The 144,179-nt window shown below is 42.2% G+C and overlaps 2 protein-coding genes across 6 annotated transcripts in view; both read right to left on the reverse strand.

Moving 5' to 3' along the window:
- Positions 1-10,167: 10,167 nt before the first annotated feature.
- PALM (paralemmin) lies at positions 10,168-110,901 on the reverse strand. 5 transcript variants are annotated; one of them, XM_034437648.3, is made up of 9 exons: positions 110,143-110,901; positions 69,495-69,543; positions 39,011-39,091; positions 36,670-36,800; positions 30,688-30,808; positions 30,212-30,233; positions 27,885-27,950; positions 21,016-21,147; positions 10,168-16,467 (listed from the first exon to the last, which is right to left on the reverse strand). In XM_034437648.3, the coding sequence occupies exons 1-9, from the start codon at positions 110,145-110,147 to the stop codon at positions 15,905-15,907; spliced, it is 1,170 nt and encodes a 389-aa protein (XP_034293539.1). In that variant the 5' UTR covers positions 110,148-110,901; the 3' UTR covers positions 10,168-15,904. The 5 variants fall into 5 exon arrangements, with proteins under 5 accessions (XP_034293539.1, XP_034293538.1, XP_087750461.1 ...); XM_034437647.3 differs by having other exon boundaries at positions 27,885-27,953; XM_087894335.1 differs by lacking the exon at positions 21,016-21,147.
- Positions 110,902-143,799: 32,898 nt separating this feature from the next.
- The window catches only part of LOC148116348 (uncharacterized), a 5,225-nt gene continuing 4,845 nt past the window's right edge, over positions 143,800-144,179 (reverse strand). Inside the window, exon 2 of the mRNA XM_087894343.1 lies at positions 143,800-143,885. Within this exon, the coding sequence (XP_087750469.1) occupies positions 143,880-143,885 (6 nt within the window). The 3' untranslated portion in view covers positions 143,800-143,879. The remainder of the gene's footprint in view (positions 143,886-144,179) is intronic.

Below are 144,179 nucleotides of genomic sequence, written 5' to 3' on the forward strand. Positions count from 1 at the left end.
TGTGCTCAGCAATAGCCTTCATCCTTTTGTATATTTATACAAAGTCAGCTTATTGCCCCCACAAACTGGGTCCTCATTTCACCTACCTTAGAAAGGATGGAAGGCTGAGTCAACCTTGAGCCTTGGCGAGATTCGAACCCTGCAGTAATTGCAGGCAGCTGGTCTTAATAAGCTTAATAACAGGGTGCCTTAAACCCCTGTACTACCAAGGCTCTTTTTTCAGAAGATGCTTGCCCTTGCCTTCTTTTTTCCCAGGGCTAAGAGAGAATAACTGGTTTAAGACCATCTAGCTGACTCCATGCCTAAAACAGAACTAAGGCAGAACTAGAACTCACCGCCTCCCACTTTCTAACCTGCTCTTTTTAATGACTAGTTCAAAGTGAAATCTCCATTGTTTCTTTCATATGTGCGCCTTGTATTTTAGAGTCTCCTCGTCAGGGATGTGCATGGTGACCCTGTCAGTTCATACTGGACAGGCAGAAATAATGGCAGTCCTGCAAGAAACCCAGCTAACAGCAGTTAGACATTTTTATTGCGTGTCCACAGGAGTCACATAAAAAAGGGGTAGGTAGGTTATAGCTTTCATCTTAACTTTTTTGACCCTTCTAAGGACACCCCAGCTTCAGAAGAAGGTCCCTGCCTTCCATAAGTTCCTAATTAAAGTGAATGAAACTTCAGTATTCAAAGGCAGTCTACCTCAAATGATGCAGCTTGGGGATCAAAATACATAAGAAGCTCCCTGATTTTCACAGGTTCGTCATTATAGCTAAATGAAACTTCAGTATTCAGTACAGTGGTGGGATTCAAATTTTTTAAGTACTGGTTCTGTGGGTGTGGCTTGGTGAGCATGTCATGGCTTGGTGGGCGTGGCTTGGTGAGTGTGGCAGGGGAAGGATACTGTAAAACCTCCATTCCCACCCCACTCCAGGGAAAGGTTACTGCAAAATCCCCATTCCCTCCCAATCAGCTGGGACTTGGAGGCAGAGAATAGATGGGGCCAGTCCAGTCAGAGGTGGTATTTACCGGTTCTCCGAACTACTCAAAATTTCTGCTACCGGTTCTCCAGAACTGGTCAGAACCTGTTGAATACCACTTCTGATTCAGAGACAATCTACCTCAGATGCAAAGAAATGAGGAAATCAGTTATGGTAAATAGTTTCTTACAAAATATAGAATGGAAAGCTGAAATAGCCAACAAAATTAGAGGCCTAGGATAAGGGGAAGAAAGAAAAAGAAAACTCACATTCACAATACCTCCCTTTGCTTTTGCTAAATTTTAGATTGATTTTTATATTAATTTCAGAGATCTGGAAATTAAATCTGGAAGATCATCCTTGCTCTCTGTAAACATTTTTAAAAGCAGCACCTTCCACATTCTTTCTCCAGAGAAAAAGAATATTTGGGGACAAAGGCCAGACACAAGGGAGTGCCATAGAAAACAAAGTGGAATGGAGAATCTGACATTGCTGCTCAGGAAACCAAAGTTCACATTGTTAAAAGGGCACTTTGTGAAGGGAAATATATGAGAAAGTACTGGAAAGTCCCAAGGAGCAAAGCTTGCAGGGGTGCGGCGAGCAAACTCTCGAGAACACTTGGGGCACAGAGGTTTGCTCTAAATTGGTTCTTCCCAAATACCCTGAACCACTTATCAGCAAGTCTGATGGAACTTTGAGGATTGGTCAAAAGTCCCCCCAGCACCATCGTAACTTTGAACTGTTGCTGAATGAATGGTCGTAACTCGAGGATTATCTGTAATATAAGAACAAGATCATTGAATGATGTTTATGTCAACTTCAGCAAATGACCATTGGCAGTTTCAACAATTTCAATTTTAATAGGAATGCTTTGGGAGATTTTCAGATAGATTTTAGTATGTGTGGCAATCCCAAAGGCAACTGGACTCGTTTTTCTTTGAAGACGTTTCGCTTCACATCCAAGAAACTTCTTCAGCTCTGACTGGACAGTGGGGAATGGAAGGATCCACCCTCCAGTCAGAGCTGAAGAAGCTTCTTGGATGAGAAGTGAAACATCTTCAGAGAAAAATTTGTCTGGGCCAAAACTATTTAATTTGATTTTAATTCCACTTTTGAATTTTGTATGTATATATTTTATTGTTTGGCTGTGCCCTGAGTCCTTCGGGAGTAGGGCAGTACAGAAATCAAATCAAATCAAATCAAATCAAATCAAATCAAATCAATCAATCAATCAATCAATCAATAAATAAATAAATAAAACAAGAAAGTCCAGTTGCCTCTTGAAAAAGCACCTTTGGGACAACCATGACTTGGATGGTTGAGAATCACCATGTAGACGTGGCAATCTTTAAGTCAATTTGAATTTCTCTATGGTTATTGGGTTATATGTGTCATTACCCCAACGGAAAAAAAAGCTTTTATCTAATTTTGGATAATTTACTCACCTTTGGGAAGGACTGCTGTATCTACTGATGGCTGCAAGTTCTCCTGGCCTGGAGCAGCTCCCTCTGGTGTTCATTATTTGTAGAGGGAACATCTTTCCTAGCTCTTCTTTAGGTGTGATCCTTGGTGCTCTCTGAGCTTGGTTGTTTTCTTGCAGACATTTCATTGCCAAACTAGAACTCATTTGTGCTAGGACTGATGATGTTACCTAGATGGGTAATGAAACATCTGCAAGAAAACAGCCAAGCTCAGAGAACACCAAGGACCCCACAATTCAACCCTGAGCCTCAAACATTCTCTTCTATCTTCTCACTGTTCCTGGGGCTTTCTCATAAAGTATCAGTGGGTATAATGGTATATGGGAATGACCTCCAGAGACAGGAGGAAGACCAGCGGTGGGTTGCTACTGGTTCACCCCGGATCGGGCAAACCAGTAGCGGTGAGCACGCACGCACCCACGAGCAAACCGGTAGCAACGGGTTTTGAAACCTGCCCCCGAGGAAGACCCTCAGTGTGGACAATGGTCTGATAAATATAATCCAAAAGTCCAAAAGACAAGGACTGGTGAAAGCATCTCTGAAGGGACCCTCCCTGGTTTTCAGAAAAGGAAAAATTAGGGATGGGATAGTACCATAATGGCGAACCTATGGCATGTGTGCCACAGGTGGCACACAGCGCCCTCTTGCGGGCATGTGAGCCATCGCCCCAGTTGAGCTCCACCGCGCATGTGCACCTCTCACCAGCCAGCTGGTCATCGGGTCTCTGTCATGCATGTGCTGGGGGTGGGGGCCATGCGGGGAGGTCACGTGTGCATGTACGAGGGGGAGGGGTGTGTGCGGGGGTTCACGTACATGCACGGGAGTGAGCGCGCATTGCATTTTGGGGGGTTGGGGCAGAGGTGGGTTTCAGCAGGTTCTGACCAGTTCTGGAGAACCAGTAGCGGAAAGTTTGAGTAGTTTGGAGAACCGATAGCAGGGCCGGATTTAGATGAAAAGAGGCCCTAGGCTATTCCACTTATGAGGCCCTTTCACCTATAGTGAAAGTGTAATTTTAATTTTGCTAACAATTTGAATGTAGGCCCGTCTTGATCTTGAGGCCCTAGGCTGAAGCCTAGTTAGCCTATAGGAAAATCCAGCCCTGACCGATAGTAAAAATTCTGACTGGCCCCGCCCCATCTATTCTCTGCCTCCCAAGTCCCAGCTGATTGGGAAGAAATGGGGATTTTGCAGTAACCTTCCCCTGGAGTGAGGAGGGAATGGGGATTTTGCAGTAATCTTCCCCTGAATTGGAGAGGGAATGGAGATTTTACAGTATCTTCCGCTGGAGTGGGGTGGGAATGGAGATTTTACAGTATCCTCCCCCTGCCATGCCCACCAAGCCATGCCCACAGAACAGGTAGTAAAAAAATTTGAAACCCACCACTGGTTTGGGGCCTGCGCGCTTTGGACACTCCATCCAAAAAAGATTAGCCATCACCAGGATAGAACTTCCAGACTTGCAAGATTTTGTAATAATAACCTTTTTTTAAAAAAAAAAAATAGAGCTAGAATTCCTGGCTGTCCTTCTTGTCTGGAGTACCATACAAGGCTAACATCCATCTTACAAAAGTGCCCATCCTGTTCTCATTTTTACTCTCCTGAAAACTAGGACGAGTCCTTTTGTCATGGATGCTCTCCATACTCTTCCATGTCCAGACTCAAATTTTATCTATTTAGGCCGCGCCTCTTCCTCCTGCCTCCCAAGATTACACCAGGGAATCCCACATCTGGAACAACAGATACTTCTTGATCCTTGGCCCTCCCCTCACAGGTCTCTGAGGGATTTGGCCTGTGGCTTTTGGAAGATCAACTGGGTGATCCCCATTTTTTCAAAAACCTGCAGGAAACCAGGATGGAGGCCCAGCTCTAGTCGGCAACAGCAAAGCTGCTAGAGGCAATGTGTCTCCAGAAGGGTAAACAAAAGGAGGGGAGGATGGGTCGCTGACGGGACAGAATGCCGGCTCTGGAATGTTGCTGACCAGGAGCCTTTGATGGAGGAATGCTCTCCTGCCATTAATAAAACAGAGATTCAGCGAGAAAAGGAATATTCCTGATTGGATCAAAATGGCTCTCTTTAGCCTGCATTCTAGTCCAGTTTTGATGCTTTCTAAACAAGCAAGCCCTGAAGGCAACCACTTTTTTGTTGTATCCCTGTTGTATCATCTGAGGTAGACTGCCTCTGAATATTGAAGTGCTATTTAGCTATGCAAGTAGTCCTCGACTAACAAGCTTCACTTAGTGACCATTCAAAGCAGGGGTGGGTTCTACTTACCTTTACTACCGGTTCGCAATGGGATTGCGCTCACGTGGTCACTTCACTCCCGCACGCATTCTGCGCAGATCGCTGATGACAACATCTGGGGCGGTGGGCGGGGCCTCCCACCAGTTTTACTACCGGTCTGAACTGGGGGCAACCCACCACTGATTCAAAGTTATAGTGGTATTAGAAAAAGTGACATTACCATTTTTCACATTTACGACTGCTGCAGCACCTGACTCGTATTTATATCAATTGCAGTGGCAACTGACTCATATTTATGACGGTTGCAGTGTCTCGGAGTCATGTGATCCACTTTTGTGACCTTCTGACAGGCAAAGTCAAAAGAGAAGCCAGATTCACTTAACAACCGTGTTACTAACTTAAGAACTGCAGTGATTCACTTAACAACAGTAGCAAGAAAGGTCATAAAATGGGAAAAATTCATTTAACAATGGTTTTGTTTAGCAATAGAAATTTTGGGCTCAACTCTGGTCCTAAGTCGAAGACTTCCTGTACTGTTGGACTTGTGAAAGGGAGGCACTTTCTTCTTTATTGACTCACAAGCTGTTCTGAGATTTTTTTCCCCCAGCTAGAGGACCAGGCTATATGCTATTATTATTTATTTCTAACATGTTCTCCTCACAACACCCACCCTATGATGTCAGTTGGAAAAGCAGGGTGAGCAGGACCTTGACTGATGCAGTGTTTTTCAACCTTGACAGCTTGAAGATTCGTGGACTTCAACCTCGCCATCGCTGGGGAATTCTGGGAGATGAAGTCCACTATCTTAAAGTTGTCAAAGTTGAAGAAAAGTGACCCAATGAGATTCCATAGTGGATGGGATCTTGAACCTGGATCTTCTGGGTCACAACCAGCCTTCATTCTTCTACACCAGTGATGGCTAACCTTTTTGCCGTCACGTGCCAAAAGCGGGGGGAGCGCGGCGAGGTCGCCCATATATGTGCCCATACCCATAATTCAATGCGTCCCACCCTTGCACATGTGCCCCCCCCTTTTAGCACATGATCGCATAGTGGGCCCGGTAGGCCCATTTTTCACCCTCCCCAGGCTCCAGAGGCTTTCTAGGAGCCTGGGGAGGGCGAAAACAGCCTTCCCCATCTCCCCGGAGGCCCTCTGGAGGCTGGAAACAGCCCATTTCCCAACTTCTGGTAGGACCGGAAGGCCCAAAAATCAGCTGGCCGGCGCACACATGTGCGCTGGAGCTGAGCTACGGCAACGCTTGCATGCCAACTGATATGGCTCCAAGTGCCACCTGTGGCACCCGTGCCATAGGTTCGCCATCACGGCTCTACACTATGCTGGTTAAAAGAAGAAACACTCACCATACCTTGCTCTGTGGGAATCCAGACATTACGTTGTTGTTTTTCAATCAGCTCATCATATTATGGCATAATGTTTCAACTCCTACCCTCAAAACGACACTATAGAGCACTGCACACCAGAACAACTAGACACAAGGACAGTTTTTTCCCCAAACACCATTACTCTGCTAAACAAATAATTCCCTCAACACTGTCAAACTATTCACTAAGGCTGCATTACTATTACTATTAGTCTTCTCATCCTTCCTATCACCCATCTCCTCCCACTTATGACTGCATGATTGTAACTTTGTTGCTTGTATCCTTACGATTTATATTGATATTATTTCCTGATTGCTATTTGTACCCCATGACTATCATTAAGTGTTGTACCTTATGATTCTTGATGAACGTATCTTTTCTTTTATGTACACTGAGAGCATATGCACCAAGACAAATTCCTTGTGTCTCCAATCACACTTGGATTCTATTCTATTCTATTCTATTCTATTCTATTCTATTCTATTCTATTCTATTCTATTCTATTCTATTTTATTCTATTCTATTCTACTCTACTCTACTCTACTCTACTCTACTCTACTCTACTCTACTCTACTCTACTCTACTCTATTCTATTCTAATGTAGTTTATTTGCTAGGACAGATTACATAAAATGAACACAGTTAACACAGAATACAGTAATTGGCTTTTTTAAGCCTAGGGTTATGGTGGAACTGTGTTATGAGTTTATATCCAATGTTTGTGGGTTCTACAGTATCCTTAATCAATTCAGACAAAGCCCCAGCAAATACTTTTCCATAAACTAAACATATTAAACCAACCTTTTTTTAGAGTTAATGACGATTAGGGTGGTGGTTTCTTGACTTGCTTGTATTTTGTTTAACATATAGTGCACACTCAATTATGTTTCAATACATTGAACATATCCAGAAAATAATCCATGGAATTTTAGATTAATACATTGAGAGCCAATTTGATCTAGTGCAGTAGTTCCCAACCTGGGGCCTACGCCCCACAAGGGGGCAATTTGATTTTTAATGTGGGCAATTTGGAACCTTGTTTAAACCAAGTTAATGGCCTTTTAGGCTTCCTCCGCATGAATAGGAGTTCACTTTTTGAATAGTAAGTATTATATGTCACCGGGGGTGGGGCATCAAGATTTTAGAGATGCTTAGGTGGGGCATGGCCGAAAAAAGGTTGGGAACCACTGGTCCAGTGGTTAAAGCACCAAGCCAAAAACCGTGAGTCCCTCCTTAGCCATGAAAGCCAGCTGGGTGACTTTGGGCCAATCACTCTCAGCCAGTGGTGGGTTTCACTTACCTTTGCTACCGGTTCGCTTCTGTGTGCGCCATTTCTGTACATATGCAGAGCGTATTTGATGGGCAGGTGGGCGGAGCTTCCTGCCGCCGCCACTACTGGTTTGCCCTAAAAACCGGTAGCAACCCACCACTGCTCTCAGCCCAACCTACCTCACAGGGTTGCTGTTGTGAGGAAAATAGGGGGAGGAAGGTGTTGCATATATTCAATAGATAGATAGATGATAGATAGATAGATAGATAGATAGATAGATAGATAGATAGATAGATAGATACAGTGGTGGGATTCAAATAATTTAACAACCGGTTCTCTGCCCTAATGATTTCTTCCAACAACCAGTTCACCAAACTGCTCAGAAAATTAACAACCGGTTCTCCCGAAGTGGTACGAACTGGCTGAATCCCAACACTGGATAGATAGATAGAGGTAGATAGAGGCAGATAGATAGATAGATAGATAGATAGATAGATAGATAGATATAGATAGAGATAGATAGATAGATAGATAGATAGAGGCAGATAGATAGATAGATAGATAGATAGATAGATAGATAGATAGAGATAGATAGATAGATAGATAGATAGATAGAGGTAGATAGAGGCAGATAGATAGATAGATAGATAGATAGATAGATAGATAGATAGATAGAGATAGATAGATAGATAGATAGATAGATAGATAGATAGATAGATAGATAGATAGAGGTAGGTAGGTAGGTAGGTAGACAGACAGACAGACAGACAGACAGACAGACAGACAGACAGACAGACATGAATTTTTGGGATTTTGAGTCTGAGTTTCCCCAACCTGATCCCCTAATCCAAATCTTACAAGCGTAGTATTCTTTCCTAATACAATATTGTCCCCAGTGTCTGAAATTTAGAGGTAGACTGCTCTGTCTCCATGACAGCCATATAATAATCATAAATTGTAGCTGATTTGGAGAAAGGTTCTGCTAGACTGCACAACATTTTAAAATAAAAAAATAAAGAGAGGCACAAGACAGACAGACACAAGAACAAACAGAGAAAAAATTGTCTTGACAGCATTATATTTGCCATAGTGGTCATTCAGATGTCTTACATCAGTGTTTCTCAACCTTATCAACTTTAAGATGTGTGGACTTCAACTCCCAGAATCCCCCAGCCAGCATGCTGTCTTACATGGTCACAAAATGCAGAGAAAAGGCTGCTTCAACTGCTCTACAAAATCAAAATCAGATGGTCTCTTATGGGGGTGGGAGAGGAGGCAGTTCCCCTATCAAAATTGCTGGCTACATGCCATCAATTCCCTCATTTTCCCTCCTTTTAAACATTGCATCCTGAGGAAGTGAATTCCATCCGTTAACACCATCTCTGGATGAAATGGCGCTTCCTGTTCTCCACTCTGCCTCTTCTGCCAAATTCTTTCAACAACTCCCAAATTCAAAACCTGCCTTTTACCAATCCTCTTACAAGGAGAGGAGAAAAAAAATACTTTTCAGTCAACTCCCCTCTTCACAATTTGAAAAACCTTTAGGACTACAGGTAGTCCTCAACTTATATCCGGTCACTTAGCAACCATTTGAAGTTCTGATGGACCCCGAAAAAGAGACTTATGACCCAGATTCGAATTTCTGCTATCTGAAGCTTAATTTACAACACTTTTTTTCCTAGAAACTGATGTTTACTTCCAGTTTTCAGCAAAAAATGCCTGAGAGCGACCAATGGGTTCACTTAACGACTATTGTGTTAGCTTAATACAAGTAATCCTTGATTATAACCACAATTGAACCCAACATTTCTGTTGCTGAGCAAGATGGTTGTTAAGTGAATTTTGTCCCATTTTATTACGTTTCTTGCCACAGGTGTTAAGTGAATCAGCGCAATTGTTAAGTTAGTCACAGGTTATTAAGTGAATCTGCCTTCCGCATTGACTTTACTTGTCAGAAGGTCGCAAAAAATGATCACATGATCCCTGGACACTGCAGCTGTCATAAATCTGAGTCAGTTGTTGAGCATCCAAATTTTGATCATGTGACCGCGCGGATGCTATAACCGTTTTAAGTGTGAAAAACGGTCATAAGTCACTTTTTTCAGTGCTCTGAACAGTCACTAAACAAACTTTTATAATTTGAGGACCTGTAATCACTGCAAAACAAGGTTATAGAATCAATCACATGATGATGACTTTACAACTATCACAATTTATGACCAAAATCAGTGGGGTGGGTCTCAGTTATGGTCGGTATGATGCCCCAAAGGGTGTAAAATCTATCAACCTTGATGTTGGAATCAAGGTCAAGGGAACAGTGGTGGGAATGATGGGAGGGTTCCCTACTTTTTTATAAGGTAGGTTTACAGTGACCAAGCCAGTAATCTTTTAAGGATGACCCATGTCTCTTGAAATTCTAGGCTGTTGGTTTGAGTTCTGAGCTTGGCAATTTGGTTGCAAATGTTTTGTCACCATTTGAGGAGACCTCGTCAGTGCGTTTTGAATTGTCAGTTGGGACAACCCAAGCTACTAATATTCAAACACATTCCTTAACACTGTTTCCCAAGAAAGAATTTTTACTTTGTCATTGCTATATGTTAAAAAATATTTATTTGCCCTCATATCCATCTTTGGAATACTCGTTTTGCTGAGTACCGATGCTCAATTTTTAGAATTGGCCTGCTCTACTACTCATCTCTATACAATGTGGCATTTATCATTCTTAACATACGCCACTTCTGCAGATTTTTCCAAGGGCAACCTAAGGATCATTCTTATTCTTATTCTTATTATTAAAAGGAAAGAAACACCTCTGAACATTTTTATTCCAGATGATTCACACTTTTTATTTGCTCTGTTCCAGTATATTACAAACAAACAACAGAGAAGTGTGCATGTGTGTGTGGCAGGGTGTATTTAAGGTAGATCTTCAAACAGTTGGCCATGATGTTTGGAAAGCTTGGGAGAAAGGGGGAAGTGCACTTCTGCGAGCCAAAGAATATGAAAGGAATTAACAGTGGAGAACTGGGCACACAAAGGTTATCATCACCATGTCATACACATTAGATGAGACAGAGACTGGGTTGTGGGGGAGAAAAAGTGGGGAAGGGGGTTTAACTACACCAGCACCAGAATCTCTGAAGCAGCACCGGATAGCCTCTTCATTCCTTGATTCTCCTTCAATCACCTTGACAGATGTTCTCAGCTTCAGAGAAATCCAGGTAGGAGTGTTTGCTGCTGTTTGTCTTGGGTCAAACAACCCAGATGAAGATCATTGTTGAGTAGTGGAGGAAAGAAGACATTGCTGATGGAGATTGGTTGCTGGAGATGCTGATGTTGAGGGCCTTCCCAATGGCCCAAAGAACAGCTTGAGATGTCTAGAGCTTTTGAAGACTGCCCCTTGTCCATTGCAGAGAAGACTCCCAAGTGATGTCTCCACAAAGTGCCAACAATTTTATGCAAACAGCATGCGGGGTCTTTTGGCTTGTGAGCTGTTGACAAAATGATGGATGGTTGGTAAGCTGTGAGTTTTCAGAAGCCCATTGAGCAGATGATCAGGTGACACACCTGGAGAACAGAAGGAGGACTAGTTTCCAAGTCACAAACTACAACAATGGACTGTTGAGTCCAGAGCCAAAAAAAATAATGGCAGCTTGAGCAGAAAGTCTGGAGACAACACAGTCTTTCCTTGGCTTGGAAGTCATGGGGTTCACCTCTTCCAGCTTTTTCATGTCAGATAGGGAAATTTGGCAAGGAGGCATCAATGGATTTCTCTTCCCCTGGAAGAATGGATTCATATCACAGACCCACCAAATTTGAAGGGATTCCCAGAATCTGTTGAACAGGGATTTCCTCCACTCCACCCACAATTCTTGATCTCTCATTTTAAAACACCCTATTTCACCACCCATACATTGTATTTATTATGCAGGATAATTCAGTTTTATTGTAACAGAATAATACATGATAACTTTTTAAGTAAAACCAGCCTTGCCCAACTACGGAAATTGGTTGAATCCAGCTTAAATCCCAAGGAATTCCTTTTATAATTCAGTTAGTATGATCATGTCCCTTCATCATAACTACCAATGCAGTATTTTTTGAGCTTTTAAATATTACTTCCTTGGTCTCCATCCCCAATCTCTCACCCATTTGGAAATGCAAAGGTAATTTTCAGCCAGAGGGGGGGGGGAGGGAATAGTAATAAAATAAGGCATAGTCCACATGTGGATTATTGTCTGGCACTGATCGAAGGCAAATGACCAAGCTCTAATGCAGTATTTCTCAATCTTGGCAACTTTTAAGATGCGTGAACTTCAACTCCCAGAATTCCCCAACCAGAATTCTGGGTGTTGAAATCCACGCATCTTAAAAGTTGTCAAGGTTGAGAAATACTATTCTAAATGACATAGCAGTAGCAGCTCAGCCCCTCTACCTCTATTTTTTTATTGCCTACATTATCATGTGGAGCCCCAACTATACAAGTGAGAATCCATACAAATGTTGTAGAAAGCTCATCTGTATTAGTGCTGAGATTTCTGCATCAGCCCCAGCTCTGTGATTTGCCCTCAAAAGGTAACCCATATCACATTCTTAGATGCTAATCATCTCAATGCCGGAATGCTAAATTCTTTCTCTATCTCTAAAGTTTAGCTGCAGGGAGACACTACATAATGGTCAAACCATGGAAACTTGCTCCTTCCTCTTTTAAGATTGCCTTCAACTCTTCATCAAGGTTTGCAAATTTAGGACATTTTTAAAGGAAGTGAATTTGAAGAACACCCATCACTCAACAGGACAGCCTATCCTTTGCATGTCAAAACTTCCAGATCCAATTGGCTGCTTCATTTTAGAGCTACTATGGATATCCCTGATCACAATGAGCAAATAATTTGAATTAGGAGGGGTTCACAGCTCATTGTACAGGCAAAAAGTTCAAGTTTGATCCTTGCCCAATGTCTCTGGTGAAAGAGGTAGCAGGGCATCTCTGTGTGGCTTCTTCCAATATGCCTGCTTGCTTTGCTAATTACAGGAAAGTAAGGAAACAGAACATGGGATGAGAAAGATAACTGGATGACTTCCTTCAGAAAAAATATGATTGTCAAGCCAAGCAGAAATGTGCAAAAGCAGCTCACCCAGTGAATGCTCCCTCCCCTAAAACTTTGCACGGATGTATTTTACGAATACAGATGGAAGAAGACGTTTGAATGATATTGTTATGGAAAACTCTTCTTCCAGGTTCTTTTGGTCAATGCAAGGAAGTGTCCTCAAAATGGCTTTCCTTAACTTGGAACCCTAACATTGCAAGTATAATTATCAGATTCCATTGCCTGTTTATCACAAATCTCAACACTGCTAGGGAGATGGAATGAGGAACATACTCCAAAATACTAAAATACTTGGATACTGGTCTGTAGGATTCTAGTGTTTTGGGATGAAAAAAACCCCTTCAAGGTATTTATGGGAAGCACCCTTATGTGCACAGGGGGTCTTCTCCACCATGTAACAGTTTCTTCATTGCTTTTCCATCAGGTCCAAGGAAGACTTGTCAAGGCCCTCTCCTAGGACTTGTGTGGGTTCGTGGAGATGTTGTGGATCCTGATACAACATTTGGAAGCTATACTATTTTGAGAAATTGATGCAATGGTTTGTTCAGAGCTTGGGAAAGATTCAGGAGATGCTTTGAAAATAATTATGTATACACTTTTCAATTATCTGGAAGGGGAAGAACTAGCTCATCAGTTCAAAGAACAAAAACAAATGAGAAAGTCTCCATCCAAACAAACCAAAAGATAAATTTGGTTTTAAAGTGGAACTTGTTCAGATTACTAGAACCTTATCTTTCACCTTCTCAGCAAATCATGCTTAGAAAGGCTCAGTGGGAATCTAGCTTTCAGCTGAATTTGGTGGGAACTGATGTTTCTTGATTCCTATCCTTGAACACTAATCTATATTTTCAAAGATCATCCATCTTAGAGCATTTGAAAAGAAAGCTGTGCTGATAATCTAAGAAGGAGTAGAACAACAGGAAGTGCAGTTATTAAACTGCTTCGTGGTGCCCCACAGACAGTTGACCAGCATGAAGGGGTCTAAGCTGGGGAATAGCTTAGAAAGCAAGGCCAATCCATGGATCTTAGTTAAGCAAAAGAGAAATTAAGATGCCCTATAACTAGGTATGATCATGGCTGGATGATTAGCCTGGAGATTTTATATATATGCACATATATGGAGATTTGCATATATTTTGCCTCTGATTTCATATATATGAGATAGACCTTCCACAATCTACATTTCCCAGAATTTTGGTTGACAGGTCTATGCCAGATGGGAACCCTGGAAGCTATGGTCTCCGTACAATTGGGGAGTGCACGTTCAGAAAAGGTAGCCGCAGCAAAACCCAAATACTACTTATGTTATTTGTCTCAGTACCTGAGGTGGAACTGTTTGCTTTGGCAATTCAGGTTGTAATATCTCAGGAATGGAAGCCGAGACATGTGGCAGACTCTAGTTTCTTTAGGGGTATGGAGATAGTCAGCACCTTTTGAATCTGATACATCTCATCTCCAAAAATTCCAGCCACCACAAATTAGAAGAAATGTTTGTGAAACAGCCTTGAACTAAAGAACTCTTTAAAGCAATTCTGGGACTTCTGGGAGTTGAAGTCCACAAATCTTAAAGTTGCCAAGGTTGGAGACCCCTGCTTTATAGGATGTAAACAAAAATGGGAAAGGCCCAGATAACGATAAGGAGGAGGGAAGGGAAGGGAAGACTTGATGTTAAATATCTAATACCCTGTTTCCCCCAAAATAAGACATCCCCAGATAATAAGACCAATCGGGCTTTTGAGCGCATGTCAATAAGGCCAAGCGCTTATTTCAGGGTTCAAAAAAATATAAGACAGGGTCTTATTTTCTGGGAAACACGGGTGGTACCAAGGGCACTTTTTCCCTTAAAGGACTTGATGGGGAAGCAGAGAGAAGGAAGTATTTTCAGAACAATGCCCCCCCCCATTGACATGAGGGACCTTTATCCTTGATGCAGTTTATCAGGAACCATGGTGCCAGTTGGCTAGCACCAATTTTATCTCTTCTACAGTTTCCCTATTATTCTCTTTGTGCTAATGGCTGAGAATTTCTCCTTTTTGCCTCCAAATGACATCCCATCCTGTGTCTTTACTTACTGTTTGTTTTAAATGCATTTTGCCTCTTCCATCAGGGAAGCCTGTGTGACCCTCCCATTCCCCCCACCAATCTGATCTGGGGCTTTCACCGAACTGTTCTTCTACCTCTTAACTATTTGCAGGTACATTGTCCGATGCTGAGCACCTGACAGTCCCGCACAGCTCTCTGTCCCACTGACCGAATCCATCGTATCTTTTCCCAATCTAGATGCCCTTCAGATGTGTTAGATGACAGTTGCCATCATCTGTAGCCAAATGGTCCAATGTGTAAGTCCTAGGTTGGGGAAGACTGGTCTAGCAGCCACAAAATATACATTTAGCGTCAACAATTCTTATCATCGACTGGGATTGCTCACTGAATCATAAAGTCTACTCGGACATCAACCATAGGCTTAGAGTCTTATAGTCCAGAGTAGTTGTCATCATGGCATTTGGGGGAGAAAAAAACATACAAAATCAACCCAGTTTTTCTTTTTCAGAGCTTCAAAGCTCAACAATTACATCCTTGTCAAAGCTCCTGCAATCAACAGGATGGGAAGGCCAATAAATTCTTGTGAAGATGTCATGGAATTATTTTGTAGGCAAAACCAGTTTCTAACATCTGGATGTTTTGGTTCAGGACCAAGTTCTGTGGTGCACAAAAAAAAAAAATCAGTTGACCTCTTTTTAAAACTTGTGAAAAACTTGCTTAATTGTTTTCTGATCTTAACATTCCCACCATAGAAGATTTTTGTCACCAGTATCCTTAAGGAAATTAGGATGTGAAGGACTTTGGGAGATATCAAAGATGACTGGATTTCAAAAGATTCAGAAATTTCAAGAGGAAGCCAAGAATGGTGAGTCTCCTTTCTTGATCAATTAATTTTCTTTTTTAAACATTTCAGAAAATGGAAACAGGGCTGAACTGTGAGGAAATATTCGCTCTTTTTCATTTCTAATCAAAAGGTTTCCAGGTATATTCAACCATTACAATTTAAAATGTCCAAATAGGAAAGAAAAGGGACTGGACTGATTGGATCACTTCCATCATTAAATTTTGGGTCTGTTCCTTTATGAAATAATGAATAAAGGGGTTAATGGAGGCAGGGGAAAAAAAACCAGACTGGCAATTTAGTGTCATTGTTGGCTATTTTACATGATTTCACCAGCACTGCACTTATATTCCCCCAGTCACTTGAAAATAAAGAGGGAAAAATATCCTTGGGGGATGCAAATAGCACATCTTGTTAAGTAAAAATAGCAACACTTTGAACTCAGACCTTTGTAGAATTGAGAAGGTAACTGGAGAGGCGGAGTCAAGGTGTCCAGGTGAGAATGATGGGAAAAGGCAGTCCTGATTGGCTGTATAGTTGAGGGAGGGACTTGGCAAGAGCCTCTTACATAACCGAGCAGCATTTACAACGCTGTTTCTTCATGTCAAGATCCTGGTCTGCTCCTTTGGGGTCCGTGTCATTGGCTGATGGCTGTGCTCCAACTTGGTTTTCGTCCTTCTGAGGCAAGGGTTCCATCGCGCTGCCATTAGGTGGGGCGTGATCTGCTGTGTGGTCTCCGGCTGCTTTATTCTCAGCATCTTCTATCACCACCAGTTCGGCCTTGATTTGCTCTCCTTCGAGCCCCAGCACTTTTTTGGTCTCATTTTCATCTTCCACATTCTGGTAGCCCATGAAGATCATGGTGACAGGTTGTTCTTTGCTAGGCTCTGGGCCATCACCCCCAAGCTTTGGGCTCTCCATTGGTTTAGCCTGCACACCTGTGATTTCCTTCCGGGGGGTGACCTTCTGGCTTGGGAGATTGCTTTGGGCCTCTTTGGCAGCCTTCTCAGAGACTTCACTCAGGGTCACTTCATCGGCCTTATGGATGAGCTCATCCACTTCGGATGAGCTGAGTTGGTGGACACCATTCTCAATAGCCCCATCTTCGGTACGAACTGCATGGACCACTGCAAGAGAAGGTAGAGAAGATACACAATGAGGACAAAGAGAAGCCTGACCAGACCTTCACTGTTGCTTTCAAAAATGACTTACAGGCACATATCATTGTTTCTTGTGGTGGAATGTAGACTATTGTCGCAGGAGGGAGGGAGGGACTCTTTCCCAGAGAGCAGAAACAACATAGCTTGGAGTATTTGATATGCAAGAAGAGGTTGAAGGTGAACCCCCATCTAGCAATTCAGAGAATACATCTTGTATGCAGGTAATTGATTAATCCATTGATTAATGGATTAATCCATTAATTCATCCAAGACAGACACAGACTTCAACGGATAGTTAGAACTGCAGAAAAAACAATTGCTACCAACCTGCCTTCCATTGAGGACCTGTATACAGGTCAAAAAGAGGGCTGTGAAAATATCTACAGACCCTTCACATCCTGGACATAAATTGTTTCAACTTCTACCCTCAAAATGACGCTATAGGGCTCTGCACACCAGAACAACTAGACACAAGGACAGCTTTTTCCTGAGTGCCATCATTCTGCTAAACAGCTAATTCCCACAACACTGCCAAATTAACTACTAAGACTGTATTACTATTCTTCCTCTCATCCTTACTAGTACCTATCTCTTCCCACTTATGACTATATCCATGTTGCTTGTATTTTTGCAACTTATATTGTTTTTATTGTTTCCTAGTATGATTTGATTGCTTATTAGTATCCTATGACTATCACTAAGTGTTGTATCTTGTTTCTTGACGAATATATTTTATTTTTTCTTTATGTTCACTGAGAGCATATGCACCAAAGTCAAATTCCTTGTGTGTCCAATCACACTTGGCCAACTAGACACAAGAACAGTTTTTCCCGAATGCCATCACTCTGCTAAACAAATAATTCCCTCAACATTGTCAAACTATTTATTAAGTCTGCACTACTATTAATCTTCTCATCTTCTCATCGTTCCCATCACCCATCTCCTCCCACTTATGACTGTATGACTGTAACCTTGTTACTAGTACCCTTACGATTTATATTGATATTATTTCCTGATTGCTTATTTGTACCCTATGACTATCATTAAGTGTTGTACCTTATGATTCTTGATGAACGTATCTTTTATTTTATGCACACTGGGAGCATATGCACCAAGACAAATTCCTTGGGTGTCCAATCACACTTGGCCAATAAAAATTCTATTTTATTCTATAAAGAATTCTATTCTATTCCATTCTAATCCAGCAAAATTAATATCAAGCCCAAAGACCCAAGAAAGACCCAAGGAGTAAGTTCAGAGTACTTTCCTTATTGTTGTTCACCTATAGACAGAAATCTTGCTAAACTAAATCAATTATCTACAGTACATAACTATTACCCTATGAAGTGCTAGGGAGTGTCCACCTTCGCTCTCTTCCTGCATACCAAAGATTCTAAGCTATGTTGTCTCTTGGCTCTCTGGGAAAGAGCCCCTCCTTCCCGCAACTCTGGACTACATTCTATTACATTTCTACTTCCAAAGGTGCTTTTCAAAAGGAAGGAAAGAAAACAAGTCCATTTGCCTTTTGAAAAACACCTTTGGGACAACCATGACTTGAATGACTGAGAATCTCCATAGATACATTTCTACTCCTTAAGGAACGCTGAAGTGGCACTAGAGATTCAAAAATGCCAAGAATTTGTCCTTTAAAGCAGAATGCAATTTTATTTTGGAGGGGTTTGATAAATCTTGTAGACCTCTGACAGAACAACAGTTAAGCACCTCAAATACCAACCACACCTACCTGTTCTTCACTCAAGTGTTTTGTTTTCTCTCTGTGTATGCTAATATGAGGCCAGTTCCCAAGCAATTCGATGAAAGAACCTTCACTTTTCTTTCGGAGATGAGAATGTGAGAATGGCGTGATCATGAGAGGCCAAAAAGGATGTGTGAATGTTTTGTCTTCCATTATAATATATTCCATTATATAGTATAATTAGAACTGCAGAACTGCAGAAAAAACAATTGCTACCAACCTGCCTTCCATTGAGGACCTGTATACTGCACGAGTCAAAAAGAGGGCTGTGAAAATATCTATAGACCCCTCACATCCTGGACATAAACTGTTTCAACTCCTATCCTCAAAACGACGCTATAGAGCACTGCACACCAGAACAACTAGACACAAGGACAGTTTTTTCCCCAAACACCAACACTCTGCTAAACAAATAATTCCCTCAACACTGTCAAACTATTTACTAAGTCTGCACTACTATTAATCTTCTCATCGTTCCCACCACCCATCTCCTTCCACTTATGACTGTATGACTGTAATTTTGTTGCTTGTAGCCTTACGATTTATATTGATATTGTTTCCTGATATTGCTATTTGTACCCTATGTCTATCATTAAGTGTTGTACCTTATGATTCTTGACGAATGTATCTTTTCTTTTTATGTATACTGAGATCATATGCACCAAAGACAAATTCCTTGTGTGTCCAATCATACTTGGCCAATAAAAAATTCTATTCTATTCTATTCTATTCTATTCTATTCTATTCTATTCTATTCTATTCTATTCTATTCTATTCTATTCTATTCTATTCTATTCTATATTGATATCTAACTTTCTTGCAGTCTGCAAACTCCCTGGCTTCCTACTTGTTATTCAATCCAAAGTGAGGAACATCTTCTGTGGGGCTCGTTCAAAGTTCTTCTCTTGAGAAAGAATTGGAGATCCCCCCCCACCCCCCCACCCCCATGGATAAATTCAGAAAAAAAAAAAAAAACCCAAGCATCCACACATTTGGTGGAAAATTTAGAAAAGCCACTTATGCCCAGCTATCATAAATGTACTTTTTATTTTAGGTGCATAAAAATGGATGTTGAATTTGTCAGAAAAAGCAAAAGCAGTAAGGATAGGAAATGAGTGGGTCCAAACAATTCTAGGGGTTTTTCAACCATGACTGTCCTTCTTACTCATTCCTTGACCTGCACTTTCATAATAAATAATCAACAATCCCTTGTATTATTCTATTCTCCACACTGGAATGGGAGATAAGAAAAGTAAGGAACATTTTGAGGAGGGTTTACAGAAAACGGAAAACGTGACTTAAGTTTTTTTATACCATAAAGGGGGGGAGGGGGAAAAGTGCCCGTCATTTGAACTTAACTCCTACTTATGATCACACAATGCTCTAGAATTGTTTTCTTCCCAGATTTTTTTGAACTGTCCACCATATAGCCTATCACCCCAGAATTTCCTAGGGATTTCCCATCTGAATAGTATCTGTATTGTGATCTGTTGTGACTCTGCTTAGTGCTGGAAAATCAACCAATGCTGACAAGATGCTGACACCTGTGGAGACTTAAAAACTTTAGGCTAAAATCATCATCATCATCATCATCATCTCCATCTCAAATATCTCTATACAACTGCAAAAATTGTCCATTGGGATTTATATGGAAAATTCAACTTTACTGTTTGCAAAAAAAAAAAGAAAAGAAAAGAAAAGAAAAAAGAAACACTGGGATTTTTATGCCTGAAAACAGTTTGCAAAATGAGATCCAAATTTTGTGAGGTTTCAATATGCAAACTGTTACCAATAAGAACATGATCTCACAGGCACTGCTATTACAGAAAGGAACGCTGCTGAATTGTTGAAAAACTCTGGGAGAAAATATCTGAATACCATAATTTATATACTAAAGCTGAAAAATAATGGAGCATTAAACATTGATTGTTAATACCAATTATAATGTTGGCACAATGTGAAAAGGATTCACCAAATATTTAGAAATGTTAAATTTACTGGATGTCTGTAAAAGACGTTTTATAGCAAAATCTCCATAACTCAGGTCATTTAGCAGGACCTAAGCAATTGGAGATAACATCCAGTCAATTAGACTTAAGATATTCATTTGGGTAAATAGGATAATATTAATAATTATTCATAGGATTTCTTGGCTTCTGAGCTTTCCTCGTATTTCCAGCAGACAGCCTGCCTCCTGAACACAGAATGGTTTTGCAATAGTTTTTCTACTTTGTGTGCCAAAACACTGCAAGCAAGATGGATACAAGGGAAGAGATGGGATTTTTCTAATCCAACCAGCACAGTGAATCTGTGCTTCCCCGTTGACTTTGCTTGTCAGAAGGTTGCAGAACCTGACCCCATGACCTTGGTACACTGCAACCGTCATAAATGTGAGCCGGTTGCCATGCATCACGAATTTTGATCACGCCATCATGGGAATGCTTTAAAGATTGTAAAGTGTGAAAAAATGGTCTTAAGTTACTTAAGTTTCAGTGTTGTCGTAACTTCAATCCGTCACTAAATGAACTGTTGTAAGCCGAGGACTACCTGTACTGCCCTGGAACCACTGCACCATCAGAGCCCCCAACACAATTCCAAACACAACCTCCAACAGCTGCACTGTGGGAAGGAAGCCAAGTCTTCTTGAGTCAATAACAATGTGCTGCTCTGGATTCCATCTGAGTCCCAGGGAGCATGAAAGCTGTTTGTAGGAGGCCAGACGCATCCTTGGTCTGTGGACCCTCCCGTCCAGTGCATACCTTTCAGCTCGTCCTCGTACACTTTGACTCCCTGAACTGTGTTCTCTTTGGGTAGTCTAGTGGTGCTGGACAGGACTTTGGTCTCCCCTGTGAGTTTGTCCTTCTCCACAGTGATCTCTACAGAGTACATAGCTGGTGACATAAACAGGACACAATGAGCAACAAGAACGTTTTTCTGCCCCTCTGCTCACCGACCTCTCCCTCCCTGAGCTCAGAAACGACGCATTTGGTACGAGCAGGGAAGGTGGGAGGCGCAGGGCAGCTGGGAGACTTGTGGACAGGCCCAAAGCATTAGAGGCAGAGAGAAGAAGCGATGCACAAGGCAAGCAAAGGCCTTTGAGTTCCAAGGAGCAGCAAACCAAAGAGATTTTGCTTTCCCAAATTCTTGGCAAAGCCCATCTGTGGCTCTCCTTGATGGTATCTCAGTCAGCATTTCTAAAATGTTGATCTGGGGGTGATGTAAACCTGTGTTTTTTTCAACCTTGGCCACTTTTAAAATGTGTTTTAAAGGAATTCTGGGAATTCCACTCCCAGAATTCTCTAGCCAGCCTGCATGTTCTCAGTAGTTTACAGTTGATCCCTTAGCCAAAGATGAGATGAGGGTTTAGCTGAAAGGTTTTTGATCAGAGTTTTTGCTTTTGGAAAAGGAGAGCAAGATAGGAAGCGGGGAAAAAAAGTAGTTAAGCTTAAATGAAGCCAAGGAAAGATGAATTTAAGAATTGTTCAACATAGAATGGCCCTGCATAAGTGCTGAGGTGCATATGCAGGAGAACAGAGCAAAGAAGGAGAAAAGCAATAGCAACAGCACTTAGACTTATATACAGCTTTACAGTGCTTTACAGCCCTCTCTACAGCGGTTTATAGAGTCAGCATATTGCCCCCAACAATCTGAGTCCTCATTTTACCAACCTCGGAAGATGGAAGGCTGAGTCAACCTTGAGCCTGGTGAGATCTGAACTGCCAAATTGCAGGCAGCCAGCAGTCAGCAGAAATAGCCTGCAGTACTGCACTCTAACCACTGCACCACCATGGCTCAAAGAAAGGCGATTTGTTCATGATGGAGTAGTAAGTATGAGCAAGAAGCCATTTTTTTAAAAAAATAAGACTTCCATTCAGCTAAAGTCAACTTTGGTGACTTCCTGGACATTTCCTCTGTGGTCACCTTACAAGGGAAGTGGGCAGCATAAACATTTAATAAATAAATACAATTAACATAAAGAAATTTTATCATTTCTTTCTTCCAGGATGTTTTTTTTTTTTTAAACTTCTCAGTTTAAACAACAGGCGTGGATTTTCCTAGGGATCTTCTATCCAAGAACCTTGTTTAGCTTTTTAGGATTAGCCAAATTTGGCTTTTTAAGGTTAGGATTAAGCACAGCAAATTTCCCAAGCAGAGAAGAATGATGAGTAAAACCAAAACCAAAAGCAAAGGATGCTGAATTGAGCATCAAAGCAGACAGGAATTTGGATGAAAAGCCGGGTTAACTTCTTTGTCAGTGGGAGAGAAAGAAAGATATGACCGGAAGTTGGAGTGAAAAGGTAGGAAGCATGGCAAAGCAGATGTGCAGAGAAGGGGGCTGAACCAGCCAAGGTAGATAAGACTGCGTTGTCCCTCATCACTCAGCAAACCTGCAGCCACCATTTGAACATAACACCAGCCCAAAGTTCATTTGCTTATTCTGACAAAGATAATATACTTTGTCACTGTTCCGCAAGCAGAAAAAGAAATATATGACTGTGTTTGCAGGCTGTCCATGATCTCAGGTCAGGAAGGAACATGAAACAGCTGTAAAACTATTTTTTTGGCAACAGGTCTGCATACTTTCAGCAAAGGAGTTCTGAGGCAGGACAGCAAAATGTCAAAAACACAAACAACATGATGTTGTGTGTGCTCAGCTGAAATGCAACTACTATTTTGGCTTGTTAATTACTTAGAAACAAAAATGCAAAGCATCAAGTGGCGAATGAGATTTAGATTAAACAATGGATTGAATTTTTGAAAGCATTTTCCCCCAAAGTGCTAAATTATTCTCAGTCTGGAGCCCTTAGATGTGTTGGATTACAAAGTCTATATTTTCCAGCTAAAGTACCACAGTGGCTAGCTAGGATGGGAGATGTAGTTCTACATGTATGCAGCCTGCCTGATTAAGGAAAGGTGTCACTGAATTTGGGTTCATTCCAGTTGACAATTGTCCCTGAAAGCACGTAAAATTTGGACATACATGGGCTAGGACTCTTTTAAAAACAAACTGCTTTCTCAGCATATTTTTACAGTTTTAATTCAGGATGGCTCAGTTTTCCATTTCCATCAGTCCTGCTTGTTGAAATGCATACCCGTGTTTCCCCGAAAATAAGACCCTGTCTTATATTTTCGCTTGGCCTGATTGCCATGCGCTCAAAAGCCCAATTGGGCTTATTATCAGGGGATGTCTTATTTTGGGGAAAACAGGGTATTTAAATACAGTATAATTTCCAAACCTAAATGTAAATGCAATATGTACTTTACCTCAAACCACACATTTCTAAATGCGGTTTCTCCTAAAACTGTGATATAGTATGAACTTTTGCAACGTAAGGAACTAACTACAGTAATTGGTCACAAAATAATTTTCTGGGCAAAAAGAGCTAGGACAGTGTCGCCTGGTGATTAGGTGGATTGGCAGCAGGGAGACCCAGATTCTACCCCTCCTCGGCTCAGAAGCTTATGAGAGACTTTGAACTGGTCATCACAGCCTACCTCACAGGGGTGTTGTGTAAGGGAAAAATGGGATGAGAGAATATTATATACTTTGACTTGATTTCCTTAGGAAAAACAAGACAGAGATGTAACAGAGTAATAAATAAATGCATGTTACATTTGCCTGTAAATTTTGAGAAAGGTGGACTTCTAAGGCTGCAGCCATCTCCCTGCCTGTTCCTATTGATTAAAATGTCCTATTAGAGCCGGACACCCAACAGAGCAGAAAGGAAACAAATTCATCACCATGATCGAAGCTGCCTTTGAGCCCCGAGCACAAAACCGATCAAACTGTATAGCTCACTCAGAGGTTTTCCAGTTCAGGATAGCTGCGATGCAGCTAATGGGTGACATGCCATTAGTTAAAACAACATTTATCAAGGGCAGATCCAGGGCAGCTCTGTGGTGACTGGGTTTGTTTTTTTCCCTCACCCTCCTGGCCATTCTTCCTTTGACCTTGTGGAAATGGAGGACATGTCATTCCAGGCTGTATCAGGGCAAAAATCCAGGCCAACCAAGTGCAAAAAGGAACACCAAATTTGGCCTTTTAAATGCATCCAGAATAGCTTTTCAGGGGGTGAAGTTGTAAATAGCTGATAAAACATGACCTTAGTCCTGAGCTTTAGGCATAGGACTTATGTATTTTACTAAATTGATATACTGTCCATCTCAACTATCAAACAACTGTGGAGTAGGGTACAGTAGGATAGGACAGTACACAGCCCAGAATCACTTTTGTGAGATGGACAGCTGTATATTTTATTTTTATTTATTTATTTATTTTATCAAGCATGTATAAAATAACAGATATCAGTATAAACATGATTATGAATACATGAAATGGATACGAATAAAATGGGGACATAGGACAGGGACGGAAGGCACGTTGGTGCGCTTATGTACACCTCTTACAGACCTCTTAGGAATGGGGTAAGGTCAACAGTAGACAGTCTAAGGTTAAAGTTTTGGGGGTTTGGGGAAGAAACCACAGAGTCAGGTAGTGCATTCCAGGCATTGACCACTCTGTTGCTGAAGTCGTATTTTCTGCAATCGAGTCTGGAGCGGTTTACCTTAAGTTTGTATGTATTGTGTGCTCGTGTATTGTTGTGGTTGAAGCTGAAGTAATTATTGACAGGCGAATGAAAATGAAAATGCAATATTGACTTTGGGATTTGCTGATTACATTACTTTGGTGTTATAGAAATGGCTAGTATTTGCTAAGTGCTTCATGTAAAAGTAAAACATGGAAGCCTTAATTTTAATTTGTGTTTTATTCTGCTGAAAAAAGTTGGAAGTCAATGCTTTTTTCCCCTCTTTTGCCCTTTATCCTACACTTCTCCTTCCCCTTTTTCCCTTTGCCATTTCCCTATTATCTTCATTTTCATTTATATTTTAGATTATGAGAATCTTAACTTAAAGAAATAATTTAAAAAGAGGTGGGGTAGTTGTTTCAGCCCCATCTCAGCCTCAGATGGAAGACTTAAATAAACTGGGATCATCTCTCTCTATAAAACTGGCACAAAAATAATTGAGTTGGACTGAAGGGACGGAAATTGATTGTCGGAAGATCTGGGAACCAACTTTAAAAACTTTATGGAAACTCATAAGGTTGTCTTTAGCTGTTCTGGCATTAAAATTCCTTTAAACAAGGCAAAAAACTTTGATCGTTTTGCCATGAGTATCATCTCATGCACTTCACTGCAACCATTGCAGTCAAATGTCTCCTAGGAATGGAATCAGCCAATCACCTATTGGTAATTTTAGGCTGATGAATGTACCTTTCCCTTCCTTAGGGATCAGAGCACAGTCCTCCAGGACTGTTCTGTTTTCAGAGTCTGATTCTTTTAACCGAGCCTCTCCCCCGGTACCCACCAGATCTTTGAACTGATTCCTGACTCAGAGGCCTGGTCCAGGGGTGGGCTGCTGGGGGTTCGCAGGGGTCTCTAGATGAACCTCTAGCTAAGATTCTGTGCAAATCCCCCAAATCCCACTCCTGGCTGGCCCCGCCCACCCCACCCTGCCTCTCCCAGGAGTTCCCACGTGGCCTGTTTTGGATGCAGGTAAGTGCAGGGCGCATACAGAGGGTGAAAAATGGGCCTACTGGAAGTTCGGGAAGGCCTCCAGAGGGCCTCTGGAGGCTGGGGAGGCTGTTTTTGCCCTCCCGGAGGTTTGAAAAAAGCTTCCGGAGCCCGGGGAGGGCACAAACGTGCACCACCCACCCACCCGTGATGCAGGAGGCCAACTAGGCCATGCCCACCATGGCCACGCCCACCTAGCAACCGGGCAGAGAACCCCTTGCTAAAATTTTTGAAGCCTGGATCCTGCCTGGATCAACCTGAACGCCAGCTGACTGGACATGGTGGGCGGTTCATATATGAAGTTGAAAGAAAACCCACACTCTCTTTGCTGCCTCATAATTCAGTTCCCCCTATGCCTGAAAATTTGAGCTGCTCTAGGCTGCTTTTGAACACAGATTTAGTGCAATTCTAGAACAGCACTATACCTGTGTGCAGAAGGAGCCTAATGGACAGCTTTACTTTGGTGCAAGTGTTCTACACAATTCCTTTCAGCAGGAACCTGTTCTAACCTTTTGTCAAAATGTTTAACCTCCCACCCCAATGTATGTTAAGGAGAGTGATGGGTATTTGGCTCCCCACTAGCTGGTGATCTTTGGGAGGCTGGCAGAGAAACAAAACTAGAAATCCCTGTTCTTAATGTGAGTTGTACACTGTAAATAGAGACAGCACCATTTGCCAGGATCAAGACTGCAAGGATAGGGATTGTTACCACTACAGCAACTTTTACGCCATTACAGTTTTCTGGTAGCTCACTATAATTGTATGTGGGAAAGATCTTGGGGGACTGGGCAAGGGAACACTGTCGAGGGAATAGATAGATAAAGTTAGATAACAGAAAGTGTAGCCCACAACTGGACAGTGGGCAGGGGAAAAAGCTCAAAGAAATCCTTGTTGTGCTGCAGAGAAGACAAGGGGGAAGACTATATTCTGTCCAGGCTACTTTACAATAAAGCAGAATTAGCTCATCTGGTTGTGTTTCCTATCTGTTTATCCTGCGAGGTCGACACTCAAGGACTCTTCGCACTTTGTGAGGTCAACACTCAAGGACTCTTCGCACTTTGTGAGGTCAACACTCAAGGATTCTTTGGCCTTCACGGCCACGTCCCCATGAAGGTGCTGCGAGCAAACTATTTAATGACTGCAGATAGATTCACTTACCATTCCAATAGCATCTTTTTTTTTTTTTTAAAGGCTAATCAGGCCCTGATAAGGAAAAATCTCCCTGACCATAAAATCTACAGTGCACAACAGTGGAAGTCCATCTATGGATCTCTCCATCTCTGTAATTGTTGGGCTTTCCAGTTCTGGAAGAGGCTGGAGAGTCACCAGACATGGATGATTTAACTGATATTCCTGCATACTACGAAAGGTTGGACTAGATGTTCCTTCAAGAGAACATCTAAAAGAACTACATTAGTTTGGACAATGTCTGAACGTTCATCTACCTGAAAAATCATTGTCTCCTGGGATAAATTTTTCATGGCAAATTAGGTTATTTATATCGGTTATTTACATTTAAGGAGCTCCTTCTTTAAACAAATATTTACAAATATTAAATTTGCAAATTAACAAATTTACAAATTAAATTTGTAAACAAATTTACAAATATTATTAAATATATTATATTTATAATTTGTAAGATATATAGTATGGGATGTATTGGTTCTGCCCTGGTCAGTTCCATTTTGAGTGCTGCATTCAGATATGGTACCAGATTACAGAAAGGACATCTATCTATCTATCTATCTATCTATCTATCTATCTATCTATCTATCTATCTATCTATCTATCTATCTATCTATAGACAGAGATAGATAGATAGAGGCAAGCATCAAGCAGCGTAAATGCAGCAAGGGTGAGACCTCTTCTCTGGCTTTGGAAAGGAACAAAGTACCAATGCCTTGAGACAGAGATTCCGCTAGTAAGTTCCTTCTTGGCGAAAGCAGGCAAAGCAGCATGCGGTTAGGGCCAGCCCAGTGTGGCTGGGGTGTGCGTGGGCAGTGAGACCCGAAGAAGTCCCCAGGTCTGAGCCAAGACATCAGGACTAAACCTACCTGCTTTCATCAAGCCGCTGCCCTTGCCTTCCACCACTTTTATGGGACTGTTGGAGATTTTGTTGTCTGCTTCAGGAAGGGGAAAAAAGGGAAATCAAAACTTGAAAAGTCAAACACAATCATCTTCCCCAGATCTCTTTCTGCCTCTGCACCCTCTCCTATCCACCTTTTCTTTCCCCCAAATAAAAGTTTATTTCTTTTATTTATGTCTCTTTATTTATGTCTCCATCTCTTCCACGGAGAGAACATTAACGGGCATAATTGTTCCTTCTCCCTCATTTTATCCTCTTCGTGATCCTGAGGTTTAGATTTTTCTGAGAAATTTGATGGGAAGGAGGAGGTCGTAATGTCCATTTCATCCTTTTGGCATCCTTAACAAATCAGGAACGGGCAACTATGAAGATGGCCCAGAATAACTTTTCAGAGGGAGACGGTGGCATATACATTTAATAAATAAGAAAAAATAAATAAATAAATGAATAAATGATGTGTGGGAGGGTTCATTCTTTGCACTAAGCCAGGGGACTCCTAACTTACTAAACCAGGGGACTGGTGGACGTCAACTCCCAGGATTGGCTGGCTGAGGAATTCTGGGAGTTGAAGTCCACCAGCCTCAAAGTTTCCAAATTTGGAAACCCCTGCACTAAGTCATGGCTCATTCAATCATTGTTTATTAACTAAGCCACAATTTAGTTGAGTTTGCACATTATGCAAACCGTAAACCAGTGTTTTACAAAGACTGAGATGACACAGCATGCTAAAGCCCTGGCTTTTTGCTCAGGCATTTGGTGAAGGGGATTGAAGTCCCCTTTGGGTTGTGTGAGTTAGTTTCGTTTCCGTTCTTGCCTTGTTTTTATTTATTTATCTATTTATTGAATTTATATTGTCACCTATTCGCCATGGCGACTCAAGGCGGCTTAGAGAATATAAAACCACATATAAAACAATAAAACTAAAAAAAAAGAAACGAATAAATTAATATAGTATAATAATAAAATCACACCCCACCCCTCACTCCCCCACCCCGGCGACAGCAGATCACACGAGCCACTTAATGGGCTCCATCCCGCTCTGGGTTCCCCAGGCTCCCTGGCAGAACCAGGTCTTCAGCGCCTTCTGGAAGAGTATTAGAGTGGGGGCACCTGGTGCTTCCCCAACAACTTTTGCATTCCTTCCCCAACGTTACGTACATTTCTATTTTAAGTAGCCATGATGATGGTGATGGTGAAGATGGTGATGATGGACTATTTTAAAAAGGGGTGAATCCCTGATTGATTCCTGCACAATTTCATGCATAGGCAAGAACAGGCAGCTCTTATATAGGGGCATCTATGTGAGATAGAGCAGCGGTCACCTACTGGTGGTCCCTGGACCACTGGTGGTCTGCGAGAAAATGTTGGTGGTCCGCAGAAAAATTATTTGCATTTTTTATATTGCACTAAATCAGAGGTCCTCAAACTATGGCCCCTGGGCCGGATACATGCAATGAACGTTTGTGTTGCTGCAGAGAGTCTCCCCCTTCGGGGTCTTTTTGTGTGGGTTTGGGGGGGGGCAGAAATTCTGACTTGAGGTCGGCTTCAGCCTCCTGGTGCAGGGCTTTTGACAAAGGCTGGAGGGAAGTGCTGCTGGTGGCAAGGAGCCAGAGGGCCTTGTTCCAGTGGGACTGCCTCATGGCCTGGAACTGGCTGACCATCTCAGCCCATTGAGCCTCCAGGTGCCGGTACCTGGCCTTGCACTCCTGCAGGTCTTCCCTCTGCTTGGAAAGCCTATGCTCGTAGTCCTGAGTGAGGTGCTTCTGCTGAGCCTCCTTCTCAGTCAGATCCAATTTGAACTGAGCCAGCTGTTCTACCAACTCTTTCTCATGGTGGCTGCTTAGCTCCAACAACTGCTTCCTGTTGGGGCCCTAAGGAGCCCTGGCAGGGAGGCGAGGAGTGGCTGGCAGGGAAGGGGTGAGTAGAGGCCAGCAAGGCACCCCACGATGTGAGTGACATCGAGTTGGCCATCAAGTTGGCCACGCTCACCCAGTCACATGACCACCTAGCCACGCCCACCCAGCCGGTCATTAGGCAGATCATATTAGTGGTCCGTGGGATTTAAAATTATGAATTTAGTGGTCCCTGAGGTCCAAAAGGTTGGGGACCCCTGGGATAGTGGGCTCAAATAAGTGAAATACCATAAGCTCACAACTGAAGCACTGTCCCCATTTTATGTATATTGTGCCTGCCCCCTGCAGACAACCCTGAGCTGCTAGTTACTATTTCTAAAATCCAAATTCAAGACATTTTTCTTTAAAAAAGGCAGCAGGTGCAATCTGTGTTGGCACCTACCTTTGGCTGAGCCTAGAGGAGTCTGTGGGAAGAAGAGACATAGGTAGGTTACCAAAATAGAACAAAAAAAGAGATGTTTCTTTGCACATTTATATCTTGGCAGTGAGTCAAAGCTGCATGCGTGGCATTCTGGGTACATGCAAATGCTTTTAAAAGCTTCCCTATTACATAGCATCAGCTTCCTGCATTTTTTATAAAACCTTTCAGAAACATGAGAACCGAGTCAGTTCTCTCTGGATGGCGTTGCATGATGGGTTAAGCAAATCCCGTATCCATGAGCCAAACCAAAAGGAGAAGTTGGATTCCAGCTTTAGTTAAAACTGGAGCCTGGCTTACATCTAGCAATCAGATTTGCCCGCTAAGCTCTCTTCAGTGAACTGCGATGCCCATACGGACATGGCAGGGAGGGTCTTTCATTCCATCCTCACAACAACCCTGTGTGGAGACCGCGATGAGAGAAAGAAGCTGGTTCTGACCTTCGGCGTGTGGGGTAGCTTCTCTTCCTTGACCACCACTCTGGTTGTTTCCTCAGCCATGTTCTCTTTGGTGGAAGATGCCGAGATGCCATTTTCCAGTTGTTCCAATTCTTTCTCCAACCTAGACCAGGAAGAGACATGAATTGTCGAACATTGTTTAAAAGCCTGCAGAACTGGAATACTAATTCCGGAAGAATATATCCTATTTTGCCACACAGATGTGCGCATCATGTGATATAACTTTCTTTCTTCGGGATTAAAAAACTGACTTGCCTGAGCCTCCTAAATAAACTATCAGGTCTCAAATTTAACTCAACATACTATATTGTAACCCAGGGGTGTCAAACTCACCGCATCACGTTGCCATCATGTGACATTTCTGGGGTGGGCGTGGACTACGTGAGACGCATCCGGCCTGCGGGCCGCCAGTTTGACACCCTTGTTTTAACCTAAGTTGCAGTTCTTTTTTAGAGACACCATTTAGCTCTAATAATCCAACTTCTCGCCCTAGTACTAGATTTGGAGTGTGCCACCTAAATTGTAATTATTCTTCAGAAATAAGGAATTAAATCAGAGGCCTCAGGCAAACAATAGTTTGGTAGCCTGGCCCTTGCCTCAATTCTTCCTTTCCTGCTCCAACTTCACAGATTTTTGGAGTGTTTAGTTCCTGAATAGTGATACCAGCACAAATACTCATTTTTTGTGGCACCAAAGTTTCCTCAAAATTCTTAGCCCAAATCAAGGGATTTAAGAAAAACAAGGTTTGCCTGTCCATATCAGATGGATTATATCTTCCTTAGCCAGCATAACTATTGGGTGAAAATCAAGGGAGTTGTCATTTTGGGAAGCAGGCTGATCTAAACTAGGGACGAGTTTTTGGAAAGTACAGATGTGGACTGTTGCTATGCTACATGTGATTACATTCTACTTTAAGATTAGAGGGTTTTTTTACTTTGGTATGTTTTAGTTTGTTTATTTTGCCTGTTGTCTAGGATTGACTTCCTACTTGGTTTTATATTTGATGCTAATACATCCCTGAGGACCACGTTGGCAAAATTGAAGCACAATAAAATAAATAAATGAGAAATGCAAAATTCATTAATGTCACTTTTCATCTCAGCCTCCTGCCAAAGAGAGCAGTTGGGACGCCAGAAATCCTGTTTTTCATCTTTTGCAACAACTTAGTGATGTAGTTTTGGTTGTTAAGTCTTCTAAGCAAGTTTTGCAGATAAGTAGATGTTTAATCCCAGATATTAAGTCCAACATGCCAATCAACGTACATGATTAGATCAAGTGATATGCCTGTTGGAATGAAAAATTTCAAAACTTTCAATGGGCGTTGAATAGATATCAGTATTTGCACTAAGAGAAGCTCTCTAAAGAGACTTGGGCAAAAACTACACTGATAGAAGTTGTTGTCAAAATGCAATCTCTTAGCCGGTAGGCACATGCTAAATTGTGTAGCACAATATCAAGTATTTATAATATGAGTCCCCAGTTAGTAACTCTGGACAGACCACCTATCACTGACAATTGCACTACAATTGTATGTTTTCATGCACCTGAGGTTTTAGCTGGTTTTTTTTCCTGAAAATATGCAAAGGTTTAAATCACTTTTTTTGTTGTTTCTATACATTTCACACAGGCTATTTTTAAAAAGAACTCTATGTGTTCCTGCTCACTTTTGGAGGTATCAGAGATTAAATGTACCTGGCCTTTCCTGTCACACCCTTGATGCTTCAGCCATTCTCTACTCAATTTCACAACTCAGCTTTGTCAGTCGCAAAGATGCTTTTTCAATTTTTCTTTGAAGATATTTCGCTTCTCATCCAAAAAGCATCTTCAGCCGAGCTTCTTGGATGAGAAGTGGAACATCTTCAAAGAAAAACAAGAAAGCCCAGTTGCCTCTTGAAAAAGCACTTTCGAGACAACCATGACCAGGATGACTGAGAGTCTCTATAGACATTCAGTTTTATCAGAAAACCCAATGTGGTGGGTTTCCATCTCAGCTGGTGAGCTTGACTATCTAAAAATATTCCGAAAAATCTAAGCAGTGTGGATTCTGGACTTCCTGGGATCTTGGCAAGACTGTGAAATTATAATTCATCTCAGAATATGGCAGTGGAAAATGGAAAAAACTTTCTTTGAAAACTCCACATATTCAGGAAGTCACCAAAAGTTGAGCTCAACTTGAGAAAATCTTTTTAGCCAATTTCACGTTGCATTTTTTTTAAAAGTCTCCCCTGCTTACATAAGTAGCATGCATCATGTCTTAATGAGTATAACTGATTGCAACACAATTTTGAAACACATTGTACTTGGCAGCACACAGAGGTTATAGTTGCTTAAAAGACCATTAAATAAAATCAGCCAGGGAGGGGAGAAAGATTTTACAAGAAAAATAATGCTGGGATAACAGGTTGGAGGGGTAATACAGGTAATCCATGATTTATGACCACAACCCAGGCCAAAATTTTTGTTGCTAAGCGAGGCAGCGGTTAATTTCATCCCATTTTACAACCCTGTTTGCCACAGTTGTTAAGTGAATCACTGCAGTTGTTCAGTTAGTAACACAGTTGCTAAGTGAAGTCCACACATCTTAAAGTTGCCAAGTTTGAGAAACTGATCTGAGCGTGGAGAATGTACAAAAGAGAGGGGAGAAGAAGGGGCAATGGGCTAGGCACTGTCACTGCAAATTAACACCCACGTAATTGCTGGACTTAAAGAAAGCAAGAACTGGCTCAATTTATGCAACCCCTCCCTGTTTCTCTTGCCATTATTCGGATGCCAGGAATCCTGGCCATTCTCCCCTCTCTTTGGCCTTCCAAATTCGGAGGTTAGGATACAGCCAAAAGAAGACAACAAGGGTGGGGAGGCAGAGGAGGTTACTGTAACTGAAAGAATAATTTGACAGCACAACTATTTTACAAAAGGGAAATTGGTTGCATCTTGCTGAATAAACTGAGAACGGGAAGCAGCAGAGCAGTACACCACGGGGATGCTGCCATGGTCATAAGTGTGAAAAAATGGTTCTAAGTCACTTTTTTCAGTGGTGTTGTAACTTCGGTCACTAAAAGAATGATTGTAAGTCGAGAACAACCTGTAGTTCCAGAAGATTTGGTGGGATAGATACTGTGTAATACAGGTCGTTCTCAACCTATGACCGTAATTGAGCCCAAAATTTCTGTGGCTGAGACATTTGTTAAGTGAAGGGGTTTTTTTGCCCCATTTTAGGACTCCTCTTGCTACACTTGTTAAGTGAATCACTACAGTTGTTAAATTAATAACACGGATGTTAAGTGAATCTGGCTTCCCCATTGACTTTGCTTGTCAGAAGGTCGCAAAAGGGGATCACATGACCCCGGGACACTGCAACCGTCATAAATGTGAGTCAGTTGTCAAGCATCCGAATGTAAATCACGTGACCATGGGGATACTGCAACGGTCATAAGTATGAAAAAATGGTCATAAGTCACTTTTTCCGGCACCGTTGTAACAGTCACTAAGCAAACTGTTGTAAGTTGAGGACTACCTGTAATTATGTATAATAATACCTATACAGGAATATATTCTCAAGTATTCTGATTAGTTCTCTGGTGGCCTCTCAACTTTTTCTAAGTGGCTATGGAGATTCTCAGTCATCCAGGCATGATTATTTATTTATTTATTTATTTATTTTATTTTATTATATTTCTATACCGCCTTTCTCCCGTAGGACTCAAGGCGGTGTACAGTCAAGAAAAATATAGACACACAAACATCATAAAATTGCTAATTAAAATTATTACTTAGTTTGGTCAATTAAATAAAACCCAGAATTAGATAACATTTAAAAAATCATTCACATGTTCGTATGTTTAGCCCCGCCTGTTGGAACATCAGGGTCTTGAGGGCACGGCGGAAAGCACGGAGATCAGGGATATTCCGTATCTCCGGGGCAGTTCATTCCAAAGGGTTGGAGCCCCCACAGAGAAGGCCCTCCCCCTGGGAGTCGCCAGTCGACATAATTTGACTGACTGTACCCTGAGTAGTCCCTCCCTGTGAGAACGAACTGGTCGGTGGGAGGCTATTGGTGGCAAAAGACGGTCTCGTAGGTACCCAGGTCCTAAGCCATGGAGTGCTTTAAAGGTGATAACTAACACCATGATTGCCCTAAAGGTGCTTTTTCAATTGACTTTCTTTGTTTTTCCTTGAAGACGTTTTGCTTCTCTTCCAAGAAGCTTCTTCAGTTCATTTTTCTAAGTGAGTTTCATCATCTTGATGATTCACTTTCCTCCAAACTGTCCTCAGCTCTGTTCCAGTCTCCCCCACCCCACACTGTCCTGGCTATGCACTACCTAGTGAAACAGTAGGAAACAGCTGAGCAATTAGGGAAGGAGGCCATGGAAGTAGTGGGTCCAGGAGAGGGGGCAGGATATGGGAAGAGAAGACTGGTGGGCTAGACAGGAAAATCTCATGGGCCACTAACAGCCCTCCAGTCGGAGATTCCCTCCCCGATCTTGCCAAAATTACTGCTCTGTCCAGATTTAGACTTTTGGCTCATCTCATTGGATCAACCTGCTGCTCAGTTAAATGTACAGCATAGAAGAATGGTGGAGTCGGAAGGGGACACAAGGATCATCCAGTCCAACCCTCTAGAGCTGTGTTCCTCAACCTCAGCAACGTTAAGATCAGTGGACTTCAACTCCCAGAATTCTCCAGCCAGCATGGGGAATTCTGGGAGTTGAAGTCCACTGGTCTTAAAACAGTGGTAAAATCCAATTTTTTTTACTACTGGTTCTGTGGGCATGGTTTGGTGGGCATGGTGTGGCTTGGTGGGCGTGGCAAGGGAAAGAATACTACAAAATCTCCATTTCCACCCCACTCCAGGGGAAGGATACTGCAAAATCCCCATTCCCTCCCCACTCCTAGGGTAAGGATATTACAAAATCTCCATTCCTACCCCACTCTGGGGCCAGCCAGAGGTGGTATTTGCCGGTTTTCCAAACTACTCAAAATTTCCGCTACCGATTCTCCAGAACCTGTCAGAACCTGCTGGATTTCATCCCTGTCTTAAAAGTTATTGAATTTGAGGAACACTGCTCTGTACTACGCCGGAAAACTAATTAATTAATTAAATAAATAAATAAATAATTTTATTTCTATACTGCCCTTCTCCCGAAGGATTCAGGGCGGTGTACAGCCTATTAAAAAACACAAAGACAAACATCAGTTAAAAATAATTAAAATTATTACATAATTCGGCTGAAATTTAAAACCCCAAAAATTTAAAACCCAATTTAAAAATCATTAAATTGATAGCCTGGCTTGGCGGAACAGCAGGGTCTTGAGGGCACAGCGAAATACACGGAGATCGGAGATCTTGCACATTAACCCCCTTCCCCCCACAATGAGAAGTAGCTGTCCAGCCTCTTCTTCAAAACCTCCATAGACATGGAGCCCATCCGGAATAAGTAAACTATTCCACTGTTGCATAAAGTTTTTCTGTATATTTAAGCAACAGACATAGCTGAATGTTTATTTATTTCTCCCAGAATGGGCTTTTGTCCAGAAATCAGATATTCTATAGACAGAGAGCATTCTGGTTATGTGTGGTAAGTGGGAATGACAAAAAGTGCAGAATCATAACTTCTTATTTCAGTTTTTAGAAGTGCGCTAATTAATACTGGTGACACCCTCTAAACTAGTGACCAGACTACGTAAAGGGTCTGGGAACTTCATGAAGGCTGTCTACCCACCCTAAACAGGAGTTAATAAACTAGTCCAAGGATATCCACAGCTCCTCTAGTTCCATCCTGATCGCATCCATCATTTGGAAAGGTTTTTAGAAGCTTTCCCTGTTAAGATTCCACCTTAATATGTACCAATTTCTCCCAACCTGCCATCCTCAAGGTATAAAGTGACTGCTGACTATCTTCAGCTTAATTTACAGCTTCTGGGAAGTGTAGCCCAAATACATGGTTTGGAGACGGCTTCCATTACCTCTGGATGTTCTCTTCCAGTTCCTTGGCCTTCAAGTAGTCCTCCTCCAACAGCTTCTTTGTGGCTTCACCCTCTTCAGCTGTGGATGATGGAGCTCCTTCCAGCAGCCATTTCTCTCGCAGAGTCTTTGACTTGAAGACAACAGGAAGGAAAAAGAAGAAGGGATTCCTTATTATGGAGTTCTTGGTGCTCACTGAGTTTGAGGCTGTGAAGAGCACCAAGGACTCTACAGTTCAACCCAAAGCTACCTACACAAATAGTCCTTGATCTACAACAGTTCATTTAGTAACTGTTCAAAGTTACAATGGCACTGAAAAAAGTGACTTAAGACTGTTTTTCACACTTACAACTGTTGAGGTATCCCCACAGTCACATGAACAAAATTCAAATGCTTAGCAACTGATTCATATTTATGACGGTTGCAGTGCACTGGGATCATGTCATCAGCTTTTACAAGCAAAGTCAATGGGGAAGCCAGATTCACTTAACAACCATGTAACTAACTTAATAACTGTAGTGATTAACTTAACAACTGTGGCACGAAAAGTCATAAAATGGGGCAAAATTTACTTCACAATGTTTCATTTAGCAACAGAAATTTTGGGCTTAATTGTGGTTGAGGACTACCTGTATTCTGTTCTATTAGATTCCTTATATACCCTCCCTCCCCCAGTGTTGTTCTGTTGCATAACCTGATAGCTGTGATGGCTTACAGGCTTAATCAGGACAGGGAAAGACCTAGCAATGCTTTGCACAATAGGCTAAACTCAGCTAATATTAATCTTTTGTGGGAGGTTGTGCAGCTCAGCGTAATGCAAACCCAGTCCTTTGCCTAGGGTAGGATGAAATGTCCTGCATGAACCCTAGAACATGGGTTCAGTTATTTATTCATCAAATGTATTAATGAAATTTATATATATTGTTTAATGAAAAGAAGGACTAGGGGTGACATGATAGCAGTGTTCCAATATTCCAAAGAAGAGGGAGTCAAGCTATTCTTCAAAGCACCTGAAAGCAGGACAAGAAGCAATGTGTGAAAACTAATAAAGGAGAGAAGCAACTTAGAACTAAGGAGAAATTTCCTGGCAGTGAGAACAATTAATCAGTGGAACGACCTGCCTCCAGAAGTTGTGGGTGCTCCAACACTGGAAGTTTTTAAGAAGAGGTTGGATAACCATTTGTCTGAAGTGGTGTAGGGTTTCCTGCCTAAGCAGGGGGTTGGACTAGAAGACCTCCAAGGTCCCTTCCAACTCTGTTATTCTGTTCTGTTATAGTCGCTCATCTCCCCTCCACAGGATACTCTGGGCAATGCACAAGAATAAATAAAGCAACCAATAAAAACAGATGGAATTCTAAAAGCCACAATAATATATTTATTAAGAATTAATCACAAAGCCAGAAGAAATGTGAAGGCAGTAGCAATTAACAGCCCTTTCTGGTTTTTCTTAGCGTAAAAATGTATGACTTTAGAAAGTTGCAATAACGTTTACATTCTGCCTTTAAAGTATGCAGGAATAAACTTTTTGCTAGATTTCATTACAACACCCGGTTGAGGAAAGAGCATCCTGGAAAATATCTATGCCATTACTAAAAGTCAACAACAACCTGATGGTACTGAATCATTTGGATTTTCTCCACTTTTCCTCAGCTGGTTGCCGAGGACACCCATTATTCCATTTGGGTAATGGACCCATATTTACTTTACTTTTACTTTTATTTGATTTATATACTGCCCTACTCCCGAAGGACTCAGGGCGGTGAACAGCCAACAATAAAATACATACATACAAAATTTAAAGAGCAGAGATAAAATCGAATTAAATAGTTTGGCCCAGACAGATTTAAAACCCCAATCAATTTAAAACAAATTTAAATTTTGAATATTAAAAATACTAAAAATTTTTAAAAAATTAAAAATGTTTAAAAAGAGGGAGAAAGTTAGGCCAGGCCCGCCTGGTGAAATAAAAAGGTCTTTAGAGTGCGGCGGAATATACATTTATGATTGTATAGCACACTTTTCCTTCATCTAAAATTCTCCACCAGGCTAGAAAGCGGCAATCTGAGTTCTAGTCCCGCCGTAGCCATGGAAACCAGCTGGGCCAATCACCAGGAGACTGAGAGTTCTAGTCCCAACTTAGTCACGAAAGCCGGCTGGGTGACGTTGGTCCAGTCACATACTCTCAGTCCAAATCGCCTCAAAGTGTTGATGTTGTGGGGCAAATAGAAGGAGGAAGGTGTGTTGGATATAAGTTATTTGTACAAATCATAAAAGTGGGATACAAATTTTAAAAAAATCTTTTTTCAAAAGAGCAAATTAGGAGCTTGGAAACCCCTCAAATACCTTTAAGTGCTGTAACTGGCGCCTGTCATCTTCTAATTGTCGCCGTTTGTTTTCAATCTCCGTTTGGCGTTTTCTCTTTTCCTGAAATTCCAGAGAGAAGAGGGAAAGAAGGGGAAAGGAGGAGCGAGAATTAAACATTGGGTCCCCAAGAGAAAAAACGTTAGGTGTTAAGAGGCTGCACAGAGGCTTAAGTTCACTGCCCCTACAATTTTCCTTGATTGTCAGTTTTGGGAATGGAGGTCAAAAGAATGGGAAAATAACCTTTGGGAAGGGGGAAATTTAAGAATATTTGGTCCTTATTTTAAATGACGATTTAATTAAGCAAGGACCTTGCACCAATTTTCTTAGAGATCTTGATATAAAAGAGATCCACTAAAATTAAATTGTCCTGACCAATAATGCCTATTTCTGTCGGCTTCTTTAAATAACGTGTGCCAAACAACTAAATATCAAATCAAGCAATGATACCACCTGTTATTTCTAGAAAACAAGTAAATCCAGCTTGTGCTTCAATGCATTTCAGTGCTGTTCATTGAAGCGTCTTTTGTTCTCCGGTGGAAGATGATAGTTTTAAAAGAAGAACCTGTTTTTCTTCAGAACACCCTAGAGCAAGTTTTTAATTTAAATTGGTCAAAATCCAGTGCAGAAGTGATATTTTGAGGCTCCAAACTCAGATTATGACCATTGTACTTAGCCTGGTATAAATAATGATGTTTCTCCAAAAACTGCATAGATTGTCCAATGATTGCATGTAATTTTTCAGGTGTCGGATCCCTGGAAAAATGATGGCATGAAATTGCTTCATTCTACTGAGTCTCCTGCAATTAATTTCCAGAACTGCTAGACCAGTGATGGGTTCCTCCCGGTTCGGTCCGGTTCGGCCGAGCCGATAGCGATGACAATATGACGTCACCGAACTGGTTCTCTCCCACCCCCCACCCCCCCACGTTATTCTTACCTTTTATTTGGTCCCACCCCCAATCTATTGCTGCCTCCTGAGTCCCAGCTGATGACTAGAGGGTGTTTAAACTCTTGCCGCGGGGCTTCAAAGGGCTGTCCTACAGCTGATCAGTGTTAAAAGCAAACAAATGAGTTGGGTCGTAAGTGCGAGGACTGGTCGTAAGTGCGAGGACCTTCCAGAAATGACTCTGACCAGCTACCCACGCCCACCTAGTCACATGACCTCCAAGCCACACCCACGAAATAAGCCACGCCCACAGAACCGGTAGTAAAAAAATTTAGAACCCACCCCTGTGCTAGACTATACTATAGGGCAGAACCACCTATGGAGGAAGTAATCCACCCTATAAGAGTCTTAAATAAGGGTCAAAATGAGTTTACAGTCTTCCTAGAAACATTTAGCTCCATAAGATGCACAGGGAGCAGCACTGGTTGGCCTCTTTGTATGTTGAACTGGAGACTTAATATTCAATCCATCCAATTGAAGGGAGAATGGGCTGAAGAACACCAAGGAGACAAAGGAAATGATGTTGGACTTCATCCTCATGGCACAAGTCACCCTGAATAAGTATTTTTAGAGGGCACATCCTCATGATGAAGGCTTCATTTCATCCCCAGCCCAGGGGTGAAATCCAGAAGGTTCTGACAGGTTCTGGAGAACCGGTAGTGGAAATTTTGAGTAGTTTGGAGAACTGGCAAATACCACCTCTGTGTTGTGGCCTGTCAGCAGCCTGTGCAGCTGGTAACTGATTCCGACAGCGAGGAGGCTGGTGTGGTGCTGCGCCAGCAGCCGGTGCAGCTGGCACTCGAGTCGGACAATGAGGAGGCTGGAGAAGATGTGGTGCCAGAGGCGGAGATTCAGCCAGGGCCTTCAGAACCTCCAGAAGCTCCCATAAGTGAAGAGGAAGAAGAGGAGGAGCCTCTTCTTGATGCACGAGCGCGCAGAGCTGCCAAAAGGCAGGAGTGGTTTCTCAGAAGGAGGTCTCCTCGAGAGTAAGGCTTGGGGCTAATTGGCCACTCCCTTAGCCTATTTAAGGAAGGGCGACGACTGAGGCAATTTGCAGGGAACAACTTCATTCACTCTCCTTCGCGTCCTGATCTTAGTTCTCTTATCAGGTTCCTGCAAATTGCTTCTGGGCTTTCTGCCAACCATAGTAAGATTACGATTATTTATTCTTTGGATTCTTGTAGGCTGTTAAGAAAGTTAATTAACAGCCTTTGTTTGAAAAAGACTGATTTAATTTAGTAAACTAAGGTTTGTACAGACTTTGTGTGTGCTGCATTCTTTGGGGTCAGTAGCTGGGGCAGAACTCTGGCTGGCCCAAGAGTGGGGTGGGAATGGGGATTTTGCAGTATCCTTCCCCTGCCACGCTCACCAAACCACACTCACCAAGCCACACAATGCCCACCAAGCCACGCCCACAGAACCAGTAGTAAAAAAATTAGATTTCACCCCTGCCCCAGCCCACTTCAAGGGTAGACTGCATTTAACATGAGCTGTTCTGGTTTAAAAAGTAATGTCTTTTCCTTTTTTTTTTTAATAAATTTTTTATTATTAAAATAACATTACAAACAACATATACAATACTTCACCCTGTGCTATACATAAGAAAGGAAGATTTGGTTCTTCGGATATATCCTCATGATCGCCAAAATCCACGTTCTCGGGGTACAGGTACCAAAGCATCCAATTTTCCCAGCGCATAGTCCATGAATGGTTTCCAAATTTTCCAGAAAATATCTTCTTTATAGTCACCATTTCTAATTTTAATATCACATGTCATTTTATCGTTTAAAGCTAATTTCCACATTTCACAATACCATTCTTCTATTCTAAAATTCACATCTAATTTCCAATATCTGGCTATTATAATTCTACCCATTATAATCATAATTCTAATCAATTCTTTCTCATATTTTGTTGGTTCTATTTCCTTAATTATCAACAGTAATATAGTTTCTGGTCTCAATATTATTGCTTTCCCCATCATTTCAAATATCATTTTCTCCAATTGTTGCCAAAACTTTTTAACTTTATCACATTTGTACCACATATGTTCATAAGTCCCTATTTGACTCCATTAAGTTTGTCATTGATGGATAACAAAATTAGTAAACAATGTTGGAGATGTGATATGGAATTAGGGACTTAAAAGTAATGTCTTTTCCTTGTCTTCCCCCAGCACAAGTCTTGCTACACGGACAATGATGATGGCTCAATCACAATACTGGTGATGGTACAACCAGGAGTTGGGATTTTGGAGCTCCCACTGGCCACTTTCTGTCCAGTTGGCTGACTCTGCAAAGTGCCAACATGACCTTATGTGAACTCCTTATATGAATGGGTGGAAGAACACTGGGATGGTTTTAAACATGTGTTTAGTGGCCTTTTGGAAGAGCAGAAGGCTTTGAGTTAAAAAAAAAAAACAAACAGACAGACTCCCACCCTCTGCATAGAAAAAGTGATTTCAATTGGGAAAGAGAACTGGCTTCTGCCTCTTATGCTTTGCTGGTTTTGTCCCAAATGAGGGCACTGCAGGTTTTCTGCTGCTTCTGCAACTTTTCTATAGCTGCGCTTTGTACTGTTTTTATCATTGGGGGGGGGACGGACGGGGGACGGACGGGACAGTGGTGCCAATTTGCCTACTCCATCATCATTTTGTGTGCTCTATAGGAGACTTCTGGGTGCTGCTGGTCACACACCCTCCCTCCCAGAATGTATTATTCTATCGCAACATTTACTGATTTGCAAAAATTGGAAGCTGGCATAAAACTGATCAGAGTTCTGCCAATTTCCAGATCAGAGGTACAGTTAGAGGCATAAATTGGAAGAGAACAACACCCCGATGCTCCTTACCAAACCTCCACCACCTCAGAAGCTGTCTCCCACTTCACCCTCCCTGACCTGTGTTATTTTTGGACACAGGCTTAGAGGTCTTTCAGAAGACCACCAGTGAAATCCAACAGGTTCTTACAGGTTCTGGAGAACCGGTAGCGGAAATGTTGAGCAGTTTGGAGAACCGGCAAATACCACCTCTGGCTGGCTCCAGAGTGGGATGGGAATCGAGATTTTGCAATATCCTTCCCCCAGAAGTGGGGTGGGAATGGAGATTTTGCAATATCCTTCCTCTGCCACGCCACCAAGCCACACCACGCCCACCAAGCCACACCCACAGAACCGGTAGTAAAAAAAATTGGATTTCCCAACTGCAGCAGACCTCATGTTCAGAAACAGCCTGCAAGAGTAACCAAGCATAAAGCACCTCTATGCCAGCAACCTGTAACCTGGGCAACTTGAAAGTTCAGGTAGTCCTTGACTTATGACCATTCAGTTAAAAAGGACCTTATCCAAAAGTATTTATGACCTACTTCTGAAGTTCCAATGGCCTCCCTCTCCACACAGTCACATGACCACATTTTGGACATTCAGCAATGTCCAGTCTGCATTGGCCATTTGCAGCATCCCACAGTCATATTATGACTGCAATTTACAACATTTTTGCTGAAAATGGCAAACTGTGGGTTTGCTTAACGAATCTGACATTCACTTAACGACTGCTGCATTGGTTTAATGACCACTGCAAAAAGGGTGATAAAATCAGATCAGTCACATGATACCCTGCTTTATGACCATCACTGACTTACAACTGTAAGTAAATCTTTCTCCCAGGCTCCCACTCACTCACATGCAGACTTGCCTCACCCATTGTCTGCTCAAGAGAGCAGTGGGTAGGGTTTTTTTCCCCCAACAGCTGAATGAGACAGAAAACAAAACAGGGGAGTCATTGATAACTGTCTTTAAATCGTCTCCTGGTAAAGCTGTAAGGACAGAACCAGCCTGATTGCTGGGATAGATTAAGAGCTCAGTTTTTAGGGCAATGCAAATTAGGCCGGCATAATTTTCTGTCAAATCAAGAACTAGTGGAAAACACACTCAAGCAGCTGGGAAGAAGTGCTCTCAGGAGCAAAATGGATCATTCGGGCTGATGGATGAATCAGCCAACGTGGCCTACCTTTTTCAAAAAGTCCTCTGAAGATGCTTCAGTGCTGCCTTCATCACAAATTATAGCCTCAGACCAGACCATTAAGGCTACGGAGTCCGCCCCTCGACTCAATGCAGAAATCCACATTTGCGCAACCCTGACATATACTGATTCAGCCTTTCCTTCAACACGACTAGAGAAGAGGAGCCGTAATCACGTTGCTCCTAGCATTAGAAATGTTCAGCTGGAATCCACCCTTCTCTAATTTAAATTGATTATTCCATGTCCTGCAGTCTAAAATGACAAAACAGCTCATGACCACTCTGTGACTACTGAGAACAATCCTCCTCAAGCGTTTCTATCCAGATCAGTCAATCAATCCTTCCCCCCACCCCAAAGTGTTGCTAAACCAAAGAGAATAACAATGAAACCGCGTGAAAATTGCAGTCATAAAAAAATAAATAAGCATAAAGCAACAGGCCAACTTTCAAGCAACAGGCCAACTCCTGATGACTTCCATGACACATCCATGACATTTACCTCCTTTGAGGATTTTTTAAAAATCTCTCAGTCCAGGCTACTGCCCTGGGATTTTCTGGTATCTCCCATCCAAGCATTTAATTAGGAGCCAGGATTATGTGCTGTATTTGTTCTGTCCTGGTCAGACTCATTTTGCATTCAGTTATGAGCACTAGATTTTAGAAAGGATAGCATGATAGATAGATAGATTTATTTATTTATTTATTTATTTTGATTTATATGCCGCCCTTCTCCGGAGACACAGGGCGGCTTACAAGGCATTAAGCAATAGCCTTCATACTTTTGTATATTTTATACAAAGTCAGCTTATTGCCCCCACAAACTGGGTCCTCATTTTACCTACCTTAGAAAGGATGAAAGGCTGATAGATAGATAGATAGATAGATAGATAGATAGATAGATAGACAGACAGACAGACAGACAGACATCACTGCTCTTTCTGTAATCTAGTGTCCATATCTGAATGCAGCACTCAAAATGGATCTGATCAGGGCAGAACCAATGTATCCCATAATATATTTTGTAAGTTATAATATATATAATAATATATAATTAATTAAAAGTTTTAACATATTAAGAAGAAATACAAATTGAAATTAGAATAGAAATCGAATAAACAAATAAAATAGAACAGAGAAAATGAGAGTAAATGAAACAGAAAAAACAAGAGAGAAATAACATTGATACATTTAACTTTACATATTTCTTTCTTCTACTTTTTTTCCCCTTCCTTATTGCACTTCTAGCGAGTTCACACATATTTCCATGGTTTTCCAAATGGAATTTTAATTTAATTAGGGTGGATGGAAACTCGGGGCCCTTTTCCTCCAAGGGAAGACAGACAGAGGCTGCTATTCTTTACAGGACACACATTTGTTCTTATTTTCGAAAGGGAAATCGAACATGAAGTAAATCAGGAAATGCACTGAGCCGGAACAGGGCCTGAATCTCTCTCTCTCTCCCCAAGGCAAACAATAAGGGATTGTTATGAAGGGCTTGATTTTCTTGCTGAAGAAGGACCATACACATTATAAGCAGTGCAAGAAAATAACCTTTTGCAATTTAAATAGTGAGAGCTTGATGCATATTGGCATCTTCTGGTGCCCAGCTAAATATATCTCATGGGAGGATCAGGATGTTAAATCTTTTATTATTAGGAAATGGTTGCCACTTTTTCAATTTTCATCTGACTGCTATTATTTCTGAATTGCTGTTTGAATAGAAGAGAATGTACTTAGCTCAGGGTTGAATTGCAGAGTCCTTGGTGTTCTCTGAGTTTGGTTGTTGGCATGCAGACGTTTCATTACCCAACTAGGTAACAACGTCAGTGCAAGTGACTGGGAGACTCCACAATGCTTTAGTGGAGGGTCAGTTCAGCCATTCATTAAATGCCGAGCAACAAAAGTGTGGATACAGATGTGCGAATGAGCCCTTGACCAGCTGTGTCAATGGCTTCCACCAAAAATTACATTATTGCGTTTCCTATAGATGCTGAGTGATTCTGTCAGTGCCAGCTAGACTACAATATTTCTTCCAGAAATATTTATTTATTAAATTTATTAAAATATGTGGCAATGGTTCAGACTGTTATGTTCACATAAAACACTTCTGATAAAAGCATAGAAGGTGCATCCACATAATGTATTAACTTTGAGTGGTTTTAGTTGCAACAAATTGAACAATTACCAAGGGGAAAACCATACCTCCACCAACACTGGCAGGGCAAGCCACTGTATGCTGGTAATCCTCGATTTACGACTACAATTAAACCCAAATTTTCTGTTGTTAAGCCAGGCAATTGTTAAGTGAGCTGTGCCTCATTTTGCGATTTTTTTTTTTTGCTAGTTGTTAAATGAACCACTGCAGCTGTTAAGTGAATCATGCAATCATTAAGCACATCTCGTTTCTCCCATTAATTTTGTTTGTTGGAAGCCAGCTGGGAAGGTTAAAAATGGTGACCACATGACCCCAGGACAGTGCAACTGTCGTAAATACCTGCCAGTTGTCAAGCACCCGAATTTTGATAATGTGGTTATGGGGATGCTGCAATGGTTGTAATTATGAAAACGGTCGTAAGCCACTTTTTCAGTGTTGTTGTAACCTAAAATGGTCACTAAACGAATAGTTGAAAGTTGAGGACTATCTGTATAAGGGTTGTGGCCCGTCAGCGGCCTGTGCGGATTGTAGCTGATTCGGACAGCGAGGAGGCTGGTGTGGTGTTGCGCCAGTAGCCTGTGCAGCTGGCACTCGAGTCGGACAATGAGGAGGCTGGAGAAGATGTGGTGCCAGAGGCGGGGATTCAGCCAGGGCCTTCAGAACCTCCAGAAGCTCCCTTAAGTGAAGAGGACGAATAGGAGGAGCCTCTTCTCAATGCACGGGCGCACAGAGCTGCCAAAAGGCAGGAGTGGCTCCTCAGGAGGAGGTCTCCTCGAGAGTAAGGCTTGGGGCTAATTGGCCACTCCCTTAGCCTATTTAAGGAGGAACGCCAACTGAAGCAATTTGTAGGGAACAACTTTAGTTCACTCTACTTCGCGTCTGGATTCTCTGCAAATTGCTTCTGGGCTTTCTGCCAACCTTATTAAGATTGTGATTACTTTATCTTTGGTTTCTTGTAGGCTGTTAAGAAAGTTTATTAACTTTAGTTTATTATTGTTTTGAAAAAGACTGAGTTATTTTAGTACATTTAAGTTTTGTACAGACTTTGTGTGTGCTGTGTTCTTTGGGGTCCGTAGCTGGGGCAGAACAATAAGGAAAGAACAAACCCAACACTCACTAGCACTGATGATGTTACCTAGTTGGATAATGAAAGGTCTATGACAAACAACCAAGCTCAGAGATGACCAAGGACTCCACTGTTATTGTCTATTTATCATTAGAGTATACTTCTTGGCCCTGAGATACTCCGCTGAATCATGTTGCACGTATCAAAACACCTCTGATCGCTGTTCCATTCAAAACACATGGGATGCAAAGGGAGTTTATGGCAATTCCCATGGCAGTGTCACTCGGCATAATCTCAGGGGTCTAAATTTATATCCAACAAATGCAGTTTGTAAGGCCCAGACAACAAGGCTGGCTTTCAATGCCACTTACATGGGGATGTTGACTTGGGGGTGGCTAGGGAGGCCAGAAGCTGGACTTAGCTGGAAAAAAAGATCAAAACACCCAGAGGTAAGTTGATGGAAAAGTGCAGAATAGAGTAGTTATAGGGGTCTTATTTCCCCTGACATGCAATGTAGAGGTCAGAGGCAGGGGTGGGCTGCTAGGGGTTCGCCTGGGTTCGGGAGAACCCGTAGCTAATGTTATGGCGGGCTCGGAGAATCTCCAAATCCCACCCCTGGCTGGCCCCGCCAACCACACCCCGCCCTTCCCACCCTGCCCCCCCAGGAGTCTCCACGCGGCCCATTTTGGATGTGAGGTAAGTGGAGGGCCCGTGCGAAGGCTTGGGGAGGGGGAAAAACGGGCCTCCCAGAAGTTCTGGAAGGCCAGAAACAGGCTTGTTTCTGGCCTCCGAAGGGCCTCTGGAGCCCGGGGGAGGCAGTTTTCACCCTCCCAGAGGCTCAAGGAAAGCCTCTGGAGCCTGGGGAAGGCGAAAACACCTCCCCCCCACCTGCTGTGGTGCTGGAGGCCGACTAGGCCACGCCCACCATGGCCACGCCCACCCAAAAACCGGGCAGAGAACCCATTGCTGAAAGCTTTGAAGCCCACCCCTGGTCAGAGGGAACGGCCTTGAAGTACCAGTGGAAGACCAGGTACCAAGCCAACGATCAGATAAGTGGGGCCTGAGCCTAGACCAAAAAGTAATGTGAGTAAATATCTGAGATCCCTCATGAAAATGAAGATAAAAGGAGGGAGAGGGAAAGCATGTTGAGGCTTGCAGGATTAATGTCAGCCCTTCAAGATAGACCAGACAGGAAATCAAGGCCCTGTTGGTCAAGCTTACTTTTATTGTAAAGCTATAGTAATAGAATCTTAAAAATCGGAATGTACTTCCCTCCACCCTCACTATATCTCCATGGGAATTAAGGAGAAGCTTGTCTGAGATGCTTCCTCACATTGTTTTCTTGGCTTAGGTTCAAGCCCCACCCCACCCCCCTCACACACACACACACACACACACACACACACACAAGACACTCATTGGCAAAGATCACTTCTGTCCACCATGAACTTCTCCAGATTTCAAAGGAGGTCCTTGCGCTTCATTTGCTTCCCCCTGAGACTGGAAGGGAGCCGATGCTCTTTTGTCCAAGCTGTTTCACCCTGTCCTTAGCCTTGATTTGCTCCTTCCCAAGATTGCTTTAAAACAATCTCCTCCTTTGTGCGGGGGGGCCCTGCATCAAGCGAGGAACAGTGGTTGGGCGCTGGCAACGTGCAGGGAGGAGGCTTCAAAGTGCAGGATCTGTGCCAAAACGTAGAGCAGGGGCTGGAGAGGGGAACTGCAACGAGGACCCATTTCAAGCCAGATCAACCTGTTGGCTACAGCAACAAGAGGGGTAAGGAGAACGGTCAAAACTAACTCCCCTTTCCTTCACGCTTTGCAGGAGTGTGAAATAAAAAATTTGCCTAGCAATTTTCAAGTGCGTGTATACAACAGGCAGTCCTCGACTTACAAACGGTTCATTTAGCAACGGCGTGAAATTACAACGGCACTGAAAAAATGATTTGCAATCGTTCCTCGCACTTACAACTGTCACAGCATCCTCAGCAGGGGTGGGTTCTAAATTTTTTTACTACTGGTTCTGTGGGCGTGGCTTATTTTGTGGGCATGGCTTGGTGGTCATGTGACAATTATTTAGGATTTAGCAGAGGTACTGGTCTACCAGGCTTTTAACTGTTTGCAGAGCTGTACCGGTCTACCCATTTGTTTTTGCAGGCACTGATCTCCTCATGTATTTTTGCAGGCACTGGTCTACTCATTTGTTTTCTTTTAACACTGATCAGCTATAGGGCGGCCCTTTGAAGCCCCCCATCAGCTGGGACTCAGGAGGCAGCAATAGATTGGGAGTGGGGCCAAATAAAAGGTAAGAATAATGTGGGGGGGAGGGGGCGGGGGGACGTCATATCGTCACTGCTACCGGCTCGGGAGAACCGGGCCGAACCGGGAGGAACCCACCACTGATCCCCAGGGTTACACGATCAACATTCCAGTGTGTATGTACAAGGGTTGTAGGGTCCAGGGATCATCATTTCCGACTTTTCCAACTGACTTGTAACAAGCAAAGACAATGGGGGAAGCTGGATTTGCCTAACAATGAGATTCACTTAAAAAACTGCAGTGATTCGCTTAACCAAGAAAAAGGGTTGTAAAATTGGGTGTGACTCATTTAACAACCACCTTGCTCAGCTACGGATATTCTGGTTCCAATTGTGGTTGTAAGTCAAGGATCACCTGTAACTCCTCAAGAACACCACACCCCTCTGTGACTTCCAAGGGTACCTATACTCTCAGCCAATACAGGTAATCCTCGACTTACAACAGTTCATTTAGTGACCGCTTGAAGTTACAACAGTGCTGAAAAAAGTGATTTATGACTGTTTTTCACACTTAAGTCCATCGCAGCATCCCCAGAGTCACGTGATCAAAATTCAGATGCTTGAAACAAAGATTTGCTCCATCAAATACAATGATCATAAAAAATGTGCAGAAGCAGATAAATTAACAATGGAATTAAAAGACCGAGAGGAAACGATTTATTATGAGACGTGGAATAGATGGTATAACTGGTTGGAGAAACAATCCAAAATTAATGTATAAATATATAAACATAAGAGAAGATTGTGTAATAGATAGGTATAAATTGTAGTGAATATAGAAATTAGTAAGTAATACATAAAATGTATGTGTATATAGTTGGTTATAGATATTATTACAGATGCCGGTATCGGAAAGCTGAAAAAATGTAACAAGGATGTTAAAGATGTAAATGTTGAATAAAAATTATCAGGGGGAAAAACAAAACAAAATTCAGATGCTTGGCAACTGACTCATATTTATGACGGTTGCAGTGTCCCCCGGGTCACGTGATCCCCTTTTGTGACTTTCTGACAAGCGAAGTCAATAGGGAAGCCAGATTCACTTGACAGCCATGTTACTCACTTAACAATGGCAGTGATTCACTTAACAAGTGTGGCGAGAAAGGTCGTAAAACGGGCCAAAACTCATTGAACTAATGTTTCACTTAGCAACAGAAAGTTTGGTCTCAATTGTAGTCATATGTCAAGGACTACCTGTATTAAGGTAAAGGTAAAGATTCTCCCGCACATATGTGCTAGTCGTTTCTGGCTCTAGGGGTGGTGCTCATTTCCATTCCTAAGCCGAAGAGCCACCGCTGTCCGAAGACGTCTCCGTGGTCATGTGGCCGGCATGACTAAATACCAAAGGCACACAGAACGCTGTTACCTTCCCACCAAAGGTGGTCCCTATTTTTCTACTTGCATTTTTTACATGCTTTCGAACTGCTAGGTTGGCAGAAGCTGGAACAAGTAACGGGAGCTCACTCCATTACGCGGCGCTAGGGATTCGAACCGCTGAACTGCTGACCTTCTGATCGACAAGCTCAGCGTCTTAGCCACTGAGCCAATGGTGGGTTGCCCCCAGTTCAGACTGGTTCGGAAGATATAGTAAAACCGGCGGGAGGCTCCGCCCACTGACCCAGACGTCATCATAGGCGATCTGTGCACGCGGGCATGATGCGAACCGGTAGTAAAGGTAAGTAGAACCCACCCCTGCACTGAGCCATAGTGGTAATTTTAAATGTGACATGGGGAAATAGAAAACTGGAGAAAGATGGTATCAGAGATTTTTCTTTTTAGTTCAATGTAAATGAATCCCTTTTTTTAAAAAAAAAAAAATCTTGTTTTCACATAGGTTCAAAGACTGGGATCTTCAGCCCAGAAAAGAATCTGCAGGTCACAGAACTGTAATGACTGACATGAAAAGCAAATGCAAGGCTGAGATGCTTTAAGCAGGTGAGTTAAAGATCCAGGTGCTGCATTTCCCTGTTGTGCCATGGTTAAGTGTTATCCATGTGTAAGTGTTTTACAGCTTAGTGTGTATTCTTTAATGCAGCCCAAGCAAAGCCTTTTCAAATGTTATGCAAATACCAGTGATGATACATTTAATTATTGGCCCATCACCAAGTGTCTAAATGTTAAATATATGTGTTTATGTATTGTAAAGCAAGGTTATCCTGAAATAACCATTGGACATGATATGCTTATAACCGATGTAAAGCTCGGGATCTCAGGGTATTATTTTTTTCCCATTCCAGTGATTTGAGATCATGGAAACTCACAGGACCAGGGTTCATAGACAGTGCGTTGCAAGAGCCTTGGTAGTACAGGGGTTTAAGGCACCCTGTTATTAAGCTGGTTATTAAGACCAGCTGCCTGCAATTACTGCAGGGTTCGAATCTCGCCAAGGCTCAAGGTTGACTCAGCCTTCCATCCTTTCTAAGGTAGGTGAAATGAGGACCCAGTTTGTGGGGGCAATAAGCTGACTTTGTATAAATATACAAAAAGGATGAAGGCTATTGCTGAGCACATTGTAAGCCGCCCTGAGTCTTCGGAGAAGGGCGGCATATAAATCAAATTTTAAAAAAAAAACAAAAAAAAAAACTGAACCAAGCAGCTTCCTTGTCAGTACCCTGTTTCCCCGAAAATAAGACCTTCCCGGATATTAAGCCCAATCAGACTTTTGAGCGCATGTGCTAAAATAAGCCCTCTCCAAAAGTATTTAAACACATGGTCCCCGCCATTTCTTCTGGTTAGGGTTAGGGAGACAAGAGCTGGAAATCAGGTAAGATGGCAAGAGGAGCCTTGCGTCTTGCTCCACGTGCACCAAAATAATAAGATCTCCCCGAAAATAAGACCAAGCGCTTATTTTGGGGTTCAAAAAAATATAAAACAGGGTCTGATTTTTGGGGAAACACGGTAGATGAAACCATCAGGATCACCCTACTGGTCCATCAAGTCTCAGGTCATTAAGCAAATCCAGCTTCCCTCATTGTGTTTGCTTGTCAGAAGCTGGCTGGGAAGGTTACAAATGGTGATCAGATGCTACTGCAAACTTTGTAAATACATGCCAGTTGCCAAATACCCAAATTTTAATCCCATGACCGTGGGGATGTTACAATGGTTGTAAGTGCAAGGACTGATCCTAAGTCACTCTTTTTCACCACCATTGTAACTTTGATGGTCGTTGAACAAATGGTTGTGAATTGTGAACAAAGATGTATCTATGTTATGAGAGACAGTTTGGTGTAGAACATGTGTGTCAAACTTGCCACATCACGTTGCCATCGCATGACGTTTTGTGATGTTTTTCCCCAGTGGTGAAATCCAAATTTTTTTACTACCAGTTCTGTGGGTGTGGCTTGGTGGGCATGGCTTGGTGGGCGTGACAAGAATCCCCATTCCCTCCCCACTCCTGGGGGAAGGATATTGCAAAATCTCCATTCCCACCCACTCTGGAGCCAGCCAGAAGTGGTATTTACCGGGTCTCCGAACTGCTCAAAATTTCCGCTACCGGTTCTCTAGAACCTGTCAGAATCTGCTGGATTTCACCCCTGGTTTTCCCCTTCATGGAGCTGGGGTGGGTGTGGCCTGCGTGTGACGCATCTGGTCCGCAGGCCGCCAGTTTGACACTCCTGGTGTAGAATTTAAAGTTGCTAGACTAGGAGCCAGGAGACCATGAGTTCCAGTCCTGCCTAGAGCACAAAACCAGCTGAATGACTTAGAGCCGGTCGCCCTCTCTCAGACCTAGGAAGAAGAAGGCAAAAGGCAAACCATTTTTGAAAACATTGCCAAGAAAACATAATGGACTTGTCCAGGCAGTCACCAGGAGTCAATAGTGATTCAAAGGCTGTTATCAGCTGTGATGCTTTTATAAAGTACAATACAGATTTAAGATAAAAAGTTTGCTGTATGTCTGTTTATGTAATGGTTGCTGGGCTAGAAGATGGGGGGTTCTGCCTGTAGAACGGGGCTGAGTAACTGCCAGAAGAAAGATATGATCAAGAGCAATATAATACCCGTAGAATACAGCTTTTCATAGGCTCATAACATTGGAAAGGACCAACTCTCTGCAGGAGAGGGCGGGAATCTTCATATTGTCCAACTGAAAATCTCCAGTGGTGGGATCCCATGGCTACAGGAGGTAGGTTGCTCCATTGCCTAATAGCTCTCATAGCCAGGAGATTTCACCTTAGTTTGAATTTGGATCTTCTTCTGTAGAACTTCCACCCACTGGTTCTTGCCCTACCTTCAGGAGCTATGGAGATTAAATCCCCATCTTCTTTCCTGGTCAGCCCTTCGAGTACTGAAAGATTGCTGCCATGTCTCCCCTTAGCCTTCTCTTGATAATGGTCAATTCCAGTTCCCATCCAGTCAATTCCAATCTAATAGTCACTGTCTGTTCCAACCCAACCTAATGTCAATTCCTTCCCAATAGTCAATCTCAACTCCTATCCAATAATCAATTCAATTCTAATTCTTACCCAATAGTCAATTCCAATTCCTACGCAATCAAATTCTAATTTCTACCCAACAGTCAATACCAATTCTTACTTAATGATCAATTCCAAATCCTACCCAGTCACTAATTCCAATTCCTTCCCATAGTCAATTACACTTCCCACCCAATAGTCAATCTCAGTTCCCACCCAATAGTCAATTCCAATTCCTACACAATCATTAATTCTAATTCCTACTCAACAGTCAATACCAATTCCTACTTAACAATCAATTCCAATTCCTACCCAATCATCAATTCCAATTCCTTCCCATAGTCAATTCCACTTCCCACCCAATAGTCAATCTCAGTTTCCACCCAATAGTCAATTCCAATTCCTACACAATCATTAATTCCAATTCCTACACAATCATTAATTCTAATTCCAACCGATTTGTCAATTCTAATTCCAACCAATTCCTGTAGCCATCCTTAATGGGGTTGAAAATACTTGTGCACTGAAGACATTCTGAGGCTCATAATGGCAACTACTCTATCTGCAAAGGGAGGGGAAGAAGACGGAGACAGAACCTCACTTTTAAGTCATTCATAATTTATCCTTAGAGGAAGACTGTCATATTTCTGTTCTCCTCCCCTCCCTGCACAAATCATCTGTCCTTTGAGCCAAAATAACACCCTCTTTGTTTTGGAAATCTGTGTAAGCCAGGCGCTTTCAGGGAAAAGAGACACAGCATCCAGTGAGCAGAGAGGAAGACTCTTCATTCACAGAAGCACAATGCCAAAAGGGTGGGGGTGATCTAAAAACAGAATGGTGATTTATCCAGACCTCAGAACATTGATGCCACCGAGGCACATGGCCTCAACACTGCTCCTTCCCTAAGCTATTCCTATTATCATTGCCAGACTCCAGCTTTCGGGGCAAAATTATTCAGGGGTGGGCTGCTGGGGATTCGCAGGGGTTTGGGAGAACCTCTAGCTAAGATTCTCTGCAGTTCAGAGAACCCCCAAATCCCACTCCTGACTGGCTCCGTCCACCCCGCCCCGCCCCTCCCAGGAATCCCCATCCGGCCTGTTTTGGATGCAGGTAAGTGCAGGGCGCGCATGGAGGCTCAGGGAGGGTGAAAAACGGGCCTACCGGAAGTTCAGAAAGGCTGGAAATGGGTCCGTTTCCTGTTTCCAGAGGGCCTCCGGAGCCTAGGGAAGCCGTTTTCACCCTCCCAGAGGTTTGAGGAAGGCCTCCGGAGCTCGGGGAGGGCAAAAATGCCCCCCCTCCATGGTGGAAGAGGCCAACTAGGCCACGCCCACCATGGCCACACCCACTCAGCAACCAGGCAGAGAACCCCTTGCTAAAATTTTTGAAGCCCACCCCTGGTTATATTTGATCCACATTTAATCAAACTTTGTAGCTTAAATGGTGGAATGTTTGCAAAACAAATCAACATCTCTGGGGAAACACATTCAGTCTTTGCATTCGTGAAAAAGAATGGTTCCTATGATTTCCAGGATACAGGTAGTCCTCGACTTACAACCATTTGTTTAGCGACCATTCAAAAATACAACAGCACTTTAAAAAATGAGTTACAACCACTCCTCACACTTATGTCCCCATTGTCATGCGATTGCTATTTGGGCACTTGGCAACTGGCATGTATTTACAACGGTTGCAGTATCCCAGGGCCATGGGATTGCCATTCGTGAGCTTCCCAGTCAGCTTTTGACAAGCAAAGTCAATGGGCAGCCACTTGATTTGCTTAACAACCATGGCAAAAAAAAAACAGGTAGTAAAATTGGATAGTCACCTTATGTCTTGCCTAATGACTTAAGCACCACTTAAGATAAATGTTCTGATTCCTATTATAGACATAAGTTGAGGACTACCTGTACATATTCCATTAATTTGGCTCCATTTATTTGACTCCATTCCAGCTCAGCTCCATAGATGGGAAGTGTTGCCACAAGTTTCTCTCTGCTTACTTGTATGTCTGCAGATCCATCCATCCATCATCCATCCATCCATGTATCTATGATCCGCTTCTTCTGTCCTTCCTTCCTTCCTTCCTTCCATCCATCCATCCATCCATCCATCCATCCATCCATCCATCCATGTATCTATGATCCGCTTCTTCTGTCCTTCCTTCCTTCCATCCATCATCCATCCATGTATCTATGATCCGCTTCTTCTGTCCTTCCTTCCTTCCTTCCTTCCTTCCTTCCTTCCTTCCTTCCATCCATCATCCATCCATCCATGTATCTATGATCCGCTTCTTCTGTCCTTCCTTCCTTCCTTCCATCCATCTATCCATCCATCCATCCATCTACACATATCCACACACTCCATTGCTGTATACTGCAGCTTTCTAGGCATTTCAGAGAAGATCATCACCCTGAAAGCATTACTGTACAAACACAAGCAAAGTCAGGATGGAGCTGACCTCCTTCCCCCCACCCACCCCGCTTCTCCACTTGAACAAGACTCTCTACACAATAACACCCTTTTCTGGTCCCTCACATAGACCCTTTTCTTCGTTGCCTTTAGAAGTCGGCAAAGTTACAACATCAGCCGGATGCTGCAGCTCACTCACAAGGGCCCCCTGGTAACAGCCTCTGTTGCTCTCCAAAGCACTAAAACGACTAAGGTTGGAGCTGGTTGGGGAGCCCATGCCAGCCTTTGTTTCATCTCCTTGGCACAACCATTTTTGGAATTGTCCTATTCAAAGTGAGCTGAATCAGTAGCTCTTTGGGTTGAAAAATGTACATTTGGTACCATTTAGGAAAGTCAAGTTAAATACTCACCCAACTCAAAAAAATAGGGAGAAGTTTGATTCCAAAAATTCTTCTTTTCAAAATTTATCTGGACTTGGGACATCAAAGTCATCTGACTTTTTTCCCTGATGAAATCAATGCATTTTTCCTGTCTTTGTTGCCAAACATACAGATGTACTTCCATTTCTTAAGTAAAGTGGTGTGTTTCCCATTAATGATGTACATATGTGCTCCAATAAAACATAGGAAACCATACAGTCCTGAGGCAAATACATTATATTGTTCTTTGTCCAGTTGTGCTGTTCTACTAACATGCGCCAGCAGAATGCTGTATAGGAAAAATCCAAATGTAATCACACAAATGACCATGCTGAAGTCTGTTGTTTCATTGTGTTGCATAAATTCTTGGGTAACAGCAATCTGGATACAAGAATGGCGAGATGAAATGAACTGGAGGAACTCAAAAGTTGGAGCATCTATACTGTCCGCTTGCCAGAACTATTCATTATTTGTGGGTCCTTGATGCCCTCTGAGCTTGGTTGTTTTCTTACAGGCATCTCTTCCAGCTGTTATATACAAGTGGTTTGTATCAGGGGTGGGTTCTAAATTTTTTTACTACCGGTTCTGTGGGCGTGGCTTATTTTGTGGGTGTGGCTTGGAGGTCATGTGACTAGGTGGGCGTGGCTAGCTGGTCAGAGTCATTTCTGGAAGGTCCTCGCACTTACGACCAATCCTCGCACTTACGACCCGACTCATTTGTTTGCTTTTAACACTGATCAGCTGTAGGACGGCCCTTTGAAGCCCCGCGGCAAGAGTTTAAACAGTTTTTTTCCCTCTAGTCATCAGCTGGCACTCAGGAGACAGCAATAGATTGGGGGTGGGACCAAATAAAAGGTAAGAATAACGTGGGAGGGTGGGGGGGGTGGGAGGGCGGGGGGGGAGAACCGGTTCGGTGACGTCATATCGTCACCGCTACCAGCTCGGCCGAACCGGACCGAACCGGGAGGAACCCACCACTGGTTTGTATATAAGCAGAGACAACCTCACTGCCTTCTAGCGCTGATGATATTACCTAATGAAACGTCTATAAGAAAACAAACAAGCTCAAGAGAGCATCAAGGATCCCACAATTCAACTCTGAGCTACATATATTCTCTTCCATATATTTCATATAACTTTTCAGGAACTACCATAGCATAGTAGATACATGAGAACACTGGTGTAATAGGTTTTGGTTACCACCTTTAAAGCGCTCCATGGCTTAGGACCTGGTTATCTACAGGACCGCCTACTACCACCAATAGCCTCCCACCGGCCAGTACGCTCTCATAGAGAGGGACTCCTCCGGGTGCCGTCAGCCAAACAGTGTCGACTGGCGGCCCCTAGGGGGAGAGCCTTCTCTGTGGGGGCACCTACTATCTGGAATGAGTTCCCCCCAGAGATACGGAGGATCCCGGATCTGCGCACCTTCCGCCGCGCTGTGAAGACCTTTTTATTCCATCAGGCGGGCTTGGCCTAATCTCTTCCCTTTTTAAATATCTAAATTTTAATCTGTTTTTAAATTATTGGGGTGTTTTAATCTGTCTGGGCCAAAATGATTTAATTTGATTTTATCTGGTTTTTAAATTTTGTGTATCTATGTATTTTATTGTTGGCTGTTCACCGCCCTGAGTCCTTCGGGAGTAGGGCGGTATACAAATCAAATAAACTAAACTAAACTAAACTAATAGCTTGCAAAGTTATCTGACCTTATGCACTCTGAGAAAGTGGACTGGATTCTTGGCAGCACAAGTTTGGCCACCCTGTGGACTGATCCTTATCCCTCGTGGTTTCTTTGGGCAACTAAAAATAGTAAGTGGTTGGATTCAGGTGTCCTAAAGGTCCTTTTTCAAGAGGCAACTCGTCTGTCTTTGTTTTTCCTTGAAGACATTTCGCTTCTCATCCAAGAAACTTCTTCAGTTCTTGGATGAGAAGTGAAATGTTTTCAAGGAAAAACAAGAGAGTTAGGGTTCAGGTAAGAGCTGAAGAAGCTTCTTGGATGAGAAGCAAAATGTCTTCAAAGAAAAAACAAAGGAAGCCCATTTTTCTTCACATAAATGAAGGAAATCCTCGAGATACAACCATAGTCGACAAACCACAATTTCAGCTGGTAAGCAAAATGGTTGTTAAGGGAAACCCACCCAATTTTATGACCTTTTTGCAGTGAATCGCTGCAGCTGTTAAGTGAATCGCATAGTCATTAAGTGAATCTGGCTTCCCCCCTCCCCCCTCCCCCTTCCTTCACTTTGTTTGAGGGAAGCCAGCTGGAAAAGTTGCAAATGGAGATCACCTGGCCCCAGGATGCCTCAATTGTTGGAAATACATGCCCGTTGCCAGGCATCCAAACTTAAATGACGTGACCTACAGGGATAATGCAACAGTTGTAAAGTCTGAGGATTGGTCACTTTTTTCACTACAGTTGTGACTTCAAATAGTAACTAAAAGTTTGCAAATTGAGGACTTTGTAGTTTCTAATCCCTCGATTGTCTATAGGGCCCTTATATGAACCTATTCCTTTTGATTGGAATATTTCTGCAAGGGCAGCATTTGGAATAATCAGAGTCGATATCTGAGGTGCAGAAAAAAAAGTGGAATAATTTAGAAACTACGTCTGTTGACCTCAAGGAGTGGGACCCAGTGCAGTCTGAAACAAACAAACTTTGCGCAGGCTGGTTGCATCCTCTTCTTTCTAGTCAGAATGAATCTTTGCTTTATTGGTTACAAGCCTGTTTGTTTTTCCAAACAGCAGCATCTATTGATCCCGGGAAAGGCAGGCAACGGATCTGCAGCTTTGGAATTAAGCCTGAAGGACTCTGATAATCATTCCCTTCATAATTTGTTCTCTCTCCATCCCTCCCTCCCTCCCTCTCTCTCTCTCCCCCTTTCCCTCTGCCTCCTTCTCCCCACTCCCTCTCTCCCTCCCTCTCCCTCTCCCTCTCCCCCTCACACAAACACACACAACACCAGGACTCTAAGCTGCTTTCCAATAATAACCAGCAGGTGAGGAAGCCATTTTGTCCAAATACCATTTTCATGGAATTGTTGGAAGAGTCTTATAATGGAGGGGCGGGGGGGGGGGGAGGGGGGAGGCTATCTTGCTGGATTTTCCCAGAGAGCAGTTTTGGAGCTCAAAACTCTTCAGACCTAAGCCGCTATTCTGGACAAGGGCATTGTGAACCATATATACCGTAGGACCTGAGGTGGGTCTTTTAGAAAGCCTAATATCAGGTGCAAAGAATCAGGAGCATTTATAACAGAGGTGGGGAACTATGACCCTTTTATGACTTGTGGACTTCAACTCCCAGAATCCATGCTGGCTCAGGAATTCTGGGAGTTGAAGTCCACAAGTCATAAAAGGGCCATAGTTCCCCACCCCTGATTTATAAGGTTGCAACATAGAAGATTAATTCAAGCCTATAAACCAGAGGTGTCCAAACATGGCAACTTTAAGACTTGTGGACTTCAACTCCCAGAATTCCCCAGCCAGCAATGCTGGCTGTGGAATTCTGGGAGTTGAAGTCCACAAGTCTTAAAGTTGCCATGTTTAGACACCACTGCTATAAACAAAAGTACTGGCCAGCACTGAATTGGCACTCGATAGGTGAACAGTGTCAGATGTAAATGCCTTATTCTCCAATGTGTAAATAATGTATATATGGAACATCAGAGGTTAACTTATTCTTTGGACTTTAATGTATTCATAACTTACCACTCCCATTCCTAGCTCCACCCCTTGTATATATAAGGAGCCACCCTCACCATTCTCGTCGCTTCTACCTTGAATATTCAGTGAATATAGAATGCCTATCATAATTAAAAAGAAATATATTTAAAGCTTTAACTTCTATTATCTTTATTGAGTCTGATCCTGAAAATATTGCAACAAGCTGGTAGCAGAGGATGGTTAATTGACTCAATAAGTAATTAAAAATGTCCAAGAAAGATAGGCCCAACACCAGGGCCTACAGCAAAGAAATAGAAACTGATCAAGAGATGATCAACGAATCCACCAATGCGATTTCGAGAGAATCCGAAGAATACACCACTGAAGAAGAAGAACTAATGAGTGAAAATAATGACCAGAAAGAAATCGAAATAGAAAATAACGAACTCAGGTCAGAGATATTAAAGATACTAAAAAGCCAAAAGAATGATGAAAGTCTCATCGCGGACCTCCAGGAGATGCTGAAGAACAGCGGAGCAGCGAGAGAGAAAAACGTCATTAAAGAAAAACCCAAAGATCAAAAAACCGTAAGTGAGATGACTACTGAGAAAATAGTTGTTAAAAAGAAAAGATGTGATCCCGCGCGAAATTTTGAATGGCAGCCATCTTGGTTTCAACGAACTTCAAAAGAGAATGGAGCAGAGCCAATCAAAACGCTCAGTTCAAAATTTCTGGCGCGAAAAACACTATCAGACGAAGAAAGTGAGAAAGAAGTCTCAAACTCTTCAGATGATCCAAAATCAGAAAGTGAAGACGATTTAACAAAATCTCAAGTAAAATCAGCAATGAAAACGCTTTTTGCTGCTTTTGGGCCAAGACTGAAAATTACCAAGACATCTACGAAGAAGCAAGAAATCAAACCGGCGACTCAAGACCTGCACGCTCCCATCCTGACTTCGAAAGCGACGACGCCCGAGCCCAGAGAGCCATGCCGATTTCTCCCTACACCACAGACAAAATCGAATACCAACGCACACAAAAAGAAGAAAAGAACCGTCACCACCACCAGAACCCCAAAAACCGAGCCAGAGACCGACTCATCTGAGGAGGAGCGGATCGAGAGAGCTGAAAGGGAGAGAACCTTCCACGACGCCACCAAAGAAGAAATGAACAACGCGCATGTGCGAAACTACGTAGACGACCCAGAAGGACTTGAACTGGCCAGAGAACCGCGCAGACTCATTGCAAGCATCCCAATGCCGTTCTGTAATTTCCTGCACTTGAGAGATCACGGACTGCCCCAGGTTGTAAGTAATGGACAGAATAATGTAGGTAACTTACCCAGTGACTTCCCAAAACTTAGAATTGATGGCATTAATTTACAAGAGTGGTACCAACAGCTTCAGGTTATTTTCATGAAAGAAAATTTACTATTCTTTATAACTAGCCCTCCAAGAAGACCTTGGACTTTAAAAATAGATTGTTTACATCATAGAGCATTTTTCATAATAATATCTAGCGTGTCCCCTGCAATGTATCATAGCATCAAACCAAACCTAACTGTATCAGAAATAATTCAATGCATGTTTAATCTATTTCACAGCGATAGCGTAGCTACAACCACAAGAATGTCTAAGGATTTCTTTTCCTCTAGAGTAAAACCAGGGGTTTCTATAAGTGAGCATTTGATAAATCTAAACAAAATAAGAGCTGAGCTACAATTGAGGGGGGAAGTGATTTCAGATCAAACAATGAAAAGTGTTATTATCAATTCACTTGATCCATCATGGGATAGCTTTATGTCACACTTAGATACCATTAATTTGGGATATTTATCCATAGAAAGTCTATCTAACAAATTGATAGCAGAAGACAATTCAAGAAAAAATCGATCCAGTAACCAAACAGACCACAAACCTTTTAGGAAAGTAGTCTTTCAAGATAAACATAATGAGGCCTTTAGATGTTACAATTGTGGATCCAGGGAACATAGTAGAAGAGACTGCCCCAAAGTCTCAAGAGAGAGACATAGACCAGAATATAGGAGCAAATATAATTACAGACAATCTTCCACAGATAGACACAAATATAGAAGCCCACCAAATTACAAAGAAGGTAGAGGGGGTAGAGAAAATTCAAAAGAGAGGAAATCTGGGTCACTGAATGGGCTAAATAAACAAGACAGCACCAGAACACAGCAGGATGAGAATAACAATTGGCTTATTGATTCTGGTGCAACAAATCACACCACCAACAACAAAAGTATATTATCTTCATTTATAGAAGATAAGTTTGTGATAAAGGTAGCTAATCAAGAAAAGGTTCAAGTACTAGGCAAAGGAAATGTGACCTTGCCTGGTCTAGGGAAAATAGAGGGGGTATTATTAATCCCAGAAATACCTCACAACATACTAAGTGCCATAAAATTAAGCAGAGAATCTGATATCAATATAGTTTTCTCAAAGGGGAAAGCAACTATAGAAAAGAACAAAACAAATGTAGGTACTGTAATGATAAAAGGAGGTCTACCCTATCTGATAACTAAAGAAAGATGTTTACATAACATTGATTCAAATATGGAAGATTGTATTGAAGCAGATGATGAAAATGTCAGTAACAGTGACAATGATGAGTGTAGAATAACTCATGATCACAAAAACACATACAAGGAAAAGAAACCAAAAATAGGTAAACCAATTCATGATGAGTGTGCTCACATCTTACACAGGAAGTTAGGACATGCAAGCTTTCCTGTAGTACAAAAAATGACTGAACACGCAGAAGGTGTCAAAATAAAAAATTGTGAAAATTATTTGGAATGCTCAGTATGTAAGTCCACCAAACTAAAAACCAGTCCCAGACCAAAAAAATCTAACAGATCAACTAACAATATTTTTGATTTGGTACATATGGACTTAGTTGGTCCATTAAGTCCCTCAATTACCTATAGAAAACGTTACTTCCTAACAATAGTGGATGACTACAGCCGATATGGTTTTGTTTACACATTAAAGCACAAGGATGAAACATTTCAGAAATTTAAGGAATTCTACAAACGTATAGAAACACAACATAATATCAGAATAAAGCAAATTATGACAGATAGGGGATGTGAGTTCATGTCTAAAGAATTCTCCCAATGGTTAAAGGATAGAGGAATGTTACATTTCACGTCCAATCCTTTTTCTGCATTTCAAAATGGAGTTGCAGAGAGGAAAAATTCCACACTACAAACCATGATTAGGTGCACATTAGAGGATGCTGGTTTAGGCAAACAATTTTGGTCAGAGGCATTACATTATTCGAATTACACTCAAAATAGAACCTGGTCCAGTATTGTGAATAAGACACCATATGAGGTGATGTACAATAGAAAACCCAAATTATCACACATGCACATATTTGGAGTCACTGCAGACGTACACATACCTAAACAATTGAGGAGAAAGGGAGAAAACGTATCCAGGAGATTAAGATTCATGGGATACGAAACTGGAACCAAAGGGTACAGATTTATTGATAGTAATAACAAATTTATAGTATCCAGAACAGCTGTGTTCCATGAACAGGCCAATTGGTCAAAATTGCACCTTAATGAAATATTTCCTAATAAATGTAAAGATACGATATCTTGCGAGGAAGGAACAACAGAAAATCAAAATATTAACAAAAGTAAGAACAAAACCAAAACTTGGACTAATAGTCAGCATAAAATAAAGACAGACACATTAACAAAAAAGGAAGCTAGATATTTGCATGATAACCATAGCAAGCCTGAAAGAACTATTAGAAACAATAGAAACCAAATACCAAATAAATACAAAGATTACATAATGCATATGAATGGAGAACAAATAACACCTAATACATATGAAGAAGTATTGAAACTTCCACATGAAGAAAGAGAAAAATGGGAACTAGCTATGGAAAAAGAGATGGAAAGTTTACAAGGATTAAATGTATTCACACCTGCGATCGCACCTAAGGATAAAACAATTATAGGTACCAGGTGGATTTATAAAATTAAGAACTTAGAAGGAGGCAATACCTTATACAAGGCTAGACTAGTTGCACAAGGCTATGCACAAAAATATCCAGAAGACTATACTGATACATATTCACCCACAGTGAGAACAGAGAGTGTCAAAACAGCCCTTGTAGTAGCATCTGCACTCAATCTGGACGTATTCCAATATGACATACAGACCGCATACTTACATGCAAAATTAGATAAGGAAATATATGTAAGAGCACCACACAGTCAATACACTAATAAGAACGAAATTTGGTTATTAAATAAGAGTCTGTACGGATTAAAGCAATCCGGCAAAAGATGGTACGATTGCTTGGTAAAAGTACTTAAGACCATGGATTTCAACGCCACCACTGCTGATAACTGTTTCTTTGTAAAAAAGAGTAATGATCATATTGAATTTGTATTAATTTACGTGGACGATATTTTATACATTGGAAAGCATAAAGAGAGCAGGGAAATCTTTGTAAATAAGTTAAATGAACACTTCTCACTGAAATCTCTGGGTAAAGTGAATAAATACCTTGGTGTGCAAATTAACAAAACTAAAAGGGGATTCAAACTTACACAGAAAGATAAAATCATCGAACTCCTAAACAAATGTAACTTAAATAATGCTAAAACCTGTGACACCCCTATGCAAACTGATTTCCTTAGAAACGCTGATGAATCTTCCCCTGAGTTTAAAGACAACACATTTTACAGATCAGTTATAGGTTCACTCCTTTATATATCTAATTGGACTAGGCCAGATATTGCATTACCTCTCAATCTATTGTCAAGATATGTTAGTAAACCAACCTTGTATCATTGGGAAGCTGTCAAAAGAATTCTAAGATATCTGAAGGGTACATTAGATTTTTGTTTAATGTTGGAACCCAATAATGACAGAGAACCAAAAATTACTTGTTATGCTGATGCAGATTGGGCTGGTGATACATCATGCAGAAAGAGTACTTCTGGTTATGTTTTTCTATTGAATGATTGTCCAGTTTACTGGTATACTGGTAAACAAGAACTAGTAGCCACTTCTACTACAGAAGCGGAATATGTTTGTTTGTCCAAGGCTGCAAATAACCTTGTATGGTTCAATGATCTGATCACTGATGTTTGGAAGAAACCCACCTTACCATTTATTATGCATGAAGACAATAAAGCGGCCATTGAAATATCCAGATCCGATGCAATTGGACAAAGGTCCAGGCATATTGATATAAAGTTTAAGCATGTGAGACAACTGTCTCAAGACGGATTCATTAAAGCAATACATTGCGATACTTCTGAACAATTAGCTGACATATTAACAAAACCCTTACCTTCTAAACAACACAAATATTTAACTTCTAAATTATATGTATTATATTGTCCTGAATCAGAATGTAATTGGTGTTGTATAACGAACCGGCATTTAGAGGGGGATTTGTCAGATGTAAATGCCTTATTCTCCAATGTGTAAATAATGTATATATGGAACATCAGAGGTTAACTTATTCTTTGGACTTTAATGTATTCATAACTTACCACTCCCATTCCTAGCTCCACCCCTTGTATATATAAGGAGCCACCCTCACCATTCTCGTCGCTTCTACCTTGAATATTCAGTGAATATAGAATGCCTATCATAATTAAAAAGAAATATATTTAAAGCTTTAACTTCTATTATCTTTATTGAGTCTGATCCTGAAAATATTGCAACAAACAGAATTCAAGGGGGGGCTGGACTTGGATCTCTTGTAGCAACACAAAGATTCTAAATTGATGATGCATTTAACTCCGCCTCCCAGCTCCGCCTGATCTTCTCCTACATTAACCTCATCATTAATACACAATATCTAACACCAAAGAATCTTGCAGCAAAACCCAACAAGTTATGGAAAACTCTACACGTCATTGACATCACCGTACAAGTCCCTCCTTCATTTGACCCTGCTGCAGGGTGGGACTTATGTAGCAATGGTACTGGGCATGCTCATTTGCTACAAACTGCACATCTTCCCTGTTTGCTGTCAAAATAGAGATCAATCATCCAGCCAGCTTGTTTTCTGTTTCTAATTGACAATTATTAATTCGATAGAACAACCAGACAGCCTTCTGGCATGTTTTTTCCACTGGCAAATGATAATTAAAGCATTGTTTTAATCTACTGCCCTTCCAGTTTGAATTTAATTTCATTTTTTCTGGGGATGAAGTTATGTCAATTGACTCCACAAGTGTAATATTAAGGCCCTGGCCCTGCCATCTTAGTGCTTTAGGCTATCCAAACTGTACACTCAGGAACTCATTCCACAGCTCTTACTGGTGAAAAGTTCGCTCAACAGTGAGACACTGGTGAAGCGGGCACAGCAGCACCTGCATTTTCTTCCTCGCATGAGAAAAGTTCCCCTTCCTTCCCCTGTCCTTATCACTTTCTATAGAGCAGGGGTGTCAAACTCAAGGCCTTAGATCTGGGTGCTTAGATCTGGCCCACGAGGCCACCCTGGAAACAGCAAAGGACCAGCCCATGGTGCCTCTGCCAGCGAAAACGGATTTCGGGAGGGCCGCATGTGGCCTTCGAGAGCTCCGTTTTCACTGGCAGAGGGTTGCAGGAGGCCATCTCAGCTGGAAATGGAGCTCGGGAGCCCATTTTTGCTGGCAGAGCCCTCGGGACCCCACAGGCATCCCCGACACGAGTGATGTCGAGCTGGCCACGCCCATCCTGGCCCCTTGAGGTCAAACACAACCCTGATGCGGCACTCAATGAAATCGAGTTTGACACCTGTGCTATAGAAGGATGATCGAAAGCATCCTGTCATATTGCATTACTGTCTGGTTTGGAAGCATTACTGCTTCAGAGAGGAAGGCGGTGCAGAGAGTGGTGAGGATGGCAGAAAAGATCATTGGTAGAATAGAATAGAATAACAGAGTTGGAAGGGACCTTGGAGGTCTTCTAGTCCAACCCCCTGCCCAGGCAGGAAACCCTACACCACTTCAGACAAATGGTTATCCAATATCTTCTTAAAAATTTCTAGTGTTGGGGCATTCACAACTTCTGCAGGCAAGTTGTTCCACTTATTAATTGTCCTAACTGTCAGGAAATTTCTCCTTAGTTCTAAATTGCTTCTCTCCTTGATTAGTTTCACCCATTGCTTCTTGTCCTACCCTCAAGTGCTTTGAAGAATAGTTTGACTCCCTCTTCTTTGTGGCAACCCCTGAGATATTGGAACACTGCTATCATGTCTCCCCTAGTCCTTCTCCTCATTAAACTAGACATACCAATTCCTGCAACCGTTCTTCATATGTTTTAGCCTCTAGTCCCCTAATCATCTCTGTTGCTTTTCTCTGCACTCATTCTAAAGTCTCAACATCTTTTTTACATCGTGGCGACCAAAACTGAATGCAACATTCCAAGTGTGGCCTTACCAAGGCATTATAAAGTGGAATTAACACTTCACGTGATCTTGATTCTATCCCTCTGTTTATGCAGTCCAGAGCTGTGTTGGCTTTTTTGGCAGCTGCTGCACACTGCTGGCTCATATCTAAATGGCTGTCCACTAGGACTCCAAGATCCCTTTCACAGTTACTATTATGGAGCAAGTTACCACATATGCACCACCTGTGCATTTGGTTTTTCTTCCCTAAATGTAGAACCTTGCTTTTTTCACTGTTGAATTTCATTTTGTTAGATAGCGCCCAATGTTCAAGTCTGTCAGGGTCCTTCTGTATCTTGAGCCTATCTTCTGGAGTGTTGGCTATTCCTGCCAGCTTGGTGTCATCTGCAAATTTGATGAGTTCCCCATTTATCACCTCGTCCAAGTCATTGATGAAGATGTTGAAGAGTACTGGGTCTAAAACAGAGCCCTGGGGTACTCCACTGCATACTTCCTTCCATGTAGATGCAATTCCATTGAGGACTACACATTGAGTGCGGTTGGTCAGCCAGTTATGAATCCATCTGTCTAGCCCAGATTTTTCTACTTTATCTAGTAGTAGGTTATGGTCTACTTTATCAAATGCTTTACTGAAGTCCAAGTAAATTATATCGACAGCATTCCTCTGGTCCACTAATTTTGTCACTTTGTCAAAGAATGCAAGAATGCAATAAGATTAATTTGGCATGATCTGTTTTTGACAAACCCATGTTGGCTTTTGGTTATTATTTGGTAGTTCACTTCCTTCTGTCCAGGACATGGCATATGAATGATGCTTGAGCAGAGACTGCAGGATTATCTGGGACGCTATACATCCTCTTCACAACCTGTTTTCCTTGTTACCTTCTGGGAGGAGGCTTCATGGTATCCGAAGCAGAACATCCAGATTCAGTCACAGTTTTGTCCCATATAGCATCAACCTTGTGAACTCTCAAGTTTCCTCTTTCCATCAGTGCTCTCCTCTCCTCTGCCTTCTGCGCATCCGTGCGTCAGGCACTGGACCCAGCTGTTCCTCCTCTTCCTCATCAGCCACCTCCAGACCTGGGGACTCTCCATCTGAGGGCTGACGGATGACCCAGGCTCCGCCTCTCTCTCTCTCTCTCTGACAGCTTCATTCCCTCTTCTCCCTCGGAGCTCTCAGGTTGCCCTGATGCTGACTCCCATACCTCCTCCTCATCTGATTTGGTTGCTGGAGGGGCTGGTGGCTGACAGGCCACAACACACATATATATATACATACATATACAGTATATGTCTGTGTGTGTGTGTGTGTGTATGTATATAACATGTATATATGTATGTTATGTATGGGTATGGGTAGATATACACTTTCTGTTGAGAGCACACAACAGAATTTCATTTTTAATGTGCGCCAGTGTACTCATCATAAAAAATGACAATAAAGGTTATCTTATCTTATCTACGTTTATCCTGTCATTCAACCAAAGTTGAGTCATCAGGAAGCTAATACTAATAGAGCTAATAGAGCTGCTCAGAGCTACGGTATAATACTTTACTTGTTTCAAAAGTTCCGAAAGTACTTAGCACTGAGTATTAAGCAAATGTGGAGAATATAATTACAAGCCGGTGCAAATATGATTCAACGCATGAGCAACTTACCGCTATAGCCTGGAGCCTCTCCTGCTGAATCGTGCTTGTTTCGATGATCCTGAAAGAAAAACAGAAACAGATGAAGAATTCACCTACTGACGCCCGATTCTTCCCACCCCCACATGTCTTCCAAAGTTCTATCTGCCTACACTTCAAGGTAGGCTTTTCTCCAACTTTCTGTGATGAATGCATAACTCCTGTTTTATAGCATATTGTAATGGCATATGAGAAAGACCTTGAGAGATGGTGGGAAGAAATGCTGCCTAGGGAACAGCCAGATAAGAGAGCGCATAGCCCACAGCAGATAATGGGTGGAGAAAGAGGTTCAGAAGGGACCCTCCCTAGCTTCTGAGGCTGTAAAAGGAGGCAGTAGGAGATTTGCACTTTCAGATTTGCAATATTGATGTCAGTCTTCCCAGGTAGACCAGACAGGGAGCATGACCAGACGAGCTAATTCTATTTTATTGTAAGGCTTCATTAACAAAATCTTACAAGCCTGAAAGCACAGATCTTTTGCTGTCTTTTTGCAGCCCGAGAAGCCAGGAGGGTCCCTTTCTCTGCCCATTCTTTTAATAATAATGAAACAATTAAACAGGAAGTTAGCATGCTGGAAAGCTATCACTAGTCTCAAACATAATCTGTCTTCCCGAGAAAGCAAGCTTCTGGATGCAGGATATCACCTGGACACATTGTCTTCAAATAAATAAAGAGGCTCTTCATTTGGAGGTGTGGCCACCAAATAAATAGGTAGTTGTGATTGGCTAATGATCAATTTCATAGAATTAAAGGATAAGGAGGGATCTTGCAGGTCTAGTCCAATTCCCTGCTGATTCTGTAATGCTCACAGGTCTCATCTCATGTTTTCAAAGTTGCCCCAGTTGTAAGTCACTGGGTTTGTCCAGCTACACAAATCTCCGGTCCTTGCCTATGGCCCAGGATTACAATGGTTTCCAGTATAACCTCAAGGGTGTCAAACTCGCGTCGTCACGTTGTCGTCATGTGATGTATGGTGACTTTTTCCCCCTTTGCTAAACCGGGGTGGGCATGGCCAGCGTGTGATGCATCTGGCTCATGGGCTGCGAGTTTGGCACCCCTGAACTATAGGGTATCACAGAGTAAGCATGTACCCCAATGCAGTTTCATAAATCCCATTAGGATAAGATGAATGTCTCTGTAAATCTACCCATGTTATGCAGATAATACTTATATGACAATTATAAGACCTTGTTTTGGTCCAAGGATCCTCCTTCACCTGTCTTTCATAGTCGACCTAACATTTTAAGCCTGGCAAGGTGGCTCAGTGGTTAAGATGCTGAGCTTGTCGATCAGAAAGGTCGGCAGTTTGGCGGTTCGAATCCCTAGTATAGGTCTCTTGTGTAAGCAGGGGGTTGGACTAGATTACCTCCAAGGTCCCTTCCAACTCTGTTACTGTTATTATTTTTATCATTATGATTGATGCACCCACACAAATATCTGCTAACTAGCTTCTTGGGGCTAATAGCCACATACTGGGCCTTAAACAGGGGTGAAATCTACTTACCTTCCCTATTGGTTTGGAAGTGTATGTGCTGTGCACATGTGCATGCATCATATGTGTGGGCGGACCCTCTGTGCATGCACAAACCCTTCTGTACATGCCCAGAGAGTAAAAAACAGGTTACTTCCTGGTTAAAATCAGGAAGTAACGACAACCGGGCGGGTGAATGGAGCCTCGCGCTGCTGTTGCTACCAGTTCTCCGAACCACCCGCCACCATCCCTACCGGTTCAGCCAAACCTGTCCGAACCGGTAGTATTTCACCCTGGCCTTAAACCAAACACAGACATGGCAAAATAATTATAAGCATCTTCAGAACTTCTAAGAGACTAAAGAAAAAGAGACAGCGAGAGCCGAGATCTCTATGAAAGTCAATGGGTTTGAAAAAGGCTTCAGGTGGTACTAATCTTTACTTTTAATTGATCCCCAATTATGCCAACTAATTGAGAAGGTTTTATTTATTTTATTTTTCATCTACTCAACAGTCACAACTGCCTGGGTGGACAGCTTCTTCACAATGTCTTAAGATTTTTAAGACAAAGGAAATAAAAATGTAAAACAGCGAAGGGTAATTAACAATTAAATAGCACAGGAAAGACATAAAATTTATAAAATACACTATGACAATCCCAACATAAAGCTGCACAATTTGATCAAACTGTTCCCTTTCCCATTTCCTTTTTATCTACGAGATTACAAAAAATGGGAACTAAATTATAGGAAGTCAAAAAAGTAAAAAAGATCAAGATAGGGAGGCATAACTATAAAATCAATGCCGTTTTCCTTTTCAACCTGTATTGTATGAGTGATGCACATAAAAGTGGGGGGGGGGCACCCGCCTTCTGTGGGGGCACCCGCCCTCTGGAACGAGCTACCCCCAGGAATACAACTGATCCCGGACCTCCGTACTTTCCGCCGAGCGTTAAAGACCTTCTTATTCCAGCAAGCTGGGCTGGCTTAAAATTTTAATGGGTTATTTTATGGGGAAAGGGTTTAAAAATTTAGGGAAGCCAAACTGATTTAATTCTGTTTTAATTCTTTTTAATTTTTATACTGTATGTGTTTTAAATTTTGGCTGTTCACCGCCCTGAGTCCTTCGGGAGAAGGGCGGTATACAAATTTAAATAATAAATAAATAAATTAAAAAAAAGTGGTTCAATCCTGTACTAATGGCCACACTTTTATATATATTTCTGATAAAGATGAACTTTTAGAACAGAATTGTATTTGCCTGCATTTATTTGTTAAAAGGGAGGGGGAGGGAGGAAGAAAGGGGGGTGGAGAGGGAGGGAGAGAGAAAGAGAATCACAAACATGATTGATTATGTGGAGATTTAAACCCAGGTTTTTACAAATTAAGGATTTCAAAGTTTGGACAGACAGTTTTGTCAATTTTACCTATTAATCCCTATTCACACTGGCCTAATTCAAGCTCTTTCCACACTATTCAGAGGTGGGCTGCTGCCGGTTCAGACTGGTTTGAGCAAACTGGTAGTTCCGACCACCGGCTGTGCCTGCCCACCTGCCCCAGCGCTATCCCATCCTATACTGTGTGGGTTCTAAAATTTTTTACTACCTGTTCTGTGGGTGTGGCTTATTTTGTGGGCGTGGCTTGGTGGGGGGTAATGTGACTGGGTGGGCGTGGCCAACTTTTTTTTTTAAGCATTTTTTCTACAACCTTAAGAGGTTGCAGAAAAAAATGCTTTTAACAGCTTCTGACGATCAGGCAACTCAGCTGGGATTGCCAGAGGCTTTTAAAGGCATTTTTTTTCCTACAACCTCTTCAGTTGCAGAAAAAAATGCTTTTAAAACCTCTGACGATCCCAGCTGAGCCACACAATCATCAGAGGCTTTTTTTTAAAACTTTTAAAAGCATTTTTTCAGCCGAAGAGGTTGTAGAAAAATGCTTTTAAAAGTAAAAAAAAAAAGTCTCTGATGAGGTGGGTGGGGTAAGCGAGCGGTGACTGGGCCGGGGACCAGTTCAGGAGCATGGCCATCCAATGTTATTACTGGTTCTCCGAACTACTACAAATTTTTACTACCGGTTCTTGCGAACCGGTGCGAACCGGGAGCAACCTACCACTAATCTCACTCTCTGGCTCGCTCGCCCCACCCATGTAGCCCAGCTGATTTCCATGCCTTGCCTGCTCTACTCACCGCAGCTGCCTGAGAAGGTGTGCTAGAAGCCACATGCAGGAAATCGCTGTTTGAAGCCGCGCACAAGCTGCACACTCGCATTTTCGGTTCTGCACTAGGCGAACCGGTTGTTAAATGATGTGAATCCCACCTCTGCATCCTATTTATAATGAAGTTTATGACATTTTGGAAGTTGCAGAGGGAAAATCATCCATGTGATGGTAATGAACACTGGAAAACAGACACACCTCCAAACAGGAACTTGGTCGCCTCCAGATACAACTTTCATTAGCATTCAGCATTCTGTACAACTTTATAAGTACTTATTTTTAAAGATCCGGAATCTGTCATCTTCCATTTGTATACCTTCCTGCCATTTTCCTATCTTCTCCCATTACTATACCTGTCAATCATCATTCTAGAAAAAATTTGAAAAGGAACAAAGACAGACAAGCTTAGTAGACTGGGTTAGTTCTCATCTTCGGGGGTGGACACAACTGAACTTCTGCTCGACTTACAACCACAATTGAGCCAAAAATTTCTGTTGCTAAGCACAATAGTTGTTAAGTGAATTTTACTACCTTTCTTGCCACAGTTGTTAAGTGAGTCATAGCAGTTGTTAAATTAGTTACACAGTTGTTAAGTGAATCTGACTTCCCTATTGACTTTGCTTGTCAGACGGTCGCCAAAGGTGATCTCATGATCCCGGGACACTGCAGCCGTCATAATTATGAGTCAGTTGCCAAAAGCTTCTGAATTTTGATCACATGACCAAGAGGATGCTACAATAGGTTGGAAGCGTGAAAAACGGTTGTAAGTCACTTTTTCCAGTGCCCTTGTAACTTTGAACAGTCACTAAATGAACTGTTGTAAGCCAAGGATTACAAGAGAGAATTGTTTGCAGGAATGTTGTACGTTGGGAAGCCTTTCAAGCAAGAAGGGTGGAATCAAAAATTCTGTGTCAACAAAGCAAAGTTGAAGGATTCTCATGAAGGAGCAAAAGACATATCTAGCCCTGATCACTCATGCATCACTTTGCTGTCACCCCTTAAAGAATATGAAAGGCATTGCTTAGTAAAAAACTAAATCTTAGTAAATCTTAGGAAAATCTAAAACTTAATAAAACTTAGTAAAACTAAATCTTAGTAAATCTCAACCAACAAATGCTTTGTCTTACACATTGGCAAAAAAAAAAAAAAAATCAGAACACACAATACAAGCTGGGTGGATATGACCTCATAGAAGACCCTCACTCTGTCAAGGACCTAGGAGTACTCATCTCAAACAATCTAAGCCCCAGAGCTCACTGTAACAGCATTGCCAAAAAGGCATTAAGAGTTGTTAACCTAATCTTGCGAAGCTTCTTCTCTGGTAACATCAAATTGTTAACTAGGGCATACGAAACCTTTGCCAGACCAATTCTTGAATACAGCTCATCTGTCTGGAACCCGCACTGCATATCCTGATCTCTTCCCTTTTTAAATACGTAAATTTTAATCTGTTTTTAAATTATTGGGGTATTTTAATTTGTCTGGGCCAAATAATTTAATTTGATTTTTATCGGGTTTTTAAATTTTGTGTATTTATGTATTTTATTGTTGGCTGTTCACCGCCCTGAGTCCTTCGGGAGTAGGGCGGTATACAAATCAAATAAACTAAACTAAACAAGAAGAGTCCTCCATTCCTCTACCCGCAATAAAATACCTTATGCCACCAGACTTGAAATCTTGGGCTTAGACAACTTAGAACTACGCCGACTTCATAGGTATGACCTAAGCGTAGTACATAAAATTATCTGCCACAACATCCTACCTGTCAATGATTACTTAAGCTTCAACCACAACAATACACGAGCAAATAATAGATACAAACTCAAGGTAAACCGCTCCAAACTCGATTGCAGAAAATACGACTTCAGCAACAGAGTGGTCAATGCCTGGAATGCACTACCTGACTCTGTGGTTTCTTCCCCAAACCCCCAAAACTTTAACCTTAAACTGTCTACTGTTGGCCTCACCCCATTCCTAAGAGGTCTGTAAGGGGCGTGCATAAGTGCACCTACGTGCCTACCGTCCCTGTCCTACTGTCCCTATTTATTCGTATCCATTTCCTGTATTTATAATCATGTTTATACTTATATTATCTTATAAATGCTTGACAAAAATAAAAATAAATAAAAATAAATAAAATAAACAATAAAGACATTATGTGTCCGTCTACAGTTAAACAGCTTCTACAGCTATGCGCAAGAGTATTGCAGAGATGTGGGGGAGGGGAGGTGTTTCTTTGAGGGGGCACAGATGGTGCATCAAAACTCACTGGACGCAACAGACAGACACTTAATGGCCATTTCCTTCCTCACCTTCTGACCCCATCTTCCCTCCTTTCTGCACATTTTTTTTTGTTGTTGTTGCTAAAAACAGGCACTTCCTTCTCAGTGCTCTTGGGGTTTTTGGCCTTTGTATTGTTCTGGAGGGTGGGGAAGCCTCCTCTTGTGCCAGAAGGATAGCCAAAAAAAAAAGGAGGAAAAAAAAAAACCCTGGCCTGCTTCTCCACTTTAAAACAAGCACAGATGCATGGGAAAATGAGCAAGGATGAAGAATTTTGCACGCTGGGGTGAATGGGATCATCTATTCCTAGTTCCTTCAATTGTTTGTCTAGTTAGGGCTACTTGAGCTGGGCTGCCAAAATCCAAATGAACAAGAGATGGGAGATACGAGTCTCTTGTTTCTTTTTGCTGCCATCCAAGGGTGAAATCCAGCAGGTTTTGACAGGTTCTGGAGAACCGGTAGTGGAAATTTTGAGTAGTTCAGAGAACCGGTAGCAAAAATTTTAAGTACTTCGGAGCAGTGGTGAAATGTAAAATGTATTACTACCGGTTCTGTGAGCGTGGCTTGGTGTGTGTGTGTGGGGTAATATGACTGAGTGGGCATGGCCAACTTTTTTTTTTTTTTACTTTTAAAACCATTTTTTCTACAACCTCTTCAGCTGAAGAGGTTGTAAAAAAATGCTTTTAAAAGCCTCTGATGATCCCAGCTGACTTGCCTGATCGGCAGAGGCTATTTTTCCTTTTAAAAACATTTTTTTCTATCACCTCTTTGGCCGAAGAGGTTGTAGAAAAAATGCTTTTAAAAGCCTCTGATGATCCCAGCTGAGCCGCGCGATCATCAGAGGCTATTTTTTTTACTGTTAAAAGCATTTTTTCGGGCAAAGAGGTTGTAGAAAAAATGCTTTTAAAAAAAAAAGCCTCTGATGATTGCGTGGCTCAGCTGGGCAATGGGGGGAGAGCAGGGATTTTTGCTACCGGTTCTCCGAACCACCCACCTCTATCACTACCGGATCAGGTGATCCGGTTCAAACCGGGAGCATTTCACCCCTGCTTTGGAGAACCGGCAAATACCACCTCTGGCTGGCCCCAGAGTGGGGTGGGAATGGAGATTTTGCAATATCTTTCCCCCAGGAGTGGGGAGGGAATGGGGATTTTGCAGCATCCTTCCCCTGCCATTCCCACCAAGCCACGCCCATCAAGCCGCACCACGCCCACCAAGCGACGCCCACAGAACCGGTAGTAAAAAAAATTGGATTTCACCACTGCTGCCATCTAATGGTTCTCTGGGTTTTTCTAGATATAAGGCCTGTGTAGCCTTATTGTGAGTGGCAGTTATCGAAGCTGGCAACTGGAGATGCTAATACCAGGCATGGACCATTGGGAAACATTCTGAGTTTTGGTGGCCACTGAAGGGAAGCCTAAGTCAAAAATATCATCTCAAGTTGCCCAATTTTGTGCTATCGTTCGTACAACATAGCACACCATTAATTAAGTTTGGATACTCATTTTGTACTTTTTATATTCTTTTTATTTTAGTAGATTATATATTGTATATTTTTATTTATTTTAATGACATCTGCACCTCTGTAACTGTCTGGTTTGGCTCTGCAACCCAACAAGACAGACACAGACTTCAGAGGATAATTAGAACTGCAGAAAAAACAATTGCTACCAACCTGCCTTCCATTGAGGACCTGTATCCTGCATGAGTCAAAAAGAGGGCTGTGAAAATATTTACAGACCCCTCACATCCTGGACATAAATTGATTCAACTCCTACTCTCAAAACGATGCTATAGAGCACTGCACACCAGAACAACTAGACACAAGGACATTTTTTCCCTGAACGCCATCACTCTGCTAAACAAATAATTCCCTCAACCCTGTCAAACTGTTCCCTAAGGCTGCATTACTATTACTATTAGTCTTCTCATCCTTCCTCCCACTTATGACTGCATGACTGTAACTTTGTTGCTTGAATCCTTACGATTTATATTGATATTGTTTCCTAGTATGATTTGATTGCTTATTTGTACCCTATGACTATCATTAAGTGTTGTATCTTATGATTCTTGACTGTATCTTGTCTTTTTATGTACATTGAGAGCATATGCACCAAAGACAAATTCCTTGTGTGTGCAATCACACTTGGCCAATAAAGAATTCTATTCTATTCTATTCTATTCTATTCTATTCTATTCTATTCTATTCTATTCTATTCTATTCTATTCTATTCTATTCTATTCTTTTTAGATCCTATTAGTGTATTATGATTCTCTCTCTCTCTCTCCCTCCCTCCCTCCCTCTCTCACACACACACGTTAGTTTCCTGATAGTCTTCAAGGGTAGCCCCAGGTAAATTGAATTGCAGTAATCCAGACACAAGGAAACAAAGGCATCTTCAGAAAAACCTGAAGCCATGGTGATTGGAAATTCTAGGAGTTTAATATATCATAAGGCAGAGGTGGGCAACTAGGGCAACTTTGCAACCTGCGGACTTCAACTCCTAGAATGGCTCACTTAGGAATTCTGGGAGTTGAAGTCCACGGTTGTAAAGTTGCCATAGTTCCCCAACCCTGCCCTAAGGGCACCATTTTGGAGAAGATAAGATTTAAAATATTTAAAATATTTCTAGGCCATAGTAAAACAAGGTAGGTTCTTAAGGAGGGGGAAAGGCCACACTTCAAGCTCATGGGAATCTACCTTTTTATTTTTTAACTACAGGTAGTCCTTAACGTATGGCCACAATTGAGCCCATAATTTATGTTATTAAGTGAAACATTTGTTAAGTGACTTTTGCCCCATTTTGTGACCTTTCTTGCCACAGTTGTTAAGTGAATTATTATAGCTGATAATAAGTTAGTAACCCGGTTGTTAAGTGAACCTGGCTTCCCCATTGACTTTGCTTGTCAGAAGGTCACCAAAGGTGTTAACGACACAGCAACAGTCATAAGTACGAACCAATTGCCAAGCATTTGAATTTTGATCACATGATCATGGGAATGCTGCCAAGGTGATAACTGTGAAAAACAGTCATAAGTCACTTTTTCAATGCCATTGTAACTTCGAACTGTCACTAAATCAGCTGTTGTAACTTGAGGACAACCTGTATAGCTCTGGGATCCATCTGAGGCATTAAATAGAATAACAGAGTTGGACGGGACCTTGGAGGTCTTCTAATCCAACCCATGCTTAGGCAGGAAACCCTACACCACTTCAGACAAATGGTTATCCAACATCTTCTTAAAAACTTCCAGTGTTGGAACATTCACAACTTCTGGAGGCAAGTTGTTCCACTGATTAATTGTTCTAACTGTTAGGAAATTTCTCCTTAGTTCTAAGTTGCTTCTCTCCTTGATTAGTTTCCACCCATTGCTTCTTGTCCTATCCTCAGGTGCTTTGGAGAATAGCTTGACTCCCTCTTCTTTGTGGCAGCCCCTGAGATATTGGAACACTGCTATCATGTCTCCCCTAGTCCTTCTTTTCATTAAACTAGACATACTCAGTTCCTGCAATCGTTCTTCATATGTTTTAGCCTCCAGGCCCCTAATCATCTTTGTTGCTCTTCTCTGCATGCTTTCTAGTCTCCACATCTTTTTTACATTGTGGCGACCAAAACTGGATGAAGTATTGCAAGTGTGGCCTTACTAAGGCATACCAAAATGGTATTAACACTTCACGTGATCTTGATTCTATCCTTCTGTTTATGCAGCCTAGAACTGTGGTGGCTTTTTTTGGCAGCTGCTGAACACAGCTGGCTCATATTTAAATGGTTGTCCACTAGGACTCCAAGATCCTTCTCACAGTTACTACTACTGAGCGAGGTACAACATATACGGTACCTGTGCATGCATACAGGGACATCCCCAAGATCGTAAGAGTCACGATAGTGACCAGGACTGCCACTTCAATCGTTCTGATTCTATTCCCATGCATGCCCCTGTAGGCATCTCTCTTTCTCTCTGCTTTTTTCCTCTAGCAATGCACATGCACACACAAAGCACAGAAACACAGGTGCGCGTGCATGCACACAGACACAGACACAGACACAGACACACACAATGGAAGGATTCTAAGGCCAGGCATTTATATTCAACAGTAGAACCAAAGGGATCTTAAGAGCCTTTCCACAGAAGAATGCTTTGCCAATTCTTCACTCTAGACCTGTAATTGATAGAGCTTGAGGGAAGGGGGGTGTTATTGTCCTCTGTTAGGGAAAATAGCATCAGGCGGGCAAGGCAAGGAATGCCCTGTGTGGTTCATGAAATTTGCGGAAGGCCACCCTGATAGAATTAAATGCTTCTATAGATTTTCTTCTCACTGCTGAGGTCATCTAAGTAGAAACCTCAAATTAACGCCTGTATTCAAAACAGGCTCCTGGGATTGAATTCAATATACCGCTTTTTCCCTATGGCAGAGGTGGGGAACTATGGCCCTTTTATGAGTTGTGGACTTCAACTCCCAGAATTCCTGAGCCAGCTGGCTCAGGAATTCTGGGAGTTGAGGTCCACAACTCATAAAAGGCCTATAGTTCCCCACCTCTGCCTTAGGGTGAATGGATCTCATGCTTGCCAATGTTCTAAAAAGAGAAATAAAGACATTGTAATTTCAGCACCCTTTGCACAGCCCCCAATCCGTTATCTTTTGCTCCTGTTCCCAAAAGACGGATTCTCAGGTTATAATGGGATGGTCTTTGTCTAGATGCAACCAAGTGAAATGGCCACATCATTATTTCTTTATTGTTTCTTTGTTATGTTTATGTCCAGAATGCAGGTCAGCAATAGGAAAGGTTTCAAAGAGCCACATCCCAATTTTGATGGGACCAAGTTGGTAGTGATGATGGTGACGAAGGAGGAAGAAATACAGGCAGTCCTTGACTTACAACGATTTGTTCAAGGACTGTTTGAAGGTGTTTTTTTTTAATATTAAGTTTTTTTATTTTTTATTTTTCCAATATAAACATACATGTTTTGTGGACGGTACATTGATTGGATCAGGTCTTTTTTATACAACGTTAACAATAATACAAATAGTATGTAGAATTCTAATCTTCCAACTTCAAACAATACTAGTCTCATTTCATATTCCTTTTACATTTTCCCTTTAATTCATTTAAGCATAAATAACATTTCTTTGCACCCTGTGTTTATTATCCCTTAGTAAATGTTGTCATTCAATATTTTAAAAATCACTCATTATTCCACCATAACATCAATATTCCAAATGTATCGGATTACAAATAACACCAATTATTAACAATATTCAATCCATCACGGGAGTATATCTCAAAGTCCCAACCATTTCTAATCCTTAATATTTTAAATTCATAATTTCTTTTAACACACTGTTAATATTAGTACTTCAGTTAAATTGTCTAGTCTTAAATTACATCTACTAACCTAAAATTTATTGGGGTTTTGGTGTTTTCCCATTTTATTAATATATTTTCTCATTATCCATCATTTATTTTTATTTTATTTATTATTAAATTTGTATACCGCCCTACTCCCGAAGGACTCAGGGCGGTGAACAGCCATAAATAAAACATATAGATACAAAATTTAAAATAGAAATAAAACTAATTAAATAAATTTGGCTGAGACATTTTAAAACCCCAATAAATTAAAACCAAATTTAAAATTCCATTTAAAAGAGGAAAAGTTTAGGTCAGGCCAGCTTGATGGAATAAAAACGTCTTAAGCGCGCAACGGAAGGTACGCAGATCCGGAATCCTCCATATCTCCGGGGGGAGCTCGTTCCAGATCGTAGGTGCCCCCACAGAGAAGGCTCTCCCCCTGGGGGCCGCCAGTCGACATTGTTTGGCCGACGGCACCCGGAGAAGCCCCTCTCTATGGGAGCGTACTGGTCGGTGGGAGGCTATTGGTGGCAGCAGGCGGTCCCGTAAATAGCCAGGGCCTAAGCCATGGAGCGCTCTGAAGGTGATAACCAAGACCTTGAAGCGCACTCGGAAGACCACCGGGAACCAGTGCAGCTCACGCAGGAGAGGCGTTACATGGGAGCGCCACGTCGCTCCCATCACTACCCGCGCGGCCGCACTCTGCGCCAGTTGGAGCCTCCGAGTGCTCCTCAAGGGGAGCCCCATGTAGAGAGCGTTACAATAGTCCAGATGAGAGGTGACGAGGGCATGAGTGACCGTGCGTAACGAGTCCCGATCCAGAAAGGGACGCAACTGGCGAATCAGGCGGACCTAATGAAAAATCCTCCATCTCTTAGTCTTTCTAAAATTCCATCGTTTATTGGTTTTTTGGTCAATCTTTTCTCTCTCTCTCTTGGAATCTTTTATCTCTTTTTAATTTTTTTGTGTCTGTGTCTACTAAACTTACCCTTCTGGGTGCCTTTTGCCTCTTTCTGCTACATTTTTTAAACACCCATCCACAAAATTTCCTTTTGTTTTTGTTTTTTAAAGGGGTTTTTCTCTCTTCTCTCTGTACTCTTATAAATTATGATGTTATATATTTGTCTTCTACTACTTAGTCTCTTCTCTTTGTTCCTAACTTCTTGCTTCTCATTTTTATTATCCTCTTCCCCTGCTTTTTCTAGTTCTCATCTACTTCTTGAATATCGTGTTCCTCTTTTCCCACCAATTGTTGAGTAGTTTCTATGTTAATTTCTGTATCTTTAAACAATTCCTTTGTCTCTTTGTCATTTCTTAAGGATTCACACAGACTTTTTAACAATATTTCTTCATACATCTCTAGCTCCATTTATTATGAAATAAAATGTGGGGTATTGAAGATATAACTATGGATTGATGTAACTTGAATAAATAGAAGTTTCTTAAATATTGAGATATTGGAATAATAGAAATATACTTTTTATAAGGGACTGTTTGAAGTTACAACAACGCTGAAACAAGGGACTTATGACCGGTTTTCACATTTACAACTGTTGCAGCATCTCAATGCCTTATTCTACTGCACCAAAGGAATCAGAAGTCAATCCCTTTTCCTTCTTTTTTTTCCTTGCTTTCCCTGACTATCCCCTTCCCTTTTCCCTTCCCTAATTTTCCTACTACAGTATTTACATTTGTATTTTCTTTGTATGCTATATCATAAACTAATAAAAAATCATTTTAAACAAACTGTGGCAGCAACTCCATGGTCATGTGATTAAAATCCAGCCGCTTGGCAACTGGCTCATATTTATGACGTAGGCAGTGTCCCAGGGTCACACAATCCCCTTCTGCGACTTTCTGACAAGGTCCAGAATGGGGTAGTATTGGAGTGATGGGCATGTCTCAGTATGCCAAGGCTACAGCCCTAATCTAGGAGTTTCATAGGTATTTCTCATTTAGCAACTGCCTCATTTAGTGTCCATTTGCAGGGACCTTGGAGGTTTTCTAGTCCAACCCCTTGCTCAAGCAGCAACCCCATACCATTTCATACAAAAGTTTGTCCAATCTCTTCTTAAAAACTAAGGAGATGCTCTAGTGTTGGAACACACAGCTTTGCTTAATGACTAAATTTCAGCCTGAACTGTGGTCAGTAAATCAGGACTACCCATACTGACTTCCAGTAGGTTTCTGGATACATTTTTGAGGTATTGGTTATCACCCATAATGCCCTTAATGGAATAGGACTGTTCAGTCCCCTATTAATTCTTTGCTTTCCACTAAATTCCCACTAAATGACAGAATTGGTATGTTCCTGACATCTTCTATCAAGCAATGCCATTTGATAGACTCCACAATAATGACCATTCCATCACAGCTCTTGTCCTACGAAACAATCACCTGCCACACACACCTACGCAAATTCGGGTGGCCCCACCCCTTTGGACTTTTGAAAGGTGCTAAAGACTTGGCTATTCCTGAGAGAATTGGGCCGGAGCAGGGGTGTCAAACTCGATTTCATTGAGGGCCGCAACAGGGTTGTGTTTGACCTCCGGGGGCAGGGATGGGCATTGCCAGAGTGGGTGTGACCAGCTCAATGTCACTCGTGTCGGGGGCACCTGTGGTGGCACAAGTGCTCTGCCAGCGAAAACGGGCTCCGGAGCTCCGTTGCGACAGCCTCCTGCAACCCTCCGCCAGAGAAAATGGAGCTCGGGAGGGCTGCATGCGGCCCTCCCAAGCTCTGTTTCACTGGCAGAAGCATCGTGGGCCAGTCCTTCACTGTTTTCAGAGTGGCTCTTTGGGCCAGATCTAAGTACCCTGCGGGCCAGATCTGCCCCCGGGGTCTTCAGTTTGAGCTCGAGTTTTAATGGAGAGATGTTTTATGGACATATTTCATAGAAGAAAGTAGGATGGCAATATTTTAAAATGCAACTGAACAAGCAGAATCAAACAGACGTAGACAGAGGTGTGCGTCACATACCGTAACAACCGGTTCAGCCAGCACCAGAAATGTGAGCGCACGCCATCCACACATGGGTGCAGTGTCACAAAACATGGGCATTCGCTCACGCGCGCCGTCCACACATGCATTCAGTGTCACAAAACACGGGAATTCGCTCTCTCGCGCAGTCCTCATATGCATCAAACAACATAACGATATAGGATCGGATTGCGCCCGGGCAGGTGGGTGGACCCATCTGCGGTTTGCAACTACCGGTTCACTTGAACCGGTCTAAACCGGCAGCAGCTCACCACTGGATGTAGACTGAATTTGCAATTTTCTGGCAGCTTCCTCTCCCCTCCTTCCCTGTTATTCCCACAACTTTGACCATTTGTTTCTACTACATAAATATAAAATCATCAGCAGCAAAAACAAAATTGTAATTCGTACCTTATCTGGCATCTGCCAGACTTATACCAAAAATAACAACATTCCATCACACATTTCTCTGCTCGGTTTCTAGCTATTTTTCAAGCAAGCAAAGTCCTGAGATCTTTCTGTGTAAAGTGATACGGTAGAACAAGCCCTCAACTGCAGATAAGAGGCCATTTCCTTTGGCCAAAACTGGCTGCAAAAGGACCAGGCCTTCAGCAACAAGAAGAAAATAAATCGTTCATTAATCAAACGTCTGCATGCCCAGAAGCTTCCTAAAAGTGAACAAAAAAATCATTGGAATCTGGGAGGAATATGGTACAGGCAGTCCTCGAATTATCAACCATTTGTTTAGTGACCGTTCAAAGTTACAACCGCACTGAAAAAACGCTTATTACAATTAGGACTGTTGGAGCATTCTGATGATCATGTGATCAAAATTTGGATGCTTGGCAGCAGGCACGTATTTATGACATTTGCAGTGTCCTGGGGTTATTTGATCATCTTTTGTGACTGTAGGAAGTTAAAGCCCACCCCTCTCCTAGGAAATGAAATATTTTAGGGAATATTAAAAGGGCAGAATATTTCCCCTAAAAGGGAGGCAGAAACTCAGCCCCCCCCACCTTTGTTAATGGGCCATTAAGGCCTGGGCCAATCTGTTCTACATAACAAAGATCTACCTCCTTCAGGCAGAGTCATTTAATTGCCCTTCGATGCATCACCCAGCAAGATTCAACCAAACTTAATACACAGACAACCTAAAAAGCTAGCCATGACCTCTGACAGCAACCAATCAGGATATTCTTCCTGTGCCCCAGGAAGTTCAAAGCCAGAGAGGGTATAAAACCCAGGGACTCTCAGCATCTCTTCCTTTTTTTTCCCACTCAAGATCTCCAAGCCATGTGATCCTGTTCATCAATAAATAGTGTTTCCAAGCAACTTCCATGAATCCAGTGTCTTTTTCCCCACTTGGAACTGAACCCAGAAGGATATTTCTTCCAACATGACCTTCTGACAAGCAAAGTCAATGGGAAAGTCAGATTCGTTTAACAACCGGGTTACTAACTTAACAACTGTAATGATTCACATTACACAACGGTGGCAAGAAAGGCCGTAAAATGGGGCAAAACTCACTTAACAACTGTTTTGCTGAACAACAGAAATTTTGGACTCGGTTGCGGTTATAAGTCAAGGACTCCCTGTAAAGCAGTTCAAGAAAGCCAATAGATTTCAGCTTTGGAGTCTTCTCTGAAACTCAGCAAGGTTGGGTCTCATAGTAAGCGAAGTCCTGGCTTTGGATTTAAGATAAGGAACAATGAATTTAACTTATAAAAAAAAAATCAGATTTTGGCTGAACATCAAGAAATAACAGTAAGAACTGTTCAACAATAGAACTGCCTGCCTTGGCAGGTGAGACATATGGATAGTGTGGAAACAGAGATTGGATGGCCATTTTTCAGGTTGCAGTAATAGTACTGGATTCCTGCCCTAGGCAGGGAGATGGACTAGATCAGGGTGTCAAACTCATGGCGGTATCATATGACATATTGGGACTTTTTCCCCCTTTGCTAAACAGGGCATGGGCATGGCCAGCGTGTGATACATCTGGCCCATGGGCCAGGAGTTTGACAGACCTGGACTAGATTATTGCTCCCCAAACCTGGGTAAATTATCTAAAATTGGATAAAAGTGTTTTTTCTTTGGGTAACGACACCTGAACCCACCACCCATCACAACAGAGATATTTAAGTTGACTTAAAGATTGCTATGTGAACTAACATATATTGGAAAATCTCCAAAAATATTCCTACTAAGCCAAAAAATGGATGAACTTACCCATGGCAATTTGTTGAAATTACATAAATTACACGCCTGGCTGAGGAATTCTGGGAGTTGAAGTCCACAAGTCTTAAAATTGCCAAGTTTGGAACCCCCCCCCCCCGGAGTAGATGATTTCCAAGACCCTTTCCAAGCTTTCTATTATGTGATTCCAGATGTGCAGGTGGGGGGGAACATAGCACCTGTCTAAAATTATTTTAAACAACCACATCCCTCTTCCAAGACATCATTCAACCTCTGAAGAAAAAAATATGGCTACTTTAAAGGGATGTATCCTGTTGTACAATTAGGAACACAAATGCTCCAAAACACTTTTTCTGATTACTTTCTGAAGCTCAGCTCCAGTTAGTACTGGGGTGATATTTCTGCAGGAAATTCCAGAACTGTAGGCCAGACATGAAGGTGGAAAACATTCCAGAATAGGACAATGCCAAAGTACTTCTGCATTGAGATCTGGAAAACATCATGGATGTGTCCATGTAGCAATCAGGAAGGTCTCGACTTTATTTCCAGAGTTATGCTGCAGGACAGTGCTCTGGAACAAGTTAGTGGTCGTAGGAAAAAAATTGTGGCCACTGGCAAATATAAGTTCTATCTTTCTAAAGCAAAAAATATATATAAAGGGAAAGAGAGTGAGCTAATTAGAACATTTGCTATTGAGAAACAAGCTCAGAGAGAGCCGCATCCTACTTTTGGGCCTCCAGTTATGATAAATGGGCTTGGCTCGGTGTTCTCTAGCTGGATTCTTCTGAAGCTGTTTTGTTTTGCCCAAGTTTCTGTGGAGTCTGGCAATGACATTTAGAAATGAGCAGAGCTACCCCTGGCTGGTCTTTTGAAAATCATCATCATCATCATCATCATCTCCTCATCAACACCACCATCTATAAAATTTCTATGCTGCCCGATTCCCAGCAACTTCAGGCAGTTTTATCGCCAAGTGGCTTCGTTTTATTCGTCTCCCTGGAAGGCAGCAGCAGCAGCAGCAGCAACACTTGGGAGTCATGTGAAATGAACAATCACACACGCACCCATCTCGCATCCTGTTAGTCACACTTGGCACCTTATTTTACTGTTCCAGAGTTACTGCGTGAGCGACACCAAACAAAATCCGTCAGCAGTTTAGAATGTACACACCAAGCATCTCCGCGAAGGTTTTGTTCCAACGCTGTGATTGTTTTTTCCACTGAACTTTGCCTGGTTGAGATCATGGAAGGCCCATCATTGCCAGACGTCTTCTGGCATTCTCAGGGAGGTTCCCGTTCGCTGACCGCCACCTTTTTTAGCAGGTGGGGTTTTTTTGTGTGTGTGTATGTGTGTGTGTGTGTGTGTGTGTGTAAAATATAAAAAATGCTGGTGAGGTAGAAAACTTTCTCCCCATCTCCTCTCCATCCACCCACTTTATGCTCCACACGTCAACATCTTTCACAGAAGGGGGTTGTGAAAATTTATTTCGAGCCAGTGACTTTGGAGCATTCCAGCCCAAGCAGGGGAAAGAAAACAACGCAAGAAATGGCTTTTTGCTGTGTGAAGGAAGTCAGTGGTGGGCTGGAAAAGAAGGTTGAAGAATCGTTTCTGTTTAGGGGCAGGGGTGGGATTGAAAAATGTTAGCAACCGGTTCTCTGCCCAGTTGCTGAGTAGGCGTGGCCATGGGGAATGTGGCCTAGTTGGCTTCCTGCACCACGGCGGGGAGGGGGCGTTTTCACCCTCCCCAGGCTCCGGAGGCTTTCCTCGAGCCTCCAGGAGGGCGAAAACGGCCTCCCGTGGGCTCTGGAGACCCTCTGGAGGTCAGAAACAGGCCTATTTCCGGACTTCCGGTAGGCCTGTTTTTCACCCTCCCAGAGCCTCCATGCGGGCATCCAAAACAGGCTGCGTGGAGACTCCTGGGAGGGAAGGGGCGGGGTGGGCGGGGTCAGCCAGTCCTTGCAACTACCGATTCAGCAAACCAGATTAAAATTAACATCCGGTTTGCCTGAACTGGTCTGAACCAGCTGAATCCCACCCCTGCTTAGGGGAAATAGCGAGAGAGTACCTAACTCAGTGTGAGCTGCAGAAAATTTGTCTTGCTTAATTTCAGATCTTCTTGAGACCAGAGCTTTGCTATCCGTGTGGCCGAGGTCCAGGTTTTCAAGAGAAAACCAAATTTCCAGTCTCCAGTTTTCTGTCTTTTGTGAAATATGTAGATCCAATACAGAAAGAACAGCTGAACTTAAACAGCCTTTTGAAATTCTTTCCATCTAGTTGGAACAAAGAAATTGGGTGGACAATTTCACTAAAAGTCTCCGGGGAGAGGAAAACATTCTCCCAACAGTTTTTTTAAGGACAGGACATCACTTTACTGAAAATTCCACATAGGAAGAGACCCCCTTCTGTGTCTTTTCTTGGCATTAGAAACTTGGGAAGTCAGGGATCTGCAGACCGCTGGAGAGAGAGGTTACAGGTAGCCCTCGACTTACACCCATTCCTTTAGTGACCATTCAAAATTAAAACGGCACTGAAAAAAAAAAAGACTTATGACCAGCTTTCACACTTATGACCATTGCAGCATCCCCATGGTCACATGATCAAAATTTGGGCACTTGGCAACTGGCATGTATTTATAACAGTTGCACTGGCTAGGTGGCTCAGTGGCTAAGACACTGAGCTTGTCGATCAGAAAGGTTGGCAGTTTGACGGTTTGAATCCCTAGTATAGGTCTTCAGCGTGAGCAGGGGTTTGGACTAGATGACCTCCAAGGTACCTTCCAATTCTGTTACTGTTAAATGTGTCCCAGGATCATGTGATCATCATCTGTAATCTTCCCAGCAGTCTTTTGACAAGCAAAGTGAAAAGGTATAGCCAGATTCGCTTAACAACTAAACTATTCACTTAACAACTATAGCGATTCATCCTGGAAATGTAGGCATAGCAATGGAACCTACTTCCACAAATGGTGGACATGTCCACTGGCAGCTAAATATTGGATGAAAATACGACAATGGTTGCTTGAAATTACACACTGTAGAGTGGAATTGAAACCTGAAACCTTTCTGTTGGGGGTTAGACCCGCAAATATTGAACTGATTAAATGGTATCTGATGCTGCACATAATCACTGCAGGGAGACTGGCATTTGCACAAGAATGGAAGAACGAGGAGTTACCAACGGACTCAAAAATAATTTATAAAATTATGGAATGTGCAGAGTCCAACAGACTTACAAAACTGATCAAGGGTAAAAGAGACTCAGATTTTTATAATAGTTGGAACATGTGGTATGATTGGATCCAGAAACAATGGGAGAGAGATAAAGGATAATGTTGGATTATAATTATAGATGATGGTATAATTATGGTAATCAATAAGTATTGGAAATGTAAATTTGTATATAAGAATATGTAAATAATTGCTATTTTTATTTTCTGATTATTGGTGTGTGGTGGATATTTTGGTGATGTTACACCATGATAGAAAAACTATTATACATTTGTTTTTGTTTTTGTTTTTTTGAACTATAATAAAAATTTAAATTTTAAAAAAAAAAAACAACTATAGCAATTCACTTCTCAACTATAGCTAAAAGAGTCAAAATTTGGAAATTTGGGGGCTCAATTGTGGTCGTAAGTCAAGGACTACCTGCATTATGTAGTAAAGGACAGAACATTCACATACAATCCTTGGCTATCTCATAACTAAAAAAATATGGCCATGCGCTTCCTCGGATTCAAAGGTGAAACATGTCACGGAGGGTGCAGGGGAATAGTCCCATCTCTTAAATCAGGCTTAAATGTTTGGAAAAAGTCTTTGTCCAGCATTTATGCAAAGCCAAAGAAGTCATGTTAACAATGGGGTTGGGATGGTGGTGTAAGGAGAACCCACATCCATAGTGGGCAATGCTTCTATAAGGCCAGTGTAAAGGCTACAGAGAAAGTGTGCCCACTTTGGAGATTTCCAAAACTGTTTTTCAAGCACACCAGCAGGTGGTGGGGAAGAAAGGAGGAAGGCAAGGTTGATACAACCTTGGAGCCAGGTCACAAAAGTTGCAAGGTTAAGAGTTTCACATCAGAAGAGGGAAATTCCCCTCCATTCCTAGGTTGTCCTTAAGGTTGCATGGATGAAGCCGCCACAATAAAAGAACATCCATTTCAAAAGAAATCTAAATTGCAGCTGCACTAGAAGCTCTGTCTCTAGGCACAGGTTTGAAGCAGGGGTGGGTTCTAAATTTTTTTACTACCGGTTCTGTGGGCGTGGCTTATTTTGTGGGTGTGGCTTGGAGGTCATGTGACTAGGTGGGCGTGGCTAACTGGTCAGAGTCATTTCTGGAAGGTCCTCGCACTTACGATCAGTCCTCGCACTTACGACCCGACTCATTTGTTTGCTTTTAACACTGATCAGCTGTAGGACGGCCCTTTGAAGCCCCGCGGCAAGAGTTTAAACAGTTTTTTTCCCTCTAGTCATCAGCTGGGACTCAGGAGGCAGCAATAGATTGGGGGTGGGACCAAATAAAAGGTAAGAATAACGTGGGGGGGTGGGAGGGCAGGGGGGAGAACCGGTTCGGTGACATCATATCGTCACCGCTACCGGCTCGGCCGAACCGGACAGAACCGGGAGGAACCCACCACTGGTTTGAAGCCTTTCCTAAAGCTTCATTTTTCCCAACTTTTCTCAATAAACTGAAGAACAGGCAGTTGATTCTAGCCCAGGGCTTCTCAACCTCTACCATTGCTCCCAGTTCCCATGATGGTTCCCCTTGGCACAGCCCTTGCAGGATAAGACAGGTGTATCTCTGAGTCCCACTAGACAAACCCAGCTTAGTCACAGACCTTCCAGATCCAAACAACAGCAAGAGAATCTGAGCAGGAGGGCAAACACTAAGCAGACCACCATTCCCAGCCTTCTTCCTTCTTTCGCCTTTGTTTTGCAACCCTGGGGTATATTTATTTCTGAAACTCATCTTAGCCTCTCCTTTGCCGTTGTACTCTCCCAGAGCATCCTGTTGCCTGGCTAATATTGGTTGCCACGGCAACATCATCCTAAGCACCCACCTCCCAGCTCTCCAGCATAAGAAATGACAACTAAGTGGTTTTCTTTGCACTTAGAGGAGATTGAACTGACCAGTTTCTATCAGGGGTATATGGAGCCAACCCATAAACATATCCCATCATCCCCATCTCACCTACTATGAGGTATTACCTCGCAACCTGCTACAATTTTTGGGGGGTTTGCATAAATGAATGTCGTGCTAAAACATTTCAGATGAAAAGAATGTTTCATATTATAAGAAAGAAGTCACTGTACCAGCATGAACATTCAGAAATTTAAAAGTTATACGTTAGAAACCCTTTATTAGGTCACCAGATAGTGAATTCTTGAGTTCTGCAAAAGGTTTCAAAGCAAAGAGGGAAAACCTGGGGAGATGGAAAACATGACTGAATTGCAAGCGTCCGTGTTGGTTTATTCAGTAAACCATGGTTCCAGAAATCGTAACTTAGTGTGGCATGGCAAATCAGTCATAAATGTTCATTTACCAAAACAGAGTTTATATAGCATGTAGAAAGTCATAGGACATTCAGATATCGTTCCATTTGGCATTGCAAAGATGGTTCAGCCAATCCGAAAAAATCTACTACGGCATAAGGAAGATGAAACTGTTTATGCAGGGAGCAGTATAAAAGGAAAATGAAACCTACAAATAAAATATTTTTGAAATTAAATTCTAACAGGTGGCTGCTCCAGGGAGTGGTTTCAGAAAACTGGAAGATTGAAAGTTAGAATTGCTGGATTGCCTCCGGGCTCCGCCTCATTGTGAAAACAAGACAGCAACCGAGAAATCGGCAAGTCGAATGGGGGGGGGGGGGGTTGGTGACGCCTGAACCATCACCCGTTACCGCGGGGTGGTTGATGATGGGCTGGGTGCCCCCCATCCACCTGCGGCCACTCTTGGGGATTGGAGCCTTCAAGACACTGTCAGGCTCCTCCTCCCTTCGTCCAGGGGCGGACTCCGAAAGGGGTCCGTCCCAAGTGGTACCTTTGACTCCTTTCGGGGGTGAGGGCACCTGTCTGCTGTTGGAGGAAACCCAGGCAGAGCCCAGGCAGGCACCCTGTATCCAGCGTAGGCCGGATACCTTTAAATAATAAATAAGACTTTTTTTAAAAAAAAGAAGTAATGGGATAAATAGATGTATTGATGGAAGGAGGGGAAAGGGAAGGGAGGAAAGGGGAGAGGAGGAGAAGTGAAGCGAAGCGAAGCAAGCTAACAATGTGAACAGAGCCTGAATCAGTTGTTTTTCTCCTTCGTTCTTTCTCAAGTAGAGAGTGTTACTCAGCTGACAAGAGCAATATTTTCCCCAGTGCTGATCTGAGACGTTTTTTTTTCCTTGCATGTTGTAAAGGAAAGGCCAAATGACCCTTTGCCTACACATCCACGATACAGAACAATCGTGTTTGTTTGCCCTGCTGTGGCTGCAAACAGTTTTGTTTTTCAACACTCCTGCTGACTTCCAAAGTAGGCAGCTGGTCCTCTTCTGCCTTTTTTCCCACCCTCTGGGAACAGCCCATCCCACCCTCCCCAGAACCCTGGCTGGGGAGACGTTGTAGCTTAGCCCACTTAGTCTTGGCAAAGAACCGTAGCTAAAGTTATGGGACAAGTTCAGGCACCTACCCTTTGTGACTTGAAAACATTCAGTCTTTGGTGAAACGGAACTTAATGCTCTTTCTTGACACAGGATGAAAACAGCATCTCTGCTTCTGCTTCTCTGCATCCACCCACATCCCTCGGTCACTTCCAACCAAATATCTAAACCGCAGTGTTTGGGAGCAATGGACCAAATAATTATTTTCAAGCTCATTGTGCTAAATTAGACACAATGTTGCAATCTACAAGCCCTTCCAGAATCACGATGTTGTTTTTTTTTTTTAAAAGATATCAATCCCTGTAATGATAAAGGGTGAAAAAGAGCAGCCCCAGTAATTCTTTTTAAATTGCTATGAAGACTCTTAAGCATGGGAAGAAAGACCTCATCCCAAACTGTCTATCTTCCGGCTAGATGTTTTATTTCCTTTATTTTTTTACATACTTGCTGGAGACAGATCTATCAACAGCTCTGAGCTACTAATGAAAATAGGGTGGAACCGCCAGTTGTAATAGCATCCTACCTCCCCAAAAACAGTGTGAGGAGGAGAATGCTACCTTCATACCCACTTCTGGGCTTCCCCTGTAGATCATAACTGGGCCTTCTTTCAAGACTCTTAAAATAGGAATGAGATCTCTTTCTGGAGAAGAATACACTACATTCCCTCTCTGACTGCTAGGATATCTAAGTGAAGCTTCTGTGTTCAATGTCAGTCTATTCCTGATTATGTCTGGGAGATAACAACAGGGAAAGACTGATTAAGTGGACCTTTAATCCAGTTTAACACAGGCTCTGTTTTTATACTTTTAAAACTTGGCTAGGGTTTTATCTTGCTCAGCAGTGAGAAGTACTTGTAAGAAGGATCTGGACAGTTTGGTACTATAATATACTTCCATGTCGGAAGCTCTGAAGTGTTTCCAGGGTGAAAGGATCAACCTGTGGCATCACTGTTGCCCGAGGGACACCTAGTAGGGAGCTCCTTTTGTGTCCCCATTAAGTTGCCCACCAAAGTGGTACCCATCTATCTACTCACATTCGCCTACTTTCAAACTGCTTGGATGGCAGAAGCTGGAGCAAGTGACGGGAGCTCACCCCACCAGGTGGCAGCAACTGGGTTTCAAACGTGAGCCAGCTGATTGTCAAACCAGCATCCTAACCACACAAGCCACTGCGCTCCCTGATATTTTGGTAGGCACAGATTAAGTATGAGCCAGCAGTGTGTTGCAGCTGTCAAAAAAAGCCAATGCAGTCCTAAACTGTGACAAAGCAGGGATAGTGTCAAGACAACAAGAAGTGATAGATATACCTCGCTAATGAGGCCACACTTTAAATACTGCGTCCAGTTCTGGTCACCATGATACAAAAAAGATGTGGAGATCCTAAAAAGAGTGGAGAGAAGAGCTCAAAGATGATAAAGGGATTAGAGGCTAAGCTATACAATTTCCTACTGTGTTTCCCTGAAAATAAGACCCTGTCTTATATTTTTTTGAACCCTGAAATAAGCACTTGGCCTTATTTTCGGGGAGGTCTTATTACTTTGGGGCGCGTGGAGCAAGATGGGGATTCTTTTGCCGTCTTACCTGATTTCCAGCTTTGTCTCCCTAACCCTAACCAGAGGAAATGGCGCGGACTGGCTATGCATGTGTTTAAATATTTTTGGGGAGGGCTTATTTTTGGGGGAGGGTTTATTTTCAGGGACGGGTTTATTTTCAGGGAAGGGTTTATTTTCAGGGAAGGGTTTATTTTCAGGGGAGGTCTTATTTTTGGGGAAACACAGTAATAGTGAGAACAATCTGTTGTTAGAACAGCTTGTCTCTTGGAGTTGTGGGTGCCCTATCATTGGGAGTTTTTTTAGGGAAAAAACTGGACACCCATTTATCCAGGATGGAATAAGGACTGCCTTAGGCAGTCTGTTGGATTAGAAGGCCTCCAAGGTCTCTTCCAGCCCTATCATTCTATTTCTATTTTCCAACTCCTAAAGTAGAACTAACAAGTGGGGGTTTTAAAAAGTGAGATCCAGATTCAAAATATCTGACCATGAAAGCTATTATGCAGTGGAACAGCCGACTTCAGGAGTCATGGGGGCTCACCATTACTGAAGATTTTCAAGCAAAGATTAGATACCCATTTGACTAGGATAAACGAAGGATTCCTGTCCTGGGTAGGGGGCTGGACTAGAAGACATCTAAGCTCCTTTCCAACCTCATGGTTCTATGATATTTCAATGGAGCCACAATGGTGTTGAGAGACAGGATATCTGAACATCAAAAAACCTGAAGAGAAAGGATCTCTCTTGAGTTATGTAAAACCTGCCAGTTTCCTTCCCAGAGACTAGAATTAAATCCATCCTGATCTGATCTAGCAACGTTTACATTTTCAAGAACAGATTGCATTGCTTTGGCTACCTTCGTGAAATTGATTTTGGCTCCGATTGTTTTATTAACAAGTGTGATGGGGTAGATAGGAGCTTATTGCTTCTACTGCTGATGGAGTCTTTAGGAACAAGATGTGGGATAAGCTCTTTTATTTATTTATTTTCTGTCTGGGATCAAAGCAATAAAAAAAAAACAGACTGAACAACTATATAAAGCAGATGCGATCTAGTGAATCTATGGACTTTAACCAGGAAGACACTGATAGAACTTGGAAACATCCATATACAGTAGAGATAGTCCTTAGTTAAGTACCGTAAACCGGGACTGGCAACTCCGCTGCTAAGATACATGGTTGTAAAGTGAAACCTCATGCACTGTGCTGACTTACGATGGTAATTCCATTGTGTGACCATTAAATGAATCCCACATGGTTGTTGAGCATAATGTCAAATGACTTCAACCTGCAACCTCCTGCCAACTCCCCCCTTGGCTTTGTGTGTGGGAAACAACTTAGAAAGGTCACAGATGAGCGTAGGATGCTGCAACCATCACAAATGTGCACTGGTGGCCAAGTGCCCAAACTGCAATCACATGACTGCAAGGATGTTGTGATGGCCATGAATTCGAGGACCAGTCATAAATGTCCCTTTTTAGAGCTATTTTAACTTTAAACAGTTGCTGAACAAGGTCAATAAGCAAGAACTACCTGTATAAAGGAAGCTGCTGGCAAGATAGGTCTTGAAGAACTCAGCTGCCTATCCAGGGTTAGCAACAGATTAACAGAGTTGGAAGGGACCTTGTAGGTCATCTAGTCCAACCCCCCTGCCCAAGCAGGAGACCCTACACCATTTCTGACAAATGGCAGTCCAGTCCCTTCTTGAAAGCCTCCAGTGATGAAGCTCCCACAACTTCCGAAGCTGTTCCATTGGTTGCTTGTTCTCACTGTCAGAAAATTTCTCCTTATTTCTAGGTTGAATCTCTCCTTAATCAGTTTCCATCCAACATTCCTTGTCTGGCCTTCAGGTCTCTTGGAAAACAGCTTGACCCCTTCCTCTCCGTGGCAGCCCCTCAAATATTGGAAGACTGCTATCATGTCTCCCCTGGTCCTTCTCTTCACTAGACTAGCCGTGCCCAGTTCTTGCAATCGTTCTTCATATGTTTTAGTCTCCAGTCCAGTCCCCTAATCATCCTGGTTGCTCTTCTCTGCACTTTTTCTAGAGTCTCAACATCTGTTTTATAGCGTGGGGACCAAAACTGGATGCAGTACTCTAGGTGTGGTCTTACTAAGGCTTTATAGAGTGGTATTAGTAGCTCACTTGATCTTGATTGTATCCCTCTGTTAATGCAATTTAGGATTGCATTGGCTTTTTTGGCTGCTGCTGCACACTGCTGGCTCATATTTAACTGGTTGTCCACTAAGACTCCAAGATCCCTCTCACAGTTACTGCTATTAAGCCTGGTTTCACCCAGTCTATATGTGGACTTTTGGTTTTTCTTGCCTAAGTGTAAGACTTTACTTTTCTCTAGACTGAATTTCATTTTGTTAGATAGGGCCCAATGTTCAAGTCTGCCAAGATCCATCTGGATCTTGAACCTATCTTCTAGGGTGTTCACTATTCCTGCCAGCTTAGTATCATCTGCAAATCTGGTAAATTCCCCACTGATTTGTCAGCCAACGATGACCCATGGCTGTACTGCCCCACCCTGAAGTCCATTTACTCAAGAATATCTTCTGGACATGTCCCAGATAACGCTTAGGCCAACGTTTCTCAACCGTAGCAACATTAAGATGTGTGGACTTCCAACTCCCAATTCTGGGAGTTGGAAGTCCACACATCTTAAGCTTGTTAAGGCTGAGAAACACTGATTTAGACATTGACCCCTCCTGTTGAAGAATCCCTGCCCAGAGCTGATTATGCATGGATTGTTAGAGGAGGCCTCATTCATTCATAAATGTCATCATTGCTTTTATCAGTGGGGCAGGTAGAAAAGACTCCTAAGCAGAGTTGCTCAGCCACAAAAGCATGTGATGTTACTAAAAGTCTGGGAAAGAGGTTGGAAGGAGGTGGAAACCTGCTTTCCTTTCTGTACACAGCCCTTTTCATCAAATATTCATGCCTTCCATTTTTCTCTGGGCCTTGTCATTGCTCTTCCCAACCCGGCTTTCCTTTTAATGCACATCCTTAGCACTTTAAATGGCAATTGCTTGCTTGCTTGCTCTCCTCCTCTTCGTTCTTTTTCTTTCCACTGGACTTTACAGCGTCCTGAAGGAGAAAAATAAAAATCACCCCGTGGCTAGAAAACGCTGTGTTTAAATACAGGCTTTGTTTCAGAACTGAGGCCATGAAAGCAAGGGATGATTGATGGTGAGGTGATAATAAGGCTTTCAAGATACACAGCAGAAAGGAACTTGAAAATATAGGTAGTCTTCATTTAGCAATGACATTTGGGAACAGACGCCTGGGCACTAAGGAAAGCAGTTGCTAAGTGAAACCAGAATTGTGCTTACAATCTTATTTCAGCTTCCCTTTGCTTTACAGATCTGCAAAGGATAGGTTATACTTTTTATCACCATTGCAAACATTCACTAAACAAGGCAGTCACTAAATGAGGATTACCTATAATGACAGAGGCTGAATGTCTTCCCCTTTTTTCTTCAATAATGTGCCTACTTCTCTTAACAGTTTAGAGAGCTTGTACCCAAAGAGTTAGTTCAATTGACTAACCGTGTTTCCCCGAAAATAAGACCCTGTCTTATATTTTTTTGAACCCTGAAATAAGCGCTTTGCCTTATTGCCATGTGCTCAAAAGCCCGATTGGGCTTATTATCAAGGGATGTCTTATTTTGGGGAAAACATGGTATCATAGCATAAAGCAAGGAAAATGTATCTGTCCGCTTATGTGCGGACACTTCAATCCTCTTATATATTTTTTTTCACTGTCTGCAACCGGTGAGAAGATTCCCAGAATTCCGCAGTTAGCATTTTGGTGGACTACCTTGACTGGGAATTTTGCAGTTCAATCACATCTGGAAGGCCTCGGATAAAGAAAGTTATAAACAGAAGATAAGAGACAAGTGTTGGAATTCAGCTCTGGAATTCTCTGTCACAAGAGGAAATGATGGCCAGAGGTCTGCTTTGCCTACAATAAAAGAGAAAACAAATCCGTGGAGGATACAGGCTGTTTCAGTCACAGTGTTTTCCTACCACAGCAGCTTTTAAAGATGTGTGGACTTCAACTCCCAGAATTCTGGGATGGTGACTTGGGAATTCTGGGAGTTGACGTCCACATATCTTAAAGTTGCTGAGGTTGAGAAACACTGTCCTAGAGAGTACATGCTACTCTCTCTCTCCCTCTCTGTTTTTTCATATAATGTATTTCCTATAAATTTTTCTTTCAGTCAAAAGTTCCACCACCTAATACAGTAGCTTCCTTTTTGCAAAACTCCTGGAGGCATCTAGCTGGTTGCCACTGGAATCACGATGTTAAAACTGGTTATATATTTACTTGATCCCAAAAAGGTTCCATTTTGTTAACGCTATCAAGAATTACTATCCAAAATGGCTCATGCAGGACAGGATCCTGTCTTTGAACAACTGTTGCTGAGGACAAGAGCCATTTATATCATTTTTTTTTCATTGGGATGGAATAGAAAAAAAATGTAAGCCACCCAGGGTTGCTGAGAGCAAGTTGGGCAGCCCTATAAATTTTCAAAAACAAATACCCTGCCAACTCAAAAGCTGTATTTATGACTCACCAACCAACTCATCGCCTACGGACTGGGGCAGTGGTGGGTTGCCCCCGGTTCAGACTGGTTCACAAGAACCGGTAGTAAAACTGGTGGGAGGCCACGGCCACCGCCCCGGATATCATCATTGGCTATCCTGATGATGTCATCAAGGTGCGCACGCGATCCCGTTATGAACCGGTAGTAAAGGTAAGTAGCACCCATCCCTGGATTGGGGCCATGAGAGGATGTGTTAGATAACCCAAAGAGAATCTGTGTTGCTCTCCATCTGCCTTCATCACAAACACCTCTGAGAGGTTCACCAGATATATTCACTTGTGTTTGATTCTGAGCAGAGGTAAACTATCTTTTTACAAGGGTATCTATACTCTCAGCCAGTACAGGTAGTCCTGTACTGTTCATTTAGTGATTGTTCAAAGTTACAACAGCACTGAAAATAGTGAGTGATGACCATTTTTCACACTTTTGACCATTCCAGCATCCCAATGGTCACATAATTTACATTTAAATGTTTGACAACTCATATTTATGACAGTTGCAGCGCTCAGGAGTCATTTTGCGACCTTCTGATAAGCAAAGTCAAGAACCAAAAATTCACTTAACAACCATGTTACTAATTTAACAACTGCAGTGATTCACTTAACAAATGTGGCACGAAAAGTCATAAAATGGGACAAATTCACTTAACAAATCTTTCACTTAACAGCAGAAAGTTTGGGTTCAATTGTTGTTGTAAGTTGAAGACTACCTGTATAGATAGTCCTTGACTTATAACTGTAATGGAGCCTGCCCATCATAGTCATGCATTGTGATGGTTGTAGAGTGACCAACACAGTTTTACAACATTTCTTGCAGCAGTCATTAAGCGAGTGCGGCAGTTGTAAAGCAGCCATCACAGTTGTTAAGTGAACAGCATGTTCATTAAACAAAATGATCTTTCATTAAGCACGTGGCTTTGATGAAAACCAGAGGCAAATGCCAATTTTAGCCAAACCATCATAAAACCCAGTCATGTGACCACATAAACAGCCATAAATGCAGCCAGTTTCTGAGCACCAGAAGTTGAATCACATGACTTGGAGGGGGAAAACCATTGGAACTTTGAATCCAGGTCATAAGTATCCCCTAGATCAGGGGTGTCAAACTCAATTTCATTGAGGGCCGCATCAGGGCTGTGGTTGACCTCGGGGGTGGGAGGGGCATGGGTGGGTATGGCCAAATGGGTGGGTGTGGCCTGCTTGACGCCACTCACTGGGCATTGCTGACTGTGTGGGCGTGGCCAGCTTGACACCACTCCCCAAACTGCTGGCATGTTTCCTCTTCGCACTGGGTAGACTGGGCCAAAGCCATGCTGGCCCGATGTTTCCTCTTCGGGCTGGAGTGATGCGGGCCAGCCCCTTACATTTTCCAGGACAGCCCCGCGGGCCGGATCCGACCACATCGTGGGCTGGATCTGGCCCGCGGACCTTGTGTTTGACACCCCTTCCTTAGATAGTTCCACTGTAACTTCGAATGGTGACTTAGAGACAGGTTGTAAGTCAAGAACTACCTGTATAGTGGCTCTGTATAGTAAAAGTTTCACCTCTTAACAGAGCAAGGGTGTCCAATCTTGGGAACTTTAATTTAATTTAATTTAATTTAATTAATTAAATTTATATGCCGCCCCTCTCCGAAGACTCAGGGCAGCTCACAATACATTTTTAAAAATCATTATAAAAAAAATTTAAAAATTAAAAACATTAAAAACTCATTCACGCCATTCATGGCCGGATCTCACCAGATCACAAGAGCGAGATCAACGGCCCCAGGCCTGCCGGAAAAGCCAGGTCTTCACCGCTTTCCGGAAGGCCAATAGGGTGGGGATGGTCCGGACCTCAGGAGGTAACTGGTTCCAGAGAGCTGGGGCAGCCACAGAGAAGGCCCTCCCCTGCGGGCCCGCCAGCCGGTATTGTTTAGCTGACTGGACCCGGAGGAGACCAACTCTGTGAGATCTTAACGGTCGCTGGGAGCTATGTGGCAGAAGGCGGTCTCAAAGATAACCTGGCCCTAAGCCATTTAGGGCTTTAAAGGTACCTTGAATTGTGACCGGAGACCGGAGCCAGTGCAGCTCACGGAGAATTGGTGTAATGTGGGTGTACCTAGGTGGCTAGCTGGCTGGGGAATTCTGGGAGTTGAAGTCCACAAGTCTTAAAGTTCCCAAGGTTGGACACCCCTGTATTCATCTGATTTTCCTGTTCTGGCCAACATGAAGCTTCCAGAAGCAAGCAAGTGAGCAAGCCTGTAAAAATCTGCATGTGATTAAACACCCGGGCGAAAGAATGTCCAAATTTCCACTCAGCATGAAGCTCGTTGGTTTATCTCGGGTCAGTCGGTAACTAACCCAGCAGAATGGTTGATGAGATAAAATGGGTGGGTCCCGTGTGCTATTTTCAGCTGCCTAGAAAAAAAAGGTCATAAATCTAATAGCTTATCTCTGTTGTTTATCTCCAGGAAGCAGTTATTGTCAGGTGTAGACTGCCTTTGGGCACAAGAGTTGAATCTAGGCCTCACCGCCAGCAAATTATGAATAATGCTACCTGGGTTTGTTACTGGATCTCGCCATATACCTGTTTCATCTGGCAGTATGTATGCAGAGAACATGTAAGTGCCAACAAAAGGCCCAGTTACAGACAGTAGAACTTTGCTTACTCCCAATTAAATAATCATGAAATTGTGCTGTGAACACCTTTTGCCATGACATACTCATTCACCTAAATGATAGGCTCAAGATCCAGATGGATCTTGACAGACTTGAACACTGGGCCCTAACTAACAAAATGAAATTCAATGTAGAGAAAAGTAAAGTCTTAGGCAAGAAAAATATAGATTGGGAGAAAACAGGCTTAATAGCAGTAACTGTGACAGGAATATTGGAGTCTTAGTGGACAACCAATTAAATATGAGCCAACAGTGTGCAGCGGCAGTCAAAAAAGCCAATGCAATCCTAAGTAGCATTAACAGAGGGATCCAATCAAGATCACGCGAGGTACTAATACCACTCTATAAAGCCTTAGTAAGACTACACTTAGGATACTGCATCCAGTTTTGGTCACCACACTATAAAAAAGATGTTGAGACTTTAGAAAGAGTGCAGAGAAGAACAACAAAGATAATTAGGGGACTGGAGATTAAAACATATGAAGAACGGTTACAGGAACATGGCTGAAGAGAAGGACCAGGGGAGACATGATAGCAGTCTTCCAATATTTGAAGGGCTGTCACAGAGAGGAGGGGGTCAACCTATTTTCCAAAGGCCAGACACCTAAACCAGGGGTGTCAAACTCAATTTCATTGAGGGCCACATCAGGGTTGTGTTTGATCTTGGGGGGCCGGGGTGGGCGTGGTCAGAGTTGGCATGGTCAGCTTGACGTCACTCATGTTGGGGGCGCCTGTGGTGGCCAAGTACTCTGCCAGCAAAAACGGGCTCCCAAGCTCTGTTTTCGGCTGTGACAGCCTCCTGCAACCCTCTGCCAGCAAAAACGGAGCTCAGGAGGGCTGACTGCGTCCCACGCATGTGCTGTTTTGGCAGAGGCACCGTGGGCCAGTCCTTTGCTGTTTCCGGGATGGTCCTGTGGCCTAGATCTAAGCACCCCAGCCGGCCCGCAGGCCTTGAGTTTGACACCCCTGACCTAAACTGACTTGCTAGAGCAAATTTACTGCTTCAGCAACTTCAGGGGAGTCACACATTGAATGTGACCAGATCAGCAGTTGAAATGGGACAGTCGCAGCCTGCCGACTGGCTAGCTAATCAGTAGGTCTCTTTTTCAACCTTCTGGATTCTGGAAATCATGTGGTTAAAGGGGAATAGGAAGGTCGTTTAGCTCCACCTTTGAGAGACACAAGACTGCTAGAGAGAAATCTACAGTTTTTTTTTATTAAAGACTGGAGTCTGTTTATGGATTATATTACAAAAGTAGAGAAAATAGTTCCATGACAAAGGGCTATAAGGGAGATAATAGAACATTTACATATTGGCTACAATGGTGTGAAAGTATAAGAAATGGTTGGTAGACTTATAAGAAAAATATAGTTATTTCAACTCCCAGAATTCCCCAGCCAGTCAAAATTATTATTTTTTTAAAAAATGACTGAAGACTCATGAGATGGCCAAATCAACACAAGATGTTGATGTTCTCCCAAGAAATGTCATAAAATTATATTTATTTAGCTGATTGGTATGCTCCTTCATTGGTATGCTCCTATGATTGCATTTCAAGTGAGAATGCCAAAATCTTGCAGCTTGGGGTGCATTAATCCTTTTTTTTTTTTAAAGTGTATTTATATAATGGCATCAAGCCAAACAGCCTAAAGACAAACAAAAAAAGGTGATAACTACTCTCTTTAATTGTTTGTTTTGTCCTTAGAGCCATACAGTTAATATTACAACTGAGAACATTGGAGAGAATGGCAGCATTAATGCTTCCATTTCAATGTTTTTCTCCAGGTTGCTTCCCCACCCCCCCCAATGCTTTCTGATGATTTCCTGCTCCAGAGTTATTCAAAGGAGCTGATAATGCTGTCCTGATTGATGAGCTGCTGGTAATGCAGTTTTCCCCATTATGATGTCCTCCAGATGTGTTAGACAACAGCTCAATTAATGGATTACTGGTTCTGTAGTCCAACACGTTTGGGAGGCACCCAATTGAAGAGTTGTATTGTGGTCTGAGGTACAGAAGCACCTCTGGGGGTTGAAATCTGATTCCCTGTTTACCTTACTGTTGCTCTGCTGCTCTCAAAACAGATTGGAATAACTCCCATGGGATTGGGAGGAGAAGCAGAGGAAGAGAGATTCTGGATCTTTCCCACCCCCCATTCTTTCCCTGCATCCAACAAGCCAACTCCCCTATGTAAAAATTTATTGCATATAAATAACAAGTCCCATGATTATAATATGGGAATATGATGACTATTTGAAAAAGTGAGAGGTACATCCAGTAGTGGGATTCAGCCGGTTCAGGCAAACTGGTAGCGGCAACTGTGGGAGGCTCCGCCCACCCACCCGGACGTAATGCGCGAGCACTGTGCATGTGCAGAAGGCTGTGCACATGCGCAGAGGAAGCGCGTGCACTCACATTTGCAAACCGGTAGGGAAGGTAAGTGAATCCCACCTCTAGGTAAATCCTTAGGTGCTGTTAATTCCTTGAAGACAACGCAAGGCAAGATGTGAAAAGGAGTCCTCCTTAGCCATCATCCTGTTTTATCTCTAATTCACCGAATCAGACAATAGGGAAATGTAGAGGCTCCATTTGGGATCAGACTACCATCAATTTTAAACTGTACCTTTCTGGTTCCAAAAGAGAATGGATAAATCTGTCTGTTTTAGTTTCTCTCTGTTTCTGATTTTGATTAATTTGTCCAATTTTTTGTGGGTTTCATTCTATTGACTCTTGTCAAATTTGATTTGATATTTTTAAAAAGAAGTTGGCACTAAAATTGGTTAAATATTTTGGTGCACTATCTCCAATACTACGCAATACAGCATTGTTTCCATTTGCCTAATATACAGAAATTTGGTCTTTTTGAGGGTGTGTGTGTGGGGAGGGGGGGGAGGAATCTACAAGTGCATTTTTTCCTAAATGCATTTAAATGTGTTTAACATAAACATGTATTTTTTGAACACGCTGTTCCCTAAATATACATTCTTTATTATTATTTGTGGATAATACTTCAAAATTCAGGGAATTGAAAATCTCAGGTGATAACTAAGTTTTGTTTCAAGTCTTCCTTCATGAACTAAATTAACCTCTTCCACATCCCCAATCCACCCAATGACCAACCAGAAATTGGGGTGGGGGTGGTACCAACCAGTATATGAAGACCCATTGTACAACCTACAACAAATGATATTCTACTCTGGAGTAGATTGCTCAGGACTTCTAATTCAAAGTTCCATTCAGATAACCTGATTAATACTTGTTGCCATGGAAGACAGATCTCAGAAAACCAAAGACTGTGGGTGGGTCAGCTTCACTGAATCTTTTTTCCCACAGTGGCCAATTAGAGGCTTCTAATTAGTTCCAACCATAGCTTTTCCCCACTGCTTATGGTATTCAGAGCTAAATTGCTCTTGAATAGGGAGGCTCCGTTTAGCACTCATGTGCATTGAGCACTAATAAATCTCCCTATGAAGGTAAACATTTTGCTAACAACTGAACCAGATCAAAGATCTGCATAAGTCAGCTTTCTGTTTCTGGCCAAGATCTCTTAGTACAGGTAGTCCTCAACTTACAACTTTGTTTAGTGAGTGTCCAAAATTACAACAGCGCTAAAAAAAAATGGCCTACAGCTCACACATATGACTATCCCCATGGTCACATAATCAAAGTGGCCAACTTTGACCCATGTTCAACTGCTGTTCACATGGAACCCTTCTCCACTTCAGGCACTTGGCAACTGGTATGCATTTATGATAGTTGCAGTTTCCCAGGGATATTTGATCTCTTAATAACTGCCTTGCTTAATGTCAGAAGTTCCAGCCACAATTGTGGTCATAAATCAGGGACTACCTGTATGCATCACATGTCGAATACTTCTTGTCCTAGTATTCCTATGCCAGCCATGCTGAGAATTGAAGTCCACATATCTTAAAGTTGCCGAAGTTGAGAAACACTGTCTTAGAGATACTCTTTAATAACTGCTTTGCAAATTAGAGACATTGTAGGCTGTATTAAGTCTGTGGTAATAACGCCCCCTCCGTCTTATAGAATCTTTTCTGACAATTTTTATTGAAAGTCATAAGCTTTGGTGGCAGCCCACAAATGTTTATGCCTTTTAATAAATTTTATTAGTTTCACAAGATGCCACCCGACCCTTACTGATTGTTATATAACCATTCAGAGCATTCTGCTCCTTCATTTTAAAATTAATTAGATCCACATCATGGCCACTTCCCGTATTACCTAATGGTGTCAAAATTATTCTGAAATCTGCTCTAAAAAGTTTGGGAACTGAGATGTGGGAAGGGTTGTTGCCAGAAGGAATAATTTTTTGCAAAGTTTTTCTAGCTAGCGGACATGCTCTGCGCATCATAGAAAAGAATAATTAATTATCATTCTCTAGTCTGTTTTTGGAATTTTAACTATCAATAACAGTTGTAATAGCAGTACTAACAGCAGGGACGGTGCTGTTATTGTTTGCATTGTTATGACAACATTATCATTATTATTTAGTCTTTCAATCTTGGGCGCCAACTCCAGAGATGTTTTGCAGTTCGTTTTTTTTTTTTTAAGTTTTGCTTAAATTATTTTAGATTATCAGTTTTGGCTACTCGTCAAAAAAAGACTGTGATACAGCGAAGTTTGCTCAATTTCAGACTAAATTTTGAGATAGTGAAAGATTAGGAAAGTCACATGCTTATTTGCAAAACAGATTGTGGCTGGGAAAGAACTCAGTGAACCCGACAATATCCTGTACACAACTTTTCATCTCGTGGGATTGAATTGTAGAATATGCTCAAACTAAATTGTGGTGGATGTTGGCGATAACCCTGTCCAGGAGCTTAATGGTCAGTCCACCCAGAGATAATAAGAGAAATTAGCTCTTAAGCATACTAATAGAGCCTTACACACAGAAGCACAAACTCTCTCACACATTGTAGGAGAAGGAGCTTAACTGGAATTTAATCTGTAGTCTTGATTCTTCACACCTGACATGTATCCTTAAGATTTATATTGACTGTTTCCTAATAATGATTTGATTACTTATTTGTTCCCTATGACTAGAATTAAGTGTTGTCCCTTATGATTCTTGACGAACGTATCTTTTATTTTATGTACACTGAGAGCATATGCACCAAGACAAATTCCTTGTGTGTCCAATCACACTTGGCCAATAAAGAATAAAGAATTCTATTCTATTCTATTCTATTCTATTCTATTCTATTCTATTCTATTCTATTCTATTCTATTCTATTCATACATTCACATGCATACATACTAGTGCTAATGACTAGATGCCTGCAAAAGAATATAAACCCACCCATTCAGAATTGAAGAAGCTTCTCGGACAAGAAGTGAAATATTTTCAAGGGACAAAAAAACCCAAGTAAGTACAGTTGCCTTTCGGAAAAGCATCTTCGGGACAATATGTGATTTACATTCTTAGGGCTGTGGGAAAATTAAAAACTGGGGCTCACTTTGAACTGGGGTTGTCTGTAGTCAGGGCCGGATTTTCCTATAGGCTAACTAGGCTTCAGCCTAGGGCCTCAAGTTCAAGAGGGGCCTACATTCAAATTGTTAGCAAAATTAAAATTACCCTTTCACTATAGGTGAAAGGGCCTCATAAGTGGAATAGCCTAGGGCCTCTTTTCATCTAAATCCGGCCCTGTCTGTAGTCCCACTGCTCTTAAATTGGGTGTTGTCTCAGAGCTCTGTAGCATTTACGTGAAAGCCAGTTGGAAGTAATGCAGTGTTTCTCAATCTCAGCGAGTTGAAGACCTGTGGACTTCAACTCCCAGAATTCCCCAGCCAGCTTGGCTGGCTGGGGAATTCTGGGAGTTGAAGTCCACAGGTCTTCAACTCGCTGAGATTGAGAAACACTGGGGTAATTGCTCAGGTGGCTAGACTAGAAGCAGATGGCTTCATGTCTAAGGCCTGACTAATCCAGTTTCTTGAACCATCAAACTGGCTCTTCCATAAACAACAACAACACTCTGTAACAACACCCGTTTAAAAAGCAGTGGGATCCCGGACAGCACCTTGAACGCTGAGGTTCAATTCTTCCAAAGGAAGAAATAAAATGATGGGTTGCTCAGATGCTGCCTCAAGTTCTTTGGGAAACAAGTGGGCAGTGCATGCTCTTAAAAAAGATAACCGTGCAATCAAGGAAAAGCTAAGAAATGCACTTCTTAGATCCACAGCTGACAAGCAGGGACAAGTGTGTGAAAAACAAGAGCCAGAAATTAAGGTTGCAGGGCCCCTCTCGAAAGAAGCTCAATTCAGACCGCCTAGTTAGAAGCAAAGGGACCAAGTTCAAAATTCGCTTCGCCTGTCAAAGGAGAAAATCCTTAATTTGTTGAAGCTCCAAAATAAGGGTAGCAAAGCTAAGATCAAAAGAGTCACTCAGTGGGTGAGATGGGCAATCTCCAAATTTGATATATAAAATAAATAACGTTAAAAGGTGGGGGGAGCTGTTTTCTTTCTACGGTCTTATGTTTCTTCCTGGAAAAATGTACTTTATTTATTTATTTATTCATTTATTTATTTAACTTATATGCCACTCATATCATCAAAGGTAACTTTCTGGCTAGGAGGTCTATATTTTGATATGTATACAACTGTGAATTATTATTATTATTAAGCCCTCCCTGGTTACCCCTTTGTTGTGGAAACAGGGTTGGGATACTCTATGAGGTTGAGAGCTATACAGGCAAAAGTATATTATTATTAGTGTAGATGGTTAGTTTTATGTAGCTACTGGAAAAATAAAAATCAATTAGCTGGATGCTTAACAGTAGCTGCCAAAAGACAAATGAAATATTTAAATGAAAGCAGAGGGAAATCTCATCTTTTTTCATCTGCTCTCCCAGAATTCCAATAAACTCCACAGAAGATAAAAACATTCAGAGCCCAAAACCAGCCTCCAGGGAAGTTTTTAAACCTTTCAAAGCCAGGTTTACCACAGGAGGTCTGCTGTTTAGTGAAGAACAAGAGAGCTTTCCTTAAAACAAATATTGCACTGTTTTGTCTAAAGGACATTTCAGTCCTTATCTTTTGGGAGTACATTAAGGTCAATCCTTTTTTATCCCCATAAAATACAACATTATAAATCTCAAGATGCGTTCTGGTTATAACCACAGAACATTCTGTGGTAAACACCCAAAACATTCAAACAGCAGAAGGGAAGGGTCCAAAACAGAAACTTGAAATTTCAATTCACTGCAGCAATTTTTCTAGCAATCTAGAAGACACCCCTGGCTGAAGTCTAATTCTGTTAATTGGCACACGTGGATACCAAGACAGTTCGGCTGGGAAGCCTCCCAAGAGATTGTGCCCGGCGCCAGCAATTCCTACTGGAGATTACTGGGGACAAAAAGCACATTTTCAGTTCCTCGTCAGAAAGTGGGCAACGAAATGTCAAAATCCTTCCCTTTTTACCCCCTTTTTAAGCAAAGGTTTCAGGCAAGGGTTGCAAGACCGACTAAAGAAATGTGCCCATCTCTCGCCCCGCCAACTTTGTCGTCCTGTGTACCCATTGAAAAAAAAGAAAGAAGAAGAACCAATTAGAAACAGGCTGGCAAAAACCTAGGGGCAGTTTTTATTAATAAGGAAGGAAATAAAAACAAAGGTATGGGTAGGCATGCATCCCTTCCAATGCCCTTTACTTCGTACAGCTGTTATACAGGGAGGCCCTGACTGGAAGCCTTCCCTTAAAATCCATTCCTTTGTTTTCTGTCAATCCGGGGCTTTGAAGGCATCCTCCTTGTCAAAGGTGCTTTCGCTCAAGAAATTAAAATGTCAAATAATAATAATAATAATAAAAGAAGGCTTGTTATTTTTTGCTTGAGGCAAGCCCATGGTGGTTTGGGAGGGCCCCCCCCTCTCTCTCTCTCAGGGAAGGAGGCTGAATTGATGGGCCTACCTCACCCCACCCTGAAAGGCATCTCCACCTGGGTCGGAGGACAGCAAAAAAGAAAGAAAGAAAGAAAGAAAGAAAAAAACAACCAAGCCAACCCAACCCCAAGCCAATTTGGACTGGAAGGAACAGACAGAGACAGTGGGAAGCCACCAAGTGCATCTCTTTCAGAATCGCCTGAGTCATTGCTTGGATTGGGAGGGGGGGGTGGCTGGGTGGAGGCAGTCACGCACTACCACGCAAACACACACACACACACACACAGCAGATGAAAGCTTGCAACAACAGGTAAAAAAAAGAGAGAGAGAGAGGGAGAGGCTGCGAGAAAGAGATGGAGCGTCACCCCCTGAGAAAATGGACCAGCCTTTCTTTCAGCTCCCTTCCCATTCCGGGGTGTGCAGCCGGCCAGCCTTTTAGCCAAGAGTTTGACGGGCAAAACACAACAAGGCTGTGGAGACTTGAAGTCCGAGGTGCCCATTGCAGCAGCATCGCTTCCTTCCTGGGGGGGGGGGGGGGAGGCGAGATCTGCCCCGGCCAAAACCTTGCAACGTCTCTTCCCCGCCCCATCAGCCACAGCCAAGGGGTACCCAGCATATTGCAAGGGAGCCGCTGCTCCAAGCACGGGAGGCGGAACGAAGACGGGGAAAGACTCCCGACACCAAAAGGCAACCTTCCAGGCGCGGACCGGGAGCGAAGGAAGGAGAGAAAAGAAAGAAAGAAAGAGAAAAAGAAAGAAAGAGAAGAAACGCTTACTCCATTTTTCAGGACTCCGCGGTGCTCCCCTCGGCTACTCCCGGCAGTCTGGCGGTCTTGCAAGGTGCAAGAAAAGGGAGGGGGAAGAGCCGGTTTAGCGGGATTAATCTTCCTCTCCTCCTCCTCCTCCTCCTCCTCGTCAAGAGCTCTGATTTCCAGAGGCCGTCAGAGAAGGTGGCGGTGACGGCTGCACCTGACGACTCCACATCCCATCCGGCGTTGGTTACCGTCCCGAGCGGATGGGCTGTGCGAGCCGAGGATGCGAAGCCTTGGCTATTATGCGCGAGTGTGGGATGGATGTGTGTGTGGTGTGGTGTGTGTGTGTGTGTATGTGCGCGGGTGCAGTTGAGCCCCCACCTCCCCTCCCAAGCCGGCCTTCCTCCAGCATTGCAATAGCGCCCCTTGCTGGTCGCCTCCCGCCACGGCGGGTGTTTTCTCCAAAAAGCAGAGAGGCAGCCGGCGAGCTCTGAATGCAGGCGAGAGGCTTCTGAGGGAGCCGAGCGGTGCGCGACGGCTGGTGGGAGCCGCCCGGTTGTTTCAGCGCTTCTGCCCTTACACTTACTGCCCTTACGCTGCTTTCTTACACTCCGGAGGGAAAGAAGATGCGGCTTGCTTTTCCTCATCGCGCTCGGTTTTTAAAAGCGGGTTTGCTTTGGGCTTAGCGCAAGGGGCGCTTTCTGGGCTTGAGAAAGGGCGCTAAATTCAGGGCTTCGCTTTATCAGGGCTGGCTGGCTGGTTTGACAAGCCACGGTTAAAATGAGCCATGAATGCAAACCATGATGAGCTTCGGTCTGGGCACAAACTGCCCGAGAAATCCGCGAACGAGAGGATGGGTTTCGCGGAACAGCCGAGAAATTCGCCTTGTGGGCAAGAGGATGTCTTCTGACTGGAAGAAAAAGAAAGGACAATTCGACACAAGACCCATTCCTAGCCAGAGGAAATCCCTAAGCAAATTAGCTGGCTTGCTTGGTTGCATTTATGTGATAGATTGCATCACTGTGGGACAAAGGCACTCTGGGCATGTGCAGAGTGTTTCCCTCTCTGGAACAAAAAGAGAAAGTAGGGAAATCACAGCAACAGACACAGGCCAGCGTTTCAGCAGAAACACAATTAACAAACATAGAAGAGCTTTCCACTTTTATGTGGTTAGGCCTGGGTTTCTCAACCTCAGCGATTTTAAGAAGTGGGAGAGCTCCCAGAATTCTGCAGCCATTCTGGGGAATTTTAGGAGTTGGAAGTCCGCACGTCTAAAAATGGCTGAGATTTGAGAAACAGTGGTTCAGACCAAAATGAACTGAAAACTTTGCAGGGAGAGGGAGGAACAGCTGAGTAGGTTGGCTAAGACGTGATCCACTCATATTTACTCCTCGCCAAATATGCTCTCCAGTGAGCAAATGAAGTTGCCTTATAATCACAGCTTCACACAAAATACTGAATCCAACCCTGGTTGGCGAGCGTCAACTATGTTCCCATAATATTCTGGGCCCAAGCAGATAAATTACCTTAGGGCTTAGCCTTAGGGTATACAGCAGGGGTCCCCTAACATGGCAGCTTTAAGACTTGTGGGCTTCAACTCCCAGAATTCTCCAGCCAGCTGAGAGTTGAAGTCCACAAGTCTTAAAGCTGCCAAGTTTGAAGACCTCTGGTATACAGGGATGGTCTGGTTTGCTTCTGTCACCTAAGACAATACACAGAAGTAGAGGGGCCTTCAAAGATCATCTGTTCAATTCCCAGCCAATACCCAAATTCAACATGATGACTACTCTGACGGGGGATTATCTAGTGCAGGGGTCACCAACCTTTCGAGCCTAAGGGACCACTAAATCCATAATTTTAAATCCCGCGGACCATTAATATGATCTCCCTAATGACTGGCTGGGTGGGCGTGGCTAGGTGATCATGTGACTGGGTGGGCGTGGCCAACTCAATGTCACTCAAATCGAGGGGCACCTCGCCAGCCTCTACTCACCCCTCCCCTTCCTGCCACTCCTTGCCTCTCCGCCTGGGCTCCTAACCCTAACCCTAACCCCAACAGGAAGCAGTTGTTGGAGCCAAGCAGCCACCATGAGAAAGAGTTGGCAAAACACTTCAGTTCAAATTGGATCTGACCGAGAAGGAGGCTCAGTAGAAGCACCTTACTGAGGACCACAAACATAGGTTTTCTAAGCAGAGGGAAGACCTGTGGGAGTGCAAGGCCAGGTACCGGCGCCTGGAGGCTCAGCGGGCTGAGATGGTCAGCAAGTTCCAGGCCATGATGCAGTCCCACTGGAACAAGGTCCTCCAGTTGTTCGCCATCAGCGGCACTTCCCTCCAGCCTTCGCCCAGGAGGCTGGAGCAGACCCCATCAGAATTTCTGTCCTTCTCCAACCCACACAAAAAGGCCCCAAAGGGGGAGACTCTCTGCAGCAACACAAATGTTCATTGCATGTATCTGTCCCAGGGGCCGTAGTTTGAGGACCCCTGATTTAGTGCAATACAAAAAATGCAAATAATTTTTCACCAAAATTTTCTTGCAGATCACCAGTGGTCCACGGACCACCAGTTGGTGACCGCCGATCTAGTGCCTCTTAAGGCTGAGTCACACAACCCTTTGTCCCAATGGTGCTTTTCCCGCAAGGCAACTGGACTTTCTTAGGGTTTTTTTTTTCTTTTGAAAACATTTTGTGTCTCATCCAAACCGTTTCTTCAGTTCTTTTTGGGTGAGAAATGAAATGTTTTCAAAGGGGGAAAAAGACCCCCAAGAAAGTCCAGTTGCCTTTTGGAAAAAAAAAAACCTTTGGGACAACCATGAACCTGGATGATTGAGACTCTCCACAGACATACAATCGTTGTCAAAGATTGTTACGGAGTTGCTTGTGTTTATTCCCCCTGGCTTAACTCATTTGAAGGAGGTGAAAAATACATCACACCACCCACATGAGCTGCATTTGCACAACATGCTAAGCTAAAACCAAAGCGATGAGCAGTGCCCTCCCATCCCAGAAGAATATTAATTGAGCTTAGGATGTTGTGTGAATGCATCCGCTAGGTTTATAGCTGGCTTAGCGTGCTGTCTATATGTAGTCCATTTCTTATAGTAATTTCTTTTCTGCAATAAACACACCTGACTCTCTCAACCTTTTCTTGTGAAGTTAGACTCTGCGCAATTACAGATAGTCCCTGACTTATGACTGGTCGCTTAGTGACTGTTAACCAGGGGTGAAATCCAGCAGGTTCTGACAGGTTCTGAAGAACCGGTAGGGGAAATTTTGAGCAGTTCGGAGAACCGGTAGCAGAAATTTTGAGTAGTTCGGAGAACCGGAAAATACCACCTCTGGCTGGCCCGAGAGTGGGATGGGAATGGAGATTTTGCAATATCCTTCCCCTGCTATGCCCACCAAGCCACACCACGCTCACCAAGCCAAGCCACGCCCACCAAGCCACGCCAACAGAACCGGTAGTAAAAAAAAACTGGATTTCACCACTGCCGTTAACATTACAACTCAAACCTGAAAAAGCTACTTACAACCAGGGGTGAAATCCAAAATTTTTCCCTATCAAATTCTGTGAGCATGGCTTAGTGGGCATGGTGTGGCTTGGTGGGCATGGATACTGCAAAATCTCCATTCCCACCCCACTCCAGGGGAAGAATACTGCAAAATCTCCATTCCCTCCCCACTCCAGAAGAAGGATATTGCAAAATCTCCATTCCCACCCCACTCGGGGGCCAGCCAGAGGTGGTACTTGCCAGTTCTCCAAACTGCTCAAAATTTCCGCTACCGGTTCTCCAGAACCTGTCAGAACCTGCTGGATTTCACCCCTGCTTACAACCTATTTTGAGTTACCTCAGAGGTGGTTTTTCAAAAGACAGCTGGATTGATTTTTTTCCCCTGAGGAAGAAGAAGAAGAAGAAGAAGTTTCGTTTCTCATCCAAGTAACGTCTTCTTCTTCTTCCTTAGGGAAGAAAAAACAGTCCATTTGCCTTTCGAAAAAGCATCTCTGAGACAACTATGACCTGGATGACTGAGAATCTCCACAGACAGTTTTGGAGTTCTGACATGCTCCCCCCCAGTCATTATTTTGAGTGCTCAGCCACCTGCACACATCTGTAGACGTTTGCAGCACCCCGCAGTCACGTGACTGATTTATGATGCTTTTGCCAGAAATTGACTTTTACTCCCGGTTTCCAAAATAAAACCCAAAACAACCCCTATAGCAAACAATGGCTTCGCTTAACGACCAATACATTCACTCCCTGGCCATGGCATTTGCTTAATGACCACCACAAAAAAAGTCATAAAATTGGGCGTGGTCACATGGGTGAGCCACTTAATGACCATTACAACTCACAGTCAAAATTGCAGACTCAGGGTCGTAAGTCAAGGACTACCTGTTACTGAAGTCTCCTTCAAGATGATTTTTTTCCTGATGGCTAGAGTGACATGGCAATAATAAATAAAGTTGTTTGTCATCTCTTCTTCCTCCTCCTCCTTCTGTTCCTCTGATCCTGTTTAGTTCTTTTCTAATCAGCCAAAATCAGCCAGGTGCTGCCACCAGTTGGCCTTAATTAAAGAATTCTTGCCAAATCCATTGCCTCTTCAATGTATTTCAGGTGTGATATGGCTAACTTGTTTGTTTGTGTCAGAACCATCACAATGAAAATAAGGCATACTTTACAGCGTAGCATTTAAAATATAAAAGACAAAATTAAAATATGTACAAGTTAAACAGATTTTGCCCCAAAATTAGCAACATTAATTGTGCTGTGTTGTGCTGCCATGATATCTGCAACAGGGGTGGGTTCTAAATTTGTTTACTACCGATTTTGTGGGCGTGGCTTATTTTGTGGGCGTGGTTTGATGGTCATGTGACAATTTTTTAGGATTTAGCAGAGGTACTGGTCTTCCAGGCTTTTAACTGCTTGCAGAGCTGTACCGGTCTACTCATTTGTTCTTGGAGGCACCGGTCTATTCATTTGTTTTTGGAGGCACCGGTCTACCACCACACTGCCTTTTAACACTGATCAGCTGTAGGGCGGCCCTTTGAAGCCCCGTGACAAGAGTTTAAACAGCTTTTTTTCCTTCTAGCCGATCATCTGGGACTCGGGAGGCAGCGAATAGATTGGGGGCGGGGCCAAATAAAAAGTAAGAATAACGTAGGGGGCGGGAGGGCCCAGCTCCCAAACAAAGAGAACCGGTTCAGTGACATCATATCGTCACAGCTACCGGCTCTGCCGAACCGGGCCGAACCGGGAGGAATCCACCACTGATCTGCAAGTGTACACTGAGCGCAGGTATAAATATGATATGTGTTGTTGTTGTTGATTGTCACCACAATTGCAATGGGCAGAAGCCACCAGAGAGCCCCATATGTTCAGGGTGCCTCTGGACCTTGTACCTCTGTGCAGCTTATTCAACAATTTCCATACTTCCCAGCTTTCATCAGACCCAGCTGCCAGCTCCTTTGTTGGTTCCACCCAGTATTGGTTCTATGTATAATCAATCAGTCCTCAACTTGCAACTGTTCATTTAGTGACCTTTAGAAGTGTAAAATGACACTGAAAGAAGTGACATCATTTTTCACACGACCACTGCAGCATCCCCAATGGTCACGTGATCAAAATTTGGATGCTTGGCAACTGGCCGATATTTATGATGGTTGCAGTGTCCCTGGGTCATTTGATCCCCTTTTGTGACCTGACAATCAAAGTCAATGGAGAAGCCAGATTCACTTAACAACCACGTTACTAACTTAAAACTGCAGTGATTCGATTAACAACTGCGGTAAGGAAGGTTGTAAAACGGGGCAAAACTCAACAACTGCCTCACTTAGCAACAGAAGTTTTGGGCTCAACTTTGGTCGTAAATCAAGGATTATCCATAAGTCCATTCTGCTTTCAAATTCTTCGAAGTCTTCTGTCAACCTAAGGAAGCTTTTCCTGGATTTCAATCTCTGATGCGCTGGTTGTAGGCCATAGAGAAGGTGTCGTCTAGATCAGGGGTCGGCAACCTTAAACACTCAAAGAGCCACAAAGCTCTTAACCAGAAGCCCCCCATTCAATTCTGGAGCCGACCGGAAGTCGGGTTCCCCCACCATAGAGTCTCCTCCTAGTGCGGCATCCTTTTTCCTCTACCATTCCTAACCGAAAGCCCTATCAATTGTGGGGCTGACTGGAAAACCCGCCCCTTGCCATAAAGTCTCCTCCTGGCACACCATGCGTCCCCCCTCCCTTAACTGGAAGCTCCTCTCAAAATTGTGGTGCTGACTGGCAACAGGGAGCCACAGTAGAGGAATGAAAGAGCCACATGTGGCTCCAGAGCCGCGGGTTGCTGACCCCTGGTCTAAATATTTATGATTTGAGCCTCTGTCTGTATGCTGCTGCTTGTCTGCGAACAGCAGGGGGGGCAGTGCCAGCTAGATGGTAGATCTTATCTACAGTAGCAGCCAAAATTGTGGAAACCTTTTGGGAAAAGTGTATTTTTGAAGTTTGATGGCTAATAACACCACTTTTTTTTTTTGGAGTTTCAAGATAATCATATTCCACTGCTGGAATGGCCTGGGAATAGCCCAGACTTTAACCCAATTGAAAATCTATGGATTTTGTTAGTCAGAAGTGACCTAGCAATAAAACCCAGTTAATAGAAGCAACCATTCAATCTTGGTTTCACATTATAACAGCTGCAGAACTAAAGGACTTGGTTCACTCCATGGGAAGACGTTGTAAGGTCATAATTCATGCTAAAGGTTACCCAACTAAGTATTCACTGACATGATAATTTTTGTACATCTCATTTTTTCTATGGTGATAATTGTTGTATATCTCATTTTTTCTACCTGTTTCACTTTTCTTCTTTATACTGTAACTGCTATTCTAACAGCAAATCCTTCATAAAAGCTATTGCATTACATTCTTGATTAAATTATCTTTCCATTGATATATAATTTTATGGTATTACTCCAAAAAAAGTGGTAGTTATTAGCTAGTTTTAGAAAATACACTTTTCCCAAAAGGGTTCCACAGTTTTGGCCACTACTATAGAGGGGTCATTTAAGACATCTAGTAATAACTGTTTAGACCAGGGGTCACTAACCTTTCGAGCCTAAGGGACCACTAAATTCATAATTTTAAATCCCGCGGACCACTAATATGATCTCCCTAATGACCGACTGGGGGGGCGTGGCTAGGTGATCATGTGACTGGGTGGGCGTGGACAACTCTATGTCACTCATGTCGAGGGGCGCCTCGCCAGCCTCTACTCACCCCTCCCCTTCCAGCCACTCCTTGCCTCTCCGCCCGGGCTCCTTAGGGCCCTAACAGGAAGCAGTTGTTGGAGCTAAGCAGCCACCATGAGAAAGACTTGGCAAAACACCTCACTTCAAATTGCACAAGCATAGGTTTTCCAAGCAGAGGGGAGACCTGTGGGAGTGCAAGGCCAGGTACCGGCGCCTGGAGGCTCAGCGGGCTGAGATGGTCAGCAAGTTCCAGGCCACGATGCAGTCCCACTGGAACAAAGCCCTCCAGCTGTTCGCCACCAGCAGCACTTCCCTCCAGCCTTCGCCCAAAGCTCCGCACCAGGAGGCAGAAGCAGACCCCAAGTCGGAATTTCTGTCCTCCTCCAACCCACACAAAAAGACCCCAAAGGGGGATCTGTCCCAGGGGCCGTAGTTTTGAGGACCCCTGATTTAGTGCAATACAAAAAATGCAAATAATTTTTCTGCGGACCACCAAAATTTTCTTGCGGACCACCGGTGGTCCATGGACCACCAGTTGGTGACCGCTGGTTTAGACCTCAAACCAGCCTGTGTTTCCTCCAGCCCTTTTTGCAATGATCACAGCCCACCTCCCAAATTTTACTGCTGAAAGCCCCCTTCAGAATGCCAAATTCTAGTGGAACATGGGGGTTTTTTTGGTTTTGTTTTAATAGAAATAAGAAGCAAAATAAGTGCTTTAGGCCTCTGCTAGATGTAGCTGTTTGATTTAACTCCAGCACAAGCCCTTCAAAATATAATATTGTAAAATAAATATAATAATAAAGAAAAAAGATAAAGAAAGGTTGATCTAGCCCCTTCTGAAAATGCCACAGTGTTTCTTTCATTTTGCCAGCAACTATGAACTTCAGATTTCTTTTTCAAAAATGAGGGGAGGGGGCAGGACTCGACTGGAAAAACAAATCCACTCCTAAGAGATAGAAAAATCAATCTTTAGATGGCAATATAATAGGCCACATTTCCCTGAAAATATTGATGATTCAAGGACCGTTTTTGCATACCGCAGGATTGATATGGTATTGAGCAGAATTTTCATCAACAACAATGTACTGGCGTCTCATCAATTACTAACCAAACACCTTCAGCAAACCCACAAAGCAAAGCAAAAGTAATATTTTAAATATTTATTTTTTTTTATAAATAATTCAAAGCAGTGAACATACCTAATGCTCTTTCGTCCTGCTATTTGCCCCACAACAACCACTCTGTAAGGTGAGTTGGACTGAGAGAGAGTTGACTGACCCAAAGCCGGCCAGCCAGCTCTCATGCCTAAAGTGGGACTAGAATTCACAGTCTCCTAGTGATTGGCCCAAAGTCACCCAGCTGGATTTCATGCCTAAAGTGGGACTAGAATTCACAGTCTCCTAGTGATTGGCCCAAAATCACCCAGCTGGATTTCATACCTAAGGTGGGACTAGAATTCACAGTCTCCTAGTGATTGGCCCAAAGCCAGCCAGCCAGCTCTCATGCCTAAAGTGGGACTAGAATTCACAGTCTCCTAGTGATTGGCCCAAAGTCACCCAGCTGGATTTCATGCCTAAAGTGGGACTAGAATTCACAGTCTCCTAGTGATTGGCCCAAAGTCACCCAGCTGGATTTCATGCCTAAAGTGGGACTAGAATTCACAGTCTCCTAGTGATTGGCCCAAAATCACCCAGCTGGATTTCATACCTAAGGTGGGACTAGAATTCACAGTCTCCTAGTGATTGGCCCAAAGTCACCCAGCTGGATTTCATGCCTAAAGTGGGACTAGAATTCACAGTCTCCTAGTGATTGGCCCAAAGTCACCCAGCTGGATTTCATGCCTAAAGTGGGACTAGAATTCACAGTCTCCTAGTGATTGGCCCAAAATCATCCAGCTGTATTTCATACCTAAGGTGGGACTAGAATTCACAGTCTCCTAGTGATTGGCCCAAAGTCACCCAGCTGGATTTCATACCTAAGGTGGGACTAGAATTCACAGTCTCCTAGTGATTGGCCCAAAGTCACCCAGCTGGATTTCATGCCTAAAGTGGGACAGTCTCCTAGTTTCTAACCTGGTGCATTAACCATTAGGCCAAACTGCCTCGCCATAATAGTTTGCATTGTTGGTTTATCTCCCAACAAGGAACAGTCAAGGAACTTGTAAAGATGAAAGACACATTGGCTCTTAGAAATATAGTATTTGCCTTGTGGCTAGTGAACTGACTAGTCCAGCTGTGGTGTTTTTAGCAATCTTTGTGGAATTTTTTTTTTCAGTATTTCTGTTTTAGAAAACTTAATTACACATACTGGTTCAGACAACCTAGCTGTCTTTAATAACTTACAACCAATTTGAATTCAAGAACTTCACAAATTTTATTTTGGTTTGCAGATCATTCACCTTTAATATTTTTGTATTATTACGAATTTTATATTAAAATGCACCGAGAAAATGAAAGTTGTTCATATACCGGTAATTAAATTAACCTATTACATCATTAGTTAATTAATGGGTACAAATAAAGGTCAAGGGGATTTTTATTTCATTTCCTGGAGCATTTTTGTTTAATTCAGAGTTTAAAAAAAGCTTCCGCAGCTTGTTCTCAAATTGATCTCTGTTGAACTCAGGACTGGGTGGAGATTTAACCCCAGATTTTCTATAATCAAGGCAGGCAGAATGAAAATTGGGGTGAGCATTTTTTTTAATTGAAGAGAATATTAGAGGTTTGGTATGACGGGTGATGAGTTCTAGCAAAATAGATATGCTAAGTGTAGTGGAGACATTCATAATCCCCATTAATCCTAATTTATCATCAAATAATACAGAATTGGTAGTCTGTCTTTAATTTTCTTGAACAGTCTTGGACACTGCAGTGATGCTCAGCAGAAAATCACAGGGCTGGAAGAGACCTCAGTGGTCTTCTAGTCCAACCCCTTGCTCAAGGCATAAGACCTGAACATCCCAATTAAATGGTTGTCCAGTCTGTTTTTGAAAACTTCCAGTGGTGGAACACCCACAAGTCCAGGAAGCAAGCTATTCCATTGATGAATTGTCAGAATATTTCTCCTTACTTAAGTTGGATCGCTCTTTAACAAACTTCCACCCATTACTTCTTATCCTGCCCTCTGGTGCTTTGGAGAGTACTGTAAGTCAATCCCCTCTTCTTTCTGACAGCACTTCAAGTACTGGAAGACAACTATCACGTTCCCCCAATCTTTCCCTTCAATAGGCTGGACATACCTAGCTCCCTCAACTATTCATCATATGATTTAGCCTCCAGATCCTTTATCATCTCTGTTGTTCTTCTCTGCACACTTTCTGGGATCTCAGCATCATGCAGAAGAAAACAGAAGCAGATCTGTAAGTGGACTGAGTTTTTCACCACTTCCTGTTCAACACATAAGCTAAGCACTTAGAAAATATCTTCCTAAATTCTCAGTCTGCCATCCTGAGCTATTTGGGGCATTTTTTCAGAGCTGCGGTGGTGCAGTGGTTAGAATGCAGTACTCCAGGATACTTTTGCTGACTGCTGGCTTCCTGCAATTTGGCAGATCAAATCTCACCAGGCTCAAGGTTGATTCAGCCTTCCATCCTTTCCGAGGTGGGTAAAATGAGGACCCAGATTGTTGGGGGCAATAGGCTGACTCTGCAAACCGCTTAGAGAGGGCTGTAAAAAGCACTGTGAAGCAGTATATAAGTCTAAGTGCTATTGCTTCAAGTCTTTTGCTCCAAGTTCTTATAAAAAGCAGAGTGATCTGAATCAAGCTCATTAAGTAGAGTGAGACTGAATTCCAAAACCAGCTGGGAAGAGACAAAGAGCATGTCTACATGTTACTGGTGATGTGAGGCCAGGAGGAACCATCTGGGAGAAAGATGTACAATTTAGAAACAATAAATCTCATTTATGAGCTCCCTAGTCTAGTTTGTGGCTTGAAAGCAAGCAACTGGAGGAGAAGAATGGTTGAGAAATCAAGTGAAGGTTTAAGCTCTGGGAGAGAGATACATAAACAACACTGCAGCTCCTTCGGCCAAATGTCTTTTGTGAAGAATAGCTGGGAAAAGCAGAAGAATCTGATTATCTTGGAACGTCCATAACCTGAAGCACTCCATCTTCAAATACCAGTTATTCATTATACAAACTAGGAGGATATAGTTAATTGTCCTCTCCTCAAAAGTTTCTAATTGGCCTCGGTTGGAAACAGGATCTGATGTTTATCTGACTTTGAACTGAGATTTTGAAAAGGATTTTAAACAAAGGTAACTGTATGCATCAAAGGCAGCAGATAAAGAAAAATGGATGGGGTGTAAAGGTAATTTACCTTGAGAATCACCTCAAACACAATGTGGTGAAGTTGCTAACTTGAACCCTTGCAACAGGGACTCTGTCAGGGAAGAGGATGCCCTAGATTAGATGAGTATTTTGGTCAGATACATCAAGGTTCTTATCTATCTATCATCTATCTACATCTATGTATCTATATCTATCTATCTATCTATCTATCTATCTATCTATATCTATCTATCTATCTATCTATCTGTCTATCTATCTATCTATCTATTGTTCTATCTATCTATCATCTATATATCTTATCTATCATCTCTCTATCATCTATCTCTCTATCATCTCTCTATTATCTATATATCTTATCTATCACCTATCTATCTATCTATCATCCATATATATTATCTATCATCTATCCATCCATCCATCCATCCAATTTCTTAACTGCCCATCTGTCTCAGAAAGGGGTTCTGGGCAGTGTACAATATACATTCCTATGTTCTTCAGAGATTTGGGAAAGTCCATTGTGGTGCTTGTTCAGAGAAGACATACAAGTTTTGGGGTAGAGAGAGAAATGGAGTAGTCCACACTGCTTGTGATTTTTTTCAGCTGGCTTAGAAGGGGACAGGTACCGTATATGTGGTACCTTGCTCAATAGTAGTAACTGTGAGAGGGATTTTGGAGTCTTAGTGGACAACCATTTAAATAGGAGCCAGAAGTGTGCAGCAACTGCCAAAAAAGCCAACACAGTTCTAGGCTGCATAAACAGAGGAATAGAATCAAGATCACATGAAGTGTCAATACCACTTTATAATGCCTTGGTAAGGCCACACTTGGAAGGTTGCATTCAGTTTTGGTCACCACAATGTAAAAAAGATGTTGAGACTCTAGAAAGAGTGCAGAGAAGAGCAACAAAGATGATTAGGGGACTGGAGGCTAAAAATATGAAGAACGGTTGCAGGAACTGGGTATGTCTAGTTTGATGAAGAGAAGGACTAGGGGAGACACGATAGCAGTGTTTCAGTATCTCAGGGGTTGCCACAAAGAAGAAGGAGTCAAACTATTCTTCGAAGCACCTGAGGGTAGAATAAGAAGCAATGGGTGGAAACTAATCAAGGAGAGAAGCAATTTAGAACTAAGGAGAAATTTCCTGACAGCTAGAACAATTAATAAGTGGAACAACTTGCCTGCAGAAGTTGTGAATGCCCCAACACTGGAAATTTTTAAGATGTTGGATAACCATTTGTCTGAAGAGGTGTAGGGTTTCCTGCCTGGGCAGAGGGTTGGACTAGAAGACCTCGAAGGTCCCTTCCAACTCTGTAATTATATTCTATTCTAAATGGATCACATCAGAGGTGGGTTTCAGCAGGTTCTGACCAGTTCTGGAGAACTGGTAGCGGAAATTTTGAGTAGTTCAGAGAACCGGTAGTATTTATTCTCACTGGCCATGCCCACATCTATTCTCTGCCTCCTGAGTCCCAGCTGATCGGGAAGAAATGGGGATTTTGCAGTAACCTTCCCCTGCCACACCTACCAAGCCACGCCTACCAAGCCATGCCACACCCACCAAGCCACATCCCCAGAACCAGTAGTAAAAAAATTTGAAACCACCACTGGATCACATGACTCCCCCAAGGCACTGCAACTGCCTAAATCAGTTGAAGTTCATAAATCGTAAAAGGGCCAAAGTTCCCCATTCCTGGTCTAAATATGTCCCAGTTGCCAAGTGCCCAAATTTCGATCACATGAATGTGGCAATTCTTAAAAGTTGCTGAGGTTGAGAAATATTGATTTGAAATCATGTAATCCCCAGGACAGAATTGGGGAGGTGCCTATCCTGCAACAGAACCAGCTATCTGGAACAAACACGCTGTGCAGATATGTCAGAGTTTCTCAACACTAGCAGTGGAATTTTGGCAGTTGAAATCCATATATCTTAAAAGTTGCAGAGGTTGAAAATCGCTGAGCTAAGCTATTAAACAAGTCTTCCTCTTATCTTGTTCCTTGTTTACAGCATTAGCTTAGTCAAGGCCAGTAAGATATCCGGTTTTATTTATTTTGCCCTCTTCCTATGGTACTGTAGAAGTAAAATTGCAATGCCACAGCTGTTTTTGCTTGTTTCGGGAAATTAATTTGCAGCTTTCCTTGATCCAATGAGCACAGAGTGTCCAAGTCAGTAGGGCAAGAAATATTCCTGGTAGAGCCTGTTGTAAAAGACTGGACAGCTACAAAGCAAGATATTTGACTTGGGTTTTAAGGAAAAAGTCAGCCACAAAATATCCCTGTTCAGTAGACCGCTTTGCCAATGTTGCCACTTTCAAGGCTATATGAATTTGCTGGTTGCAAATGTTGACTTTGAAGGCTGTATAAAACCTGTTGAATGCTGGGAGTTGAAGTCCACACATCTGACTGACCTTAAAGCAGTGGTGAAATCCAATTTTTTTTACTACCGGTTCTGTGGACATGGCTTGGTGGGTGTGGTGGGGCTTGGTGGGCATAGCTTGGTGGGCATGGCAGGGAAAGGATACTGCAAAATCCCCATTCCCTCCCCGCTCCTGGGAGAAGGATATTGTAAAATCTCCATTCCCACTCCGCTCTGGGGCCAGCCAGAAGTGATATTTGCCAGTTCTCCAAACTACTCAGAATTTCTACTACCGGTTCTCCGAACTGCTCAAAATTTTCACTACCAGTTCTCCAGAACCTGCTGGATTTCACCCCTGCTTTAAAGGGTATATGAAATCTGTTGACTGCATACGTTCTTTGCAGAGCTCACAATACATCTCTTTCTTCAACTCCTCAAATAAACCTTTTCTTTGCTCGCCACTTGAATTTTGAGTGACAATCTGTTTTCTTCCACATCATCGTACTATTCTCTTCTGGGGAGGACTCAAGGCAGCTAATAAAATATAACCAAAAACAAACAATAGTACTGGAAAGTTAATGATGTAAATCACAATTCATAGTGAAATGATACAGAAATAGTTACCTTGCTCAAGAGTGAAGAAGGCTGGAGTTGACTGGTCATTTTCAACAAAAGAAACTTCTTTGTGCCCGTTACCTTTGGTGGCATTGTTGGGTTGGTTACTATTCCTCATTCAGAAGTGAGAGACGGTCCCGTTCCTTCCTTTTTGATTTATATTTTATTTTCATTATAATTAAAATACTGCCATTTTAAAATAAAAATACAGAAAAGCAAAAGTTAGAAAACTAGGAGAAAAGTACAAGGAGTGGGAAAAAATGGTGACATCTGACTTTTTTCACTGCAGGAAAAAAGAAAATAGAACCTCGGCTTTTTGCTTTATATTTAACTACATTTCAAGCCAGTTCTATAATAACAAAATCAGTCTATTCTGCAAAACCTAAAATCAAATTTTCTTTTTTTGTTTTCAGTTTCAAGCAAAATGTCCAGAAATGGTTTCCAAGTAGAAATAAAACAAGGTAACTTCTCTTTCAATTAAAACAGTCTTGGCATCTCCACTAATTCTAAGGCCTTCTTCCTTCTGTTGGAAGAAATGTCCATTTGGGTTCAGTTCCAAGTGGGAAGAAAGACACTGGAAACATGGAACCTGATTGGAAAGATAGTTTAATGGTGGCTAGGACCACATGGTTTGAGGTCCTGGGCAATCAAACACATGGGTGAGAGAGAGACAGATTTATACCCTCTCTTGGGCTTTGAACTTGCTTCCTGTTCCTGTGAAAAAATGTATTCTGATTGGTTGTCAGACTCCCATGGGGACATGCAGGGGTAACTTTGTAGGTTGTCTTGAGTCCCAGGCTTGGTTGAATCTTGCTGGGTGATGTAATGAAGGGGCTTTGGGCAATTCCTATTATGGTTTAGTGGCTTTGTCCTGGTTTGGATCTTGAGTGAAGGCTAATCCTATCACCCTGGAGCTGAAGGTCTTTTGTCTTGTAGATAAAATGGCATCAAAATATCTGCTGGGGCTGAGTTTGTGTGTCCCTTAAGATTTCTATTTATCTTTTAGGGAAACATTCTGCCTTTTTAATATTTCCTAGAATATTTCATTTTTCTAGGAGAAGGATAGGTGCTAACTTTCTACACTTCCTAACTTTGCATTGTCTGTGGAATCATAAAATTGGAGGAAGCCAATTAAGTTCAAACTTCATTCAGTACAAGAATCCTAATTAAAGCGTCCTGACGATAGCTGTCCCATTTCCGCTCAAACAAATCAGTAAAAGAGAGTCCACTTATCAGTATTTATCTGAATAATTGTTTCCACTACCTCAGTCTCTTCCTGTACTGTTACAAGGTTTTCCTTAGCAGCCAGGACTCCCAGATTGAGCAACCAAAAGAATTTTGCAAGCTCAAATACAACTTGAAAGACTGGGGAGATTGATGTGTTTCCTTCCAGGCTCAATTCAAAGTGTTGGATCTTATCTAAGGCTCAAAGGTACAAAGTCATGGTCTTCTGATTGTTGCTGCATGATCTTGTGGTAAGCTGCTCCTGAACATAGGGGTTCTATTTTGTTTTTATGGGAGAAGCATCAGTTTCAAAGTCCCTTTGTCGATGCAGAAAACTAATGCTCATACAGCTTTCTTAATAGATAATTATCTGGCTTTTGAATATCTAATCCAGGGGTTCCGAAATGGGGGTGCTTGCACCCCCTGGGGGTCTGAGACAATATTCCTGGGGGTGCGAAAACTTGGGTTTAGAAGTTTCAAAATTATAGTGTATATGTATAATTATAAGCTTGTTGATCGAAAAGTTAGCAGTTCAGCGGTTCAAATCCCTAGTGCAGCATAACAGGGTGAGCTCCCGTTACTTGTCCCAGCTTCTGCCAACCTAGCAGTTCAAAAGCACGTAAAAAATGCAAGTAGAAAAATAGGGACCACCTTTGGTGGGAAGGTAACAGTGTTCCGTGCGCCTTTGGTGTTTAGTCATGCCGGCCACATGACCACAGAGACGTCTTCGGACAGCTTTGGCTTTGAAACGGAGATGAGCACTGCCCCCTAGAGTCGGGAACGACTAGCACATATGTGCGAGGGGTACCTTTACCTTTATATATATGCATATAATTTTTTAAGGTGTGCAAGAATATATCAGAAGCGTTCTAGGGGTGCAGGGTATAGAAAACGTTGTGAACCTGTGGTCTAATCCAAGCAGGACATGATAGTAATGCCAATTCTCTGCTATTTTATTGCATTAATACGTTATACAGCTCTCAAAATTCCCACTGTTTTATTCTATCCATGTTAGGATATTAAGTTTAGTATTGTAGCTGGAACAGTCAAGTGTGCAGTGGGCACACAGTTGCAGCTGATTGGTTGGAGAGTGCTGACTGTGGCATGAGGCAATCTGCGCTCTGATTGGTTGCTCTAAGTATAAAGGGGGAGTTCCCCTTTTTCCCCACCTTTTTTTCTTCTGTGTATACTGTTTGATTTACCTCATGATGTTCTTATATTCCTAACTGTCTCTCTCTCTCTCTCTCTCTCTCTCTCTCACACACACACACACACAATGTATATATATATACTGACGCAAGTTTGTTTCAGTGTCTCTGACTTCATTTGGGCAAATGGATGAAAATCAGATATACACACAGAAAATGGCTCTCTCACATGCACCTAGGGAGAGCATAGAGTCACACTCAACCTTTGAGTTAAATGCATTGTCAGATGTAAATGCCTTATTCTTCAATGTGTAAATAATGTATATATGGAACATCAGAGGTTAACTTATTCTTTGGACTTTAATGTATTCATAACTTACCACTCCCATTCCTAGCTCCACCCCTTGTATATATAAGGAGCCACCCTCACCATTCTCGTAGCTTCTACCTTGAATATTCAGTGAATATAGAATGCCTATCATAATTAAAAAGAAATATATTTAAAGCTCTAACTCCTATTATCTTTATTGAGTCTGATCCTGAAAATATTGCAACAATCTGGTAGCAGAGGATGGTTAATTGACTCAATAAGTAATTAAAAATGTCCAAGAAAGATAGGCCCAACACCAGGGCCTACAGCAAAGAAATAGAAACTGATCAAGAGATGATCAACGAATCCACCAATGCGATTTCGAGAGAATCCGAAGAATACACCACTGAAGAAGAAGAACTAATGAGTGAAAATAATGACCAGAAAGAAATCGAAATAGAAAATAACGAACTCAGGTCAGAGATATTAAAGATACTAAAAAGCCAAAAGAATGACGAAAGTCTCATCGCGGACCTCCAGGAGATGCTGAAGAACAGCGGAGCAGCGAGAGAGAAAAACGTCATTAAAGAAAAACCCAAAGATCAAAAAACCGTAAGTGAGATGACTACTGAGAAAATAGTTGTTAAAAAGAAAAGATGTGATCCCGCGCGAAATTTTGAATGGCAGCCATCTTGGTTTCAACGAACTTCAAAAGAGAATGGAGCAGAGCCAATCAAAACGCTCAGTTCAAAATTTCTGGCGCGAAAAACACTATCAGACGAAGAAAGTGAGAAAGAAGTCTCAAACTCTTCAGATGATCCAAAATCAGAAAGTGAAGACGATTTAACAAAATCTCAAGTAAAATCAGCAATGAAAACACTTTTTGCTGCTTTTGGGCCAAGACTGAAAATTACCAAGACATCTACGAAGAAGCAAGAAATCAAACCGGCGACTCAAGACCTGCACGCTCCCATCCTGACCTCGAAAGCGACGACGCCCGAGCCCAGAGAGCCATGCCGATTTCGCCCTACACCACAGACAAGATCGAATACCAACGCACACAAAAAGAAGAAAAGAACCGTCGCCACCACCAGAACCCCAAAAACCGAGCCAGAGACCGACTCATCTGAGGAGGAGCGGATCGAGAGAGCTGAAAGGGAGAGAACCTTCCACGACGCCACCAAAGAAGAAATGAGCAACGCGCATGTGCGAAACTACGTAGACGACCCAGAAGGACTTGAACTGGCCAGAGAACCGCGCAGACTCATTGCAAGCATCCCAATGCCGTTCTGTAATTTCCTGCACTTGAGAGATCACGGACTGCCCCAGGTTGTAAGTAATGGACAGAATAATGTAGGTAACTTACCCAGTGACTTCCCAAAACTTAGAATTGATGGCATTAATTTACAAGAGTGGTATCAACAGCTTCAGGTTATTTTCATGAAAGAAAATTTACTATTCTTTATAACTAGCCCTCCAAGAAGACCTTGGACTTTAAAAATAGATTGTTTACATCATAGAGCATTTTTCATAATAATATCTAGCGTGTCTCCTGCAATGTATCATAGCATCAAACCAAACCTAACTGTATCAGAAATAATTCAATGCATGTTTAATCTATTTCACAGCGATAGCGTAGCTACAACCACAAGAATGTCTAAGGATTTCTTTTCCTCTAGAGTAAAACCAGGGGTTTCTATAAGTGAGCATTTGATAAATCTAAACAAAATAAGAGCTGAGCTACAATTGAGGGGGGAAGTGATTTCAGATCAAACAATGAAAAGTGTTATTATCAATTCACTTGATCCATCATGGGATAACTTTATGTCACACTTAGATACCATTAATTTGGGATATTTATCCATAGAAAGTCTATCTAACAAATTGATAGCAGAAGACAATTCAAGAAAAAATCGATCCAGTAACCAAACAGACCACAAACCTTTTAGGAAAGTAGTCTTTCAAGATAAACATAATGAGGCCTTTAGATGCTACAATTGTGGATCCAGGGAACATAGTAGAAGAGACTGTCCCAAAGTCTCAAGAGAGAGACATAGGCCAGAATATAGGAGCAAATATAATTACAGACAATCTTCCACAGATAGACACAAATATAGAAGTCCACCAAATTACAAAGAAGGTAGAGGGGGTAGAGAAAATTCAAAAGAGAGGAAATCTGGGTCACTGAATGGGCTAAATAAACAAGACAGCACCAGAACACAGCAGGATGAGAATAACAATTGGCTTATTGATTCTGGTGCAACAAATCACACCACCAACAACAAAAGTATATTATCTTCATTTATAGAAGATAAGTTTGTGATAAAGGTAGCTAATCAAGAAAAGGTTCAAGTACTAGGCAAAGGAAATGTGACCTTGCCTGGTCTAGGGAAAATAGAGGGGGTATTATTAATCCCAGAAATACCTCACAACATACTAAGTGCCATAAAATTAAGCAGAGAATCTGATATCAATATAGTTTTCTCAAAAGGGAAAGCAACTATAGAAAAGAACAAAACAAATGTAGGTACTGTAATGATAAAAGGAGGTCTACCCTATCTGATAACTAAAGAAAGATGTTTACATAACATTGATTCAAATATGGAAGATTGTATTGAAGCAGATGATGAAAATGTCAGTAACAGTGACAATGATGAGTGTAGAATAACTCATGATCACAAAAATACATACAAGGAAAAGAAACCAAAAATAGGTAAACCAATTCATGATGAGTGTGCTCACATCTTACACAGGAAGTTAGGACATGCAAGCTTTCCTGTAGTACAAAAAATGACTGAACACGCAGAAGGTGTCAAAATAAAAAATTGTGAAAATTATTTGGAATGCTCAGTATGTAAATCCACCAAACTAAAAACCAGTCCCAGACCAAAAAAATCTAACAGATCAACTAACAATATTTTTGATTTGGTACATATGGACTTAGTTGGTCCATTAAGTCCCTCAATTACCTATAGAAAACGTTACTTCCTAACAATAGTGGATGACTACAGCCGATATGGTTTTGTTTACACATTAAAGCACAAGGATGAAACATTTCAGAAATTTAAGGAATTCTACAAACGTATAGAAACACAACATAATATCAGAATAAAGCAAATTATGACAGATAGGGGATGTGAGTTCATGTCTAAAGAATTCTCCCAATGGTTAAAGGATAGAGGAATGTTACATTTCACGTCCAATCCTTTTTCTGCATTTCAAAATGGAGTTGCAGAGAGGAAAAATTCCACACTACAAACCATGATTAGGTGCACATTAGAGGATGCTGGTTTAGGCAAACAATTTTGGTCAGAGGCATTACATTATTCGAATTACACTCAAAATAGAACCTGGTCCAGTATTGTGAATAAGACACCATATGAGGTGATGTACAATAGAAAACCCAAATTATCACACATGCACATATTTGGAGTCACTGCAGACGTACACATACCTAAACAATTGAGGAGAAAGGGAGAAAACGTATCCAGGAGATTAAGATTCATGGGATACGAAACTGGAACCAAAGGGTACAGATTTATTGATAGTAATAACAAATTTATAGTATCCAGAACAGCTGTGTTCCATGAACAGGCCAATTGGTCAAAATTGCACCTTAATGAAATATTTCCTAATAAATGTAAAGATACGATATCTTGCGAGGAAGGAACAACAGAAAATCAAAATATTAACAAAAGTAAGAACAAAACCAAAACTTGGACTAATAGTCAGCATAAAATAAAGACAGACACATTAACAAAAAAGGAAGCTAGATATTTGCATGATAACCATAGCAAGCCTGAAAGAACTATTAGAAACAATAGAAACCAAATACCAAATAAATACAAAGATTACATAATGCATATGAATGGAGAACAAATAACACCTAATACATATGAAGAAGTATTGAAACTTCCACATGAAGAAAGAGAAAAATGGGAACTAGCTATGGAAAAAGAGATGGAAAGTTTACAAGGATTAAATGTATTCACACCTGCGATCGCACCTAAGGATAAAACAATTATAGGTACCAGGTGGATTTATAAAATTAAGAACTTAGAAGGAGGCAATACCTTATACAAGGCTAGACTAGTTGCACAAGGCTATGCACAAAAATATCCAGAAGACTATACTGATACATATTCACCCACAGTGAGAACAGAGAGTGTCAAAACAGCCCTTGTAGTAGCATCTGCACTCAATCTGGACGTATTCCAATATGACATACAGACCGCATACTTACATGCAAAATTAGATAAGGAAATATATGTAAGAGCACCACACAGTCAATACACTAATAAGAACGAAATTTGGTTATTAAATAAGAGTCTGTACGGATTAAAGCAATCCGGCAAAAGATGGTACGATTGCTTGGTAAAAGTACTTAAGACCATGGATTTCAACGCCACCACTGCTGATAATTGTTTCTTTGTAAAAAAGAGTAATGATCATATTGAATTTGTATTAATTTACGTGGACGATATTTTATACATTGGAAAGCATAAAGAGAGCAGGGAAATCTTTGTAAATAAGTTAAATGAACACTTCTCACTGAAATCTCTGGGTAAAGTGAATAAATACCTTGGTGTGCAAATTAACAAAACTAAAAGGGGATTCAAACTTACACAGAAAGATAAAATCATCGAACTCCTAAACAAATGTAACTTAAATAATGCCAAAACCTGTGACACCCCTATGCAAACTGATTTTCTTAGAAACACTGATGAATCTTCCCCTGAGTTTAAAGACAACACATTTTACAGATCAGTTATAGGTTCACTCCTTTATATATCTAATTGGACTAGGCCAGATATTGCATTACCTCTCAATCTATTGTCAAGATATGTTAGTAAACCAACCTTGTATCATTGGGAAGCTGTCAAAAGAATTCTAAGATATCTGAAGGGTACGTTAGATTTTTGTTTAATGTTGGAACCCAATAATGACAGAGAACCAAAAATTACTTGTTATGCTGATGCAGATTGGGCTGGTGATACATCATGCAGAAAGAGTACTTCTGGTTATGTTTTTCTATTGAATGATTGTCCAGTTTACTGGTATACTGGTAAACAAGAACTAGTAGCCACTTCTACTACAGAAGCGGAATATGTTTGTTTGTCCAAGGCTGCAAATAATCTTGTATGGTTCAATGATCTGATCACTGATGTTTGGAAGAAACCCACTTTACCATTTATTATGCATGAAGACAATAAAGCGGCCATTGAAATATCCAGATCCGATGCAATTGGACAAAGGTCCAGGCATATTGATATAAAGTTTAAGCATGTGAGACAACTGTCTCAAGACGGATTCATTAAAGCAATACATTGCGATACTTCTGAACAATTAGCTGACATATTAACAAAACCCTTACCTTCTAAACAACACAAATATTTAACTTCTAAATTATATGTATTATATTGTCCTGAATCAGAATGTAATTGGTGTTGTGTAACGAACCGGCATTTAGAGGGGGATTTGTCAGATGTAAATGCCTTATTCTTCAATGTGTAAATAATGTATATATGGAACATCAGAGGTTAACTTATTCTTTGGACTTTAATGTATTCATAACTTACCACTCCCATTCCTAGCTCCACCCCTTGTATATATAAGGAGCCACCCTCACCATTCTCGTAGCTTCTACCTTGAATATTCAGTGAATATAGAATGCCTATCATAATTAAAAAGAAATATATTTAAAGCTCTAACTCCTATTATCTTTATTGAGTCTGATCCTGAAAATATTGCAACATGCATGCATCTTGACATAAAAGCAAGTATGTAACCTGGAGCAAATCCTGAACTCAATTCAGTCTCTATTTGTGCTAGTTCTCACAATGAGTTCTCATTTTATTCCAGCTCATATATTTCCTTTTAATGCATTCCGTTCTTTTATCAAAGAACTAAAGCACTAAATGTCCTTGCTTTATTAGCATAAAGGATAATAAAAATATTTTCTCCCTGTCCAAAAAGTCACACTGTTGTTGCAGAAAGCTCAGATCCTTTTATCTGGCGTGCGAGCAGAGGTGGGTTTCAGCAGGTTCTGACCAGTTCTGGAGAATCGGTAGCGGAAATTTTGAGTAGTTCGGAGAACCGGTAAATACCACCTCTGACTGGCCCCTCCCCCATCTATTCTCTGCCTCCTGAGTCCCAGCTGATCAGGAGGGAATGGGGATTTTGCAGTATCCTTCCCCTGGAGTGGGGTGGGAATGGAGATTGTACAGTATCCTTCCCCTGCCACGTCCACCAAGCCACACCCACCAAGCAATGCCACGCCCACCAAGCCACACCCACAGAACTGGTAGTAAAAAATGCTGAAACCCACCACTGCGTGAACTATATCAGATAGGTGGAAAGTGGGGAGGGGGGGAAGAACTTTTATTTGCCAATAAAAGGATTAGCCAGACGCAAATTCCAAATGGGTACACCCTATTTGGAATGAGGGCCCCTTTTTAATTTTTTTTTGTTTATTAGGCTTGTATGCTGCCCATCTCGTATAGAGGTGACTTTAGGTCAGAGTTCCCCAACCTTTCTGGCTTCGCAGACTGGTGGGAAGAGGAGATTGGCTGGCAAACACGTATGTGCTCGCGCAACTCCATTCACACAAGCAGCATGCACGCACACCTGGCGCTCACATAAATGGAGCATGTGTGCACATGCTCGCTTGTGCACGTGGAGATGCATGCACCCGCGCACCTGCTCGCCCACTGTTTCTGAGGCCCAGTTGCAAACAGGTCATGGTCCATTAGTGGGCCATGGCTGAGAGATGGCATACCTGTTGTGGCCCGCCAGCGGCCTGCGTGGATCGTGGCTGATCCAATGAGGAGGAGGCTGGTGTGGTGTCGCGCCAGCAACCTGCGCAGCTGGCGCTCGCGTCGGACAGCGAGGAGGCTGAAGTTTCTTGCTGGAAACAACTTGTAATTATCATTAGAGCATTTTTGGAAAAGTCTTATCATATCTTGTTTTCTGGGCTGGTTGCCAACCTTTGCCAGACTTTCGTTTATTCTTGCTATTCAATAAATTTGATAATTTTTGGAAAAGTCTTATCATATCTTGTTTTCTGGGCTGGTTGCCAACCTTTGCCAGACTTTCATTTATTCTTGCTACTTAATAAATTTGATAAGGACCATTGGTGTGTGTCAATATCTTCGGGAATCCAGAGCTGGGGCAGAACAGTACCTCTGCTCTGGGTGGCTTACAAATATTCAAAGCCAATAAAACATTACTCAATAAATAACAATAACAATAGTTTACAATTAAAAGAAGGGGAGGAAGGCAGCAAGATGCACAAGGGGAGAGATGGAATAAACTGATAGTCCACCTCCAGAGTGATGAACTGCAGTTGTGGACCTGGCCAACTAGCAGACTCAGGTCTTCAGGCGGGCACCTTCACCTTCACCTTCTTCACCTCAGGAGGGCACAATCAGAGGTGGTTTTCAGCCGGTTCAGACCAGTTCTCGCAAACTGCTAGCGGAAATTTTAAGTAGTTCGGAGAACCGTCAAATGCTACCTCTGGCTGGCCCCACCCTCCCGCCCCCACTGTTCCCTGTCCTATATTCCCTTGTTTTTTAGCTCAGCTGATTCGCGCGGCAGAGCGGATTGCCGCACCTCAGCTGAGCTAAACAACAGCTCATCTCACCAGCGCTGAGACCGAGGGTGTCTTTGAGTGCTGTGCATGCATGCAAAGAGCGTGTGCGCGCAAAGCGACTCTCATAGAACCGGTAGGAAAAGATTTGGAATCCCACCACCGGGCACAATGTTCCAAAGGGCAGAAGCCATGGCAGAAAAGGCTTTTCTCCTGGACTCAGCCAGCCAGAATCCTTTGACTGACAGGGCCCATGGCATGCCCCTTCTGCCAGCGGCAAGTGCGGAGAGCCCATCCCATTGGGGTGAGACATGTGGGAAATAGTAAAGTGTTGTTTTTGCACCAAGCATGTCTGACACTCTTGAGGAACATGTACATAGCCAAGACCAGTGAAAAGAGCAAAGGTTAAGTAACAGGAAACACCTGCAACTCTAAGAACGGGTGGTTTAACCACATTAGCTTGTAGGAAAGCTTCACTTTATGACTCTGTCAAATCTCTGAGTGATGAATGCGTTTCTCACAGATGGTTCCCCAGATAGTCTGGATTTTTATACAAGTTTGAAAATTGCCGTGAGCCAATCATGGAGACACACAACATTATTTAATCAATCATTAAGAACAGAATCAATGTTATGTCTAGAATCATAAGAACAGAAGGTATGAATCTGTTCATAAGATTCAACAGAATAATGATTCAACAGAATCATAAGGATCATTAAGGAATGTTTAGTTTAATGAAGAGAAGGATTAGGGGGTGATATGATAGCAGTGCTCCAATATCTCAGGGGGTGTCACAAAAAAGAGGGCATCAAATTATTCTCCAAAGCACCTGAAGGCAGGACAAGAAGCAATGGATGGAAATTAATCAAGGAGAGAAGCAACCTAGAACTAAGGAGAAATTTCCTGACAGTTAGAACAATTAATCAGTGGAACAACTTGCTTCCAGAAATTGTGGGTGCTCCAATACTAGAGGTTTTTAAGAAAAGTTTGGACAACAATTTGTCTGAAAGGATATAGGGTTTCCTACTTGAGCAGGAGGTTGGAGTAGAAGACCTGCAAGAACCCTTACAACTCTTGTTATTCTATTAACAACATCATACATACATTTTCACTGGGCATAGTAATTGCGTTCATCTAAAGGTTACAGGGTAGGTTAGAGAGTAGGTCAAGACCTCTGTCTCATCAATTTTATCAGTAAAAACCTTCCTAACCAACTTGGTGCCAGGGTCTCATCGATCACCCTAGGAACCAGGTATTCCTGAGCAGGAAGACAAATGGCTAATCTCCAAATGTTGTTATCTCTGCCTAACAAAACAGTTAACTCCCTGCAAGTTGATGCCAGACCCCTAACTTATTTCTTCATTATTTCTATGTGCTAAATAATGTGCTAAATAATAATACCTTAATACCTGAACTAGCAAGCAGTTTATTAATACATACATGCAATTGGACTAAGGATAAATAAATGGCTGGATAGATTGGTCCATCTTAGCAACAAAAGATATATACCCCTTCACTAATTGGAATAAAAAGACACTTGCTCAAAAACAAATGTTTTCCACTTTCATTAAAAATATTTCCATCCTTATCAAGACAAAAGCTTCCTTATCTGTCTTTGAATGAATCAGTGCAACTCTTATTAACACATTCTTTCTGGTGCCGTTTGCAAAAAAAAAAAAAAAAAAACAGTGTTAAACTAACAATGAAAAGTATTCCCTGTAATCCTTTTGAAATTAATTACTTCACTAGCAAAACGTTTCCTTAACCTGCTGCACACAGCAATTTCCTAGAAAAGGGTGGGCCTGTTTAGGCAAAATAAAAACCCATCAATGTGAAACTCATGGTTGCTCAGTTGCTTTGTTCCTACTGTGAATGCAATTTTTGAAGAATTTAATCTTTTTTTATTATAGCATATTCTACTTTCCCATAATTTGGAGCCTGAAAATTCTTCATTTTTTTTTTTTAAATTGATTTATATGCCGCCCTTCTCCGGAGACTCAGGGCGGCTTACAGTGCATTCAGCAATAGCCTTCATACTTTTGTATATTTATACAAAGTCAGCTTACTGCCCCCACAAACTGGGTCCTCATTTTACCTACCTTAGAAAGGACGGAAGGCTGAGTCAACCTTGAGCCTGGTGAGATTCGAACTTACAGTAATTGCAGACAGCTGGTGTTAATCACAATGCTTTTAGTCTGCTGAGCCACCAGGCCCTTCATACAGTATATATGTATACTGTGGTCTATTTTGTTACTTGTTTTCTTATTTGTTGACAAATTAATAATAATAATAATAATAATAATAATAATAATAATAAACCGGTAGTCCTCGACTTACGACCACAATTAAGTGCAGAATTTATGTTGCTAAATGAGAAATTTATTAAGTGAGTTTTGCCCCATTTTACGACTTTTTTTGCCACAGTTAATTAATCACTGCATTTAGAATAGAGTAGAATAAAGTAGAATAGAACAGAACAGAACAGAACAGAATAGAATAGAATAGAATAACAGAGTTGGAAGGGACCTTGGAGATCTTCTAGTCCAACCCCCAACTTAGGCAGGAAACCCTACACCACTTCAGGCAAATGGTTATCCAAAATCTTCTTTAAAACTTCCAGTGTTGGAGCATTCACAACTTCTGGAGGCATGTTGTTCCACTGATTAATTGTTCTAACCATCCACGTCTAACCCAAGCCACGCCCATCAAGCCGCACCACGCCCACCAAGCGACGCCCACAGAACCGGTAATAAAAAAAAATGGATTTCACCGCTGCTGCCATCTAATGGTTCTCTGGGTTTTTCTGGGTAAAAGCCTGTGTAGCCTTATTGTGAGTGGCAGTTATCGAAGCTGGCAACTGGAGATGCTAATACCAGGCATGGACCATTGGGAAACATTCTGAGTTTTGGTGGCCACTGAAGGGAAGCCTAAGTCAAAAGTGCTCTGTGCTTTGGGAAGATGGTGGGCCTAGTTAGGATACCTGTCCAAAAAAATAGAGCAGGGCTGAGTAGGGGAAAAAAGTCTAATGATATATAGGGTATCTTTTGGGGTCATGGAACAGTAATGCAACCCCAAGTTAAGGACAGCCTCATTAGTAGAATAGAATAACAGAGTTGGAAGGGACCTTGGAGGTCTTCTAGTCCAACCCCCTGCCCAGGCAGGAAACCCTACACCACTTCAGACAAATGGTTATCCAACATCTTCTTAAAAATTTCCAGTGTTGGAGCATTCACAACTTCTGCAGGCAAGTTGCTCCACTGATTAATTGTTCTAACTGTCAGGAAATTTTTCCTTAGTTCTAAGTTGCTTCTCTCCTTGATTAGTTTCCACCCATTGCTTCTTGTCCTACCCTCAGGTGCTTTGGAGAATAGCTTGACTCCCTCTTCTTTGTGGCAGCCCCTGAGATATTGGAACACTGCTATCATGTCTCCCCTAGTCCTACTTTTCATTAAACTAGACATGCTGTAGAAATTATGACTGACCTAAATTAATTGTTCATGATCTGCAAGGCTGCAAGAGCTTCCTCTTTAGTCTAAAGAGGAATTAGAAGCAATTGTTGGTTTAGCTCACAATCTGCTTTGTCCACAGGAGTCTTCCAACCAGTTCACTCCCACCCCTTCTTTTCTCCACTTCTTCAGTCATCTGCAATTTCCTGCCACTTTTTTTACCCACTGTAACTTTTTTCGGCCTGCTGGAAGCCAGGCAGCCTTTCCCCAGTGTAGGATCTAAGAGCTTAATGTCTGTGGAGATTCTCAGTCATCCAGGTTATGGATTTCTTCTTGAGAAAGAAGTAAACATTTTCTTTGGATGAAAAATGATAGCAATAGCACTTAGACTTATATACCGCTTCACAGTGCTTTTACAGCCCTCTCTAAGCGGTTTACAGAATCAGCCTATTTCCCCCAACATTCTGGGTCCTCATTTTACCCACCTCGGAAGGATGGAAGGTTGAGTCAACCTTGAACCGGTGAGATTTGAACTGCCAAATTGCAGGCAGCCGGCAGTCAGCAGAAGTAGCCTGCAATACTGGACTCTAACCACTGTGCCACCTCGGCTCTTATAATGATGAAGGATGAAGCTTCTTGGATGAGAAGTGAAACGTTTTCTTCTTCCTCATCAAGGAAAAAAAACCAGTCCAGTTGCCTTTTGATAAAGCACATTTAAGAAATCTAAGAGCTTATTTCTTAAGCCACATATTCAGCATTAGAAATCAACCAAGATTAGCTCCTTCTTATAATGATGGGCAAACTTCCTAATATATCCCTTGGATTACTAACTTAGCTTTGCTTAGCTCCAAACTGCCAACTTTTTATTTATTTATTGAATTTCTATTTAATTTCTATACAGTTCTGCCCATCCCACTTGCGTGTCTCTGGGCAATTTAAAGTTAAAACAGTAAAAAGATATAAAAGTGATAGTTAAAAACAAGTTTTAAAAAAATATGAAAACAAAGTGAAAAGGAACAATTGCAACATTCAATACCTTGCTGTGCATGTACTCTTTTTATATTAAAGTTGATGTAGCATCACAACATGGCATCACCCTGGTTCAGTTACAGGTTACAGTCATCGTTTAGTGACCAAAGTTGGGACCAACATTTCAGTCACTAAGTGCAACCATGACTGTATTTTCAATCTACCTTCAGCTTTGCTTTGCTGACCTGCAAATGTTATAAATTCAAGATGTTGCATTCTGATCAGCTCTTTATCACCCATCTTGCATTGGATTATTATTACAATATATTAGCAATAGCACTTAGACTTACCGTATTTTTCTGAGTATAAGACACACCGGAGTATAAGACGCACCTTAGTTTTTGGGGAGGAAAATAAGAAAAAAGCTGATTGGTGGGTGGATCAAATCAGCTGTTCCCAGAGGTGAATTTTAGCAACAGGTTCCTTGGTTGTGAGCTCTGTGCCTTGGTTTTGTTTTTTTTTTTTTTGCTTTTTTTTTTTGCCTCTGAAACTTCTGAAACTCTGTTTCAGAAAAAACTTTTTTTCTTGTCTCTGAAAGCCTCCGAAACAGAGCTTCAGAAAAAAAAGCCTCTGAAGCTCTGTTTGGGGGCTTCTTTTCTGAAGCTCTCTTTGGGCAGGGCTGCATTCGGAGTATAAGATACACCCAGATTTTCACCCTCTTTTTTGGGGGGAAAAGGTGCGTCTTATACTCCGAAAAATATGGTATATACTGCTCCACAGCCCTTTCTAAGTGGTTTACAGAGTCAGCATATTGCCCCCAACAACCTTGAGCCAGTTAGGATTGAACTGCTGGCAGCTGGCAGAATTAGCCTGCAGTACTGCATTCTAATCACTGCGCCACCATGACTCTCTCTCTCTCTATATATATATATAAAAGACAGTTTGGAGAAGGGTCTAGCTATCTTTCACTGTTCATGCCCTGACTCTTGGTACATTTGTTTGTTGGTTTGTTTTATTAAATATCTAGGTTGCTCATCTCACCAAGGCAACTCTTTTATCTATCAGTCATGCTTTGATCTTCTCCTGGTCTTTGGCACCTCATTGTTTCAGTCCACCCAAGCATGCTTTTATTCCCCTCTCCCCCTACACCTGTGCATTCAAATAGACAATATGGCCTTCATTAGACCAAACATTTGTCATACACTTCATTAAACTCATTATCCATCATGATCACAAAAAAGGCCATTTGCAGGGGAAGGCTGGAAACAGATTATATTCATTCGAACCTGGATTCTGTCTGGTTAAATGAGTCTTGGTTCCTGTATGTCCAATGTACACTTTGTGCTTAAAAAAACAGTACTTAAACTGAGGAAAAAATATTTTATCTTGCTCCAGATCAGTGGTGGGTTGCTCCCGGTTCGCACGGGTTCGCAAGAACCGGTAGTAAAAATTTGTAGTAGTTCAGAGAACCAGTAATAATATTGGCTGGCCACGCCCCCGAACCAGTCCCCAGCCCGGTCGCTGCTCTACCCGCCTACCTCATCAGAGGCTTCTTTTTTTTTACTTTTAAAAGCATTTTTTCTACAACCTCTCCGGATGAAAAAATGCTTTTAAAAGTTAAAAAAAAAAAGCCTCTGATGATTGTGCGGCTCATCTGGGATCGTCAAAGGCTTTTAAAAGCATTTTTTCTACAATCTCTTCGGCTGAGCAACCCACCACTGATATGCATGTATGTGTATGTATCAGTGGTGGGTTTCAAATTTTTTTACTACCGGTTCTGTGGGTGTGGCCTTGTGGGCGTGGCAGGGGAAGGATACTGTAAAATCTCCATTCCCTCCCCACTCCAGGGGAAGGTTACTGCAAAATCCCCATTTCCTCCCAATCAGCTGGGACTCAGGAGGCAGAGAATAGATCGGGGCGGGGCCAGTCAGAGGTGGTATTTACCGGTTCTCCAAACTACTCAAAATGTCCACTACCGGTTCTCCAGAACTGGTCAGAACCTGCTGAAACCCACCTCTGGTATGTATGTATGTATGATGTATGTCTGAGATATAGTTTAGATATAAGCAGTGCTATAAGTATAATCTCCATGCTAGCAAAGCCAAACATGCTGAATTCAGCCAGGTGTAACATCCAGAGGAACCCACCTTTCATTCCCTTAATTTGGTTATCTGTGGGTTTACAATATAAGTAAGAGAGTGTATTTCACCAGTTTCCCTACTTTTGCAGAAAGGATTGACAATATGGTAACATATCTCATGCTGGCATACTTTTCTGCCAAAGCAAAAGGGTCAGAGGATGGCCCTTTAATGTGGCCAAAAGCTAGATAGGTTGTCAAGGGCTGTCTTCTGTGTTTGCATAAAATTAATCCCCCCTTTCGTTAACATGGGAGGAAAAAAAGGGAAGTTTCATTTTCTTGCAAATGTGACACCACCTATTACAGGAAAGCCATAGGAAAGTCCCTTCCTGAAAAAAATAAACATGTCCAAGCATGTCTATTTTTTGCATCACAGGGAACTCTTTTCATTTGAATGTCTTCTTACAACAGCCACAACAAAAATGAAAATCATTATTGATGTTAAAACGCACTTTTGCTTTTCATTTATACATTTTGCATTTTGCAAATTGGAAGAGTACAGCCAAGAAAGAAAGAGGGAAACCTTCACCATTGCTGGGTTCTATCTATCTATCTATCTATCTATCTATCTATCTATCTATTGGTTCGATTTATATGCCGCCCTTCTCCGGAGACTCAGGGCGGCTTACAATGCGTTAAGCAATAGCTTTCATACTTTTGTATATACCTGCTTAGTAGGGCTTTCGCCCCCCACCCCAAGCGGTGTTCTTTTTTATACAAAGCAGCTTATTGCCCCCACAAACCAGGTCCTCATTTTACCTACCTCGAAAGGATGGAAGGCTGAGTCAACCTTGAGCCTGCTGAGATTTGAACTTGCAGTAATTGCAGGCAGCTGGTGCTATTTAACAGCACTTTAGTCTGTTGCGCCACCAAGACTATAGACTTCCAGACCACTCAAGACTTCCCCTATAAGGGGAAGTCCCTATCCAGGAGTCGTAGTTGATTTGAACACTGAGATCTAAGGTATCTGGTGGGTCCCTTAAAACCACCTAAATGGGGGGAAATAGCCCAGTTTTCTCAGGTTCAGGGATTAATCCCAATGTCCTGTCCAGTGTCTAAGGTGGGTGGGCTTTATGCTGGCTAAGGAATTCTAAGAATTCAGGTTCACCTATTTTAAGTCCACTTACCTTAAAGAAGCCAAGGCTGAGGAACACTGGTCTAAACCCTTAATTAACCAAAATCAAACCACTGGCTTGTGTGTGTGTGTGTGTGCGCGCATGTGTTATGTGTGTGCTATGTGTGTGATCTTCTCTAGCACAACTTCTGCATTCAGGCTTTGGAAATCTTTAATCTTTAACCCCTTTTATGGCTAAATGATGAACAAAAATAATACTGGGACTGTAAAACCAGAAATGTTCATTCTTTGATGAAACAGCAATCAGGAAATCTTAAAATAGTTTCAGAGCACTAAAGTAGGTGACAAGTATGTCGCTGATCAAAGTGTCCCCTCTACCAGGCAAACAGATAAGCTTACGTATCTTCTCACATTAAGGAATGGATTCAAGATATTTGACGATTTTTTGAAATGTCTTTATATTCTAAAAGTGGGAAGATAGAACAATAGTTTTTTACATTATTTATATTTAGCCATAACTGAGCTGTGCAGGAAATATGCCTCTGTAGTAATGGGGGACCCTGACATCAATTGGGAAACAAATTCTGCAGGGAGTGGGAGATCAAACAGGTTCTTGACATTCCTAGCTGACAACTTTATCATATGAAAGGTAGAGGAGGGAACTGTGTAGGGACAGCTGTACGGGACTTATTACTAATAGGCACAAAATGGTTGGAGTAGGAGTTACAGGAATTTTGAAGCAGAGGGACCATGACATACTTGAATTCACCATAATGCAATTACAGGTAACTAAACCAAGACAGATGAACGTTTTAGATTTTAAGAGCGCTGACTTCAGCAAGCTCAGAAACAGACAAAGAAAGACAGAAACAGAGAAAGTAAGTTTGGGAATCCCTGAAAAATGAAATAATGAAAGCCCAATCACAAACAGTACCACTGTCAGGTATGCTTCCTTCAGTATCCAGGAAAGAAAACCCCAAACTCAAGCATTTTGAAGAATTTGGTACTTTTACTGAATATGAAAAGATTAACACCCCAGTGAAAAGCTGGAAGTGACCAAAACGCGCGAAATGCATCTACTAAGCTTCTCCCCCCCCCTCGTGTTTATATTTTCTCAGCCAATCTAAAGGTCTTCCAAAGGTCAGGTGGCAACACGTCTGGCAGCGTCATCCATCAGGAATGTCGAGACAGTTGGTCAGCCATCCCCTTCTGAAATCCAGTTTCGATTCCCACGAAGTCCCCTCCTACAAAGACAAACCCCCTCCTGCTCTCTTCCCCCCCTCTGCTCCATACCTAATCCCTCCCCATTTCTTATGGCAGCTAAAGCAGGAAAGCTGAGGCTGACATTCGGCCCCTCTTGCAGAAGAGACGTTAGTCCTAAATAAAAGGAAGAAAGAGATAGAGAAACAGAATATATACAATGATCAAGGTTTATCAGGGTATTTGGCATAGAACTGTTGTACTTTCCTGGGAGCTCGGACATCCCGTTTATTTACCCATTCAGCCTGAGATAGGGGAAAATGTTTCCAGGCAATTAGATATTGGACTTTACCATGGTGTTTTCTAGAGTCCAAGATTTCCTTAACCTCAAAATGTTGCTCCCCTTCTATGAGGATGGGAATTGGAGGGTTGCTATGATCAACCCTTAGGGGAGATGAGTGTTCAGGTTTC

The sequence above is a fragment of the Pantherophis guttatus genome, chromosome 1 (assembly GCF_059756535.1).
Source record: "Pantherophis guttatus breed Tessera chromosome 1, ASM5975653v1, whole genome shotgun sequence".
Classification (NCBI taxonomy): Eukaryota; Metazoa; Chordata; class Lepidosauria; order Squamata; family Colubridae; genus Pantherophis; species Pantherophis guttatus.

Coding starts and splice junctions, on each gene's coding strand:
- PALM (XM_034437647.3), bottom strand. Junction 36,801..39,010: donor GCCAGTTACAGCACTTAAAG/GTATTTGAGGGG, acceptor GTTGTCTTCAAG/TCAAAGACTCTGCGAGAGAA. Junction 27,954..30,211: donor TCCTCTAGGCTCAGCCAAAG/GTAGGTGCCAAC, acceptor CCCTTCCTGAAG/CAGACAACAAAATCTCCAAC.